At 38.4% G+C, this 144,179-nt stretch overlaps 1 protein-coding gene and 1 long non-coding RNA gene across 2 annotated transcripts; one reads left to right on the forward strand and one right to left on the reverse strand.

The window, feature by feature from the left end:
- Nucleotides 1–5,415: 5,415 nt before the first annotated feature.
- On the reverse strand, nucleotides 5,416–6,901 carry LOC138104642 (uncharacterized). The gene is made up of 2 exons (XR_011148186.1): nucleotides 6,812–6,901; nucleotides 5,416–6,538 (listed from the first exon to the last, which is right to left on the reverse strand). It is a non-coding gene; the product is annotated as an uncharacterized lncRNA (long non-coding RNA).
- PUDP (pseudouridine 5'-phosphatase) lies at nucleotides 6,600–76,642 on the forward strand. Its single transcript, XM_069003890.1, has 4 exons — nucleotides 6,600–6,842; nucleotides 32,988–33,206; nucleotides 46,702–46,931; nucleotides 76,239–76,642. The coding sequence occupies exons 1-4, from the start codon at nucleotides 6,758–6,760 to the stop codon at nucleotides 76,413–76,415; spliced, it is 711 nt and encodes a 236-aa protein (XP_068859991.1). The 5' UTR covers nucleotides 6,600–6,757; the 3' UTR covers nucleotides 76,416–76,642.
- The last annotated feature ends 67,537 nt before the right edge of the window (nucleotides 76,643–144,179 follow it).

Below are 144,179 nucleotides of genomic sequence, written 5' to 3' on the forward strand. Positions count from 1 at the left end.
CAAAGACACTTGCTCCTGCCACGTGCTCCGAGCTCCTTTGTTCGAAGCGCGGGCAAAACCAAATGTAACTCAAACTCTTTAGCGGTGTCTGACTGGCCGCTCACCCCGGGTCCGCCCCAGTCCTCCCTTCCCCCTTCTCCGAATAAAGGATAGTCGAGGGGAGGCTCCGCCCTCTCTCTCAGCTCAGCTTTTCCTGTGAACATCTGTAGTTGTCTCTCTCCTTTTTTAAGGCTTCTAACTGCAGGAAATTGAGCGGGCAGGGAGCTGTATTTCTCCCTCTGCTTCTGCTGATGGTGTTTGCTCTGCAGCTGATACAGGTACTGATTCAGAGCTACTAAAGTGCTAGATCGCCTGTGCTGCCTCTCTGGGCTGCTCGAGGCTTTCTAAGGCATTGAAATACAAGCGCTAGCCGGTATAAAGCTGAAAAGATACCATCCACAGAAAAACACAGGAGATTCTAGCAGAGCAAAAAATTCACTCAAAGATTCAGAAAAATTTAGGCATAATGTCTGGGCAGATATTTTAAGCATATACTATTCTATTGCAAAGAATTAATCTAGATCTTTAATACCTCTTGAGGTCTTACCTATATGTAAGTACATGAAATGGAAATCTAGGAATCTTTCAAACCTGCAGAGCCAGTGTAAGGAATCATTCACCTTACAGAACTCAAGGTGAAATGTTTGAGATTACCTGATTAAGTGAAGTGAGCTGTCTTAGGAAAAAAGGTCAGGGCCTGATTAGCTTGACAGCACTGGGACTTCATTGCTTTCTTCTAGGTATCCCTAATATCTAACTATCTAACTGTATCAGTATTTACAACTGATGTTCCTTGTTTTATAAATGTTTTATGAAAACAAGTGTGTGTTACCGGTCTTCTACTAAGAACATTTCAATTGAAAGTCTAAAATAAATAAACCTACATCATTTCCTCATCTGTTTTGTTACAATATGCTGAACCTAATTCCTTAAGGTAGGTAAACATAAGCTGAACTTAAAGTAAGTGGACAGCTTAGTGAAAGGATTATTTCCTCACTCAAAAATAAATCAGTGCCTTACATGGCAGTGGTCACAAAGCCTATTTGCCTTTGGCTGTGCACAGAGCATCTTCTGAGGTGTACTACCAGTACATTTGAGTGTCTGCACATGGGAGGAGGAGAACAGGGCAGTAGCTTCTGGGGCAACAGAATTCAAAAAATGGAATTATGACCTGGTTGGGAAGTACACTAACTCCGACAGCCAAGGAAAAATCCCAGCTTCCATAGTGAGGAACAGCCTGGATGTCTAATAAAACTGCTTGGCATTGCCCCGTCTCCTCTCTCCACCATTTCTGCTTCCTGATCAGAGTTGCTCCTTCATATGTACCAGCACAGTACTATTGCTTTTCTGCCTAGATAGATCTAGAAGCAGAGACCACCAGAAATATTGCAAAGAAAGAAAGGTCACAGTACTGTTTGATAGCTGGCCTCCAGCTGCCTCCCTGCACTCCCCAGGCTGTCAGCATGTTTTCCCTGATCACGCAGACATTCTGGGCTGAGGATCAGCCAGTTCATTTATTTCTACTCAGCTCTTCTGCCTAGATACAAACTTTTAAAAGCAAACAGCCACAGAGAAGACAGAATGTCTGAGGTCTGGAGATTCAACTCCCCAGCTTGTTGCATCCCAAGTAAGGGAGTATGCATATATAACCTGAACCTGGAACAGCATTACAGATCAGTGGCTTAGAGACCTTGTGACCCTAAGAATCACAATTCCATCTCTCTCTTCTCAATCTGAAGATCTAATTACCACAGCCTTTGAAAAGGTTGAGCTTAGGAACCCATGACTGAAAAGGCCCACTGGAAGGGTGACTGCATTCAGTTTCACCTTTACTGCCAGCAACCAAGTGATAGATGACTTGCTCAGAAAGGTTCACAGAATGTGCATTCCACATGACAGTACAAAGTTATTTCCTATAATCTGTAACAATCAAACTGTAGTCAAATGAAAAAAAAAAAAACTAAATTCACATGCAGACAAGAAAGAAAACCAAGTTCATAACATATTGTAAGTTCCTGCAACAATGGGAAGCTAGATAAATCAATGAAAGTTACATAGCAAGCCCATATCACAGGAAAAGTAAAAGAGGATACAACACTTCCTATCTTATCTGGGGATGCAGTCTTTTCTGTCCTAATCTTTCTGATAGTTTAAGGCTAAGCAGGACCCAGCCATTAAGCACTTCAGGATTTTCATTACAATGATGCTGCTAATCACCTGAACAGTTTGCCTGTGTGCAGCCAATATTTTATTAGAAGACCAAAAAGTATGTCAACAAGCTAAGTCACAACCCATAAAGGAGAGTAAATGGTTCTCACTGACTTTAACAGAAGCAAAAATGGCTCTAAAGCATGATATTAAGGCTTCCTTTCCCAGCTTAAGAAACTTTGTTCTGTTGTACAGTCCCATCAAAAAATACAGCAAATGACATCTAAAAGTATCGAAGCATTGCTCCCTTGTTCTCTCTTGTGTGCTTGGTTAGCTTTTCTAGAATTTCACTTCCCATTGCTGCTTAAGAACCTTTTTATAGTGCCTCATCTAAATTTATAGATAACAAACGTGTATCTTCACTTTATTCTGCTGAAGTGTAACACATTAACTTCCTTGCCTTTGTAACTAACACACTTGTAAGTGGTGGTCAATACCAAAATCTAGAAAACAGATGGCTCTCCTATGCCTGCTTGCTTGGCTGAGAGAAGACACATGTGATTGATTAAAAGAGCATATACTCCCTTTTAACTTATGTAATCAATAAAACATGACCTAGATCAGGAGTGTCATGGTACTATTTAATTGCTTTAAGATATATGGTCGTTTTCCATTTTGCACCTATTAAAACATGAACTGAAACAATACAATTTACCTAATTCACAATCTTAAGGTGAAAAGCTCATGTTTGGTGACATCCAGCACTGAGAGGGGTTTCATTTTCTGAAGGCTTATAGGCTTAATTCTAGCAACTGTTGTGGATCTCAGCTGATATCTGAATTTACATTTAATTCTAAGTCACTCCAAGTAATTCGTTACTAATAGTGAGTTTAACAGCTGTTCATGTAAATCATTATGAAAGCTTTTAAATTACTGGATTTATTCAAGTCTTTAGATTCTTTTTTAATATTCAAGCCAAAATGGATTATAATCTGTTTATCCTCTTTGTCAAGGTGCCTGCAGAAAAAGAAAAGTCAGTAATTTCTGTGTGAAATACATAGTGCATCATGCTCCTATCAATGGCATAAAAACGTAGGTAAGTGAATCCATGCTTCAAGCACAATATGAAATAGTGAAATAGGAAACTGCAATTATTGAATCAAATGTATTACCTATGAAAACACTTAAGCATATTCTGAAGCTTTTATTCTCCAGGAAAGAACTCAGTCACATAAATTTCAGATATGTACAAAACTTTCAGCCTCAAAGTAAAGGAAATTCAACCAAATATAGAAGATAAAAAAAGGTTAAGAGGACTAAGTATGTAAAACATTGTGTTGCATACTTAATAACCCCATGGCACCTGAGTATTTTCACTTTATCTAACATTCAAGAACAATAAAACCAATGTGATTTTAACACATTATTACGAAACTAGAGAAAATAGGTTTGTTTGGAGTAAGAAGGGCTACCTATAGGCAGCTAATTTACAGTTGTTTAAAAACCTGGACATCCAGATATATATGTACCATATAACACCATATATCTGCTTTGGCGTATGCCCAGATAGCAACTTTAATTAATTTTAAAAATGTACATGAAGTTAATCGTGTTCTTCAAACTTCCCAGGATTCAAGTCTAGTTAGAGAATTACATCTTAGTTACCCAAGTTCATTCTTCTCAATAAGTATACATCAGGTTTGTAGGAATATAATTAATTATTGGTGTTCATAGTTAGTGTACCTCAACTACAATATGCTTTCCACAACTCTATAGTTATTGAAATCTTCATAACTCAAAGCCAGCTTCAAATAAGTAACAAAAAATAGTAGCAAACAAAAAATCAATTGCACAATTCTCAATCTCAAATCCCTTTCACTCTTTTTCAAAAAACCCAACAGCAAAACCAAATACTACTGCTGAGTCATTCAATCCAAATATTTAAGACAGCTAAAACAAAACTTAGATCAGCATATTCTCTTACTTATGTATCTAGAAAACTATGCTCCACCATGAATTAAAAGTTGCTTGGACTTTTACTTCATTTCATTCTGTTAGTAAAAAACTTAGTCATGCAGAATAAACCTAAACAGTTCAAACCTAAACAGACAACTAAACAGTTGTCTATCTTGGGAAGATTTTCCTGTGTTTGAACACAGCTTTGAAGAATCAAGTAAGTTAACATCACACTGATTATCATTTATGAGCCAGAGTAAAGCAAAGAAAATTGAGGTCATCAGCCTGTCAGCAATGTGACAGTCTTGAAATGTGTACCACAGAATTTGTAACCCAGACCATTTACCCTAAAAATATTCAGCTCCTGTATTACACTTTAATTTTGTGGGCTACTTTCTTATGGATTGCCTATGACTTATTTCCACTTTAAATACTCAAAAGTTCTGCAAAACCCCTATGTTTTCTCTGATGAACTGGTAGTTTACATGCTAAAAATAGTGATTTTCTCCTCTTTTTATGATGCTAGAGGCAATGGAAGCCATGATCAAATACTTACACTTTTTTCTAATTAGAACAATAAATCAAGGTAACAAGAAAAAGCTACATCCATTGAGTCACAAACAAAAGTTTTACCATGTCACCATATACACAATTAAAAACCAGCTTTTTAGAATATTTGCTAATTAGAAAGTTGATGAATCCACCTCAGGTAGAACTGTCATACACCATCATTACCCATCCTCTTTAAATTTTTGTCACAACAGCATATACTCTTACAGCAGAAACACAGTCTTTCTTAGGACAGCACAATAGTACCACTTTAAGTATTGAAATTACTATTTTTTTTAATTTCCTGTAACAGGTTAACACTTTTTTGACATACTGTATTTAGGATTTTACCTTTCTATTGATTCTAGCTATACTCCCACCTAAGTGAGCTACAAAAGAAACTAGAAACATTTGCTGGAAACAAAACTGGAATATTGACTTGTTGCACAGTGTTCATTGCAGAAACAAAACAGCCATTGGCATTTTTAATACTCATATATTGCAAGGTTACAAAAAAAAATCTGAAAACTCAGGAGCCATTTTCTTAAATCTAGGCAGGAACTAACACATGCATGTTGTGACTACAAATGGCATTCTTAAAGTGTGTTCAAGGTATTGCGTACAATCTTTCTCCTAGCCTACACAGATAGGGCCTAAGCAGCATTATCATTACCAAATGAGACAAGGTGAAAAAAAGAGAAAACCAACCCAAAACTCAAAAAATTTTGTTTGAAAGTCAAATTTTATTATTCAAAATGTACAAGTAAAGGCCAAGAATGTTTTATTTTTTTTCTTATTTCCAGAATAGGAGAAGGTGTGAGGAGAATTCCGTGTCTACATTTCACACAAATGTAGGGTGAGTGTATTTTTAAGGGATAGGTTTTGGGGAGAGGTAAGACGCTTAAGGAGGTTAAGTTAAAATTCAAATATAGCTATGCAACACCTACAGTTAAGGCTGTAAAAACCCCCACTAACTTGTTAAAATAGTGAAGCGTTGCCAATTCAAATGAAGGCGCTGTCAGGAAAAAAGAATTGCTGCAAGGCCTACCTACAAATGAGACAGGACTCCCCTATGTGAAGCTGCACCTAAGCACTGCCCTCACTCAGAATGGCACAGCAGTACACATCTTCAATCCCGTATGTCACCTTGGGAGCCTCATACAGCTCTTTTCATGTCTGCCTCTGCAACTGGTGCTTCAACGATCTTGATGCCCAGGGGAGAGTTACCTGCATGAAAAAATACAAAAGAGAAAACTGATGAGGTAAGTTCCCTCTTTCCCTCCTAACTGCCCAATCAAAGTCAGATGATGTGTCCACGCAGGAAGATTTTGCTTCAACTCAATAACTGTCTTGTTTCTTGAACTTCAGAGCTTCTTGAATGTTTCAGAAAAAAAAACACAACACCCAAATCAGCCTTCAATTAACTATTCTTGCACTCAGCAACCCATAAGAGATGGATTTACTCTTTCCTCTCAGATTTTTTTTTCCCCCATTACTTTACTATTCCCTCACAGTTTTACACATATTTACACCTTTTTGTTTCTGGCTTCAACTACAGTCTGGTGGTAATATTACCCCTGTAAATCTCAACAGGCACGCAGAAGAGACACTGTCTAACGCATCAACTTGAGAGCAACTCTTCTGTCTTTCCCGCCAGCAGCACCAAATGGGATTTAAGAATCACAGAATAGGTCAGGTTGGAAGGGACCACCGTGGGTCGTCTGGTCCAACCTCCCTGCTCAAGCAGGGACATCCCAGAGCACATCGCACAGAATTGCATCCAGATGGTTCTTGAATATTTCCAGTGAGGCAGACTCCACAACCTCTCTGGGCAAGAAGCACTGTTCTGCAAGAGAAGAGGCCCCAAGAAGAGAAATAGACTTTGCTTTAAAAGCAGGACAACAAAGCAAACCGAAAGGTCCCGTTGGCCCGGCCCGGCCCGCCCCACGGTTGTGCCGCAACCGCCGCCCGTCCCCGACCGCCCCGTCCCGCGCGCGGCCCGGCTCGCCCCGCGGCGGCTCCATCCGCCTCGGCTCCCGCCGCGCTGCGGCTGCTCTGCCTCGCCATGGCCGCTTCCTCCTCCTCCTCCTCAGCGGCCGCGCTGCGCCCGGTCACTCACCTGATCTTTGACATGGACGGGCTGCTGCTGGGTGTGTAGCCTGCGCCCCTCTCCCCTCCACGGCAGGGCCTCCGCTCCGCCCCGCGCCGGCGGGTTCCCGCGCGCCGCCAGGTCCGGCCCGGCTGCCCGGACAGCGAGGGGCCGTAGCTGGCGGCGGGCAGCCTCTTTCCTTTCCCTTCCCTTCCCTTCCCTTCCCTTCCCTTCCCTTCCCTTCCCTTCCCTTCCCTTCCCTTCCCTTCCCTTCCCTTCCCTTCCCTTCCCTTCCCTTCCCTTCCCTTCCCTTCCCTTCCCTTCCCTTCCCTTCCCTTCCCTTCCCTTCCCTTCCCTTCCCCCTCCGCCTCCCGCGGCCTGAGCGGCCCCGGCTGCGGCCGCTCATTCACGGCCTCCTCGCTCTGGCGAGCAGCCACAACGCCCCGGGCGGCGCTGCTAAAACCAGAATGAAGGGATTAAAGCAACAGGAAACGAATTAATTCCTTCTCTTCCTTCCTCTACTCGCTGCCTTTCGGGGGCAGATTTCGCCTTAAAGACCCGGGGCTGAGCGTGAACGAGGCGCTTGCTCTGGCTGGCGGAGGACTGAGCGAGGTTGGGGTGTCTGTGGGGAGAGCAGTGAGGGACAGGCTGGGGCTGAAAGCCAGGGAAAGCGGGTGTGGAGGAGAACGGGCATCCAGTGTGGGGCTGAGGGAGCCCCGGGCCGCGCACTGCCCAAGGCCGGGAGTGGCGAGTCCCGGAGGGCGGGACAGCGCTTGGCAGCGTGTAGAGCTACGGTCTCCAACCGAAGAGCCTGGAAATCGCTCTGAGAGTCTCCTAGTTTTGCTGTCAGTAGACTTCCTGCTTTGCAGGGTTATTCTGTAACCTGACACCGCCCGTGCTACAGCTTGATTGTATCTTGGGGTTTGAATAGTCGCTAGAACTAGGACAGTTTTCAAGTCTGCTCTTAAGTGTTTGCTGAATCAGGGCCCTCTGCTAAGGAATAGTGGAATATTTTGGTATGTGGCTTAGTTTCTGAAATAGTCCATGTAAGTTATCACAAAGGAAGCAGTTTTGGATGTAGGTGAACTCTTAAAAGCTGTGAACCGGAGGTGTGTGCCTTCTTTCTGCAAAACCCAAATTGTTGCAGTTTCTGGGAAGACTGCTGTGAAGTCTGATTAATTACTCTGTGTTTCCAAGAAATGCGCACTTTTCCCTCCTTCAGGGCTGTAACAGATGAAGGTGATCCACACTTACCTTTTAAAACAAAAATGTCTATGCTATGCAAAACAGTGATTGAGTTATTTTAGTTTCATTTTCAGTTTCGTCACTGGAGTCTCAAATAGCCTGGGGATATACACACACACACACACATATATATATATATACGTGTGTGTGTGTGTAATCCTATAATCCAGAACCAGTTATTTTAATTTTTTTCTTAGAAATTTTAGGAAAGCTTTTTTTAGTTACTACTGCTCTTTGTCAGAAGCTGGGAATCTGCTTCACACAGACAATACTCAACAGGACAGTATTGGTAACGGTACATCTATGTGATTTCTTCTGTTTTAAAAAGTTGCATATCAAATGTGTATTGTATTTCAGAAATCTTTCAGCTGAATACTCTTCAAGTATCTTCCAGTACAGAGGAGTAAAAGTTACACTACCGTGGTGATTTTCATAATGTGCACTTCATTTCAGAGGACTTCAGTATGTTTCAGCCTCTGAATACTAGGACACCTTTAACGTTTTTGGTTAACCTATTTGTTTCATGATGAGCAGTGACCCTTGGGAGGTAAAAAGGCTACAGAAATATGCCCAAAATTACTTCCTTTCAAAGAGCACAAATAAAAGTTTGGTATTAAATATCTATTATTAGTAACTTTTTAAGTGCCCCCATAGTTGGTTTTATTTTTTAGAATCTGAAGCTTCAGGTTTTGCAAAATTCTTTCCCAACAAAGTAGTGTCTGCAAATATACATGACTATTTTCAGAAGTTTTCACCTAAACCCTACTGATTTTATAGAACACAAAGATATATAAATGAGGAGAAAAACTGAGCATTAAATTAATCTGATGTAATGTGCCATGAACTTGCTTTCTGTAATTGACATACTTGCTTCTGATGAAGGGAGGTAGGGTATCTTCTTACAGAAAGATTTCCAAAATCTTTGTGAGTGTAAAATCCTTAAATGAGGTTTGACTTGAACAAGGTTCTTGACTTTGGAAACAATCTAAGTGCTATCCTATAGAACTTGCATCCTATACTTTACTGACTAATGCTTGGCTGTGTGAAAGTGTTGCTAAGTCTGATCAACTGTTATTTTATCTCCCCCAACTCTGTAACATAATTGAGGCTGATTAAATTGTCCTTGAGTCCCACCTTGATATATCAGCTTACTTTCAATATGGAAGTTTTTGCCTCTGAACTGCCTGTGGAAGTACTTCAGCCCTTTCATTCAGAGTCCTTCTGTATCATTGTTTCAAATGTTACCTCACACCCTTTTTTCCAGCATGTATAATCAATGCAATCTACCCTTTCTTTTTTTTTTTTATTATTATCTTATCTTTCCCTGTGAGCTCTTGGATGAAATTTTAGGAGTTTTGCCTGTTGTTCCAGTTGTTGGGAAGTCAGCGCAAAGTAATGCATTCATTTAGTAAGTGAAGTATGTGACAGCACCTCTAGATATCTTATTATTTGATAGGTAAAATTAATTGAAGGACTTTTTTTTTTGTAGGAAACTCCCACTGTAACAGAAAAACAGCCTTTGTGCCAATGTACAGCAGGTGCATCCTGCTTTGTTATACATAGAATAGTAGAATATCTCAGGTTAAAGGGACACATAAGAGTCATTGAGTCCAGCTCCTCGCAGGACTTGGGAAACCTAAAACAGAGGACTAAGAGCCTTGTCCAAATGCTCCTTGAACTCTGACAGCCTTGGTGCCATGATGACTGCTTGGGGGAGCCTGTTCCAGTGACTGATCACCCTCTCATGCAGCTTCATTAATTAGCATAGTTGATTAGTGGTGCACTGTGCAGTAGAAACCAGAGGAAAAGGAATAACTAAATCTTAATTTTTGTTGTGCTGCTGTACTTTCTCAAAAAAACCCCAAAACAAACAACTACAAAAAAACCCCAACAAAACCCCCCAGCACTTCAATTAAAGAGTTACATTTCTTAAGTTAAATTTCTACTTGATTTTCTACAGGAAATAATAACATTAAATGCTCAGAACAGTTGATTGCTTTTTCTTTAAATGTGGTAGTCTGTTCCTATAGAAGAGTACTATTCTAACCACTTGTATGTAGTATAGTTAAAAATATTAAACCTACTTATGTGTTCACTTATCCAACACATAGTTAACACAGGGTTAACAGATAATAATAGCAATAATAATAACAACAACAGCAGAAACTAGAGATCTTTGATACCTAAATAAATCCTGTTGTTATAGTTGTACGGTTTGGTATCTGATCCTGGCATTTTAGCATATTCTAAAAACATACAAAACCAATGCTAAAGATAGAGAAGGAAAAATCTATTTAACTTGTACAAAATATACAACTAGAGTAATGCCCCCCAGGATCTATCTTATAAACTTACTGCATAGGTTGCTTTTTAAGCTATGACAAGTGGTTTTGTTATATAATTGTAGCCAATAGCTGCCCTACCACCAAAACACAAATAGGATTGAATGTTGCCTTTGTTGAACTGTGCCTAAACTTATAGGGGGCTGAAGACATCTAAAATTCTTTATAAGCTGCATGTATAATATTAACCTTTCCCAACTGACAAATGAAGTTAGGAAAATGGCTGCAAAGATAAGATGTTTCTTAGCATTGTGCTTAAAGCTGAACTAGAGCTAAACTAACATGCAAAGAACATGACACTTTAGTATAGGAAGTTTAGTCATGTATTTATTTTTGTTTAAAGTTTTGCTATGAGTAGGGATTGTTTTATGTAAATTATTATTCTTGCCAGTGCTCCTTAGTTTTGGAAAACCGTATCTTTACATGAGATAAATTAGTGTGCTCAAGTAGATCAAAATGAGAGACGGTTCCTAAAGCAGCTTAGTTTTGCAAGATACCTTCACCATAACTCAAAGTCATGTTGTACTGTACAGGCACAGGTATGCCAACTTGTGACCATTTCTAGAAGGATGAGAAGTAGTTTAGGCAACTGGGATCAGAAGTTTCTGCTTTTATACCCTCTGTCTCCTTTGTGTGAAGACCGCTGTGTTTTGTGCCTCTTCTAAGCCTCTCCTGCAAGGCTGGCCAGACAGGTCACCTCTTGTCTGTAATACAGAAGAAATTAGCTTGCAGTTAAATTTGTTGTAGTGTTGTGAGTTTTACAAGAATTTTGGCATGTTTTCTTTCTCCCCAGTGTTACCTACTCATTGTCACAAGATCAGAAGTCAAAAATGTGCTCTTTCATTTTAGTGCACTAGTTGCCTAGGAGATGGCTGTTAAAAGAAAAATGGTGAGAGTTCCATGCTGGAGTTTGCTTATGTGCATATGCTGTCTTTTATTTAAAACAGTTTCCTATTTCTTCTGCATCCAAGCAAATAACACCAATTCAACTAAATATCAGTCCTCTCTAGATTGTCCTATGTTATGGCTTAAGTGCAGGAATTAATCTTCTTAGGCTATAACCTGGCAATCTTGTAAGCCTGTTTTCTGCCCCTGAGTAGTGGAAGCTTACTTTCTTATCATTCTCACTTTCCATCTGATTTTGGGAACAAAGAAGGAAGGGAAAATACTCTCTTGTCCCTGTGTTCTGTACTTGTAATTTGTTGCAATACTGAAGAGATTAAAGATATTATTAGATTAAAATACCCTATAGATGCTTCATGGGAGAATCTTGGACATAAGTAAAACAGCTCTTCATTGAGAATTAACTAACCATAAATAGAGTAAATAAGATTTGTCATATGCTTGAAAGCTAACATTTTAATTTAACAGCAAGAAAAATTTTGGCAAGGACATAACAAACATACTAACCCAGAGTCTGACTTCTGTGATTCCCTCGATTGATGTGCAAATTGCCCATCCACATGGTTGCCTGTTGTTTGTGGTTAGAATAATCCAGAATCAGAATTTAGTTCATTAATTAGCATTGGTAGAACAGGGTTTTGTTTATCCGGGTTTATTTTTTGATTTCTGTAGTGGCTACCACATTTCAAAATGCCATGGGCAGCATTAACAATGATAATTTTTTCTCCTCAAGAAATTAACCAAGGAATGCTCCCAAGCTGAAAGATCTATGATTTGATTTTAATACTGCACAGAAATTACACACAAATGCAATGTATTTTTGGTGCTTATTTATTAGTAACCCCAGACCTAAGGCATTTGGTTATAAAAGAAGAAAAAAAAAAGATAAACCACATGCTGAACAAGTTAATCCCAAGAGTTTTCCAATTTCCCTTTTAATAATGTGGCTTTTGTTTTCTGACTGTTACATACTTGCAATTGTATAGAGAGACTGTAGCAAGTGGAGAGGTATGTTTTGAAGGTGCTGGGAGTGTAAAGGTTGTGTTTAGTGATTTTAGAAGCGCACACAGCAGTTTGACCATTTATAAAAATTAGTCTCTTTCTATGCCTAAATGCAGATTTTCAAATCTGTTTGTAGATGATAAGGATTTTATATTTGTTGGATATGTAAACTGTTTTGTGTGTAAAGTTCCAATTATTTTGCTTTGAATGTAAGTAATAAGGTGTCATAAATGGAACAGAACTTCACACAAAGAAAAGGTGCATAGAATTTTCCATTATAATAACACAACTTCCAGCTTCTGTATTCCAATTTTCTTTTTACTTAAGAAGAAAAAGAGCATTAACAACCCTGGATTTATTATTCTACATACTGTCAAGAGTTACACTGTGTACCATCTTGAACCCAGCTCTGCAGCTCTTGTTCTGAGTAGCTGTAAGTCATTCATGTAGCCTTGTTGTGAGTTGGCTAATTGAGCTCTTAAAAGTGGAATTTTTCAGAACATCTTAATTTGGGTAGGGCAGTTTCTGCTCTCTGAAGTCTGCTGGTATGTTTTCTCTGAGACACAATCCTGTTCTTGAATACTGAATTTATACTTCTAATGTTGGAGGAGGAGGGGTGATTGTGGTTGTTCTGATTTTTAACTTTTTTTCTTTTATATTTGCAACAGGCCTTAATGGAGATGATAATTTTCACATATGTTCACAGCCCTTTTTAAGACCAGGAACTATGTTAACTAAAAACACAAAAGCAATTAAGCCAAATATCTTTCTTTTCAAACTTTATTGCATTCATTATGGACATCTCTGTCATGAAGTAGATACTGCCAGTGATTGTTGGTGCTCCTGTTATGTGTTTATGTACCTCTTTGTATTGATACTAATTTCTTTCACAAGACTACTGAGAATTATATAACCAAGATCATGTTTGTGTCTTACAATGGTTCTCTCAGAGGTTCCTGACCTTGACTTACCCGTTTTTGCCTCCCTTTGATAATAATAACAAGAAAATTGTTGTTCTGACATAAGGTTTTTGAGGTAGTGTCAACCTTCATCAAGATTTTTTTGGTACTTAGGGGAAAACCAGCCTGTATTCTTTATCTCTGTTTTTTGCTTCCTTTCCTTCAATAACTGGTGAAGAATGCATCTCTTGTGGTTCTTTTTTTTGATGGCTGAAAACTTTTTTCTACTTTTTTTTTGGTAATATTTTGTTTCTTGAAGGGTTGCACACCTGTTGACAGCATCAATGTTTGCTGTCTCTATGTATGTTTTCTGTTCTTGTGCAGGTTTTAATAATTTTTTATTCCTCTTATAATGAATACCATATTCAGTAGTAATTTGGCAGTATATCTGATGCTGCATTTTGAAAAAAAATTCATCTAAGTGTACGCTGCTCTTTCTCAAGTATTTTTCGAAGCTATTGTTATATATAATAGCTGCTTTAAAAAATGTATTCTTACTTTTCTTCCTCCTTCCCTTTAGAGATGTATGACATATTTTTGTAAAAGTCATCAAATAAGTACTAATAGACCGTGTCTCATGAAACAAGTTTATTTCTAGTTCTTGAATGATTTCCTTAGGGCACCACTTAGGGGTTAGTACTCAACACATTGCTTTTTTTCACTGCTGTTAGTTTTTGCATTGGCTCTGCCTGTGTGTGGTTCTTTTGGATAAGTTTCACGTGCAGTTTGTCTCAGGGTAATGCAAGGCACTTGATAGGAAAGCCCACTTCATTATTTGTCAGTCCAGTCTTTCTGTCTAACATCCATGTGAATTTACTCATGACCTTTGTCATTATATAATACGGACAGAGTTACAGTGTCTCATTTCTCACAGCTCATTAATGCGTGCTCTCTGACCTGCTGTAATAGGTCCCCATGTCACCTTTGCTCTCCAAACGATGGGTTCGTGCTAGGCCTTTGCAGCAGCCTTGTGCTCGCGGGTGCTGCACTCACTGGGTTGGCTGCCAAGCAGCTCAGCCCTGGGCACTGATTGTCTGCTGTGCATAAATATGAGTTCACTCAGGTTCTCTTTCACAGTGTCACCATATACAGAAAATAGCCTGTTCGTGTCAGGACATCTTTTGGAACGTTGTGTCTTCAAAATAATGTTCTGCTTTAATCGCTCCATTTGTGTGTAATGTAAACTGACAGAGAGTACATCTTCAAACTAAGAGAACATACCTTTATTTGATTACTGACCAGTAATAAGTGGGATTATCTTTTTTGGACTGGGTTGTTTTATGAGTTTGACACTGGTACTGGTCATTTGGGAGCATTTCTAAGCAAGAGGAAAAAATTTGTACTAGTACTGGAAGAATGAAGTGAAAGATAATTTGTGTTTAATGAAAAAAATTGGTATCATAGTGTATCAGAAGGTTTGAAGTACAAGAAATTAATGGTTTAAGATGGAGCATGAATATACTGAGGCATATTTCATTTGAATAAATTGTTCTATGGTAAAGATATTTTTCTTTTTTTTTGTAATTTACATATAGAAACCTCCTTTAACCTGTCTCTTCAGGGCAGAAGAGTATACTCATGCATGTGTGCAAAGTGTCATAACCTTGGGTAAAGACAGCATTCTGCTACAAGACCATTACTGCAAAAAATTACACTATGTGAAATGGTGGATCTTTTCATGCTAGGGCTGAGTCTTCTCTATAGCATTATGTTGTTACTGGACTAACAAAATGTTCTTTGCTTTATGGCTCAGGGGAGATGGAGCCGTAAAGAGCTTATCACAGTGTAATAAATTCCTAGTCTTTAAAAATTAAAAACAGTGTTTCATGGGGAACATGTCTCAGGAAAATGAAAGTATTTGGGCCACTAAGGTATTGTAGTATATCTAATTGCTATTCTGCTGCCTAATAACTTGCACTGTTATTATTGTTGTAGATCATATTTTTATTATATTTATCCTTCTACCATTTTTAATTTGAATGTTCTCATTTTTCATTAATGAAGGCATCTAGGAATAAAGAGTAAGAAGTAGTGTTGCTGTTCTGGTTTTGTGTGTTCTAAAACTTCAAACTTCTTATGTGTCAGTTGATTGCAAATTGTACAGTATTGCATATTTTCATTTCTTGAAATGTTTGATTCAAAGTCAATTTTGCAGAGTTTACTGTTTATCATGGCTTTGCCTTTTTGAAAAAGGAAGTGAACTATTCCTCTTCATTCTTTTGCAACTTGTTACGGAGAGCAGGTAATTAGTCTGTGGATTTAACAGTAATAAGATAAAATTCTAGATTCTTAGGTTAAAAATAAGTTTTGCATCTTTATACCACTTTTCATGTAATGCCAGTTATACTATTTTTTTGTAATTAAAAAAAAGTGTTCTGTCTTACCGATAAAAAAAAAAAAGTTTTGGTTTTACTTGGTAATTGTACTCAAAGTTTTAAAGAGCTTTTGATATATGTTTTAGCTGCCTATTACATGAGTCTTCATACCTTTAGAAACATCTGGATCTTTCAATAACCTCACATTGTACCTGTTCCAGTTTGGCCAAATTTAGAAATATATCCTCTGAGAGAAGGCAGGTCACCACCATCCCTCCCCCACCAGGTTTGGGAAAAATAAATTTTCCTCAAGGAAAGTGAAGGAGATAAAAACTATTTATTTAACAAACACATGGGAAAAGGATAATAATACTAAACAATAAAATCTCTCGCTGTGGAGAAAAAACCTGGGAAAAGTGTTACAGTCCTCCCTTTGGTCTCCTCGGAGCTGGGACTTGGCCCAGGGCCAGGCCCTCTGCGCTCAATGGAAAGTCCTCCTGATGTGTTCTGATATTGAAGCAGTCCAGTAGAAAAGGGAGAAAATCTGAAATTCCAGGGAAGGAAAAATTCAACTCTGAGTCTCTCTCCAGAGAAAAAGAAGCTGAAAAACTGGCCAAAAAAGCTGACTGGAAAACAGCGAGCCAGGTGCTTCCTCGCTCCCCTGCTGCAGCTGAAAAAAAAGTCGCTATCTCTGTGTGACCTTGAACAAGCTGCAAACTGCTTTGAAAAAAATTTTGCTCAGTTTTTCCTTCCCCCTCTCAGGCTCAGTTTAAAGGCATAGAAAGGCACAAAAATTAATTTCTGGGCATAGGGCAGCGATATGGGATACAAATCACAAAGTCACCCCAAGACAGTACCACTGCAAAATTTCTAGGTAGCTGTGACCTGTCACACACAACCTCCCCTGCCCAGGCTAGTCCCTGACCTGCCATCAAAAGAAAGCTTTCTGCAGTCTGCTGTAGCACCACTACTGCTGTCCAGACCATTCCTCTCCTAGGGAAAGCAGGATGGTGGAGAAGGGCGACAGTCTGCATATATGTTGGGACAAGATTGAGATAACATATGACATTAATTTTTCTAGGTCGTAGGGTTCACAAGTAGCCTGTGCTTTCCAAAACCTAATACCTTGGACCCCCAGGGAGTAACTGCACTTTCTAATGGCAGTGTTAACTGTGTCTGATAGTTCCCACTTACATGTGTATGCAAAAATTTTCATGAAAATGAAAAAGCATCTTGGTCTCCCAGAGAATGTCTTAGCTTTGCTTGCTTCTTGGGAGGTGTCATAGCTTTAGAAACTTTTTTATTTTGTATTTGTTCTTCTTAAGTTTTTTCTAGGACTGCTCTAAATTCTGCAGTTATCAGATATGGATATGTGCATATCATTCCTTGGATATACTATGTTAGTGTTGCATTTTTCTTAAATACTTGTGATAAATAGAAGGTCTTTGAAATGTTCGTGATAGTGTTAGGTTTTCTGTATTGCTAACTCATTTTTTGTTCTAGGCATCCATTTATTTTACGCACTCTAGAACTTTTAAAATAATACTCCTTAGGTTTGGAAATTTTCCAGTGCTCATCCTACAATTCCTGTATAAAGCTTTGGAGATACAGGGGATGTCTTTTCATGTGTGTGCATGTGTTCAAAGGAAAGGGTTCTTTCAATTTAAATAACTTTTAAGATAATGAGCAGCTCTTTGGTAACCCTGAAGTCGTCAAAGAAAAATGCCTTAAAGATATGTCAACAATTTCTTGATGAAGTCTCTTAGCATAGTGCTAGCTAACAGCAAACCTGGATTATAAGGTTTATGTTTATTAAACTAGGCCTTGTTTTTCCCTAATCAAAACTCCTGGCCTTAAGAGTTGGCATTTCAGGATCTGTAGCTGGTACCTGTCTGCATTATACTGGTTAAAGTGCTCTTGACATAAATCCTCATGTTTCCCCGCCTCTCACATAGGCAATAATACAAGATGTTAAATTGTGTGTTAGCATGGTTTTTCTCTCCTCATTCCCCTGGTTAATTGAGAAGTGGCTATATGTTCTATCTTCGAAGTTTCTACTAAGAGAGGAAAAAGAAAAACAATATTCTAACATTTATCACAAAACTGTGAAAGTTATTCCTCTCTTAACCCATTCCCTTTTCTAATACTGTAGATCAACATGGAATAGATTCATGTTTTCTTTTTCTTCTTTCTGTTATAATTGCAGCTTTCAGGGGCTAAAATAAGTATTCCTGTTTGAACCAGGTGTTTCTGTATTTGTATGTAACAAAAAAGACATAGAACTTACTTTCCTCTGGGTACTTTTCAGTAGATATTTAATTTACCTTTCTCTTCATACTATCTTACACACTAAAATTGTGAGCTTCAGTTCTCTGCTTTACATTCTAATTGTATGTATGAGAAACTGCATTGTATGTATGAGAAACTACATTGATAGTGTAATATTCCTAAGTGTAGCTCAAGAGACTTACAATATGAAAAATACTTCCAGTACCCATTCATTCTTTCAGGGTTGGATCCTACATGTACCTTTCTTTCCTCCTATTTCTTTAAAGTGTTCTGGTGTTGTGAATTAAAAACAGGCTTCCTTTACGAAAACAAAACAACAAACCTCTGTAAATTTAGGTTCAATTGAGATTTGATCTGTTTTTCCTAGAAATTATTCTCCCTACCATCTTGAAATTCTCATTTTATCTGAGTCATCTTGACTTGGCAGGTATTTTGCTAGTGCCCATCAATAACTTTTCCCAAAACCCATGTTTTTTATGCCATTCTTTTTTTTTTAGAGGTGAGCATCACAGAAATACATAATTCAGAGAGATTGTATTTATGATTGGCTACAAGATGCCCAATACCTAGGCAGTGTAGGATATCAAAGGTGTAATATGGAGTACCTTAGAGATACTGCACTTTCCATGGGTAGAAGTAAAGGAGTTGGTTAAAATATCCTATACTTCTGTTTAAATAACAGTAGCTACTCCCTTCCTTCAAGCTATAAAAAAGTGGTATTGATAATGTAGGCCCAGAAGCATAAATCATATATTCAACAAAATAATTTACAATTATCAATGATTGCTGCAGGTATTGTATAACTGTACTTAATGGCAGTCTAATTTTGGAAAATGTATTACCCACTTTAATTGTTTACAGTGGAGCCTTGGAAACAATTGCAGACTACCAAGGAAATTATTTTTTCACAGAATGATGATGATGATGATGCAATTTAATGGCTTCAGTACTGACCGTGTAGCTGCTTCCTGTTTCCAGTTCAAGAGCTACTTATGCTCCTCTGTGAGTCTACTGTAGGGAGTTAAATTCTCAAGAGACACGCTAGATTTTTTATAATTAATAATTAGGGTAGAGAGTACTGTCAGAAGAAATCCCTGTCCTGAAGAAAACAGCTTTAATTTTTTGTGTAATTTCAATTTTATTCATCTGTTACTGGCAAAATTCTAAAGTTGTATATCACACAAGTTTGTAACAGAAATTATGAGAGGCCGACAATCCTGTAGCAATACCCCTGTGATCTGTGTCAACCTAGCAAAAGGAGAAAATCAGCAGTCTCTTTGCTTATGACAAGGTCAATGACTAAAGCTACTCTTTGTATTAGAGAGGGTGGACAATAGCCAATATTTAGAGAGGGCAGACATGGTCAATGGTGTTTAGTTCTATTTTCTTTGATTGCAATGTTCTATACAATTGGATTCTTTTATTAATAGTTAGATTTGCTCTTCAGAAAATAGAAGAAAAAAAGCTATTTCTGCATGTTGTTGAAATACTAGGTTTGCATTTTTGTGCAAAGTTTTTGATCTCTTTGAAAACTACTATCCAGTGGTTGTTAGAAAGATGTGGCCTACAGTGTGTGTGCCTATTTCAGAAAAGAAAGGCCTTTGGTTGACCAGCTGTTTTATTTTTATTGCAACTTGTACACCTCATAGTTACTTTTTCCTTACATTTAGGAAACATGTAAGTTACCGTGTTTAACTGGGTATATATACAGCTCTAACTATATGCCTAGGATGTGTTCTAACAGTTTAAAAATATAATGGATCAGAAAGTACAGGACTTTTTATCTAGAAGTCCTTTAAGTTCAGTGGCTCAGTTGAATGTATTCAGCAAATAATTCAGACACCTTTTGTTTTGCTGATTGTGGGAGGAAGGCTACTGGATTTTTTTTTTCCTTCTTTAGTTTTTAGATAGAGTGAAAGAAGTTTAGGCTATTTTTGTAAATAAAGTAAAAAATGTCTTCTATCTGCTTATTGAGCATATAATTTTCCCAGTCCGTCTTTTGCAAGCACTGTTGCAGTAAAACTAAGCAAACCCCAGTGCAGTAACTCCTGTGTCAGGCTTATTAAATTTCAGCCACAGGAGAGTGAAGCTGTTTGTGTCTCAAGATGTAAACTTTGACCTCAGCTTGCAGAACTGAGGCAGAAGGGAAGAAAGATTGAGGGAAAGTGGAATGATTTCTAGTTCAGTTCTCAGTATCTCTTATTTTTATCACATTACTCATAGGGAAGAATGAAATGATGGGCTGAAATTTCTTGCACTCTTGGAGTCTCTGAACACATTTTTTATTTCATTTAGTAGGACACACAGCAGTGTTTCTTGTAACTCTAGGCTGTCACATGCAAAACAGAGTCATAACATAATATTTCCATTATGCCCAGAACCACTCTTTAGCAAAAGAAGATTCAGCCTCTCCCCTTTGAGATACCTGAAAAATATAACCCAATAGCTACTGTCAGAGAGTCTCCTTCCAGCTTTCTATTTCTCCTGTAACCCTCATGTGAATTGGCTTCACTGACATGTTAGTGAGATTCTCTCTCTGAACCTTTTTGTAATTACAGTATTCTTTCAGGATTGTAGTGTGAATAAGTTTTAAGTCTTCTTATAAAATGTCTCTGATACTGTTTTATTCTTCTTTCTCTGTTTTAAACAAGAGATAGTAGTGTTTAGGTTGAAATGGATTTTTAAGTTTGAAGACCTTATGCTAGTTTAAAGTTGTCATAACTTGGTAAAATAATACAAGGTCAGTTTGACCCAAGCATGGGAGTTAAGATTTCTTGATCATCTCCCCTTTGCCAAGGAAATGACACTCTTAGAAAAGCTTTAAAAGCTAAAATATTTTACTTGAAAGTAGACACTGGATCCAGTACTTCAGCCTTTAGGTACCTGATCTGTGCCAAACTTTTAAGTGTTGTCTGTGTCTTTTCTACTACAGTAAAATAATTGTGTGCAGTTGTTAAGATCTGATTATTGAGAGATGAGTCTATCCAAACTAAGGTGCAAGCAAGATCATATGCCAAAGTCAATAGTACTAATTTTATTTAACAGTAAAATGTGAGATAGAGAGATAGAAATAGAAAAGAGAGGAGAGGGAGAGACAGACAGACAGATAAGGCAGAGTATAGTCACCACCCATGGATCCAGCAGCATCCCATTGGTCCTTCTTTACCTTGGGCTTCTTGGTAGTACGGGTCCCAAGGTTGTTGAAAACTTTTCACTATTTATACATTTTACCAAACAAAGGCATTAATGCTCAAGTCATAGTTCTCTTATTCTATTGGTTAAATGATTCCCTCACTTCTAATGCTAATTAATCCCATGCTCAGTCTTCCTGTGTTTTGAGTCAGTGGGTTCTGATCTCCCCCTGCCAGACTTAGTCTGAGCTGATTTTAGCAGTGTTGCTCAGTTGATTTTCCTTGTCCATTACCAGTGATATATTCTTCTCCCCCAACTTTGTTTACCTCCCTCTAGTCTGAGATAACACTCAGACAATAGTACCACCTTTATCTTTTCTCAAATTCCTGTCAGGTTGCTTAATTTACAGTCCCAAGTTCCAGGAACCAGTGCAGGTGTATTTGGGGGAGACACCTCCAGTGGTTGCAGATGGGCGATTGCTTCTTTACACAGTTTGCCACAATGGACAAAGTCCTTCGGTGGTAACAGTATTTGAGACAGGCAGCCATGATTTTTAAATCCTTACAGCAGCATAGAGGTTGATGAAGTTTTTTTCAGATGAATGTTCCTGGGGTGGTTTCAAACTGAGGTGATTTGAAATCCTTTCACAGGTATTTTGCATCAGATGTTTAATTTCGAAGTGTCTCTTCCATGTCTTACAGGAACTGTAGTTGATGCCTTATATTTGCATTTGTTTTTCAGGCTTTGTAATCAATCTGCATCTCCCATATTAAGTAGAGATTTTATATGATGGGAGGTAGAAATTAAGGACAATAATTTTCATGACAGAAGGCTAACTTAAAATATTCTTGTAAGATTTTTCAGTTAATGAAAGCTAACTTAATCTATTTTTAGTATGGTTTTCTATACTAGTATTACTAGGTAGACTAAATCATCTATGCAGAGAGGCTAAAGCTTTTCAGCAAAATTTCTGATACATACTGGGAGGAAAAATTATGCAGCTCTTCAGCAGCAGGACTGAGAATGTGTGTAAATACTCATGAAGAAAATGAGTGCTATTAAAAACACTGTAAGTGGCAGTTTATTGGGGAATATTGTTACAAAGACCTAGTACTGATACAGTGTGACTGCACTTGAGTATCCGACTGGCTTGATTTCCTGTGAATAGACGTTTCTTTTGCCATATGAGGTGTTCTCGGTGCACAGCATCTGTGGTTCAGGTTCTGGAGTATGAAGGGTATTTTAGCTCAGAAACACAAAAGCATTGTGTGCTGGATGGGGCTATGAGCAACCTGATCCAGTGAAAGGTGTCCCTGCACCATGAGGGGCTTTGGAATAGGTGGTACTTGAAAGGTCCCTTTCAACCCAAACCATTCTACGATTTACGTACCTATCTCTCAGTTTGATGGGGCTTAGTTAAAAGCTTCTCTGGCCAAGTGTAAGTTTTATTTCATCCTGCAAATTATAAGCAAGCTGATTATATTCTAAAGCAAATTGCAGTCTTCCAGTATTTCTGTGCTTTTACCAATGGTGTTGGGAAACAAAAAGACCATCATTTGTCATAAATTCTAACTTTGTGGGGTCCTTCTCTGGGCTGCAGGCTGTATCTGATCCAAGACTCATTTAGGACCTACCTCTGGCTTAGTGCTGAGTCTGGAGCCAGGACAACTTTTGCTGTCATGTGAGGTTTTTCAGCACTCTGTGAGAATAACCCTCTACTCTGATCCTCAGGCCCACATGGGAGGTGAGGGCTGTGGTCATGCATCTTCAGAGAAGCCTGTGGCTCACCTGTGTGGAAGTCCACTGTTACATCATGTTGGAAGTTCCTTTTATTGGTATTTATATAATGTGTTTGAAGTTTCTTCTACAGTTTTCAAACAGTCATTGCAGCTCATAAAACATAATTTTCCATATGCTGTATCACACTTGCCTTGTGAATCTCAAAGCACTGATTCTTTTTTGTAAGGAGTTCTTGCTATAAAACTATTAAAGAATTGTTGTGTTTAGATCTTCTGCAGTATTTCTGACACTTTGCTCTTGTATGTAGGTAGTCAGCCACGATGAAATGTCCTTGCTCTTGGAAAATCAAGCTATTTGTTGATGTTTGATTTTCTGTTCTTGGTGTTATCATAGCAGAGAAATTACTCCATCAACAACAGATTTACCTCAAGAATTTTATGCACTCTTGAGTGGACAGAAGAAATTATCTTTATTAATCTGTAGTTCTCTACACCTTCTCTGTGGTAGTATGTTTGACACATTGCCACCATTAAGTTTAGAACATTGTCTAAGGCCACAGTGGAAAAGTAATGGTTTTGTTTTCTATTGAAGTCACTCTGTCTTTTGAAATGTTTCCTCTGTTGAGGAAGCAGACATTTTGACAGTATTACAGAAAGTGATTTAGAGACATGTAACACTGAAAGTCAAACATCTTGAATTTGCAACTTGATCAAGTCTTTATATATATACGTATAATCTCTCTTTCTGAGAGAATATGTATATATTCCTAGAAAGATGAAAGCTTTCCGAGAATAAGGAAGTTGGTACTAGGAGAGACCTGTGGTGAGCAGAAGACAATTTTCTCTATGGACTCATTTTGTTATGTTGCTTTTTGAGGAAGGAATAAAGTTTCCTGACCCTTTTTTCCCTTTTCATAACTATTTTTTTCCATTGTTGCTCTTTTAGGTCGTGGGTTAAACAGAACAGCTATGGATATCTGTTCAAGGAAGGTTATGTTTCTTATGGATAGCTCTTCCCATAGAAAGTGTATATTTATATTGGCTTTGTGTGGCAAGGCTTTGGTAGCAGAGCAGTGGGGTGGAAGGGTGGGCAGTAGGGGTGGCTTCTGTGAGAGGATGCCAGAAGCTTCCCCGATGTCCATCTGAGCCTATGCCAGCCAGATCCAAGAGGGACCTGCTGCTGGCCAAGGCTGAGCTCATCAGTGACAGTGGAAGTACCTTTGGAATAACAGATATAGGAAGGTGAAGAAAACCTGCTGAGCAACAGCAGCCAGGACAGAGGAGCTAGAATATGTGAGAGAAACAGGTCTGCAGGCATCGAGGTTGTTGAAGAAGGAGGGGGAGGACACGCTCCAGGTGCTGGAGGAGTCCTACTCCTGCAGAGGAAGGAACAGCAGAGATATGTGATGAACTGCCCACAACCCTTCTTCCCTGTTCAGCTGTGCTGCTGCAGGATAGGAGGTAGAGAACTTGGGAATAAAGCTAAGCCCAGGAAGAAGGGATGGGTGTAGGGGAAGGTTTTTTTAAGATTTGGTGTTATTTCTTATTCCCCTACTCTGATATAATTTCCCCAAATTGTGTCTGTTTTGCCAGTGATGGTAACTAGTGGGTGATCTCTCCCTGCCCTTATCTTGACCCATGAATCTTTTATTATATTTTCTTTCCCTGTCCAGCTGAGGAGGGGAATGACAGAGCAGCTTGGGGCTTGGGAGGATACCTGGCTCAGCCAGGGTCAACCCACCAGACTCTTAATTAGGAAGATACAATTAGCTATTCTTCTGCTGACTTTGATAACACAGTGACCCTTGTGGTTTCGGCTACCTTGTGTGGTAGTGGTTTTATACAAGTGCCTTGGAACATCTCATTTCAAAACAACTTTTTAAACCCTGTTTGCATTCCTTGGGCCAGTGAACTGCTGCTCTGTGTTATCAGCAACATCTGAAGAAGAGGAGATACCCCCTTGGTGAAAGGCTAACTTCCTTATGAACATGTTGTAAGCTGATGGCATGTTCAGAGCTGGTAATTGCTCCTCTGGTTGAGAACATTGCTTGTATAAATTTCCATGGTATAATAGCTCATATACTCATGACAGTGTAACTGTTGCCTGACTTGAGTCTCCCCATACACATTTTAAGAAGCTGTCTGTTAACTGTAGATTTCCACCCAACAAGCAGGGTTTTGCATGCACCGTATCAGCTGCTGTTTTCATAGTTCTGTCTTTAATGGCTAAGGCCCTGTATGAGAGCCTAAGAAAGTATATCAGGCAGTTTCTATGAATCAATAGATTTTCTATTGTTAAACAAATTATATGCTGTCAAATAGATGATGCTTAATAAGTACAGTTTTAGAATATTTTGTATTGTTATGTATATTGCCTTTATATTTCAAAGTTGGATTCCCTTGTGGTCTGGAATTGAAATAGAAGATTTCTCTTTATGTTTTCATGTTCTATTTTGCATTGATACCAGATTATTTGTTTACAGCTCCACATTGGAAGAGTTTGCATGCTTTATTTGTGAACTGTTTCTTTCTCTTCCCTGTGGCATTAAAAAAGGATAAGGGGTATATGTGAATACAAGATAGCATTAAGATATGTCTGCTATATTAACATAAACTAAAAGCCTTTTGAATTTGTTCAGAAGCTTCTTCCTCTCCCCATAGACGTACCATGTTTCTCTGCGTATAAAATGAGAAATTGGCTTCCTCTGTAGCTGCCATTGAAGAATTCTCCAATAATGTAAGCCCAAACGGGCAAATACATGATTCTCATTTGGGAACAGTTTCATGCAGCTGCTATTGTTTGAGCATCAAACTTGCTTTATGTTTAAACCTGTTAGCAATAACTTGAATTCATGGTAGGATGTCTCACATCAGAGAAGGGCAAACAGACTGACAGCGCTGAGTTAGCCAGTGGCAGCATGTTTCTTTGGACTTAGTAAAGTAATCGCAATGTAACATGTTCATTTACCTTGGAGTGTACTTATATTAATATTCAAGTACAACAGAAAAAAAGAAGTAGGTTTGCAAAAATTAAAGCTCCAGAATAGACTTATACTTTCTCCTTACTAAAATGAATAATGGATCTTTTCAGTGAGTTTTTCTAAGTGCTAATCAAAAGTATAATTATTTACAAATCATTACTCAATTAACTTTGAAGCAGTAATTTTAATTTTCAGCAATTATAATAATTTTTTTCTTTGGAAGTTATGGTTTATCAATCATGTACAATGGTTTACTGAATAATTTGCTCTTTATAACTAGCATATGATTTTGAAGTAGCCATTATTTGGTGCTTGATGTTTATTTTAATAGATGCTTCAACTTTCTTTAACTTCCAGGGAACAATAAGATGAATTTAAGTGGTGCTGGTTATGATGAAGATCAGTGGAAAGGTACAAGAAGTGAATACAGCAGCAGCATTTCCCTTGGTGGTCCAGAGTGCCTTTAGGTTCAGTCTTCCTGGCTGGGTACAGCCTTGCTATTTAGGCATGGCTCAAATATTTCAGTTGGGCATGTGTGGAAACAGTGCTTATTTCCTCCTGTGGCAGTGAAGTGGGTGTGTCTAAGATGATAAATCTAGATTTCATTTTTCTTCCTAAACAAGTTCATGGAAGGAGTGGGGGAATACAACAGTAAAGAATAGCACGTTCCTTTTCCTTGTGTGTTTTCAGTGCTAAGCATTTTGAACCACATTCCTTTAATATGAGCTGTTAAGTCAAGAGGCTCCAGGTTGATTTGTATTCACTGGCTAGTACTCATCCTGAATTTTATTTTTGAAAAGACACTTTTGCCTGTAAAACACAGTTCTATACATACACTATATAGAAATAAATATATAAAAATATTTGCCTGTATGCCTTTTATATATATATGTACGAGCATATAAATGGTTTATCTGTACGAAAGTGTATATATGTATATAACATAATAGCATCACAAATGTCAGGGTATGTTAGAAAAACAGTCTCAGGCCCTTAGGATGGATTGAAAGACTGAGTTTCATTTTCTGGGCTAGAGCTGTAATAGTTAGGCTATTGTGCAAAAGGTAATTTCTGTTGCCTGCTGCCTTCATCCCTACTTTTACTGGGCTGCTGTAAGTAATTTTGAGGTCAGCTGTTAAACTGCTGTTTTTTTCTCCTATTAGCCATCATGGGTAACCATAGTCATGCATTTTTAAACTAGCTTTCATAGTAATGAAAGTGTGAATGGGAGGATGTTGAGGGGAAAGTGCAGGACTGACCTTTTGACACAAATTTCAAGATAGTTGTCTACTATAGATTGTTTATTAAACAAAAAGTAAATCTCCTTTATTTCTGTTTGCTTGGCTAAATCAGGAGGCTTCAGCTCTAATTCTTAATGGATTCTGTGTGGTTAAAGCTAGTTTTTGCAATTTCAGATCTGTTTCAGTGACAGTTGTATGCTTACTACTGTTTTGCATTGTTCATATTGGTTTTATCTGTCTTGTTTCACTGCTGATACTGTAAGAGGAAAGTCTCAGATTCTCTCTGAAAGAAATGAGGAAGTAAAAAGAATGGCGAATGAGTTATGCACAAACCTTCATTCAGTGACATAGACTATTGCTCCCTCAGCAACCATTTTTGGTTTTGTGTTTTGTGGGTTTTTTGAATCTTTTTTGAGATGGAGATGTAATTTCTAAATTGTGGATAATAATACCTTGGCTTCTTCTTTCTCTTGAGAGAATGTTCCTTGATCTATTCTAAGTTTGTTGTTCAGAGGCCGTTGGTTTCCCATTTTTTTCTTTTCCTGGTTTTTACCAGGAAAACCACCAGCAGAATCTTGCAACTTTGTGGATAGCCATGTGGCTTTCATTTTGCCAGTGGTACTTCCTAAAATCTCTGATAGTCCACACACCATTTGGAAATGTTTAAATGGCTCACTGTTTGATACACACATTCTCAGTTGTTGAAATCCACATATTTCAAGAGTTGGTTCATTTGTGTAACTGAATGAGCTAAGAGCATGTACTGCCTGTGGGGAGAGATGTTGTAGAATGGCAAGATTGATGAGAGATCTCTTTACATACAGAGATTTACTGAAAGACATCCATTCCCTGGCTTGCATGCAGTGCTGCAGCAATTACTTCACTCCTGAGTCTCACAGACTTGACACAACTGGTCAGTGAGCTGCTCAGCCGTATCTTTTGTGTGCTTGGAAGAGGGAGAGGAAGAAGAACCATGAGTACATGATTTTGCTGATGTTGAAATAGGTGGGTATGAGGATCAATGACTGAGTATGTGATACTCTGGACTAGACAAAGCTAGTGTTTCTGGTGGGAAATCTGTCAAAATTGGCTTTGCCATTGCTGTGTCCCATGTTCTTTAACACTGTTTAGTTGATACAGTGGGAGAATAAACACACAAAGGCCTGTGTTTTATCTAAACCCAGAAGAGAGAGAAAATGTGAATGTTATTACTCTACATGTAGAGGAAATATCTAATCTTGATTGATCTAGTCCCAACTGCCCCCATTTCAGCTCTTGCATAGATTTGTTTGCAAGTTAACAGTTTATACTATGCTAAATGCCACCAAATGAGTTGCAAAAAGCAGGGGAAATATTCACACTTCTATAATTATATTCTGGTTTATAATTATATTTATCTCTTGTACCCCAATTGAGTGTTGCAGTAATTTGTATGTTTTTTTACACTGTTGCATACTCGAAAGAGATTATGGGAATAATGTGGAAGACTGATAGGAAAGCAAAATCATAGGCACCTATGTGTTCATTCAGTATTGATGGGGACAAAATCTTAAGAGTTTTTCTCAGTCCCCAGCCAAAATGTTGGTAAAAATTACTGACTCTGTTTAAATTTGGCTAAATTGAATACTGAAAATTATTCTCTTCTACAATTGAGTAGAAATTTGCCTCACAGGTATGGACACAAGGAACCTGTTGCTTAACTTAAAACTGTGACTGCTTTTCTATCCCTTAAAAAAAAAAAAAATCAAATCCTGCAGAGTTTAGTTTGTTAGTTTTGAATTACTGAAATACATTGAATGGACACAATTAAAACTCTATTTAAGATGGTTTAGGGTCCTAGCAGAAGGATAAATCATAGCTGTATTTCATCTGGGAAGCGTAATGCAAAATTGAGATGGGTTATTCAAATAATGAACTCAAAACTAATGATTAAGATGAGCTATGGCTAAAAGGATGTTTGATGCCTACTAATCTCCTTGATAAACTAGAGATTATTTTAGAATAACAATAACATAATATTAAATTTGAAGGTGTATAATCTTCTAGAAAAATGAAATTCTGTATTCATGAAGTCATAATTTCCTGTCTTAAGTTTTCTTTATGTGTAAATAAGTGCTAGAGATGAGGCTTACATACTGTTTTGATGTTTGCTGTACCCCCAGCCTAGGCAGATCTGCACATCTAATTGTGACTCTGCACTGATTCGAGCAGATCATGCACTCCGGATATTCACTGTGATGGGTTGCCAAGTGACCTGTAGGTCTTTTTGGATACATGTCAGCATATTTTTGTGCCAGATCACAAATTGAGTAATCCAGTGCCTCTGTCATTCTTGACACTTTATTTGTATTTATTGTGACTGGCTTTTGCACGCTCTAAACAACACCAGTGGAGCTGACTATGCTTTTATATAGAAGAAGGGTCGCTATAAAAATGACTAGAAGATGATATGTGGCTAGGGAATGAATGTTACTCATTCCCAGTGAAATGTAGTGAGCAAATGGACTGTATGTTGTGCTGATAATGTCCATGTAAAAGATATTTCAAGAGATGAGAGCTAGAAATAAAAAGAGTATTTTGAAAGCGTATACATTTATTGGAAATTGCTGGAGCTAAGAATTCTTGCTTTTCCTTCCCATTATTAGAATAGGCCACTACCACATATGTCCTATTGTGTTCACAGCTTGTATTCCTGATGAAGGCTAGCAGCTGGGGCTGTATTCACTTGCTGAAATGTGTGTGTGAGTGTGAAACACTTGGAATGCTGTAGGGCATCTGCCTGCTCATGCCATGTGTGAGTCTTGCCCAAATTACCTTTTTAACATTAGATATGTGTGGATGTCTTGGACATACCAGAGTAAATAACAGTAGGTGCCTATAATTAGGCACTTGAGTTGAACTTTTAATTCCTCTTGCTTGTTTCATTTCATCAATGGGTTTTATTCATGTGTGGAAATAAGACATAATTTCTTTCATATAGTAGATTTATAGCAGTATGAAATTATGCTTCACTGATATATTTAAACTCAGATCAATCCTTTGAACTGTGTGTGGTTTCTTTCTTGTTACAATGGTGAAAAAGTTAGCCTGCCTTTTTTTTGAGATTGCTCCTTTCCGATAGGAATCTTGAAGTTGTATCATTATTTAGTATTTATTTACTGCTCTTTAATTATAAGGGGAACATACAGATCTTCCTTTGTCTTTGATTAAAAGAAAAATGTCCTTATCTGTTTTACATGTATGTAGGAAATGGAGATTTATCAGCAGTGACCTTCTCAGATTCCAGTGTATATATGCATAATTTTTTCCTCAGATTTCAGATTTTATTCATGTACTGTAGTGAAATATATCTGTTTGAGCAAGGGAAATGTCCACATCCATGCTTTTGTCATCTACTCATGAAAATTAAAATCATGTTGATTTTCAAGCAATACAAATATGGAGAATCCTACAAGAGGTCATGAATCTTGAAATTCTGTTAATTTTCATTGCAACTACATCAATGTTCAGAGTCCACATGCTATGACTTAAGGCAGAGTGAAAATGGTCTCTTTGAAAGAAAGGTTAAAGGTTTTGTAAGCCAAGTCTTTTAACTGTAATTAATCAGGGGAGGGAAGGAAAGAAGGCTCTCTGGCATCCTGCTTGTCCAAACATATACATTGCTTTGTAGGACTTAGGTATATTTAAATTAAATGTAGGATACAAATGTGTTGACTAATTTGGGAGTATTCTTGTTTGTTTGGTTTGTGTTTTGTTTTGTTTCTCAGCACGTAGAAAACTATGTTATAGCACAGTATGAATAAGTAAGCAATTGTTTTAATAGGTTTGACTCAAATTTGTTCATGAGTGCTCTTCTATTGACAGACTGGAACATTGCATAAAAGACTGTTTTTAGGTCTGCAATCTGGACATCATTAAGCTTCTTTTAAGGAAAATAAATAAAATTTCATTCACAAGTCAGCTATGTAATATTTAAAATGTGGGAGACTATTTAAAGTAGTATATTTAGCTATAAAGTTGAACCTTTCAAATAGATTAACATGTAATTATATTAGAGATCCATAGGAAAATTTTCACATTCTAGAATTTTTTGTTTTCTTGCTTTGTTTTAATTCTTCTTAGCTTGCTATGTACTATTTAATAGGATGAGGACTGATTTTCAGTTTCAAATTTAAACTTTGGGTAAGAATTTTATGTCCATCACCTGGTGAGTCTGAGATATAGAAGAAAAACTAGTTTATTTTAAAAAAAAGGAAAGTGAGAACTGTGAATTTTAAAAATCGTATTCTTAGGTTACCTTCCTAGCTTGCAGAGAGTACCACCTGGCATTTTCAAGCAAACTGGAGGAATTTTTGTTGTTGTTCTTTTTTCTTTTCTCCTTCCTCATGTTAGCCAGCTTAATACTTTTCAGAGTCCATTTGCCTGTGTTTCTGCTGTGACACTTTTCCTGTGTGTTTGAAGGGTCTCCACGATCACTTGTAACGTTTTTCCCTTAGGTGTAGTTGTTTAAGGAGCATTTACAAAGAGTAGTACAGGTGGGGGGTTTTTTTGCCTCTATTTTTAAGGTGAGAGGTTTTTGTGAAACCTTTGCTGCTCTGTTAAATACTCCAGACAAGTATGTTGAGTCTTTATCTGATCTTTTGGCTCAAGATCCCCTCTAGTTACTGAAGGGAGACATAGACTAAAGCACTCTGGCAGGTGGCAGAAAATGTATTCTGCACTGCAAGTTCATATGATGGTGAAATGGCCCCTGTGTTTCTCATTTGCTTTCAGATCAGAATTGTCTGCTGATCTCAGGACAACAGATTACTGTGGTGAAGCAGGGAGCATTTGTCTAACTGCGGGGAAGGTCTTGGCATGTGCTGTAGTCATGGGCTCTGTGCCTCTTTCTTCAGACTGTTTTCTTCACAGTATCTTTGTTAAAGCTTAAAGTTTAATCACTCCTGCATAATTCTGATGTATTCAGAAAGTGAGACAATATACACATGAATAATTTCACTACTTTATTATCTCCATTAAAAAAATTTTTACGTGGCATAGGACATGTTGATAAGTGAAGTCCCTAGTTTCTCTAAATAGTTTATTTCCTTGCTTTTGCCTTTCATTGCTAAAGTGATAATAATAAACATGTCTTTAGAGATACAGAAGGCAGAGACATGCATTAGAAGGAAATTAAAGCATGGTTAACAGCAGTAGCTGACTTTTCAGAGGAGACTGTTTAAAAAGATAAACAGACTGGTAGAAAAACCAGTGTTCGAGGTCTTTGCTGAAATGAGGACAAGAGCTGAAAGTACTTTTTGTCCCCATATTAGTGTTAAATTAAATGTTAATGACCTTCTTTTTCAAAAATTTGTTGGGGGAGGAGGGGAGGAAAGGTAGAATTGTTTGTTTGTATTAAAAAAAAAAAAGCTTTAAACCTAAAACCACCTTTGACATATAAGCTGATAGGATCACTGCCAAAATTCAATCTGAAGTTTACTCTTGTCTGAAATCTTCTGGAAATATAAGTGTGTTTTGCTTGAGTAATCCCTTGTAAATACAGTGGTGCCAGCAGCACTGTAATAATGACTGTAATGTCTTTGAAGGCACTCAGAAGCTTCCGCTCAAAGACACTCTTAAATAATTAAATCTTTTTTCTTTTTTCAATTTACATGGAATATGTAATGACATCCCCCCAAGTACCAGATTTCCTTCCTTCCTTTCTTTTCTTTCTCATGGAAAGCCTAAATAGGGTATTTTAATCACGACACTGCTTGCTAACTTGGATAGTAAAGAAAGGTGATGAAAGAGCAGGTCCAGATAGTTATTTGTTAAGACCCTAATTTACCTTTTCTTAATGCAGAAATGACAGCTTGAAAAACCTGGGTACCTCTGAGGTGATTGTAGAAGGATTAGTTCCCTCCTGCAAATAAAGGGAGTAATTTTATCCACTTTGCTACTGTGCCCTCTGGGTCCTGCCAGTTCATTCTCTGACCATTTATGTGGTCTATTTGCAAGACCAGCTGCCTACCTGTCTATACATAGGTTTATTTTTTTTTTTTTTTTTTTTTTTTTACAGATACTGAGCATCTCTATTCAGTAGTGTTTGAACAGATCTGTGGGCGTTTTGGAAAGACCTATAACTGGGATGTGAAATCCTTGGTTATGGGTAAACAAGCCCCCGAAGCAGCAGAGACTATTCGGGAAGTTCTAGGTCTTCCAATAACCACAGAAGAATTATTAAATGAAAGTAAAATGATGCAGGAGAAGATATTCCATACTGCTGAGTTGATGCCAGGTATGTTTCTTTGCAGCATTTAGAAACTCTTTATGGAATTATTTAAATGCTGATCAAGGTAGAAGTTTGTAGTCTGCCTTCCACAAAGCAGTTGACCTTACAGATTGTTTTGTTGCTCTTGTTTTAGAAAATTTACCTAAATCCACCTCTTTATTTACCTGTTTAAAAGGATATTTTACATATTAAAGTTGACAGATTTTTTTTCACTATTTACTTGGAGAAAAGCTTTTTTTCATGTTTAAAAAAAAAAAAAAGGACTAGATACATGTGTGTTAATTCTGTTTAGTAAACTAAACATTCTTTATAATTGTTGTTGGCAGCTGTGTTTTACGTGACCATAAGCATAGTCTGACTTTGTGAAGCATAGATGCCTTTGCCTGCACCTTTAGAAGTATGTGGGCCCATGGGTTCTTTCTGTTGGGATTGATCTCGCCTAACCTGAAAATTGTAATTCAAGTACAGTGTCTGAGTGTGTCAGTGGAGAAGGAGGATTTTTCAGGTTATCCTAAGACAGGTGAGTTTCCTTACCTTCTGAAGATATGTGTCTTTTAACAGTGATTGTGCAGGATGCCCAAGTGAGTAGCTTCAATGAAGTAACTCAAGATAAGCAAGAGGATGAATCTTACCTGTAGCGGGAATGCATAATTTTGTATTCAATTACATTTAGATTTGAAATGCTTAGGGAGAAATCCTCAGCCATGCAACACTATCGGTACCTAAAGCTAGGATTGCTGCTTACTTTATGTACAATGTTAAACTTTCTGGAGCAAATATCAATAATTTATGAAGGGAAAAAAAATAGGAGGAAAGGACTATAAAAAAGTATTAGAAGTGAAATAACTGCATGTCAAAGTACGTTTAACAGTTATTTTTTCTCTTTGAATGTGTGCTCATGTGTTCTGACAATTTCTACAGTGCACTAATGTTTTAATTTTTAGAAGCTTTTTTATATCTAGTTTCATAATGCATTAAGAAGATAAAGGTTAAAAATATGTGATATGTTACGAATAAATAACAAGCAGCAAAAATAATAGCTGTGATTTTTTCAGCAGCTTAAAAACTTTAGTATATTGTGTGTCCATCTTAGTTGTCTCTCTAACTTAGTTATCTCTCTAACGTCTTTTATGTACAAGATTTTTCAAATTGCATCTCTCTCACTTATAAATCCACTTGAAACTGTAAGCCTAGTTAAACTTCCCAGAAAAATAAGAAAGTTGGATGGATGTGTTTTTTGTTTTTCATCTCCAGCTTCTGGGACTGGCTTTTCAAATATATCTTTTGCAAGCCAAATAAAAAGTCCTTGTCTGGGTTTAGAAAATGCCAGATGAACAGACCAGATAAAGTGTTAGGTGACGCAGAGAAGAGTTGCTGTACAGAAACAACATGCGTAATTGATGCTATTAAGTGGATACTCCATGCCTGCTGAAGATTGTGATAATGTGACTGAGCTGGCTTGAACAGAGTTACAAAGGTGATGAAACAGATTAGCCAAAGGAAACATGAAGTTTTGTACTGTTCCTGCCTTCAAAAAGTGAATTTTAGGCTCACTGAAGCTGGACTATTATGGATGAAACAAGCAAAATTAGTGCTAGGAAAAACAAGTAAACATTTTTGTCATCACCAAAATTGTTCAACTGATTGTCTTTTCAGTTCAACTAAATACATGTGATAACTTTTTTCAGTCTATATTCTAAAGCAGAATTGATGTGAACTAGAATACTTTATGCTCAGTGGCCATTGTAGAGAGCAAAGGCATCCTTGGTCACTAAAGTGATGTGATCTGTACTTACTTGGTCACAGGATACGAGATACAAGCTGAATTGCCATGAATTTTGGGAAACCAAGTTGATGACAGCTAATAAGCTAGAGGAAAATGGCTCCAGTTACTTACTATTTAGTTTCTTTAGAAACTGTTCTCCAGTGAACCAGATTTTTAAATCTCATTCTGTCTTTCTGTATCTTCTGAGGATGTTTATTAATGGATTATGGATTTATTTTACAGTCACTTAATGTTCTTTAATTAAAAATGGGTTCCTTGCATGTCTTGTGCAAGATGTAAGATTGTGGTAACATTTTGAGTTTACATTGTTCTCTGACTAAACTGATCTTTCAGATGGTTACAGGTAAATACAGGAAAGTGAAAGTTAATTGTCATATTAATGGTGTAAGATGACTCCAAAGTGCCGTGTCTCTGGTCATCTTTTGACATTTAGTAAATGGGTGAGGTTCTGTTTTTCAATCAATTTCTAAAGCTTGTCCAAAAAATTGGATTGAAATTTGATTTGGTGGAGAGCAATGCTAAACAGTGACCAATGATGTTTGAAAAAGTGACTCAAAAAAAGTGGCATTTGTTTCTGGATGAGCTATGCATGTGGTCTTGCCAAAGATGATAGCTCTGTAAATTCCTAAATCAAGTAAATGACAGGTATATCAGTGAAGATTAAGGATAGTGTGGAATTTAAATGACTATTTAATTTGTAAAGCAGTTCTTTGTCTGACAGGTGAGAAACCTGTCCTGGTTCTGGCTGAGATAGAATTTATTTTCTACTTAGTAGCAGGTGCAGTGATGTGTTTTGCATTTAGTACAAGAATAAAGTTGATAACACACTGATGTTTAAGTAATGCTTGCCCCAAATTAAAGATTTTTCATTTTCTCGTGCTCTGCCAGTGTATAAGTACACAATAAGCAAGGAGGGAGCATGGCCAGGACAGCTTATCTGAACTGGCCAAAGGGATATTCCATGCCATAGCACATCATGTCCAGTATATAAACGGGAGTTGTCACCCAGGAGAGGGACCAACTGTGGCTTGAGGATGGGCTGGGCATCAGTCAACAGGTGGTGAGCAATTCTATTGTGCATCATTCTTCTTAGGTTTTATCTGTCCCTCCCACTCTCCCTTTCATTTTACAACTGGTATTATTATTATTATCATTATTACTTTGTTTTGATTATTAATCTGTTCTTATCTCAACCCACAAGTTGCTTTTTTTCGTGATTCTTCTTCCCATCCCACCAGGGAGCACACACACACACAAAGTGAGAAGCTGTGTGGTACTTAGTGTCCAGCTGGGGTTAAACTATGGCACAGGCTTATATGATAGGCATAACACTTAGTGTACAACACCTCTGAGATATTAGTGGCTGAAGACAGAATTTTGGCTATTTGAGTATGCCAGACTGACAGACGAGCTTCAATACATCAGGCTGTGGTCAAAATACAAATGTCATCTAAGAAGAGGCTACATCCATTTCCAATATGGAATTTTCTGGTAACTATTTGAGAGTTTTTCACAGTTAGATTTATTTTTAGTTCTGAAAGAATCTTAAGGAATGGTAATTTTGATTCAGTGGAGAAAAATTAATCCAAGATGACACTTACAAAATGACAGGCCTGTCACTGTGCTGCTTTTCTAAATATTTCTGTCAGAGTACAGACATTGTTATCTACAAGAGTAATGTAGTAGGCTTTCTGTTTCTGCAAATGCATTTTGAACATTTCTAAGTTGCAGGGAAGTGCATAGTCAGAAGATGAGGGAATGACAAGCAGAACAGAAGAAAACCATGCATATGTATATTTACCTAGACATATATAGGTGTGCTTTTGCATAAACCTAGAATATATACAGGGTGAGAAAACTGAACTCCAAATTATACAACAGTTGCTATAATTATGTCAGGATTATGAAACTACTGTTACTCTTTCTCTGTAGTCTCTGAGTTTTGCCTCATCATCATTATCACAAAGCACAGATCTTTAAGGATTGTGTGGCTGTGTATACCTTTTGGACATTTCCCATTCCTGGGTTGTTTTCACGATAACTGGGATTTAGTTGTTGCATCTTCTGTTCAGCCAGTGCAAAATGTGATGTGCAAGCTATTTTCCAGTTGAAGAAAGTTGACTGTCTCTTGCAGCCATGAGGAGATAATTTCATACCTCAATTTTAGTACCAAATGAAGCCAGTCAGAAAGCACAAAAAGAGAAGAAAGGAAAACAGTTCAAATTTCAATGGCAACTCACTCCAAATGTTTCTTTTTTTTCCTGAACAGTTCCATTCAACCAGCAGTCTAGTTTGCTTAACTGTTGCTTCCTTGATTCATGTTGTGCCCTTGACAGTTAAACAGACTTCCTACCATGTTATCTTTTCTTTTCCTTGCTGTTTTTGTTTTAATGGTAGGAAACTCTAGTGAGTCCATGCTGGGCTCAGTGAGCCTGTAACCCCTAGAGATCAGCCAATTAGCTGCAAACTCAGAATGGTGCTTCCTGTTTGGCTGATATCAAACATTTGGCCTTTACATCAAGTTCTAAAGGACTGTAACCCAAACATGCTTTCATCAGGAAATCAGCAACACGGTTGATGCAGTTTTTGAATTATGTAAAATTTAGAACTTACATTCTTTCTATGGTCGTGCATGTGTCAGTATATCCAGACTAAAATGAGAGTAATGATTTGAGGAAGAGGAAGTCTCTCTAACCAGAAGGATCTCTGATACTTTTTAGGGAGCAATAAGATGAGAAGATAAAATTCTTTATTTATAGACATTGCCTTCTAAAGTGGGGGTAGGCCGGAGTTTCCACCTCTACTTTTGTAGCTTGGAGAAAGAATAGCATATCATTGCAGATAGCATTTTTAAACAGTTATGTCATAACAAATAAAGAAGGAGGTTTATCTGAGAGCTGTGTTTCCATAGTTTCATGAGATTCAGAAATGGAATAGAATAGAAATAGAATAGAACAGAATAGAAAGAATAGAACAAAACTATTTCAGTTGGAAGGGATGTACAAATGTTCTCTAGTCCAACTGCCTGTTCAGGGCTATCCAAGTTAAAGCATTCATGGCAATTAAACCAAGCAGTGCATGACCTCACCTCTGTCACACTGTCACCTTCACAGCAGCAATCCTGACTTCATCTGAGGATTGAGAGAAAGCGTATATAATTAATAGCACCAGTGATGGGCTTTCAGTTGTTGTAGCAAACTAGATTACATAAAAAATATTTTTAGATAATTTTGTTACTTAAGTCAACAAACAGCAGCTTCTTTTTCTAAGTGAGATTGTTTTGTTTTGTTGAGTGCTTTTAGTGTTCAGAGGCTGCTAAGGTTTCTTAGATTTGTTTTTGTGAACTTAGTGGATTATCTTGGACTTGGTTAGAAATCTAATCAACCTGACAAAGCTCTGAGTGGTAATCTTAACTTTTCTTTGATTAAAAAAAGTGATGAAATCTTGAAAAGTTCTACCACATTTGATGTGGTGTCATATCACATTCAGTGTGGGAACTGTAAATGATTTTGGAAAAAAGGAGTAGTCTTTTTAATACAGAAGCTATATTTATCCTTAATACTTTCTTTTGTGTACAATTGAACATAAATCATCAAGACATGCATAATGTATGCAGACTTAATTTAAACACTGTATGGACCTTTTAGTTTCCTTTAGTCTTTTTCTCAGCAGTAAGTCTTTTCTTCCAGATATACACCAAACACTCTTGGACAGCTTGTCTTGTGTCATGTAAATTTACAGCAAAATGAAGTGGACTTGAATATGGGTGTCTAAAGAGCCTTGATTTTGCCTCCCCAGAGGTCAAGTGTCCTCTGTGCTCAGGCTGCTTAGTGTGAATAGAAAAGTAACTGTATCTATAGTGATGAATGAACAGATGTATGTGAGGGAGTACTGAACATCTGTGAGAAAAGTTCGAAGTTGTATTTGACCACTGCTGTTTAACATTCTTGTTGGCAACATGGACAGTGGGATTCAGTGCACCCTTAGCAAATTTGCTGAGGATACTGGGCTGTGTGGCCAGTCAGTGTGCTGAAGGGAAGGCGTGCCATCCAGAGGGACTTGGACAGGCTTGAGAGGTGTGTCAGTGAAAACCTCATGAAGGTCAACAAGGCCAAGTGCAAGGTTCTGCACCTGAGTTGGGGTCATCCGAAGCACCAATACAGGCTGGGCAGAGAATGGACTAAGAGCAGCCCTGATACAAGAGACTTGGGGGTGTTGATTGACAAGAAGCTCAACACAACCTGGCAATGTGTGCTCACATCCCAGAAGGCTAACTGTGACCTGGACTGTATCCAAAGAAGCATGTCCAGCAGGTCAAGGGAGGTTTTTCTGCCCTTCTACTCTGTTCTTTTTGAGACCCCACCTGGAGTGCTTCACCCAGCTGTGGGGCACCTAGCATAAGAAGGATTTGCACCTGTTGGAACGAGTTCAGAGGAGGATCACGAAGATGATCAGAGGGATGAAGCCTCTCTCCTTGAAGACTGACTGAGGGAATAGGGGTTGTTCAGCCTGGAGAAGACTCAAGGGAGACTTAATAACACCTTCCAGTAGCACACGAGAAAGCAGGAGAAGGGCTTTTTACAAGGGCATGAAGTGAAAGGACAAGGAGGAATGGCTTCAAACTGAAAGGGAGGAGGTTTAAGTTTGGTATTAGGAAGAAATTCTTTTCTGTGAGGATGGTGAGACACTGGGAAAGGTTGCCCAGAGAAGCTATGAATGTCCCATCCTTGGAAATGTTCAAGGCCAGGCTGGATGGGTCTTTGAGCAACCTGACCTAGAAAAAGTAGGCCCTGCCCATGGCAGGGGTGTTGGAACTAGATGATCTCTAAGATCCTTTCCAACACAAAACATTGTATGAATTTGTGCAGAAACTGTGTAAAGAAAAAGTATGGTGACTGGTATAGTTCTTCCAACAAATATTTCAGTGCACAGGTCTGAAAATCTGTTGATTAATACACTGTTCTTTTAAAAAGTCTGTATCCATGTTGTTTTTTCTTCAGAATATGCTGCATCTGGGCTACAAGACTTAGCAAGTGTAGTCGTATTAGCATGGGCTACATGGTGTTGACAAGCTCCAAAAGTATAGCAGGGAAAGAGAAACAAACCATACATGTGCATCAGCAAAGGAAAAGAGAAACAGGATAAAAGAAGTAGTAGATTAAAAGACTAGTCAAACATGATATGAAAATAAAAATAAAAACAAAAACGATTGTGTTTCTGAATGAGGGTAAGTAGTTCAGGTTAAATAAATAAATAAGCTACACCACCCCCAACTACCCCTCCCAAGAAAGCATAAGCATATATAGATACAATAAAATATACATAGGGAAAGATCTGGTTGCCCATATGGTTACAGTTTTTGTTCTCTGTTAAAAAAACCTTTTTAACATATTTCCATACCCCACCCTATTTTTTTTTTTCAAACCACCACATTTCTTATCAAAAAGTTTGGGAAGAAAATCTTTCCTTTGGCTTATAAAAGGACAGTTGACAATAAAATAAATGTCATTGATAGTACTCATTATTACATAGTACAAAGGAAAGTGGTCTGTATATCTTATTGGAATAAGGAGAATGAGTATCTTTTCAACAATTAAAATTAACTGGCAAACAAATTGCATATTGCGATTATGAAATACAGACAAACACAGCACAGGAATGTAATTGGATCAATCACCAAATAACCAGTAACTACCTGGAGAGAGGGATAAGACAATCTGTGAAATGTCCTAAATACCTCACTTTTTCTAAAATATTTTTGTAGTCCCCAAAACTATGTCAAAGGATACACAGCAGCAGTAGGTAGCACTAAAGTTGTTACTTTAATCATAATGATTTGAGGCTTATGTGAGTGAAGGTTGTTGAACTAGATGGTCCTTGTGGAACCCTTCCAACTCAGCCAGTTCTGTGATTCTGTGAAATGAGAAGTAATATTTTTTATTTAACTAATTAGTGTGCAGAAGCTTTGGAACGCAGTAAGTCATTTTCATATCAATTTTAAAATACCCATTTTCTATTTTGAGTTGGTTTAAGAGTTCACGTGTTTACTTTCTAAAAAAAACAACTATGAAGAGAAAGGCACAGAATAATCACTCTTAAGTCTAGCCAAAGTTTTTCATCATTTTCATAGATGTAGCCTTCAGCATTCTGTAATAATTTAACTTGAATTTCCACTTGAATGTGAAGAAGAATACACAGAATCTATGGAAACTTCACAATGTAACCTGATTTCATTGACTTCTTAATGCTTGCATTTAATTAGTTTAAGAAATAAACTGTATTTATGGTATTTTGTTTGTATGAGGGTATTGTTGTTATTGTTATTATTATTATTATTATTATTATTTACTATCTTGAACTAAAGTAATCCTACATTATACTGTTTCTTAGATTATTAGACATCTGACACTGTAATTGCTTTAATAAGGACAATAATCATTTGGAAGAATATGAGGTATTACTGTATATGATGGTTCTCTCTTTCAGCCTGCTCAAAATGTTTTACAGTTGGTTAACACTTTAACTAAATTAGTTGTAAGCTATAAAGGCTTATGTACGATGGTTGGGGCAGATCTGAAAGCCCTGTGAGCTGTTTGAATTTTGTTTAAGGGTGCTAAAATGTGGATACGTCTGCTATATGTCCTTCCTAGCAGAACATGTTAGCTTTTGGATAAATTAAGGGCAACAATACACACACACATTTTCTATTTCTCTATTGCCTATTGATTTCTTGGGGTTTTTTCTGGGATTGTGTAGTGGATAAAATACTATTAAGCAGAAATAAGATGTAATTGGTACCTAGGTGCCACTCAGGGGAGAACTAAACAGTGGCAAGAGGGGTATAGTACACTGTGGTGTTTGTGAAAGGATATGCCACTAAAAATGCCACTCTTTGTTTATTTGAGGCCTTCTCAGCCAGGTAGGTCTTGTAATGTAATTTTGAAGCTTAATTTTCATAGAATCTACCTTATAAATTCTAGGAGTTTAACTTACTATGGTCCTATTTGCAATGTATACTTTATCTTGAGAGAAGGTCATGTGAAGTTAATATTTAAGGGCTTTTTCTTACACAGCTTATGTTCATCTTTTTAGGATTGAAACATTAAAGAAGGCAGGGGGGCTGTCTGTGTAGGTCTGAGCATTTATGTGACCTTGCTCCTGCAGTCTGTGCTGACAGTACACAAACCAGCTGTTTTCCTGAAGCTGGAAGACTGTAGGACTTTGGCTGTGTTTATAAGACCATCAAAAAGTGGATTTTCAGGCTAAGGTACTGTCAGATCTTGCTTTGTGATTGTCTGTATTATGGTGTTATGCCTTCAAATGAATCAACTGCAAGCAGAAATATGAACACCGGACATCATTCAACTGGAGAACAGAGGAAACTGAAATTAAGGTTCAGTCCTGAAGTGGCATGAATAATTATCTTCCTTATCTCATGTGTTTGCCCAGTTCTTCATGGAGATCCCTTTCTTGTTTATCTTGAAAAACATTCTTATACACTACTGTAACATGTTCATAGACAAAAGTTTTGTTGGAGACTAGTATTTGAAAAAAATAGAAGAGCTTTATAGTATTTCGTTCTTTGTCTGAAAGCATTTCAGAAGAAATAGATCTGAATCTGGACATGCAGAAGTGATTCAAGTTAAGAACAGTGTTTTGCTTGGGGATAGATAAATACAAGAAAAGGGATGGTACAAAAATTTGAAATTATATCAAATAAAATGTAGCAAACCCATATGTTCTGTTCACTCTTTTGAAGTATTGTGCATGACACAGATCATGTTTGTATAAAGCTAAAAGGAAAATAAAAATTCCCTTTGCTTTCCATCAATTTGAGTTTAGGAGCTTTCAGGAGTTTCACCTTGTTAATTTTCACCTCATGATCAATAATGTCATTTGATTATAAAATGTGATGGCTTAAAAGGAATAATGTAGAAAACAGTGTTGTAATAGCATGTAAATAATTAGATAGGGATACTCATTAGATCATTTTAGTGTAACATTATTTGATTTCCTGAACTCTTGCTGTACATGTTTGTATTAGTCAATGAGAAGGAGAATGTGACAGTTAGCCCAAGGGTTTTGTTGTTCGGTATAAGTCTTATTTTTAGTTTGTCAGTTGATCCAATGTATTAGTCACCATGCTATCAGCTGAATCTAAAGAGAACAACACCACATTTGGAGTCTGATGGAGGAATAAAAGTTCCGTTTTCAAAAAAATAAAATCATATATATGCTTTTCTGCAATTTTCAGAACAAAAGAGCCAATCTCTTTCTTTTAAATGTGTCTGTGGTCTCAGAAGAAATAGGTCCTTTCTGTTGGTTTGTTTTCTTTTTCTTTTCTCAAAGTTGATAACTTCATCAACATTTGTGATTAATTGAGTTTTAAAGATGCTGACATTTAAAGTTGATCCTTCTCCTTTGCAGCTTCTGTAACAAAACTCATCTTACAATTCTTTTCATCTATTGTTCTGTGCAATAGTCACCAGTGTTTAACTATTGTAGTTAGTATATATTAAGCTTCTGTGTCTGATTTAAAACTTCTTATTTAAAGAGATAGCATAAAGATGCAGTACTTACCTCTTTGACTATCTGAAAACAAGAGTACATTTGTGGGATATTTATTCGTAGTTTTTTTTTAATTACTTGAAGAATTTATGTTGTTCTGCATAAGATATTTATTGCATGTGTGTGACATTTGGACTGTATTCTTATGCTGGAAAAACAGAGATCTTTATTTCTTTTGATCTTTCTTTAATTTTTATTCTTGCTGTATATGATTAAGCTTTCAGTAGGAGAGGTGGAGGGTAGTCCCAAGAAGTCTAGCAGAGGGATCCCACTGGGATGGATGGGTCTTGATCCCTTACATGGTAGCTACAAGTAACTTAGAAGTTAGGCAGGCCATGGGAATTTTCAGTATACTTCTTCATAGCCATTGAGTTTTGAATTGGTTGGTTTTGATTGTCATTTGATTGAAAAACCTTTGTAGCTGTAGAAGATATAATGGCAGTATTTGCCAGGGGAAGTTTCTTACAGATCTTTAAAGCAGTTCCTCAATTCCCCTTCTGTTGATGTTTTCTTTAAAAAAAAAAAAATTAGAAGGATACTAAGAAAGATATTATCTTCTTAATGAAGAATTATATGCTGAATTATTACAATAATTGTGTCGGTAATTTGATATGGTGGCAAAGTGTCTAGAGCTAAACTGGTGGTAATGGATGCAAACAAAAATGCATTATCCTGATTTATAGCTTTTACAAATAGGAAAGCAAACCTGGAATGAAAATATTTTTCAGCTACTACTGTTTTGAGCTTGTCAAGTTATGCTACCTATTCTTCCAAATGCAGTTTAATTTTTTTTCTGGGCTGCTGATTTGCCCTCTGCTTTTTTTTTTTTTTTCCTATCTTGCTGTATTTACATGTATGTAAATAATAATTTTTTAAGTTGCATATTCTTATTAAAGTGCATTTTCTGAATAATGTAGATATTTTCTCTCTGGAGACATTAGGGACAACTACATTTTAGCTCCCTTGTTGTGAGGGAAGCTAAAAAGAGAAATCAAACACGCATGCATACACATTTACACACTGAAATCATTATGTGCTCGGGGAACACAAGAGAGAACCCTGAAGAAATAAACTTTTTGCAACAGTGCTTTTCTGTGGCTGGCTACCTTCAGTAGAAACATAGAATAAACAGTCAGAGATTAATTGAAGCTGTGATGCAGTGGGACTGAAGAAAATTAGCTATTAGGAAAGAACACAACTTTAGAGAAAACTAACCATATCATAGCAAGGGTGTAGGAGATAGGAAGAGTCTTCTGCTTATATAATCTTTGGACTGCTTTATATTGCTACATTTATGTATGGTAGCCTTGATAAACATTGCAATTTATTAAGTTCCTTAGAATGAATGCATTTTGTTTTAGGGAAGAGATGCTTATCCTACTGCTTTACATTAAGGAATGTTAATGCTTCCATTAATTTAATATAGACTTACTTCACATGATTCAGAATGAAGATATAAAGTATCTGGAAAAAAAAGTTGGCTTGTATTTAACATCATATTTCAGTGAGAGAACGTAGTATCGTTTGGGGAAAAATGCACTTGCTTAGTATGACCACTTAAGGGAGCATAGGAAGGCTTTTAAAAGGCTGAGGTATTGACCGTAGATGAGCAGTATTGCTTGCTATGTCTGTCCAACTCAAAATCTAACATTAGAGAAGTGCATGTATTTAAAGTTTAAAGGCCATCTTCAAATACAAGCATGGAGCTGGAAATGTCAGTTATTAAATTGTTTGATTAGATTCTGGAGAATAAATGAGAAATCTGTAGAGAGTCATAGCTACAAGTTGTATTTCCAGATAGGTAGATTAGTTACTGCACCTATTCACTAATCTACACACTTTACTATCAGTAGTACTTAAAACTTCTCAAAGTTGGACATATGACTAAAGAAAAATGTATGGCAGATAATATGGTTATTTATAGAATTGAATGGCTGGGTCACAAGGGAAACAAATCAAGAGATGCTGAGGTGGCAAAGGAGGAGTAGGAATGGCTTAAGGGAGCAGACACCAGACATAACTATGACAGTGAATCAGGAGGAACAGAATAAGATTATTTTTGTATAACTAGGCATGAAAAATCAGATAAGAATTCATGTAGTTGGAACATGAAAACAGAATTGTGCTCAAGTGTTTCAAAGAGCCAAAAGTCAACTGGAGTCTGCTTGAACCAAAACTACCTGAAACTAATATCCTGTGTCCAGTACAGTTGGGATTAATGCCAAGAAGCACAGCTGAAATGATTTTACAGCTATGGAGGATTTTCTCTTGTGAATTGATAAAGACCAGACACCCATGCTTGTTCTTCATTAGGTAATGATAATTGTTTGTCTGGGAGGGGTAGCTAGCATTTAGAATGCTTCAGCACAGGAGCATTAAAACCCCTTCATAGAAAACTCAAAACTTGCACTGAATAGCAAAGTATGCTTCCCTCTTACACAGACTATTGTGTTTTCACTGTTCACTGCATTAACCTTCCCTAGAAGACTGGATCAGATTGAAGTTTCTACTCATAAGATTTGAGGTGTTCATTACTCTGGGTTCACAGCATCAATAGATAAATCTCTGGTATTAACAACTGTGACTGACAGCTGCTCTCCTCTGCTCAGTGTTACTTGCTTTAGGAATTGCAAAAAGAGAAACTGCGCTATCTGAGGGGCTGGTTTGAGCCAGCTGGATACCTGCTTCAGAAATTAAAACTCTGCAATCCAGTGAGAAGAGTGTATTTCTTTGATTTTTTTTTTCCCAGAAGCATAACTGTACGTGAAAGAAAATGTTCTCCCAAACTCTCAGAGTTTCAACCAATAAACTTACATAATGTTGGGACCTTGCTTAATGAGTTTCAGTGGGTCTCATTATGTAGTGATGTTAATCACATTTTTGACATATTGTGAAAAGCCTTGTTTGATAACAGAAAAAGTAGCTATGTAACTTACAGAATGTTCCATGATTTTTGAGTTTAGAAGGAACATTTCAGATATAGCAAGAATTTTCTTTTACACTGACTGTTTGGAATAGGTTTATTACATTCAGTAAGACAACATTGTTGAAGTATTGCTAAAAGCTTTGTAATTGGGTATATGTTAATACATATACCAACTTACATGCATATATATAAAAACTAAAATGCATATATTTGTCTTGCAGGGGTCAATAAGCTGATCCATCATTTGCACAAACACAACATACCCATAGCTGTTGCCAGCAGCTCAAGTGAAGTGTCATTTCAGAGGAAAACAACCAGACACAAAGACTTATTTGGACTTTTTCATCATATTGTATTGGGAGATGACCCTGAGTTGAAGCGTGGCAAGCCACATCCTGATCCATTTTTACTTTGTGCAAAGAGATTTCACCCTCCTGCACCACCAGAGAAGGTAAGAGGGGGAGGGCACAAGTTAAATTTAGAAATTTTCTGTTTGGGCTATATTTTGATTTTTTTTTTTAATGTGATAAATACTTAGATTAATATAAATATTCTAAAAGTCAGCAAACCCTGTTTTCAAAGATGTTTGTGCTGTTGAAGAGAGAGATTTTCCCCCACTACATCTAGAATTTGTTATGCAGATTGCTCTGACTTGCTACATGGTGGCATGCAGTAAAAGGAAAATATAATGATTTTCTGAGGTATACATAAATCTGCAAGCTTTACTTCACTATTCAGAGTTTGGAAACAGTTATTTAAACATAGGTCAGTTTATTTTTCATACATTCATGGCTGATTTACCTCTTAAGCGTTGAAACATTAAATATAGTTCTTTGTGAAGAGGACATATATTTTTCCTAAGCTACATCTTTCTACTAGCAGTCTAAATCTCTGAGATCATAGTTCATGTTTCCGATTTAAAACTTTCAGTTTGAGCAATCTTTCTAAAATAGTAGATGTGTTTAGTTTTCCCGTCTTATATATAACTTTCCAAACTTTATTCTGAAATAGAAATCTGTAGGGAGAATATTTCACGTAAGCTGAGAGTTACTTAAAATAATGTCTTCATTTTTATTTTAAATTAAATTGCCTTTATCCTTAGAATATTTTTCTCACTTCTTCTCTGTCCCAAGTGGAACGTAAGTTCTGAAGTTCTGGAGTTTTGTTACTGTGGAAAAATACATTACATGCTAATTTGAAGGAAAAAATTTAGGTAAATTAGACTGTGATTACTGTTCTCTCAGTAGAATTATTGGGAAAAAAAGGCTAGACAAATACATATGGAATGATTAGCTAAGATTCCTCAGCCTTTCATACTTCAAGTTCTCACCCAGAGTCTAAGTGGTATTTTCATTTCCTGGGAATACAAAGCGAATTAAGTTTGATGCAGTGTGGTTTACTGTCAAACAGTTAACCAAACTGGGTTTGGGTTTTGGTTTGGTTTGATTATTTTCTGTTGCAATTTCTCTTGATGTTTTGTATATGTGAATCTACTTCATTTGTAAACTTGCATATTCAGAAATGATACACCAAATATACATATACAGGGAAACAATGTCATCTGTGCTAATGGCAAATTAAATATAATTTCATGTGAGGAGCAGAAGGGCAGCTTTCCCAAAACTCTTAGTATGTGGTTCTATTTCAGAAAACCCACAAGGTGGTAATACTTAAAAAGAACAAAACATTAAAAAACAACACAAAACCAAGCAAAAAACCAGTGGACCAGTGACTTGTGTAGATACTTGTATTTGATCCTTTAGTTGTGTTAGCATTGAAAAAAATATATGAAGAAATAGTAGCATCTGTATTACACTTAATATTTTTAAAATTTAAAGGTATGTTAGACAAAGTCACAGATTGCTTATAGTAGTTCTGTTTTTAATTTTGTTAACTCTTCTGTGAAGAAGACATAAATGTTTGAATCCATATTTTTCCGTTATAAGAAATTTACAGCGTCAAATTCCCTTAGTGCAGATAATTCAGCTGAACTTTTTTTTGTTGCATCTACAAAAGTCACAAATGTTAAAGTGTGAGAAATTTGCACATGCACAGAATTCCCAAGAGGAAGGAAATGAAACCAGTACATGCGAAACTATCCAAAACATTTGTGACCAGTTGCAGTGTCATCTTCAGAGTTTTGTCCCAAGTGGTGAACTAATAGAGCTACAGACCTGGATTTCATGCCAGGAATCAGTAACATCCAAGGCTGCGGCCAACTATCAGGAGGTAATGTCTACATAACCAAGTAACTGGACTCAAGCAAAACAGGTTGTTAGAGCATCATAGCTAGTGCTTAGGCCCATACACCTATGCTATATATTATTTGAATATTTTCTACTGGATTAGATTTATTGTGATCCTAGGCCGAGATAAGGTTGTTTGGAGCTTTATGTATTCTTAAGCATTGGAGGTTTCTTGATGAGCGCCTGGAAAGAGCTTTCACTGGAGCTTCCTGCTAGAGTAACCTAGTACATACCAAAACTACACAGTGAAACAAACTACCAGGGAGCAAGTGAGAGCTTTCAGGTTTGCTTTAAAACTTCACTGCTGCTCTAAGCAAAAAATACAATGTAGACAGAAAAAAACAAATGCAGAATTTAGCTGTAGTGGTGTATCAGCCAGTGGCTGCTGCTATACAGGCATACTTCTGCAAGTAGACCAGTATTTAAAGTGATTTATAAATGGATATTATATCTGCTTTACCGTCATTGAATGATGTCATAAATATCATCTTGGAATTTCTTAAATGTTGACCTTTTGATTTGCAGTCTTTGGTTAACTAGGAACTTAATAAGCATAATGATAAAATGATAGCACAGGAATTTCAAAAAAGATACATCCTGCAAATTCAGCCTAGGTCTTCTATCTTGTGCTGCACGAAGCATCATATGAACTTCCAACACTAGTAACAATGCACAGTCATGTAAGTAATCAAGTAAATCAGTCAGGTAATCAAAATATGATCTAGAAATTAAATACTAGAAATTTTGTATTTTACTAATTTTTTTTAATATATTCCAAATTCTGCTCTTAAATGCACAGGTGTAACTTGTATGACAACCATCTGGAGCTGTACATATGTAGAAACAATGTGTTCTCGAATTTTATAGAAATTTCAGGCCACAATATTCAAAACACTGTGTTCTTTTTCATACATTTTATTTAGACGATTGAAAGACACTTTTCAGTGTTATTCTGTTTGGATTCTGGTCAGGGAATACTTAAACAAACTGGACATTGATAAATCCAGGACCCTAATGGGATGTACTGTCAAGTGCTGAGGGATCTGGCAGATGTCTTTGAAAGACCACTTTCCATAATCTTTGATCTATCATGGCCATTGGCAGAAGTGCTCAAAGGCTGGACACAGCAAATGTCACTCCTGTCTTGAAGCTGGGCAAGAAGGATGACCCAGGGAACTACAGGCTTCTCAGCCTCATCTCAATCCCTGGAAAAAGATGATGGAACAACTAATCCTGAAAACCATGTCCAGACACAGTAAGGGCAAGCAAACCATCAGGAGTAGTCAGTATGGCTGCACCAAGGGAAAGTCATGCTTGACAACTTGATTAACTTCTTTGATTAAGTGACTGGCCTGGTTGACGGGGTGAGAGCAGTGGCTGTTGTCTACCTGAACTGCAGCAGTGCCTATGCCACTCTCACCTGTATGATGTGGATGAGCAGACAGTGAGGTGGTTTGAAAACTGGCTGAGTGGCCAGGCCCAGAGGGTTGTGATCAGTGGCGCAAGTCTAGGTGAGTGCTAGTGATTAGTGGTGTGCCCCGGGAGTGAGCACTGGGTACTGTTTAACATCTTCTTCAGTGGTCTGGATGTAGTTAAGAGAGTGCTCAAGAGGATCTTATTAATGTGTATGAATACCTGAAGAGAGACTGCAGTGAAGAAGGAGACAGACCTTTTTTCAGTGGTGCCCAGTGGCAGAACCGGAGGCAATGGACACAGACATACACAGGAGACTGTCTGAGCACAAGGAAACACTTTTTTTTTACTGTGAGGAAGGCCAAGCACTTGCAAAGGTTGCCCAGAGAGGTTGTAGAGATCCTCAAAATTTGTCTGGACACAGCCCTGTGCAATGGAGGAGGTTGGACCAGATGAGCTCTGGAGGTCCTTTCCAATCTCACTTATCCTGTGATTCAGTGATTAATTTCACAGACTGGATCTGGGAAAAAAAAATAAGGAAACAAAAATACTTGTGCTATACAATAGTTTTCTGTGGGGTATGCCCAGCCCCTGCCCTGGAGGGATGTCTGCTGAGATAAAGCGATTGCTCAATCTCCCAGCAGGACTCCCTGGGAAGGCAGCTAACTTTTCACTTAGGGCGAGAAAAGACAGACCCAGAATCCTCTGGGAGACCCTATGCAGATCCTTTGTAACCCATTGGCCTTTACCCTCTGGCACCCATCCCCTGTATCCCTATAAAAGCTAGCCCTCTGCCCCTGCAAGGGAGAGAGCTCTCGTCCCTGGCTTTCCCCTTTGCTGGAGTATGGACCAACAATTAAGCTACCTTCCGTGCAGAACCAGCCACACGAGCCTCTCCTCTCTCTCTGGTCTGGCCTGGAGGCTGCTCTGCAGAGCTGAGCTGAAATCACGAGCTGACAATCACTAAAGAGCTGACAGTTTCTGCACGGGAGCCTCGGGAAGGCGATTCCTTTTGGGACCATCTCTCCTGACCGGTCACAGCTTCCTCGGTCAGAGCTACTGACCCCTCACCAGCTGTAATAGTTTTCTGTTCCACTTTAACTTATAGGGCTTACATTCTTTAAAATCATGCTTTTGGAATTTGAAATACTAGAATATTAATTTTTTATATAAAAAAGTTTATAATAACCAGGCCATTTGTGTGTACTTGTATAATTTATACATATATATATTTATATATTGACTATAACTTTTCAATACTATATTGAAGAAGTTTTGTTTCATAATAACAAAAATGGTATGCAAATTTATTTTAAATATGACTCTGAATCAGAGAGTTTCTGACATCCTCATGCCAAGATTTATACATATTTCTAAGATATTTCTGTCATCAAAGCCACACAAATAATTAACTTCCTGCTTAAGGATATTGAAGGCTAAGGCATTTCTTTCCAGTATTTTGGTTGATTTGCCTGTAGCTTTTCTGTAAAATAATGGACCTTAGTATTAGTTTAAAAGCACAAAAATCCATTATTATTCACTTTTTAAACACAGGGATAGATTGTAGTAATACAAATGGTCATAACTCTCTTATGAAGAATCAATCTGTTCTATTTAAAAAGTTCCAAGTGATGTAAATCATTACCTTAATTTAAAACACTATTTCTTTGCAGTTTCTTCCATTTCTAATTAATTAATTGATCCCATAGTTACAAATAATCTCTGTACCAAATCTAGAGAGAGCTCATTAAAATTTTTTCAGACTGATTAAATAGCATTAGGATTTATGAGTCTCAGTGGACATTTTGTCATAGAATTGAGAAGTTCAAAGAGAAATTTTCTGTGACTTTTTTGCTATAGAAGATGTAGTGAAAGAACAGTAGATTCAGAACACTATGACATTCACATATTTTGTAATTTTATTCTATATTGTACAACTAAAACAGGATAAAGAAGGCTGATTTAGTACTTAACATGACCATCATATAAAAGGATGCTAAAACCTTTTTTTTTGTGTTATCCCCTTTATTTTTTAACTTTTTCCACTTTTTTTTTTTTTGCCATTCAATTCCACCATTTTTAGTGTATGCATGTAGTGTATATATTTTACTTACTATGGTTTTCAAGCATGTATTTAATTAGTGATGTTTCTCTTATTCCTTGTGTATACCTGGAGGTTGAATGTATTGGGAGTACTTTATTTAAAATACAGAAATTACAGACATGAACAGCCGTTCTAGGTGGTGCACTGAGCTGTAAATTGGAATCCCTGCTGTTGAAATCACGTATTTTAGTCACCATAAATCTTCTCCTTTTCCATTTTATGAATTTATTGGTTTATACTCTTTCCTGAATGTTTGCAATTCACAAGTTTTTATTTTAGAAATAAAAAAAGGCATTAAATGTAAAAACACTGACATTTTTCAGCTTAGTTCAAATTTACGTTAATGGCTGTTTCTTCAAGCTTGGCTCTAGTCTTTCTTTGAATAGGCATACATTACCAATTTTTTCTCATCTGAAACAACCTTCTAAATAGCTGCTCATGGTATAAACCATTCTGATTTACCCAAGCCTTGCTGTCTTATCTCTTTGGACTCACAGTTCTTACCAGCTGTTTTAGCATATTGTTAGATATTTGTTTTTTCCAGTGGATATAACCTGTGATCATAATGGTCAGAGTATACCCGACTTTTAAAGTGTTAGGCTGCATTCAGGAGGACAGATGACAAAGAGTTTGTAAATGATAACTGTTGTTCTCAGACAGTGTGGTCTGACAGAGACATACAGCACATGCCAGTGGCTGCTTACTATGAAGAGGGATCAAGGTTGCTCCACAGCTCTTTCTGGCTGAACATGCATTTTGAGGTAGAAAGCAGAATTTGGTCTTTCTTTTCAGAAGCCACTGTCTTGTCCATACTGATGTTTTACAGTTCATGAATTAATTAGGCATTTAATAGGTTAAAGTCAATAAAGAACTTCTTGTCTGGTTTGTTGATGCCAACTCCAGTGTAGCCATGTCGTTAGTAGACTGAATGAAGGTCTGGGATGTTTGAGTGTTTCTGGGGTGTGTGTTTTCTTCTTGTCCCTCATCTTCAAGGTTGTACTCTATCAATGTTCCTGTTAGCCTTGCATCCTGTGCTACACAGTGACCGGCTTCCAAACACAGCAGAGAAGATTCTCCCATGGCAGAAGTGTGTCGTGGTGGGGATGGTCCACTCTGGGAGGTGGTGGGACAGCTGAGCAACTGATTCAGTGCCATGAGAGATTGAAAACACTGCTCCTGAGTACACACACCTTGCTTAAGTGTTTTGCAACAAAAGCAGAGTTCACTCCCTTAAACAAATTTAGATTACATAGATTTAGATAACATGGGTTTCACTGTTATTGTACATGGAGTGATTGAGAGGCAAATGAAGTATGTCCCATCATTTGTGTATACCCAGATTAGTTTAGTTCTATCATGTAGAACCTGCCCTGAAGTTTTGAAAATGGATAGCAAGTGAAATCTGAAAGGGTGTATCTATGAACTTGGAACGGAACATTTCCACTTGTCTGCCTTCTAACCAAGATGAGGTGCCAAGTCCAAGGAACATCCCCTTTTCTGATTTTATAGCTTTTTGGGATTTTTTTGCTTTTATGTATACATCCAAAATTGCCCAGTCTCAACAGCTTGAGTCTTTTCATCAGGAGCTAAAAATACCTTGTAGTTAGTCTTTTGTAAAGCGTAACTGGAAAACTAGTTCCAGCACATTTCTAAACTGCCAAGAAAAATTCTCCATAGAGAACATAACAGCAATCTGGGACTTCTGTTTTCTTTTTAAAGCAGATCAGAAGAGAGTTTTATCCTTGTCTTGTCCACTCTATGGGCTACTTTCTGAAAAAATGTAGGAAAACATCCTTTTGTGCATTTTTGACCCTGAGAAATTCAATCTTCCAACCTTTGGGCTTCCTTGGGAATTGTCCTAGTTACCACATGATACATTAGCTCTTTGCTCAGAAAGGTTCTTGTCTAGAACTTCTTCCTGGATTCCTGAAGCCTTTACTTTACCTTGTTCTGCAAGGTGACTGAAGACTTATTTCTAGATGGCAAGTTGTTTTTTGTCTATTTAGTATATTTTGCTGGACTAGTTCTTGAATTCCTGCTACTATGGGGCACTGCAAAATAATTAACAGCATAACTTTTTGTATGGGTTGCTCTCCCTTCTAGAGAAGCTATTGATTTCAGACAAACACTGAAGAAATTTAAAGGAATAAATTATTAATAAATCATCATTTTAAATTGTGTATTAAGCAATTTAAAGTAAATAGGTATTGAACAATATAGTTTTATGTTTAAAGACCTCCATCTTGAAATATTTCTAGAAGCTTTAAAGTTGGGATGCAAAGATGCAGGACTCTGGTGGAATGTACTGTTGGCTGAATCCTTCACCTTCCTAGCTGCTACACAATCTAAGCATGTAGCCCTTACTTGTGTCTCCCAGGCTGGATGATGAAGTCTGTTGTTAGGAAGCTTGCCTTCCAGCTGTAGAGAAAAGAATGTGAGGTATTTCACCATGTCTCACAACCTAGGACTTCTGAAGATCTACTTGTCACCCACTGGTAGAGGGTGTGATGTTGGTTATAGGTTCTTGTCAGGTGGAGAAAAGGCACTGGACCACGTGTCGGGGAACTCTTATGTTTTATTATACAGTCTTCTTAACTGTGGCAACCAGCCCAATGTTTACACTCAAAAGGTTTTGGCGAACACACCCTTAAATTCTTACAATACATGTCCACAAAAAGTATCAGCTAACAAGCCCTTAGTTTTGTACAATACACTTCACAATTCCCACAAAAACTCTTCAGAAGGTGCTGGCTCACGAACAAGCCACCACACCACTATGCAAAAGTAATGAGTTGGGGTGGGGGAACTGAGCAGAAGTCTCAAAGTGGAGCAGGAAGTTGCCTCAGGACAGCACTTCCCCACCTCCATGGGACCCTCTCCTCTGATCACCTTTCCTGTAGCAATACTCTGAATATTTGAGACAAAACATGCTTAGGTCCTCTACACTGACTATACACAGGCATCTTTTCCCTAAATTCATAATAGGCCACCATTTTATACTTACAAGATAATTAAAGGAAGGAGACTGTTTGTTTGTTTGTTTGTTTGTTTTCAGGTTTTTTTTCAATTATCATGCTCTCTGTTCCTGTGGTTGATTTACTTCCTCCCTTTTCTTCTGAAGCATGTGTACTTCTGTGTTCACACATGTACACATCCACTCTGCCAACCTACCCATCCCCATGCTGGCAGTCTTTATTATATATTTGTGGAAGAAAAATGAGATATTGCATGGCTTGCAAGTAATTTAACTTTTAAGTGTTCCAGACATTGCCCTTGTTACTGCAGTGCATGTTTATTTATGGATGTATTTGTCTTACAGAGATGAAAAAAGTCATTGAAATTCCATGCAAAAAGTAATCTGGTCAAGGTTTGCTTTCACTTAAGGTATCTTTAATGATTGAAAGAGGAAAGAAGGATTATAATTAGTTCTTAGTCTTTGGGGTACCCTACTTGGGGGGTGGAGAGGTAGGAACACATTTTTTTTCCTTGCATTTGTCTTGATAATGTATCAAGTAGCTGCTAAGGAACTTGATGAAATGTGATGCAGAATAATAAATTATGCTCTGCAGCCTTCTTTGCTTCTACGTGAGGTGAGTGTGTAAGCACAAAGAGACTGGTACACCTCCAAATTCAAAAAGCATTATATTCAGATTAGCAGGTCACTGGAGATGCGTTGCTAATTGTTTTAGGGAACTCATTATGGGTATTATCACATATTAATTATGCATGGTAAGTAGTAAAAAAGAGAGGGAAAATCCTTGTTTTATGATAACTTGCTCACTGAGTTATCTTTTCTTTCTTTCAAGACCTTGAGCGTTTTCTTAGAGATGCCAAACAGCAGTCATTGAATAATTAGATTTTAATTAACAAGAATTTTCACGAAAAATGTTTTTAATGTCTTTTGAGTTATAGCAAGCATGAATAAATCCTCTTTCAATAAGATCTAGTGCACTGATCCTCTCTGTATCTGGAGTTACCTTTGTAATCACCCAGAGCTTGTTGTAACAATGGTTTTCAACAGTTTCAGGACAAAGAAGGAAGACTGAAAGAAGGAATTGCATTGTTGGCAATATTTTTGGTTGCTTCTTTGTAAATTATTGTCATATTGTCAGCTATGTGTTGTTTTAATGCACTAAGGGTAGGGAATGGTGAGTTTATTTTTTTGCTGTTTGTTTAAATTACTTGTTCTTTGTGGAGATGTGATTGTAGGCAATATTCAGAGAGCTGCTATTACATGATAGGTTCTTACTCTGTTGTGTGATAAAGAATTTGTAAGAGTCTGTCTTTTTGGCATGGTTGCAGAAAACCTACATATAAAACCATCAATTAACACTGCTAAATTATTTATAGTCTAAACAGGGCAAAGCTTTTTGCTCAGACTGATTGCTGCATCACAAAATAAGTGCACTTAGAAGGTGATTACAAAGTGTACTCCATAAAGCAATATTGGAGATTTTTTCTAAATTATTGTTGTGATAGGTGTTATAAAGATAAAAGACCTTGTAGTATAAAAAGAACTGAAGACATGAAGACATGTCTGCTAAAAAAGGGTGCCTAACATTTCCATTTCAGCATCTTTTAATCTTAGAATAATAGCATCATTCAAAGCCAAGAAGGAAATGGTTCAAGTTAAACTTGAGTAAGACTGAAGTGATTCTGATTTAAAGTAGAATACAATTCCAAGCAGTAGCAGAAATGCTACCCTCCTATTCCATTAAAGAAAAGCTATTCATTTTTGTCTAATTGCTACTGAATATAGGAATTGCTGTTCATGCTCAAATTCAGTGTCCAGCTTATTTGGCACCATCTCTGATGATAGCTAATAATCACAGTTTAATAATCACCTTTTAGCTAGAGGGGGTTAATTTATCAACTTAAATTCTGTTGCCCCCATATCAAGTTGTTTTTTAACAAAAACAGATGTAAAAACAGGCTGTAGTAACCCTTTCACAGGATCTGTGTTTTTTCTTGACACTGATGTGTGCCTGGGACAATGAATTCTGTATATGTTGCATATGTTCCAATGTCAGCTTTTTATATGTTATGAGTGAGAAAGATAAGAAGTAATTGATCTGCCACTCAGTATTGTAAATGCTGCTTGTCACATCCCTTTTTATTTTTTGCTCCCTAAATAAAGCCCTTTAGAGTCTGTTCAAAACCTCACCATCTGAAAGGGTTGTGTTGGGGTTTTTTTGTGGGGGTGAGGGCAGTGATATGGTTGTTTGTTTGGTTTTTTTCTCTTCATAATCATCCTGATTGCATTTCTTCAAACCCTTCCTATCAAAAACATTTTAACATAGAATAATGTCTGTGAAATCTAGTACATGGAGCATTCCAGATGAGACTATTTTATATATGTCTCTGAATATAAATAATATCACCCAAGATCCAAATTTTCACTGAGCTGATCACCCAAGTTCTGAGTTTTCACTGAGCTGTTTACAGTGATGTCCAGTACATAAAGCAAATGTTAGAAAATGTGTCCTGCCACATTTCTTGACCATTTTATTTCATTTGACACTTGACTGCCCAATAGACTACTCTATCACTCCAAAGTTCTTACAGATGTTATCCCAGATGACCTACAAAACTTTGTGTTATCAGCAGGTTTTACCAAGTATAGAGATAAGGATTACTAGTCAATACTTCCCTGAATAGCAACAGAATTATTTTAAAATGCAACTGCAACTGTTTTCTAAGATAGTGGTGTGGTAATGGAAATGGCTTTTGGTGTTAGTAACTCCTTCACTTCATAGGTTAGTTGCTTCAAAGCCTCAAGGTTTTGCTGACTAGCAAAGACTAGTTGATGCGATTTCATCCATTGCTGAAAATATCTTCTGTTACAGAACATGTTTTCCTCCATAAGAAAATTGTCCTCTTTCTCCTGAACAGACACCTGGTCACAGTGATGTATTCAGTTTGTCTCCAGACCATATTATTGCATCTTGTAGCTCAGACTGGAGACATTAGAGGTTGCCTGTTGTCCTCAACTTCAAAACTGTTACAGACTCAAAATATTACGGATTCAAAAAAGTGCCATGGGTGCAAAAAGTATAATAGCATGTAACTTATCTTACTGCTTTTCACTTTCAATAATGCAGTTACCCAAGCAAATTAAAACAAAACCTTTCATTTTTTCAAAGAATGATCATGTATCTAAAGTAGAATGCATTTGCAGTCTTTAGATTAGCTATGATATATCATTTGAAGACTGATATCTGTTGTGAGTTTTTAAATTTCCAGGCCACCAAAAATTTTCATTGAGAAGATTTTTTTTCCTTAAATTTCAGCAAATAATTTTGCAGGTTTTTTTAAGATGTTCCTCTGAAGATAATATTTTTGCAATTATAGTAATAACTAGTAAAATGGTCATATGATAATTCCATTAAGGGTTATATTGTGTAGAGTAGGTGTTTGAAGTTTAGGAAGGTGGAATTCCTGTAGTCATGTGTTCTAGAAGTCAGGAATAATGCTAAGACTCTACCGTATGTGACCATTACTGCATCTGGGAATGTTTCCCTGGTTTCCTGATGTTTGTGTGCTGCTCAGTGTGGTCATCATATTTATATTTAAGTACACATTAAACCATGAGTGGATAAAAAGCATCATATTCATGTGTGCTGGATCACAGGCATGGAGCCCACTCTGGACAACTATTGGAGCACTCTGAAATATATGTAAACATTTAAGAAGTACAGATGTAGCTTGTAGAAACTAACCACTATACACATACACTGATTGGCATTTGTTTAATGAACATTGTGGCTTTTTTAGTGATCACGATTCCAATTCCTTATTTTAGATGGTAAGCAAGTATTGTCCCTCAGTTCTCCTCAGAGTTAAAAAGTTAACAGAGGTCATTCCTGATAGAAATAAGAAGTAAATCAGACTCTCTGATTTCAGCTGTGTTCTCTGCTGCCCTGATCCAATAAGGATCAAAAGTGATTTAAGCAAGACAAATTTTAGTTATTAGTCCAGCAATAAGAAAGAGAGGAAGAAGAGCATGTACCAATGATTCCTGAAAGAGTGTATTTTTAAATATACTGCTGGAGAAGGATGAAGAATGTAGGCATGAAGATTGTACAAGGCACAGAGGTCAGCGTGATATAAGACATACAGCTGAAAGTGGGAGAAAGAGATAAAGAATGCAATTAAGTGAAAGGATAGAAGATGCCTAGGGAGTAGAAGGAAATAAAAGCAAGACATAAGTAATTGTGGGTAAGATAATATAGGGCCTTGAAGGTGAAAATGAAAACTTGAATTTGTAACTGCACTAAGTAATCTATATACCTTCACTATAAATTATAAAGAGTTAATAGTGTGCAGTAGCCCATTTGTCCTTATGGCTTTCTCAAGCATTTTTTAGTGTAGTGTAGATGAGTGTAGATGAAGAGTGAGGAAATAGTCTATATGTTAATGATGTATATACTGAAATAGTAAAAGCATTTACTTTTTTGAGGCTAAGCATTCTGTCTCAAGAGGATTGGTAGATGATGTGACAGGGCTAACATTACAGCAAAAACTCTTCAAACATTTAGGATGCTACATGTCTAAATATAAAATCTCACAAAGATAGTGGAAAGAGGAGTCAGCTGCAAATGTGCACTTTGGCATGTCTCTCAAAGTAAAGAAGTTTTCTTTAGAAACACTGATGTCAGTTGCATCTTCTAGTATTGCATTAGGTAGTAATTCTAAAATGTTTGGACAATTTATTACTGTCCCTTCTCCTGTAATTTGATTTTTTTTTTTCTTATCATCTTAGCGATCACTTGAAGAGCAAGTATGCTTGAAAGATGATTGTTGACTGGTGTAGGCTGGTGGAAGACTGTTTTAGTGATATCTTCATATTTACAGCTCCTCTTTACACCTGATATTAGTAAATGACAGCCTTAATTTTCTTTAAGATGATTTATATTTAGTTGAGTAACTTTCTTGTTTCTCTGATTTTGTTTAAATAATACAGTGCTAATGAATGGTGAATAAAATGTTCCATAAGTCGAATACTTAGGAAAGGTGTTCAGTGTAGTTTTTCTCAGAAATTTTGAAATATGTCTATTCCTTGCTAGAACAATTCAGTCTCACCAGCTTTCACACCATTTTAAAAAATCTGTGAATTGAGTCCTTAGCTTCTCTGTCTGAGTATGTGATCTGGCTTTCTGTAAAGTGATCACTAGTAAGAGCTTCAGGCTCAATGTCAGTCCAAGGATGAAGAAATCCATCACAGAATGCTGTATTTTAATAAAAGGATTTCAGTTACTCAGCAGTATAAAGACATAATAATGCTTGTGACATGCTGTGGTGTATTGCTTTAGGATCAAACTGAACATTGGAATAATAGCAGCATTGAGAAGAAAGGAAAAATAGGATGTCTGATTTGAGCATCACTTTTTCTTCTATTGATTTCTATATTTAGCGTAGTGTATGGCATGTCAGGCCCTGGTTATAAAGGCCTGTAAAAGAAACTACTTGGATTCCTGATCTTGCATGTTAGCAATCAAGCAGCATGTGATGCATGAACTTGCATAGAATTGGAAAGATCCTAAGGAAGATCTGCTATCAGATGTAGATGTTGGGGTTTGTGTTAAAAGCTTGTTTCAGACCCACAAAAGAGCTGAGAGAGGTGACGGCAGGTGGGGGATCCCAAATCACACCTTCCCAACAGTTCCCACACCTGTCACTGAAATCATCATCCTATCAGGTGACCATCTCCACATAGCCAGGGCAGCACAGAGTTCCAAAGGTAGACAGGAGCCCAGATTAAGGACTCCCCCAGAGAGCCTGTTTGGGCCCTCCCACTGCTGTCCCAGAAGTGCTATCAAGGTGAATCAATGCTGGATCAATCCTTTTAGACTGAGGGGAGATGCTGCCTAGGGTGTGGCACTCAGTATGGGATGCAGAGGAAGAAAATTTGGGGTGTGATCAGGATTTATTACAGGAAAATAGAGGGATAAGGGGATAAAAAACATTGGATGTGTAAATAGGTGACACATTTGTCTGGCTATGCACAACTCCTTACCAGTGTGGTGTATCCTGCGTTAGCAAATTCCACTTCTAAATCTTCCTGGCTGAAGGGTGTCTGGTCTGTGGTCTGTATGTGTGTGGCCAGCAACTGAAACCAGACCCGGGCAGAGGCCCACGTGTCCAAGGTGCCAGTGGCTGGAGCAAACACAGATCTGGGTGCTGACAACTGGGCAGAATGAGGTACTAGCCCCCAGCCTGGGACTGCAGGTGACAGGGGCCCAGCCCAGGCATCTGCAGGGCCAGTGGCCAGGCTGAGTGCAAGCGTGTGAACACTAGAGAAGAGGCAGCTGAATGACCCTGTGGGTGCTTGGGAGTGCTGAGTATAACTGCATTGATCTGTGTGTCTAGAGTTGTGTATATTTATTTATTTATTTATTTATTTACGTGTGTGCTTGTGTGCTAGTGCCTGCTGGGAGATACATGCTCAGCCTTGCTACTGTTTGTACTGGGGGGCACGGAGCTGTGGCTGCCTCCCCTTTGTCAGGCTGTCAGACGAGGCTCTATCCCCAAGAAGCAGTAACCCATTCCCTAGCATCACATGTTTCTCTCTGTAAAGGGAGACTGGATGACTTGGTCGTGTTCCAGGTAGGTATCATGCTCCTTCTGTTTCAGTCTCCTAATAAACCCCCTCCTTTCTAAACCTCTCAGAGGCATTGAGCTGAGCTGCATAGCAGAAAATATGCAAAGTAAGCATGGAGCTGTGCCCCTACTCTGTTTCCCCTTCTCCTCTTATCCATATTGCCCAATGGTGGTAGTCGCCGTAAAAGTCTGTTTTAATTTCTAACTTTATGCTTTCTATGTGTTTGTGCAAATAAGTTTATAAATCCTTCTTTATTTTTTACTTAGAATTTCTCTTACTACCATGCCTTCCTTCTTGCTTCAAGAGGAAGAAAAGAAATAGATTCTTTAAGGAGAATCTGGATTTTCTGTTTGCAGAGCAATAAATGTTCTGAAATGAACTGCAGTTGGATATGTTGTAAAATTGCTTTTGTTTGACAGGTTAATAAATCTTAGTCGAAGGTCTGAATGACTAGAGATATTAAAAGCTTGTGTTGCCTGACAAAACCAAACAACCCAACCATCTTTTTGCATTTCTTTATAAACACAGCAAAGGGCTCAGTATTATTTCAGTTGACCATGGCTCTCATTTTATTTGCAAAGCCTTTGTCTATGAGTGTTCCACACAGTTTGTTCTTTTGGCTTTTTTGTGTGGGTTTTGTTTGTTCGTTTTTTTGGAGTGGAAAACATAAAACAAAATCACCTTAATTGGCAAATGTTTAAAATGCTGTAATTTTTCAACAAGTACACATGTGCATGGTGCAGACACCTTCCATTAACTTTTGCAGCTATGAATAAGCCTAGGAATTTTAGAGAATTTAAATATGTCTTTCCAAACCTGTACCTATGATCTTGAAGTGGTCATCTGTTATGTCATTTTCATGCATAAACATATGAGACAAATGTACCCTATATTCACCCTGTGTTATGAATCCTTGCAGCAGCTGTATTTAGGTACTCTGTTGTCCCTGGATCCCAGTCTTGTACTTCTGTCATTCCACAGAGTCTCTCCTGTGTACACACAGACAGATCTCTTGGACAGCCCAAGATGCCACAGTCTTTACAGCAGCTGGCCAAAGCTGCCCTGTGCCTACCCTGTCCCTCTAAGAGCCAGGACTGACTGTGCTCTTGCCTATAGGGTCATGCCGGACTTCCAGGACACTTCACCTACTTGCCAGCTACTCCAGCATTCCCTTTGCTAGCCCTCACACCCTCACTTGCACACCCATCCTCACTGCAGGTGCTGCACTGTGGGCACATGGAACTCCTGGTCGCATGGCAGGACTGACACTGAGACCTCCATGCACATGTGTGCGCACAATAGTAAGCCCTTGCCCAGGAAAACCATCATAAATGGTGTTTAATTAGAGGAGACAAGACAGACTACACAGACTGATGCAGGAATGGCCAAGAACAGATGGCCCCTACTCACACCCCATCAGCCTCTTCTGTCTCACATTACCACAGAGTGCCCTGACCCATGGAGCCTCTCCTGTTGGCATGTCTGTGTGGGTCTGGCCTTGTGGCACCAGCAGTGGCTGGGCCAGAGCCTCAGAGGGCTGCTGGGCTCGTCCTGCCCCATCATGCAGCACAGGAATGAGCTTTTGGTAGGCTGATGACTGCTGTGATGTGTCTGGGAGCAGCTGGCCAGGGTGTTTCAGGGTCCCCCACCTGCCCTTGCTGTTCCTGCCGTTCTTCTTCCTCTGTACAGTTCTGTCACATAAACTAATGTGTGTGCATATATGTTTGTATTTCTGCATATGAAAATGTACAGATCCCTCTCCGTAGAAACTTGGCAATTTTAAATGCTTATGTTCCATACGTGCTCTTTGGACTTTGTAGTAATATGATGTTTCATAACCACAGAATATTTGGAAGGAAAGATTCTTGTTAATTAACATCAGCCTACCTGAACCGTGTTCCTTTTCTTCAAGGAAGGTTGTAGTGGTTTGGGCTAAAATACTCATTACTGTTTATCTTCTGTGAGATAAGAATTAGGAGAAACGCAAAGCAGGCACCAAACTTGAAAGAATATAAAGAAGTTTATTAATAGACCTAAAAGAAGAAAAGGGAAAAAAAAAAAAATCATACCACCTTCAGAACTCTCCTCCTCCCCCCACCTTCCTCCCTTCTCCCACTGACAATGTAAAAAGACAACCCTTAAAATGTTCAGTCTGTTTACCACTTCTATAATAACCTTGTTTAGTCCATTTAGAAAGAGAAGTCTCTTCTTGCTCGTGCTATGAAAACAGTATCACAACGAGACAGCCACCCACTTCCAAATATTGTTCAGTCCATTTAGGAAGAGGTCTCTCTGCTTGCAATGTGAGTCCCTTCCCCCGACTTGCAGCTTTTCCCGCAACTGCTTTCGGGGGTTCACTCTTGAAGTTTTTTGGGGTACAATTTTAAGGTTGAGCTGTTCAGAAACACAAAAAAAGCAGAGGCCCTTCTCCTTCCCTGGGAGCAAAAGGTCTTCCTCATCTTCATCGTTAGGACTATCTCTGGGAGCATCTCTAGGAATTGAGGTTTTTCTCCTTTCCCATTTGGAGCAACAGTCCTCATTTGGTTCATCTCTCCCTGTCCAGACTTCTCATGAAATTACAGCTGCGGCAGCATCTGCCTATTGCTTACGAGTTGAACACTCCACCCCCCAGATCTTCATGAAATTACAACGGGATACTCTGATATATCATAGCTTCACAACAGACTTTCAGCTTTAAGCCTCTCCTCTCTCTCTTCCCTCAGGTTTTCAGCTCTTCACAGCAATAAAAGGGTTAATCTCACCTCGGCCTTGCAGCTGGAATGTGGCTTATCGCTGTTGGTCACCTGGCCTCTGCCGGACAGAGGTGCCGCTTTGCTGAATCTCGGCCGCAGTGGAGGGGGGGGGTTCCGAGCCGCTCCGGCTGCCCACAGCAAGGCAGTGGGGGGGGTTCCATGGCTGGAACAGGCCCATGGCTCCAGGCTGGCCGTGGCCCGGCCTGGCCTGGCCCAAGCAGGGCCTGGCCGGGCCCACTGGCCCCTGCACGGGGCCTGCAGCCACCTGTGCCAGCGCCGGAAACGAGAGAGAGCTTGGGGGGGGAGTTTGTCTATTCTTAAGTGTGGATCACAGAGGCGGTCACAACTTTAAGTGGCTTAAAGAATTGTCCATATTCAAACTGGCCAGCTGATAGGTTCTATCAGGTCCCAGAGGAAGCTGTAAGCACCCCTTAGCAAGGACATCCCTTCCGGGACTATGCTTGCTAACCTATGACAAAGGTATTTCGGAAGGCAACTAAAGTAGGGAGTTTAGTTTGTAAGGGAAGTAGGAAAATATGAAGAGAACCTTTGCTGGAAGCCTGCAGCACTACCACTGCTAAGCACAAGAACATCTGATTGAGAAAAGCATTTTGAGTGTCATGAGCAGCATCTTTGCTTTTCATCAAGGTGCAAGATACTGGGTATCTATGTGAACTAGCTCAAAAGGACAATTGTCACTTGATTTTGTAAGATTTTCTTCTTTTTGGTTCTTTTGGTAACAAAACGTGACCTAGTTGAGCATATAGTAACAGTATTTCTAGACAGGATAATTGTTTCTTTCCAGTTTTAATCCATCATCTTGATATCCAGTAGAACTATCTGTTAAATTCCTACTTTTCTTGTCAATGAGGAGACTGTTCTTTATGGCTTTAAAAGTATTGAAGTGTTTTTTTCTGCAGATGCGGGCTCAATGGAAAAAATAAATGTTTAGCATCTTTTCTCACACTTTTCTGCTTGCTAAGACTAGAACATACAAGCCTTTGAAGACTATGAAACAGGTGCTTTTAGCCACACCTTAAAGATCTTCAGATACAGAACATAAATCCTGGAGTCGGTCTTTATGTGTAGATGAGATTTTGAGTCCTCAGTCTTTAGACATATTTGCTATTTGATTTATCAATTTTCTCTATTCAGTAATGAATCTTATCTGTAACTCACTAGAAGCAGCTGGAATCAATTAGTAAAGACTTGAAATATAATAGAAAACACTACAACTTCTAAAAAAACAAAAACAAGAAGAGAAAAAAAATCACCTGAGCCATTTCCTGTGTGTTGAATCACAAAGTTTGAGATTTTCTTTTGCTTGTTCATCCAACAGGCAGCCTGTCCTCTTTTATTTTTGTAGTCACAGAATATTTTACCTGGTAGCCAGAATATATAATTCAATGAGTGGACTGTGTGGCAGTGATACTTTGTCACCTTGACACACCTGCTGCAGTCTGGTTTCCCTGGGGAATATTTATATAATGTCTGGGTGCTGAAGCTTCCAAGTTATCAGTAAAATGCTGCTTGTAGCACTCAGCTGCTTGTCAATTTATCCAGATTCCTGGCAATATCTTGGCATCTATTTCTGAACTGATTGTATTTCAGTATTAGAAGTGCTTTCTTTCAGGTCATGTGTTGTGATGGTTAGAGCAATGTAAAATCACTCTTTTTCAGTATGCCATGGTAGTCTAACTAATATATAAATACACATAATTTGTTTTAAATAGAAGAAAAGAAGGGTGGACTGTGCTTAGGCAGAGACGACTTGGATGTTTTTCCCAAACAAATGTGTGTTATAAGCACATTAACTCTCATTCAGGTGCTTCTCTGTAATTTGACTGCAGGCATTTGTAGAGAGGGCAATTTGTCTTTGACTTAACTGTGAACAAATGTGTTTATATCAGTATTGGGGTGACTGAGACACCTCCTAATGGAGTGCTTTATATTCTCATCATAGGTTTCATAATGGTCACTTAGCAATAAGTTTTGTCTATATTTTTTGCACATTTGTCATTCAGACCTTTAAATTTAGGAGTTCCATTACAATGCCATCTGTCTCTGCACCAGTGAGTCTAGCTGCACACTTCCGAACAGGAAAGAAAACCCAATTGATTTCCTATGGTCAGAAGAAAAGGTAATTACAATGGCTGGTGGACACTGAGTTGACCATGAGCCAGCAGTGTGCCGTTGCAAGCTAAGGTGGCTGATGAGGAGGACTGTTGCCAGCAGACTGAGGGAATTGATCCTGCCCCTCTACTCAGCACTGGGGAGGCCATACCTGCAAAATACTGGGTGTAGTTCTGCACTTCCCAGTACAAGAGACATATTGAACTACTGGAGGGAGTCCAGCAAAGGGACACTGAGATAATTAAGGGACTTCAGCATATTGCATTTGAGGAAAGGCAAAGTGGGCTGGGACTGTTTAGCTTGGAGAAGGCTCAGGGAAACATTAATGTATGTAAATACCTGAAGGGAGAATGCAAAGAGCCAGGCACTTTTTAGTGGTGCCCAATGACAGAACCAGAGGCAATGGACACAAACTGAAAGACAGGAGGTTCCCTCTGAGCATCAGGAAACACTTTTTCACCATTAGGGTGACCGAGCACTGTTGCAGGTTACCGAGAGAGGTAGTGGAGTCTCGCTCTTTGGAGATACTCAAACACTGTCTGGATCTTGTCCTGGGCTGTAGGTGTCCCTGCTTGAGCAGGGAGTTGGGCCAGGTGACCTTCAGAGGTTGCTTCCAGTCTCAGTCATGGAATCACAGACTCACAGAATATTCTGAGTTGGAAGGGACACACAAGGAGCATGAGTCCAGCTCTTAAATGAATGGCCCATACAGGGATCAAACCCACAACCTTGGCATTATTAACACCATGCTCTAACCAGCCATCCTGGAATCATGTGATTCTGAGTCCATACAATACTTATATATCATTTGCATATTTTCTGTGTATATATGTATATTGTGTGCCATTACATAGCAATAAGTAATTAATAATTACCTAGCAAAATAATGTGGCAGCAAGCTTTAGAGTAGCAATTCCAATAGTCTCACAGAAGTGGGCACAGTTTAAATGGGAAGTCAGCCCGCATGCCTTTTCTAAAGACTCACTCAAAGTGTTGAAGGTCAGCAAATGCATGATGCTTCAGATCAGCAGATTCACTAAGTGGTGATTCTTAGTTTTAATATAAAATCATTATTGTGCTGGATGAACAAGTAGTTTTCACTTAAGCATATGGCCTGATAAAGTGTTTTGAGGACTTTGCCCATGAGAGGTTGTTTTACAGGCAAATACATGGTAGTTTTCCTTTTGAATTAGTCTGCCATCTGTCAGCTTTATACCCTGTTGAATCTGAACATTATTTGTGATTGAAATATACAGAATGGGAGGAGGTTTTAAATAAAAATGATATTAAGAAAAGCTGATGAGAACCCAGATACTGATAAACTTGCTTCTTTGAAGAACTGAGTATCCAAAAGAAGTTACTAATGGCAGAAGTTGTGTGACAAGCATAGTAACTGGTTGCTAATACCATGGCTGGTATTCCCAAACTAATGTTCATGTTAAGTGAGTATCATGGCTGTGTTAGTTACTGATCTAATATATATCTTAAATTGAATAAGGCTTAAGGCACAGAGAGAGAAACTATCTGTGTATTGATCCACATGCATACATACACAGAGTTAAATAAGCATGTTTTTCTAATTTTGTTCATTGTTCGCTCTGATGCATTCATCTACATTTTGTGTCCCTTATTCCTTCCATGGAAAATGACTTGTTACTCTTCCTGTAACCATGCCTGAGTCAAAATAAGAACTGAAAACACTTGGTTGAAGTGACTGTTAGCATTCTCTTATCTGGTAGAGTTGGTCTAATAGAAAAATAGGCACAGCTTGATAACTGTGTGTCATCAATGCATTTTAAAAAGTGCTTCTATGCAGTATTTAAAATAGCTAGATCATATTAGGGGAATTTTGACAAAAGCATGTTGAAATGTATTGAGATTAAAACTTAAATAACTTTCTACATGGGAATTCATTTTAAGTGTATATTAATTAATATTAATATTAATTTTCTTATTTACAGAAATATTTGGGCTTGGAGTTTACAGTGGAAAGAAATTTTCTTGAGTCTGTTTTAATGATTGATTCACATAAAACTGTTTGATAGTAACTGGCTTTCCTTCTCTGCATTTTTCATAGCTTGAAGTACCTAGGTAACTATTGCTTCCCCAAAATAAACAAAGGAAGCTGATAAAAACAATCTAGAGATTAATATGAAAAACATGACTTCTCTACTGAAATCTTAAAAAAATAATTATGACTTTTTTTTAAAACTTTCCTCTTAATACGTCATACATTCTTATTAAAAAATGTGCTTTTACCAATAATAATTGTATTGATTTAGTAGAACTTGCCATGCACTTAGTTAATCCTTCTTTCAGGGTTAGGAGAGTGGTTCCATTGAATTAATTATTTCTCATGATAAATAGTTCAAAAAGGTTATATCATACATAGTATGTAGAACTATGGGTTTTATTATTAATTCTTTTACTTTTGGTGGTAGATTTCACATTCTTTAGAAATAGTGTATTTAGCACGCAGAAATAATTTCTCAGGTAAAGAAAATTATGTAAGAAATTTTGAGTTCTGAGCTCCATTTGCTTGCACAGTCAAAGCAGCTTTGCAAACTAAAAGGCTGAGAAATCATCTTTTGAAATCACGAGGACAGTTACTTAAATAGATCTCATTATTGATGTAATGAGGCGTTTCATTTCAGATGTGGTATTTTTAGATTGCTGTTGCAAAAATAAATTATGGAATTATGACATTCCTAACCACAACCCAATGCCCACAGGTGGGCTACTGTTGAAAGAGCACGTTCATAAACCCTTGCACAGCCATTTCGTGGTTTTACACATACAATCAGCTTTAGGTATGCCAGGTATAAGATGGTAGGTTGAAGGGATGAACCCATATGATTCAAATACTGTCCAACAGGAACATTTATATTCCTCTTAACTTTAGGAGTTAATATTTTTTCCAACTTAGTTTTGTACATTCTTCTCCACTTTCCTCTGAAATCTATGTTGAGAAGAGCAATTTGCCATTTTTAATGTATTTTTTTTCTGTAGTTGAAATATAAAGAAAATAATTATTACAATGATGTTAGTGTTTTGGTTTTTTTATTTAAAGGTGGTATTTTCTGGCTTTGTGCTTGGAGTTTTATGCTAATAATCTTAAATATTCTCTATAATAACTTTCAGCTTTGAATTTTGAATGAAAGGCTCTTTTCTTCCTGATCAGGAAGAGTTAAAATGTAACACAACTATATCTCACCAAGTCACTCCAGACTGGTGACACTCTTGTGTACAGTTCAATGAGAAGCTTGTCCTGAACAGAAAAAAATGACCTTTTCCATAATGCTTTTGCACTCCCAATGAAAACCTGTTTAAAGGTTAATGCCTCTTCTCACCCTTTCTCTCTTTATTGAAGAAATTAGGAAATGACTGTATGTCTGAAGCAATATGTGGGCTGTTATTGACACTTCTGTCAAAGATTATACAATAATTAAATAATGTTTAGATCAATTTCATGTAAATTTCACCATGCAGGCTGATCTTTCTGTGTGGGAAAATAACACTGGTCAAGAAGACATAGAACAAAAGTAAACTATTGCCAAAACAAATTTTTAAAAAATTAGCTTGCTCCATGAGAATCAAGTGCCTTCTGCAGCACCTGCTGAGGCAGTTGTAGGCAAGTGATGGTGTCCAGTTACACAAAACAAACAGGAAGGTCCACATTCCCTGTGGCATAAAGTTCATTCCTTTTATTTAGGAAATACTGTTGGTGCCTACTTCCAGTTTCAGTATGAGACTTAGAATATGGATGCATCAAAACAGTTCCTCCTTTGGGTGTACCTGGTTTGTATCTCTGATATGTTTGCTCATGAGATGGGCCCAGCCTCTTCTCCAAGGTGCAAAGTGATCGTGCAGTAGGCAACAGGGACGAGCTGGAACACAAGAAACTCCTAGATTCTTGGAAAACCATTTTCACCCCAGGTATGGCTTCGCCATATGGGAACAGGTGTCCAGGAGGTATGTGGAATCTTCATACTTGAAAATGCTCAAAGCTCACCTGGCCAAGGACCTGAGCAGCCTGCTTAGGCTGGACATGTTTTGGATAGGGTGTTTCCAAATGGGCTCCAGGGACCCCTCTTAGTGTATTTTGTCCTAGAGTTCTGAGCTCTGTGTGCAAGGTGCTTAGTTTGAATGTGCTGAGCATTACATGTCAAGGAAGTCAGTAGGTTTGGTAAAGACAGTTCTCTGTGGAAAGGAAGGCAGCACAAATTAACTATTTCATTGTACAGAATTACTTTTTTGGCCACTTTTAGAGATAAGTGACATAAAACTCCAGCATGTTATGCAATATGAGTAGCCTCAGCAGAGAACATCTTGAGTATTTGCCTTGTGTTCTCCATAAAAGAACAATACCCTTCTAATAGCTAATCCAAGCTGCAGTTGATTGAGTTAGATTTCTGCTGCTGAGATAATCAGACACTGTTTCAGAAATGCCTGGGAATTTCTTGAGGCCTGTAATACAAGTTACCGTACAGAGTTTCCAGTGTGCTGTCCTCTAAACACACAGAGCTCTGTGAAAAGAGTGCTCCAGCCATCCGGAATGATCAGAGTAACCCCGCATGTAAATGTGACCTTCTCCCTGCCTCACAGAGCCGCTGTGTCTGGGACTGACTGTCACTCACAGAAACACTTTCTTTCATTTGATCAAGTCTTGAAAACAAGCAAGAAATATGAAAATTCTCCTCCTTCTTCCCCATCCAAACCATTTTATTCCTTCTGGCCTTCCTTGAGATGACATTCTGTGAACTGGTTTGTGAGAGAGGAACTGCTGGTGTGGGCTGAAATGTAAAGCGGCATTTATGCAAGAGCTAGAAACAGAGTGATCTAATTATGTGCAGATGTAACACACTTCCTTATTTTTTTTCTTTTTTATTTTTTGAAATTATGCTAATGATTTTTTTGTTTTATGGTAAATAATTTGATTCTTATATTGGTCTGCAGCATACTAGTAGTGAGTTAGTAAAAATCTGAATTAAAAAGCATATGTGCATGTAATTTCCAAATAGTTCTTAATATGAATCATTGACTCATAAAGAATGGTGGCTGTAGTTAGTATTCTGAATACTCTGGTGCTTAATTAGTTTGATTTTAAGTTTCCGCTTGTTTATTCATTTTTTATAGCATTTAAAAACATCTTGGTTTACTCCTCATTTTCCTTAATGGAACTAAGTTGTAGGGCTGTAAGCTGCATTACTTTCTTAACAGCATATTTAATATGATTCTGTTATCCCTGGCTGGTCAAACTGGCACATGTCCTTAAAATAAAATGAAATGTAATTCATTATTGTATTCACTATTGGGATTTTTCCCAACTATTTCTGGAAGGAGTGTAAGTCCAAAGATTAGGAGAGAAACATTAATCACGTTATTTCATTATTGTTTTTCGTTAATTCATCAGAGAATTAACACAGTAGAAGACCAAAACTGCAAATATTGCAGCTGCTTAAAATGGATTTATTCAATAATGTTTAAGTAATTCTGATGGTAAATAGGTCACCCAGAAATACATTTTCCCCTTGTTCCCAGGTACTTGGAATATAAAAACATAGGAAAAAAGAAAACATAAGTTGAGCTATAAAGTAGTCCAGCACCTGTGTTATGACATGTTAAAATTGTTGTTTCCTCTCTCTTTTTGTGAATTTCCACCACATCCCATAAATAACAAACAGCACCTTTTCAGCATCTCAGTATTTTGTGTGGGATATGGATAGCTCTGTGTTGTATTCTGAATTGTATTATGGTTCTTGAAAATTTCTGGGTCACTCACATGACTAACAGAGTTGGTTAGTACTGGAACTATTTTGAAAATCTAAAGAAAATTGAGCAAGGAAAAATTATAAAAGTTGAACAAAACACAAACCATGATTTCAGTAGTAATACCTTTCAGACTGATAATTTATTTCTTAGATACTACTTAGTTTTGAATTTTAACCATATAGTATGGGCTAATTTTTCACAAAGAAAAAAGTAAAAATACTTCTGACAATGAACAGTCAGCAAGTTATATGTAGAAATGAAAGGCCTGAGCACCTTCTGGTTTACAGAAATCAACAGTGTCATTTTGATATCCATATGACCTGGCTGTACTTGGTGAATTTTTTCCTGCAACCTGTTTTGGGGCTATTTTAGAGATATGATGAAATTTGAATTAGTCCTTAAACACTTACAGAAAACTGTGTTGGGCATATATATATAAATTAATGTGTAAGGGTACCAAATATTTCTACAGTGCAAATTTTACAAATAACCCATCATGCTTTTGACCAGTTGATTTGATTATGAAGGGGCAAAACATCAATTAAAAATAAAGAAGTTACAGAGTATAAGATGCTATCCATAAGAAGTCCAAAACATAATGTGTCACATTCTGATACCAAATGTTTCTGTGTCATTTGAGGACAGATGATGAAAACTTTCTTTTCATTCTTTCTTTACAGAACAATAGATGGTAGTGTTTAATTTGCAGATGAATTCTGTGTGTATAAATCATGGCATCTTTAGTCTTATCCTTCAGTCTTTTTAGAGCCAATATAGTAATGTCATATGTGGTCAAGGATGCTTGTTTGATAAGCACTCCCTATGCATATATATTACCTTCACAGCTTTTCCAAAATCTTAATTTCAAAACTGATTTTAATCTTTTATCCTTCCAGGCTTCTTAGTTATCACTAATAGCAATAACATTTATGGATATCCCTGTTAGTCACATAATTATTCCATCCAGACTTTTGCAGTATGTAGGTTATAGAGGGCTTGCTGTACATACCAAGAGCCTAACTAACACTCTTTTCTTATATTCTTACATTTCATGTAGGAAGATAAGGTAATAAGGTGCTGCAGTGGTATTATTTCTTCCTCTGGTTAAGTGATTCATTTTTCTTTTTCTAGATTCATAGAGTGAAATATAAGTTAATATACTTTCCTACTTTACTTTTTTAAGCATTTAGTTCATTCCAAAGTGAGAACTGTCCTATATTAGCATGACCTTTTGAGAGATCTCATAGCAGTAGTATTGATCAGTGACACAAGTTTTAGAAATAGTGCAGAGAAGCAGCCAGAATCTCAGCTGAAGTCTGTATAAATCTCATCTGTCTCTCAGTTGGAGTGATGTTGATGTTGCAATACTTGCACAAAATGGGAAAGAACTTGGCTGCTTTTATATCTCTAAATTTAGTGTGTGGGTGGTCCAGGACAGTGAAGAGTTTATAACATTTTTATTTATTAATAAATCCATTTTGTGTGTGAACCTCTGTAAACCTGTTGTCATCCATTAAAAATGTGATTGTGCTGTTGACAATAAGTTTCAGTAGAAAGGAAGACTTAAGGAAGACCTAGTACACTTATTTCCTGTAACATGCAAGACACTGTAATTATGGGTCATTTGCCTGGCTTCTTTGATAATTAAGAGTTTTAATTGTGTCTAGTTCCGGGGAATTAGTTAAGCTTCTCATTATGCATATTGCCTTCCATAATCATCAGCTCTTCTCATACAGTAAGATTAGTGACATCATGGAAGTCAATTAGGTCTTTCAAGGCAGAGCAATGAAGTACATTCTTTTGTATGAGCTGGATCAGAAAAGGTTTCTGAAAGGCCTTGACAATGCTCTTCTCTGCAACATTTAAGCTTATTCTTCAAGAAGCAAAGCCTGTCAGAGTTTCATTTATTGTCCTCAGAGTGCTTAAGGTCATGAACTAAGCTATTGTTAAGAACAAAACCTATAGGCAGAGTCATGCTTCCATTCTAACAGCAATCATACCAAGCTTTCCAGGATCAGCTGGTTACATATTTGTAGATAGTATCAACATTTGAAAGTATCACATTGTTCAAAATGGAATGCAGTAACTGTATGAAGGAAATGAGCACAAAAGACATTGATGTGATTCCTTTGGCTCACTAAAAATCATTAATTAAATTTTACTTTAATACATGCAAGGTAGAAAGCACCTTTTACTTTTCACTTGACAGACTCCAGGTTGTTGCTGACATGTTGAAAGGCAAGAATCGATATTTTAAAAAGAAAGGAAATCAGGAGAGGGTTCTTTTATTTTTCCCCTTCCACAGTCTCTGATAGATGGATATATAGAGGGCAGAAATTTAATAAATCTTGCAAAAATGTTTTCTTTGAATGTAATAGAGTTTTTACAAGTCGCATCTGGGTTCCCTTAGACCACAGCCAGAACAAATACTGTGCATCCTTTATGTTCTGCAGTGAAATAATTGTGTGTTTGAGAACCTAAAAGGTGCAGTATGCTGTTTTATGTTGATAGAATCATAGAATATTCTGAGTTGGAAAGGACTCACAAGGATAATCAAAGTTCGACTCCTTGCCCTGCACAGGACAGCCTCAGGAATCACACCATGTGCCTGAGAGAACATGATTAGTAGATGTGAGGAAAATTGCCCTAACCATCCCAGCATCTGTTTTCAATTACTAAAATTACTTGTGGCAGTGATTTTGGCATTAGTAGTAGTAGCAGTGCTAATAATATTGATAATAAATGCAGTATGAATTGCAGAAGTGTTGGAAACCATGTGTCCATATAGGTCAGAATTTTTCAGATCATTGGATGCCAAAAAATGCTTTGGCTTGTCCATGACCAAAAATTCAAAGTGAATTTGCAGGTCAGAGATAGGAAGAGGCAGGAAGAGATGCTTCATTATATAAATTCTGGAATGGGAATGAGCTCCAGAAACATTATCGTTTAATATATAAAATTTCAGACAATATGATTTTTATATATTTATCTTATATGTTTATTATTCAATATTCTGATGTTAAATTTCAAAATCCACATAAATAATGTATGATTATTTTTAACAGCTTTGCTTTCAAACTGCAATCTTTTGATTGTGACTATTGTAAGGCATGGAACTTCTGCCTGACTAAACTGTCTCTTCTCTAAATGTAACCTTCCAATTGCTTATTTTCTTTCTCATCATTGATTTGGAAGAATTAAGCAAATAGAGCATGACTTTGACAGCACTCTTCTGATGAGTGGTGTCTGTCTCCACTCATCCAAAGTCCTACTGTTGACCTAGGTAGTTTAGTGTTCCCCACCTTGTGCATTGAGGAAATGCCACACCTGTAAGTGAAAGCACTGCTTTTGCCATTTTGCAGGTTGTAAGTTGGTTTGGAAAAGTTAAATTGCCTGCTTATAAAGGTATTTAGGCACTTGCTTAATTTTACTTTAAGCTTGTGATTAAACCCATCCCTATAAAACAAAGCACTTAGGAACATCTGGATAACCCATTTCTGGGATTTAAGTAAGTGTATTGATGTTTTTTGAATTGAAATTAATTAAAGGTTAAATACCATGCAGATGTTCAAACTGAGAGGTTTGCTCTTGTTCTAATTAGAGGTGTCTAAGCCAAGAATGAAATTTAGTTTTCCTACTAAGTTTCATTCAGGATCATTCTCTCTTTTAAAACAATCTATTAGAAGTTCATAGTAACATTATTATTTTTTTTTCCCCTCATCTCCTTGTTTCTCAGTGTCTTGTGTTTGAAGATTCACCACATGGAGTCACAGGAGCCCTGGCAGCAGGAATGCAAGTGGTTATGATTCCAGATGAAAAATTAAATCCAGATCTTAAAAAGGAGGGAACACTGGTGCTGAAGTCCATGGAAGATTTCCAACCAGAACTGTTTGGTTTACCAGCATATGATTAACGCCTAATGCCTGTGAACATGTACTTGACTGGAGATAAATTAAAAGTGAAATGCAATTTTATTTTGGTTCTATGATATTTTTTCATCTTTTACTCTCTTCCTCAAAACTAGAGCACAAAAATTCTGTTACCACCCAGACTTTCACACTTTGATAAATTGTCTGGAATATTTATGATTTGTCCTTTTGATAAATGCAAAATTAAAACAGCATCTTTCTGTTAAGTGAATCCAACCTTGTTCTATTCACATGATAATGTTTTCTGGGAATATTATGAAACTATTTAGACAATTTATTGCAACTGCATTGAAAACATCTTGTTCTGTTTCCACTTGAATTACTTACTGTTTAGATCTTAACCAGAAATCTGTTCTGGATTGGCTTTTATCCCATTATAATCTTTTTGACACCGTTATTGCTATCAATATGTTTATCCTTTCCCTCATCCCATACTTGTCCATCTATTCCACTTGTATTGTGTTGTCTTTTTTTTCTTTTTTCCCCCATTTCTTTGCAACAGGGATTCTGCTATACTTTCTGTGGTTTTTTTGTTTTCCTCTTAGTGATTGAATGAGATGACTCCCAGACATCCCTTAAAACCTCCATTATTCTGTAATTCTTTCGTTATCTTTTCTGATATTTTGGTCACCTGCTAGCAGCTATACAAGGTTATATGATCTTAGAATTTAGCCAAGATTCTTTGCATAATGTTTCTTTCATTTCCTTATATCCTTATTTTCCATGTACCATGTAGCCTTCCCTTTCAATCTTGTGAAATTAATGTTTCCTGTGTCTGTGTTTCAATTCTGATAAAGTTACGGCCCTAACTCCTTTATCCAAATAACTTTCTGTAGGCTGTCCTTAATTTCCATTCTTACCTTGTCCTTGAGCCCTTATTTTTCACCAATTTCCCTACAGAGAGTTTTGCTATGTATTTTTAAAGTGCAGAAATTGCAGATTTGGTTTAGGTAAATACTTAAAATTTATTTTCCTGGTTACCATAATTTCCATTAAATATTTATGTTGTCATCTGTCCCTCTTACTTCTGTCTCTTTCTGGCATCTTGTCAGTACAAGGGTAGGGGCCTCTTTATAAAATGCTAAATACATAGACAGGTTTTGGTTGAGTCCACAATTACATGTATGACATGATGGAAGCAATGTATTTTACCTTGTCTAAAGAAAGCTATAGTATGTATGTAGCTTTATGACAGTTTTATAAAATTAATTATTGTATTCAGGACTTAAATCCCTACATTTCTAATGAGTATCCATGAGGTACTTCACAGTCTTGGTAAAATATCAAACTCCATAAAGACGAGAGACATGAAATATGTCAAATCAGATAATTTCCATGTATTATGAGAAGCCTTATCTGACCTTAGGGGTTTTTAATACTATATGTTTCTATATAATCTTCCTCACAAAAATATTTTCTAGGCATTCCTGATGTTTAACTGTGTTAGATTTAATGGTGTTTTTTCAGGAATAGAAATTAATGAATTATAGACTCTTGAGTATTCATGGTGAGTTTCCTTAGATTTTCTTCCTTCTGTATTTATAAAAACCTCAAAGTTTTACATATTTTATTTAGACTGTTAATTATTTTCTTTTACAGTGGTCTGTTTATACCTTAAAAAAATAAGGACATTTTATTCCATATGGTCAGTTGTTGGGGCCCTCCCCCTGCCATGTAGCCCTGGGAGAGGGACCCTGAGGGGAGACACTGAGGCTGCCCCTGCTCAGCCTCATTCCCCATGGGTTGTTTTGTGTTCCCCTGCGCGGGCAAGGACCCTCGGGTCCCGGGATTGCCTCAGTTCCTCGGCAGAGCCCCGGCCATGCGGCTGGAGAAATAAACATCTCTGAAACATCTAGCAAGAATCGGTCCATAGATATTTCTTTTCCACGGGCCTTGTTGTTTGATACATCATGATGCAGTATCCGCACTGTAACAGTCAGTCAGATATGACCTAAACTGTGCCATAATCTTTTTATACATATAGTATAATGCTTTTCAGTTAAATGCTTTCCATTCTAAGGACATGGAGGCATTTTTGGAAAAAAGAGTAAATATCGATTCAGTGTAAGTATTCTCCATATTATGTTGTTTCCTTTGGCTGTGGATATTGCAGTCGTAACTGTTTGTATAGTGACAACAACCTGTCCCATCCAACCTGAACTCCATTTCTAGTCTTCGCAGACAAGATAACAGAGATATTGCTGTATAATTCCTCTTTTGACTTATGTTACATAGCACAAAGTTTTACTTTAGAGCAATAATTCTGAGCTTTCAAGTGTAAAACAGGTGCCTATTGGGATCCCCTTCGTTCATAATTCCTGAATTTCAACAAGGAAGTTACTAGGTAGAAGAAGCTTTAATAAGCTGTAATTAGTAACTTTTTCTAAGTTTTGCATATTTTTAATTTAACTGGTGAGTTTTGCCAAAAAGTAAAAGTGAGACACACCTCATTTATACTTTGCTTTGAAGGAATTGCCATCAAAGTCATGAGTTTTGTTTTCAAAGATGTAGAGACATTAATTGTTGCAGTGGGGATACTGCAACACGCCTATATCAAACCAGGAGTCCCGTGGAAAAGAAATATATACGGACGGATTCTTGCTAGATGTTTCAGAGATGTTTATTTCCCCAGCCGCATGGCCGGGCTCTGCCGAGAGACTCTGCTCCAGTCACAGGACCCGAGCTGCTTTGCCCGTGCAGGGGAACACAAACCAACCAATGGGGAACGAGGCTGACCAGGGGCAGGGAAACCCCGTGCCTCCCTCAGGGCTACATGGCGGGGGAGGGACCCCAACATCTCACCCGTTTTATTTTAATAAAAGGAGAATGAAGACAACTGGATAACCATAACAAGAACTGCTTCAAAACAAAACAAGCCACCCTCCTGAGTCTTTAAATGTCCAAACAGATTCTGTGGAACATCTTAGGGCTGACAGAAGGGAGACAGAACTCTCTGGACATGCCTGTGGGGAAACTGAGGCAGGAGAGGGTTCCTTCCCTCCCCCTTTTCATCCCCCCATCGGCATCGGAGAGGAATTGTAGGGAAATGGAACTGTATAAGGAAGCCATGGAGTGAAAAACGGATTAGGAATAAACTGGGGATAATAGGACATAGGGTAAAAGGGAAAGGTGGGATTAGGAAAGGGAGACTGTAGGGGGGGTTTACAATGGAGATATTGTCTAACATGACTACGATTTTTTGCATATATACTGCCTTTTACAGGAACACCATCAGGCCCAGTGACCTGCGATGCTTGTAACCCTTTTCTACCTTGTATGATTTTGAATTCCACCACCTCTCCATCTCCCAAGCTTGGGATGCATTTTTCAGGGTTATTCTTTTTAATAGCAGTTCTATGCACGAATATGTCTTGCTGGTTATCACATCTTGTTATAAAACCATAGTTTTGTTTAACATTATACCATTTCACTGTCCCTAAGATCTTAGCTACTATGGTCTTTTCCTTTTTCCGAGTGGCTGCTGTTTTCTGTCTCGCTGTGTCTTTGCTCTCTCTTTCGGTCGCTCCCGTGTTGGAATTATCGGCGCTGCTGGTTCCGGCGCCCTTTTCCCGGGGTCGCGTTTGGGGCCGCGCGGGCCGGGCCGGGCCGGGCTGCGCCGCTCTGTTCTCCGTGCGTCGCCTCCTCTGCTCTCAGCTGCGTTGCCACTGCCAGGGGCTGCATCTCGGCCAGGCCCCCAAGCGATGGCCCCCCCGTGCCCTGCTCCAGCGCGCGTTCCGGCTGGGCACGGCTCCGCTCCGCCGCCGCCAGCCGCCGCCCGCGCGCCGCCCCTCTCGTTCGGGCGCTCACGGGGCTCGCTCCACCACGCGCTGCGCGGGGCCGGGCGGGCACTGCCGGGCCGCGCCGCTCCTGCCGCGCCTCGCTCCGCCACCGACACTGCGGCCCGCGTGGCTCCGCCCGCGCACGGGAACCGTCTCGCTGCGGCTCGCAGAGGGCTCGGTGCACGTGGCCTGGGTTGCACGGTCCCTGAGCCAGGCTTCCCTTCACCAGGACACAGCTGACATTGCTCAACAGTCTCGGTTATTAAATAATATTCACGAAAATATTCTTCCATCGGCATATATTTTGACTCAAATATTAGCTGGGTCCAAACGGTCTTCCAAAAGCTCTTGGTAAGAATTAGATCCCAAGAAACATAGAAAAAGTCCTTAAACAACCATGCCAGGAAGTGTTTCAGTTCTTTCTGAGCTTGAATCAAGCTAAAATTTACAAACCGTTGTTCAGGAATCATTTTAAGATAAATGTCCATATGCGGCTCTGAAAGCCAAGAGTCTTCCCACGGTTCCTCCATTGTTTAGATATGGAATAGCAAAACAAAACCAAGAAGAAGAATCCAAAGTTTCCAGGGTTTACTCACACAAAATCGCTTAGGGATCGGGGATCGTTCTGCCCTCAAATCTCCACCATTATGTTGCAGTGGGGATACTGCAACACGCCTATATCAAACCAGGAGTCCCGTGGAAAAGAAATATATACGGACGGATTCTTGCTAGATGTTTCAGAGATGTTTATTTCCCCAGCCGCATGGCCGGGCTCTGCCGAGAGACTCTGCCACAGTCACAGGACCCGAGCTGCTTTGCCCGCGCAGGGGAACACAAACCAACCAATGGGGAACGAGGCTGAGCAGGGGCAGGGAAACCCCGTGCCTCCCCCCCAGGGCCCCAGGGCGCGGGGGAGGGACCCCAACAATTAATAAATATATCACTGACAAAATCAGAATTACTTCATCATGACCACCATGGTAAGATCAGCATATCCTGTAGGTCTAATTTAATAGCCTTATTTTTTGATGAAAATTAATAATCAGAAAAATACTGCTCCCTAACCCATCAGCAAATCCTATTGCATACAATTATTTTTTCCATTTATTTAGTATCACACCTGACAGTTGTCAGTGAGATTATGGTCCTAAACTGAAGTCTGTGAACCTGAGCCAGTATGCCATAAGCTTCTACCATTCTGGTAAAATTCTCTCCTGTGTACTGTTCAGCTTGTTGTTCACCAACTTCCTGGTCCTGTGCTGAACCATTTAAATGTTACTAAAGTACTTTTCATTATTGTTGTTAGCTTTTCTCTTGACTGAATGAGAAATTCAAACAGCACACAAAAATAAATCCTTCTTCTACAGTAGCCCTAAAAATCCTGTCATATCCATTATATGTGAGGGAGATACTCATGTCAGCAGTAGATGACTGTAGCCTGCCTGATTAACCATGTACCAAGTATCAACATATGTTTGTATATATTTCTTTACCCAGTTTTTGGTTGGATTTGTGGCTCTGTAGCTCAATCATCTCAACAACATCTGTTCAGAAAAGAAAAAAAGGATTAAAAACTTGGATCCCCTCCCTTCCTTCCATCTGCTGCTTTCCAGATGAAGTCCTGTTCTGTCTGAACTGAAAAAAATCCATACCAGATCCTGGCTACAGATCATGAGAACATGTGAGCAATCAGGACATTTGAATGCTCCATCTGTGTTTTTATGAAGAGGACTGTTAAAAACTAATCAAAAAAGTCTATCCTCTAACTCAGCAAGCAGACTTCAATCCCAGTAAATAGTTAACACATGCTTAATTCATTTTTGTTAAGCAAAGAATAAGCACCAGCTTAATTTTAAGGATACATTTAATTTTATTTGGCTTAATATAGAACATGTGCTTCAGGCATATCCTGAGAATGATTCCAGCCTCCAGAAAATAAAGGCAAAAATTCATGACCAACTTTTTATCCTTGGAAAATAGGATCAGTGCAGCAAGATGGAGCTAAATTCAGTCATGAAAATAAATTAAAAAGAAAGAAAGACAAGTTGGTGATGTACAAACTCTTGTATTGGAACTTAAACTCCTTTCTACCTCACAAGTGAATTAGGATTTACATTTTACTGGAACTTCAAGGGATTAATTTTGGTAGAATTTCCAGGTTGCAAAGATCTACATAAACGGGGGTTTCACTGGATATATTAAAATAAAAATTCATTGCCTTGGAACAGGATTAATTTTAAAATGCAGTCTGACTTCTATGAAGCTTGGCATTTGCCTTTTACAAATAAAGATCAGAAAAAGCTGAGATATTCATTCCTCATTTGGATTAGATGTCTTTCTAAAGAATGCTATACTTAAACCAAAGAAACCTCTGCCCAGATCGCGCATGTTCCATGTATTCCAAAAAATGTCTTCAGTAGAATCCAAATTAGAAAAAAAAAATTGCAAGAAAATTCATATTAAAAAAAAATCTGATTATTTTCTACTACATTAAAATTCATATGTATCTTTAACAAGTAGAGAATGAAGCTTGAAATTTGCTGCTTTCTTGCTAGCTCTAGGTACTAGTTATCCATACAGAAATCCGCCTTTTTTTTAATCTATATAAATTTAGACACCAAAAACACTAGCTAGGCAGTAAATTCTGCAATTCCACAGGCCATATGAAAAATTTGTTTCTAATTTTTTTAATATTAGAATAATGTTAGACAATAAAAATATAGCAACCCTTTATTTTTTTTTTCCAATTAATTTGTTTCCATGCATTTGTTTCTAATTTAACCAGTTTGTATCTTCACTGAATTTACTGTGTTTTGGCATTGACAAGGTAGGACTGCTTTTTTTGTCAAACTAATGGAAATAAATGGAAATAGTGGACTGGAGGAAAAGGAGTTCTCTCAGAACACTTCTCTGTCCCAAGGGAAACATGACTCTCATCAACACTTTATATTAAGCTTCGCTTTGGCCAACAAGTGTCAGTTGTGGGTCTAATTACCCTATTATGATGAAGGAGAGAAGAAGGGCAAGAACTCAAACTAAAGCCCTTTCCAGAACTTCCAAGGAAACCACCCCTGGCAGGAGGGCTCACTGAATGTGCCAGTGTCTGTGTCCACACCAGGTAACTCAGTGTCAAAAAAAAAAAAAAAAAAGGTATATACTGGAGGGCAGGGGGCAGCATAAGAAAGGCTGTTGGTCTCTTCTGCTCTTCAGCCCTTTGATTTATGGGCTCTAAGCCATCATATTCAAAATGTTAGGTGCTGGCTCACTCTTGTGATTAAAACAAGCTTCAGCAGAGAGAGAGAGCATTCCAGCTCTCGCTTCTCTGTGGCTCTTTCCCCAGAATATCTCCAATATGAAACTGGAACATGAAATAAAACATTAACAGGATCATTGTTAATATCCAAGGTTCCTTGGATTCAAAGGGAGCAGAGAGGGCATTATTTAGTGGAGAAGAACAGAATGGTAGAAAAGAGAGCTGGAAACAAGGATGTGACCCATGATATAAACCATCAAGGACCTCGCACTCGAAATGAAAGAGAAACATGTTTTGCTAAGTTCCACTTGTCCTTAGCAAAACTGTAAAAGCAGTAATTATGATGGGAAAATGGTTTGCATTAACAGAAGCAAGACTTATCTCAAAAACATATGAAAAGACATTCTGATATGAAACACAGGTTTCAACAGATAAGTCAACCCCTATGGCAAATAGAGCAATTTGCCCATAGAAGGGGATGTTGATTTTGACTGTTATTTCATCCATGATGTCATGGTTACTTAAGTAAAGTGTATTATGGTGGTGTTACTGATTATTCCTTTCACAAAGAGCTATATAGACAACAACTTTTCGTCATTTAGAGAACTTTGGAAGTTGGAGTACTGAAGTTAATTAAATTTCCTGTAAATTTGACAAAGCAGATTCCACAGTATCATCTGGCTGGATGTCTTGCTAGTAATTTAATTGATTACTTCTACCTACATACCTAGAATGTAGGCAATGTGTCTAATAGTAACAGTATCCAATACAAATCACTGTATGGGTGCAGGTAAAACTGCTATCTTACACTCAAATGTGATAAAATGAAAAGCATTAGGAATTTCAAACTAGAGGTTTTTTGTCCAGATAACCTTCTACTTTTTGTGAAAAGGAAGTGTTTAGTAAGAGATCACACAGATCCACAACTGATAGAAAAATACACTTGCCACCAGCTCCTCATAAAATGATGCAGTTTGTTTGGGGAAGAATGTAAATATGGTATTTCTACAAAATAGTGTTATTCCCAATTACTTTTTCCAAAGGCAGGGTACGCAGAAACAAGTAGGGGCAAGAGGAAGACACACATAGATCAATCATTCTGAGCCTCCTCTGATTCTCTGCCTCAGATCATGAACAGGAGAGGAGTCGTTCTAGCTGTTAACCAAGCAAATTCAGAAATGCACAAGTTTTATCTCTGTTCTCAGTTTTTTTCTATTGCACATGAACTTTAGAGATAAACAAAAATATGTGAAATGCAGTTAGACTTAAATTGCAGAAAAATCTCTGTACACTTTGCCAGGAATGCAGAGAAGTGACTTTGTGACATACAAGAACAGCTGCTGTTCTCAGAGGTTATCTCTCTGCAGCTTCTCATGCTCCTGAGTCAATCAGCAGAGCTATGGTCAAGCACAGGACCATGATAGTTGTGCTGAAGATAGAGAAGGTAAGTGCTACACTACGGAATGTTTTTCCGTTTTAGAAAATGCTGAAAGACGTTCAATAGTGTTGTACCTTGTGAAGTGTCTTTTTGCTGTAGCAGAATGTAATTTCAGCAAACTGTAGTTTCATCACATAGTAATACTTCATCTATTTGACCTGCTTCAGAATATCTGCAGAGATATGGATATCATAAGCTGCTTTTAAGTACAGTAGAGAAGAGCTGCTTTTAAGGGAGAGAAGAGTTTTCATTACAGCACCAAAAAACAGGGAGGAACAGGGAACATGAGGAAAAACAAGTGTTAATGTTTGCTAAGATAGCATCTTGATTTAAAAATTGTGAAGACTATGCAAAATGTACTGAATCGTTTTATTACTGTGTCCTCATTCTTGGATATCATCCAGAACTGCTACATTTTACCTGAAAAATTGGAAAGCTGATTAAGTCAAAATGGATTTCCTGGAGGCCTATGACTGCAGCCTTGTAAACTGATCCATTATAGCCCTCAACATTGTTCTTATTGATGGCTGCATCTGAAACGTTGCAAAAGGCACGGCATTCATTTTTTTCAGACCAAACATATTAGGTAACTGATTTTGTGTTTTTCAGTGCAATATGAGACAGAAAAACATGGTGGATTTTTCCCCTCTCTAAAGCAAATCTTACTGTAAGGAGATTTATTAATTATGTAATTTCACCCTGTCAGATTTCCTTAGCCTATGTTATGTAACTCTTAGTAACCATTTTATAAATGTTACAGAGCACATAGGTAACTGAAGTCAGTGTCTGGAAATTGTTTTTTTCTCTGAAGTGTCCTAAACACTTTCCATGTGTCCTAAACACATTCCTTTAATCAAATACTTGTTATTTTTGTCAGTTGAAGGAACTTGGTTTGTGAAATTGTCTACAGGTCCTTTCAGTTCTGATTTTCTAGTGAAGACTCAACTGTATCAGAAACAGCTTGAAAACCCCTTCTGGTATGAAGAACATTTTGACATCTACATGAAAGGAGCTGGTGCATAGCTGTCATCTGTGCTCCTCTTAAAGCCAGTTGTGTATCTGATACAAAATTGATACTCCTTATAACCTCAGCAGAGAGTTCTGTATCCTTAGTGAAGTTCACACCTGTGTGAAAGTTTGCTGAAGGGAAAAGAGAGGAGAGAAGAGAAGAGTAAGGGGAGGGGAGGGGAGGGGAGGGGAGGGGAGGGGAGGGGAGGGGAGGGGAGGGGAGGGGAGGGGAGGGGAGGGGAGGGGAGGGGAGGGGAGGGGAGGGGAGGGGAGGGAGGGGAACACTTCTAGGTATAGACTACCTAGAATGATGCTCAGCAAATAACAGCACACAACATGAAGCATCCTTTGCAGAGCAAGCTAACTGCATTAACATTTACCTCAGTCATGGACTAAGATTTACAGCTACCTCTAATCTTCTGTGGTAGTATTAGTACCCAATATAACTAATCTGTAAATAATCTGTACTTCTATTATATCTACTTCTAATTGACATATTGAGCATACTAAAACTTGCACACTTAGGACAGCCTATCTGGGAGGGATTGCATACTGAGTATTTGAGATGTGTTCTTACAAAGGTGACTGAGACCATCCTTTGTGAGCTCTTGTACTTATTTGTTCTCATCTGCCTGTTATTTTTACACAACATCCTACATTCTTAATTAATTAATTTACAAACCTTTCTTCTTACACTTTTCCTTCCCTTAAACCATCTGAAGGTACTACCACAGTATTGGCCTTGTTGGTTGTTATTAAAATGTCTTTTTCATAGAAGTATTAGTTGTTTTGTTTCATTTTGTGGTTTTGTGGGGGGTTTGGTTTTGTTTGGGGTTTTTTTTGTTGCTGTTGTTTGGTTCATTTTTGGTGTGTGTTTGGTTATAAGAGTTAAGTAACTGCCAAACAAAATAGTCATTTCAGAGACATGCCAGTGGTCATGGTTTAGGAATGGTATTCTCCAATTTAGTGCTCCCACTAAAACCACGCTGCCACTTGCTCCCCCCACTTTTCCCCTGCCCTTCTCCTGCAGAGGGTGGGAGAGGAGAATTAGAGGCACAAAAAGTAAAGACCATGTTTTGACATAAGAACAATTTACTGGCAACAGCAATAAGACAAGAAAACAAACAGTAACAGCAACAATATTAATAAAAAATGGTATAAAAAAAAGAATTACACAGAAAACTCCCTGATAACAGACAATATCGAATGTCTCCCTCTGCTGCATTTTCTCGACCAGAAGAAACATTTCTTCCTGGAAGAGAAAATCCCTTCCTCCTGCTCCCAGCAATGACATGAGGTGGATCTCAGCCGTGCCCCCTCCTGGCTACGGCAAAAATTACCCCGTCTTGTTTGGAACCAGGACAGAATAAAATTATTTTCTCAGATGTGCTGTTTCTATGACCTTGATACAGACAAATTACCATTAGAGACTAGAAAAACATCTGGCTTTAGGAGGGTTGTGTTTTGCTGGAAAACTTCTAATAGTTCTGTGAACTGAATTTGTTCTATAGCTAAATATCCAGTCTGCTTTGTGGGGTGAGGCTAGGCAAATTTCATCCGCAATTAATTGATGTAAACAATTCTATAGAAAATTTTTAAAAATACTGCAGACTAGAATGATTTATAACAAATTATGATAGCATCTTCCTACCTGTTTTGGTGGCAGTGATAAGACTAAAAGTGTGCCACACATTTTTTGTTTGAGTAGGATGGCTAAAATGAAGGAAAAATATCTCTCATGAGAGGCACAGGTAATTGCAGCTCATAAAATCCTCTGTTAAATGGGCTATACATCACACAAGTATAGGCAGGCAATCTCCTTTTAGCTCATCTCTCTCTCTCCCCTGTTACCTTCCTGTTCCCCTCCCCCTGCCAGGTATAAACATTTAGGTTTAGCATGTGCTTCAAGTTAAATGCAAGGATATTTAAATTCCTAACAATGGATCAATATGTTTGACAAGATTGAACACTATGGTTCATATGAATTCATCTTTGCAGATAAGAAGCCATCAACACATATGTGACTCTAATACTAGTGATTAAATACCATCTTCCCTGCTGGGTTTCATAGTTGAGATGTCATTCTTGGTATGGTTTTTTTAAGTTCTGTTAGGTTTACATAAAAAGAAATAAGATAAATGCTCTCTTCAAATGTATGGCTATACATCTGAATTAATGTGGCTTGCCTTGATAATCAAAAACACTTCAACTGTTCTTGCCAAATTGATATGATTTTAATAACTGAGGTTTGTACCCATAGAAAAAGCAAAAATTTGTTGTTCTTATCTGTTTTTCTCAGTAACTTTTGTCTTTAAAAATATCTAAAGAAATGTCTGAAAAAATTTTAGATAATCTATTCAAAACCAAAAAGTCCAAGAATTCTGAGTACCCATTTTGTTGTTTTCAATTATGAATTAGACAGAGTCCTTGTCTTTGATAATGGACTCTGACCTAAAAGATTCCCAGGGAATGCACAGGCTACTTCAAATGGGAAGAGGGAAAATGTGCATTCTACTAATTAAATTAAAAACTACCTGAGATTTATTTGTCAAAAGGTAACACTTATCACCTTATCAAGGATTTTTATGGAGGAGCACAACCTAGATCTTTATTTTACAGTGAATCTTATCCTCAGATTTTTCAGTTTACAGCTAAGCATGCTGGACAGTTACGGCTAGTGATTTGAACAAAAATCACTTTTGATGTTGAAGAGTAAGGCTAATTCACTGGGACTCCTGAAATGCAAAGCCAACCCATTGCATGGACTGACATTAATCATGCTATCCCAAGGGAAAGATAGGAAAAAGGTATCAATGACTATGAGCAAAATGTGCTGGTAGTGATGGTGTGATTGCTGCAGAGTGGCCTGATGGCAATTCAGACGTCACTGGATCCCCTTTGGTGTCAGGAGCCACCTTCAGTGCCCAGAGCACCTTGCACCAGGAATGCAGAACTGTCTGTGTATTCAAAATTCTTGGAGTAAGAATCATCACCATTGCAAAGTCTCACCCCTTTCTAAAGTCCAAAACAGAGCTGAGAAGTCTTCAATTGTTGTTCACTAATGATAGGATGATATTTCCCCACCCCGCCCCCCCATATTTGCAGGGTTTATTTTGGGAATGCATGTAAACTAGCTGAGTTATTCAACACCTTTAGTTGTCTGATTGCACAGCTGATTACAGACATAAACAACCAGCAGACGTGAGCTTTGCAGATGGAATTATCACAAAACACAAACAAGAAAGTATAATTCTGTGAGATAAGTTAAAAACTTACAAGCCAGAGTGCAAACAGCATTTGAAATATTGGAAAATTATCAGTGATGCATTTCAGCTTTTTAAAGGAAATTTGCTCTAATATTATTATATTATAAGTAAAAGGTTTGTAATTATTTTTTATAAGACCAGTGGTGTCAGGAATATTACAGCTTAATGACCATTGAAAAGAAGACCTAAGGTTTAGGAAAATGTAGTATTTTGCCTATTTAATTTTACAATTTTGGCTGTACATTTTACAAAGAAAAAATTCTGTTTAAGATTTAAAATTAAGAGAAAAGAAATTAAAACTGTAATAGCAAACAAAGAAATGGATTTTAAATAGAATGCACATAAAGCCCTAGCTGTCCATTCTCTCTCCAAAGAGAAGAGACCGCTCTTTTATCCATTTTTCTCTTTATCCCTCTTTCTCTTTTATCCCTTCAAATATGGATCTTAATAACTCAGGATTACTAAGTGTACTCCCTCTGGTCAGCACAGTAAGACGTTAGCATCTCAGAATTACAAACAAGTATTACAGACTGAGAAAAAAAAAACACTTTTCCTACATAAAGCCAGGGTAAGCAATGTTTTTGGGCTGTCTTTCTGCACTGTGAATGGGAGTAATGGCTACATCAGGTCTAGGGTGTATGGAGAAGGTTTAAGATACTCATCAAGTAGATTTTGTTTGGATTGTTGATTCCTCTTCTTTTTCACTTTTATTCCAGTGTAAATATGACCAATCACCATGTAAAAGTAAAGACATAGTAAAATGTACTCGCAACTGACATGGGTTAGCAAGCATAGTCCCGGAAGTGATGTTCTTGCCAAGGGGTGCTTACAGCTCCTCTGTGACTTGACAGAACCTATCAGCTGGCCAGTTTGAATATGGACAATTCTTTAAGCCACTTAAAGCTGTGACCGCCTCTGTGATCCACACTTAAGAATAGACAAACCTCCCCACAGCTCTGTCTCGTTTCTGGCTCTGGGACAGGTGGCTGCAGGCCCGTGTGGGGCCGGGCCACAGCCATGCTGGCACCAATAGGCCCAGTTTCACTCGCAGAACCCCGCCCCCCCCGCCAAGACCTGCTGTGGGCAGCCGGAGCAGCCCTCTCCAGTGCGGCCAAAAAGCACCTGCGCTGAGATAGGCAGATGCTGAAGCAGCTGTAATTTCATGAGAAGTTTGAACAGGGAGAGATGGAAGCGATGAGGACTTTTGCTCCAAATGGGAAAGGAGAAAACCTCAGTTCCTAGAGATGCTCCCAGAGATAGTCCTAAAGATGAAGATGAGGAAGACCCTTTGCTCCCAGAGAAGGAGAAGGGCCTCTGTTCTTAGAGATGAAATGCTCCCAGAGATGGGTGAAGAGAACTTTTGTTTCTGAATGGCTCAACCTTAAAATTGTACCCCAGTAATTCAAGCGTGGACCCTCGAAAGCAGTTGTGGGAAAAGCTGCAAGTCGAGGGAAGAGACTCGCATGCGAGTAGAGAACCAAACCCGGGTGGCTGTCTCGGTGTGATACTGTTTTCATAGCATGGACAAGAGAGACTCCTCTTCCTAAATGGACTGAACAAGGTTATTATGGGAGTGGTAAACAGACTGAACATCTCAAGGGTTGTCTTTTTACATTGTCAGTGGGAGGAGGGAGAAAGGTAGGGGGAGGAGAAGTGTTCTGAAGGTGTGGTATGATTTTTTTTTCTTCTTTTAGGTCTGTTAATAAACTTCTTTATATTCTTTCAAGTTTGGTGCCTGCTTTGCTTTTCTCCTAATTTTTATCTCACAGAAGATAAACAGTAATAAGTATTTTGGACCATACCACTACACTAAATTGGTGTTTCTGCCTGGTTACAAACCGAACCCGCTACAGCAACCCTTCAGCTGCTTAGTGAAATTAATATCTCTGTGCCTTTTCCTGCTATGTGTTGTCTGTGAGTTAATGTGACTGTAGAGCATCAGGAGGCCTCCTGAGAATTCTCTCATCCATGCCCATCATGGCAAAGCTGTTTCAACAAACTGTTCTAAGTCACAGACCCAAAGCTTCCAGGGTAGCAAATAGGCAAGGAAAATATGTGGTTAGTTTTCTGTTTGGGGCATGGCTTCTTTGTGTTTGAATGTGGAATAAAATAAAATATAATGAATCCACAATGATTATCACTGGGCAAAGTAAAAGGTTTCCTTCAGTAGCTCTGTTCTCTTTTGGGAAACATCCAGACAATATAGTCCCTTCATAGCTCATGATGAAAAATTTCCATTACAAAAATTACTCTGAAGGATTTTAAACTCTCCCTCTTCCTCTCACTTGGATGTGCCATCAGCATGTCTATGTAATTTGAATCAAATAATTATAACAGAAGTGTCAGAGGAGTTCTCTACACTGTCCAGGTTGATTTTCAAAAGATTTTTTTTTTTAAACATGGAGGACGTTCAGGAAACATCTGGAGCAAAAATTAATGTTGTGCCAACATATAAAAAAGACTAAATAGAATAACCTGTTTAGTTATAAGCTTGTCATAATAAAATCAGACTTAGAAATAAAGTTAAATTCCTAGTATGGGACTGGGGATAAAATTAGAGGAAACTGAGAAGTTTTATTTGCATCTTAACAGAAGTTATAATGGTACAGGAATTACAGGGTAAAATACTAATCCCTGGATGGAATATGGTTGGCATGCTCAAAATCTGTTCCACGATGATCCCTCACACCTGCAATCTGCGTCCATAGCACCTGCTAAGGGGGATGGAACAGAGAGAGGAGCAGAGTGGAGACACCATGGCCAGGCTCTGTTGAAATCCTTGCAGGGAGGGAATTTGATGGTACTTTGCAGCTGAGAAGCAGCCCAGCATCTGTCAGCCAGGGCAGAGAGGGGGAGATGTCCTGCTGGTGAGCTGCAGCTGTGGTGGAATCGCTCTCCTCTGATGAGCTTGGTTCATTATAACTTAATTATATTATCAAGGCACACCTCCATCCCAAAGTTACCCACCTCCAGGGTATGACCACCCCTCACTGGGCAGGTGCTCTATATTTTATTGACTGTATCTTTAAGAGAAAAGTGAGAGAATTTTGCACCAATCAGTAACAAAAGTGACTTGAGTCACTTAAGCTCCACCTATACATAAGAGTCCTTTCACACAGAATGAACTGTCCTGGTAAGCCACAGCTCTGAAAACACTTGGGATCATATGAGACGGGTTCACAGGATATGAGTTTCTGGTGCAGAAGCAAACATATTGGATTGGAGATGGCAAATATTGCAGGCAGGAGGCAGCTGAATCTCCATGCCTCCTATTCCAACCAGTAGTGAGTGTGCCCACAGAGTTCACATACATAGCACATACATTGTTCAGTACATTATTGTTCAGTAAACTGCCAGCTTCACAGGTAACACAGACAGACACACAGAGCCCTCACGCAAACGCAGGCAGTGCCAAGGGACTCATCCTGCCTGTCCCACTCTTCCTGAGCAGGGTGAAGGTTGGCTACAAAGAATATATAAATACATGTCAGCACTGAGGACCTTTCTCACAGCTGTGCTTAGCCAGGATGCCCACAAGAGTTTTTATCACACCCCCAGACAATATCCTCAGTCTGGACATGTTAATTTTTGCCACGTTAATTTTTGAGCCAGAACTAGGAACACACCATTGTAGCAGTCTACAACTTCCTCATGAGGGGAAGCAGAGGAGCAGCATTGATCTCTTCTCTCTGATGACCAGTGACAGGACAAAAGGGAATGGCCTATGTCCCCATTTCCAGCAGATGTATCCTTGGTCCCCAGGCTGGAAAGCACTTGCCATGTTAGCTCTCCTAGTGTACAGAAAGGGACGTGTTCTTGAGGGTCTCCCTTGTGCGCCTTCTTGTATGAGAACCAGTCTTGTGCACCTGTTTAGACGGATGCCAAGTAGAAGCAGAGAGTAGCCTCTAGGTTTGGTTCTGGTGCCATCTCTGTGAGAAAGGAAATCTTCAGAAGCTCTTCAGTTTAGCAGGGTTTTTGTAACTGAGAAGTCTTAAATTTCAAGCTAAATAAATTCAAATGAGAAAGTGTGCATGTTTGGAATGAAATGTTGTTGCTAGGACAACTTGCCAATTGATGTAGTGAATTCAGTATTGTTCAAAATGTTGAAATCAAAACTAGAAGGTTTTTTGGGTTGGTTTTGGGTTGGGTTTTTTTGCATGGTTGTTGTTGTTGTTTTCAATTAATACTTCATTCATGTAAGACTTAATTCAGGGAAGTATTTAATTGTCTGCCAAAAAGTAGTTTGGATGTGAAAACCGTAGTAATTTTACATTGCCTTATACTTTGTGAAAACAAGCTTTAGGAACTGTTAGGTCCTAGCTGAAAAATGCTTCCATCTTTCATGCCATTAAAACATTGAGTTGTAACATCATTTTACATTGTGTCCAGGTCTGCTAAGTAAAGGGGTCTTTTCTAACAAAAACCAGCCAGACATAATATTTCATGCATTTTTAGTACCACATGTATAAATCTCAAAAGCAATTCATCATTTTTTAGAAACTATAAGATAGCTATCAGGACAGCCATCATTCTTTAAGGACTACAGGGACACATGGCTGTATTGTGAAATTTTCACTATAAACTACAACCTCAGTTTTCCAAATGTGACCCAGCTTTAAATCTCCTACGGCAGAAAGGTATAATATGTCAAACATACTCTCTCGGGAAATGCCTTGACAATGAATTTTTATAGTTTTGGGTTTTGTGGGGTTTCTTTCTCTAAACAGGATTTTCAGAAACACCTTTTTCACATGAATGCTGAGAAGACAGGTGGTAATGTAACCATCAGCTTTGACTTCCAAACAAACCATTATTTTTTCAGTTCAGAGAAAGAAATAAAAAGGTAAATGAAAGGGTCACCCCTGGTCATGGGTTAGCAAGCATAGTCCTGGAAGTGATGTGCTTGCAAAGGTGTGCTTACAGCTTCCTCTGTGACCTAAAAGAACCTATCAGCTGGCCAGTTTGAATATGGACAATTCTTTGAGCCACTTAAAATTTTGACCGCCTCTGTGATCCACACTTAAGAATAGACAAAGGCCGGGCAGAGCTCTGTCTCATTTCTGGCTCTGGGACAGGTGGCTGCAGGGCCCTGTGTGGGGCCCGGCCCAGGCTCTGCTCAGGCCAGGCCACGGCCATCCTGGAGCCGATGGGCCCTGTTCCACCCGCGGAACCCCCCCACAGCCCTGCTGTGGGCAGATGGGGCGGCTCCTCCCCCCCTCCAGTGCGGCCAAGATTCAGCTGAAGCTGCCCTGCTGTCCAGCACAGATAATGTGACCAACAGCGATAAGTGACATTCCAGCTGCAAGGCCTGGGTGAGATTAATCCTTTTAGTGCTGTGAAGAGCTGAAAACCTGAGGGAGAAGAAAGAGGAGATGCTTAAAGCTGAAATTCTATTGTAAAGTTATGATGTATCAGAGTACCCGTTGTAATTTCATGAAGGCATGGGGGGTGGAGCATTCAACTTGTACTTGTGAGCAAAAGCACCTGCGCTGAGATAGGCAGATGCTGACGCAGCTGTAATTTCATGAGAAGTTTGATCAGGGAGAGATGGAAGCGATGAGGACTTTTGCTCCAAATGGGAAAGGAGAAAACCTCAGTTCCTAGAGATGCTCCCAGAGATAGTCCTAGAGATGAAGATGAGGAAGACCCTTTGCTCTTAGGGAAGGAGAAAGACCTCTGTTCTTAGAGATGAAATGCTCCCAGAGATGGGTGAAGAGAACTTTTGTTTCTGAATGGCTCAACCTTAAAATTGTACCCCAGTAATTCAAGCGTGGACCCTCGAAAGCAGTTGTGGGAAAAGCTGCAAGTTGGGGGAAGGGACTGACATGCAAGCAGAGAACCAAACCCGGGTGGCTGTCTCATTGTGATAATGCATGGACAAGAGAGACTCCTCTTCCTAAATGGACTGAACAAGGTTATTATGGAAGTAGTAAACAGACTGAACATCTCAAGGGTTGTCTTTTTACATTGTCAGTGGGAGGAGGGAGAAAGGTAGGGGGAGGAGAAGTGTTCTGAAGGTGTGTTATGATTTTATTTATTGTTTTTTTCTTTTCTTTTTCCGTATTTTAGATCTGTTAATAAACTTCTTTATATTCTTTCAGCTTTGGTGCCTGCTTTGCTTTTCTCCTAATTCTTATCTCACAGAAGGTAAACAGTAATGAGTATTTTGGACCAAACCACTACACCCCCATAGTGATCTCATGCAAGCACTAACATAAAAGCACTATGAAAATATTAATCCTTTTGCTGTTGCTTTTAATAGGATACTAACAAAAACTGAAAAGTGTTACCAGAGGGAGGGAAAGCAAGGACCCCAGGGATAATTTTCTTATTTTGCTTAAAAGCAAAAACCTCCCAAACCTGTTTTTTATTTCTATTGCAGTAGATATAATTTTTAAATGCATTAGAACATCATACCACAGTTTTTGAGAAAAGGAAAATATTTTTTCTAGCTCATCCATAATGATATATAAAATCTTGATGAATGTAGACTCCTGTTTCTCAACATTTTCAAATTCGCAGTATTGTATTCAAATTAGTCAGGTTAATATAACATTAATTAATAATTCATAAATTAAATAAATAATTCATTATTCAACATAAGAAATACTATGTATGTACTCAGGGAAAGAAAGGGGAGTTTATGACCTTTAGAAGAAGAGGCAGCCAACTTGGAAGGACTACAAGGATATTGAGAGGTTAGGCAGGGAGAAAATTAAAATGGCCCAAGCTGAACTAGAACTTAATATCACTTTTGGCATAAAAGGCAATAAAAAACATTTCTATAAATGCATCAGAAAAAAAAAAAAAAAGGAGGGCTAAAGAAAATCTCCCTCTTTTATTGGATGTGGGGGAAAACATAGTAACAAAGGATGAGGAAAAGGCTTAATTAATGACTTCTTTGCCTCCATCTTTAATGGTAAGACCAATTATTCTTCGGTTACCCTGCCCCTGAGCTGGAAGACATGGATGGGGACCAGCAGGAAACCCCCATAACCCAAGAAGTCTACGGGACTGGATGGGACCCATCCATCCTGAGGTACTGAGGAAGCTGGATGAAGTGGCACTGAGCCACTTTCAATTATTTACCAGGAGCCCTGCTTGACTGGCGAGATCTCAGTTTGTGGTAGCCTGTTAACCCGCTGCTTTTGTGATGCCATGCTCCCCCTCCTGCTCTCCCCTGCCCTTAGCCTTGGCCACTCCCTTGGGCTCTCCCCATTGGTTCCTGTACCCCAACCTCACCCAGGGACTGCCCCTGAGCCCCTGACAAAACCCCCCGATGCTCAGACCACAGGGTCTTTCTGCCTCTGGGGATCCCGGGTGAAAAAAGTTCTCTCAAGCCCTCATAGGAGACCCTTCTCACTTCCTTCACCATCACTGGTTGTAACACTGATAGCTGGCTGGAGCAAGATCGTGGGATTGTCTGAAATGGACTACTGGATGCCACTGGGTTGCATTGCCCTAAGCAATCTCACTGAGCTCTTAGGAAGCTACAGACTGCTAAACAAAATCTAGCAGTTACAACATCAGTTGACTGGAGGTTAAAAAATGTGACACCAACCTCCAATAAGGGTTGAAAGGAGGATCCTGAGAAGAAAAGGCCTAACCTTGGTGCCAGTGAAGGTCATGGAGGAGATCATCTTGAGTGTCATCACATGGCATGTACAAAACAACCAGGGAATCAGGCCCAGTAAATATGGGTTTAAGACAGGCAGGTCCTGCTTGACCAACCTGATCTTCTTCTTCAACAGGGTGACCTGCTTAATAGGTGAGGGGAAGGCTGTGGATGTTGTCTACATAGACTTTAAAGCATTTGTTTCCCAGAGCATTCTGCTGGAGAAGCTGGCAGCCCGTGGCTTAGGCAGGCATACTTTTTGCTGAGTAAAAAACTGGCTGGATGGTTAGGCTCAGAGAACAATAGGGAATGCTCTCCAGGACTCAGTGCTGGGGCCAGTCCTGTCTAACATCTTCACCAATGATCTGGAGAAGACACCAAGATGACACCAAGTTGGGCAGGATGTATGTTGATCTTCTGGAGGGCAGGAAAGCAGTATAGAGGGATCTGGACAGGATGAGTCAATGGGCTGAGGCCAACTGCGTGAGGTTCAACAAGGCCAGGTTCAAGCCAGGTCCTGCCACTGAATTACAATAACCCTATGCAGCTCTATAGGCCGGGGGAAGAGTGGCTGGAAAGATGCTCAGTGGAAAAGGACCTGGGGGTGCTGTTTGGCAGTGGCTGAACATGACCCAGCATGTGCCCAGGTGGACAAGAACACCAATGGCATCCTGGCCTGCATCAAATTAGGGTGGCCAGCAAGACCAAGGCAGTCATCATCCCCTTGTACTTGGCACTGCTGAGGCCACACCTTGAGTACTGTGTTCAGTTTTGGGCCCCTCACTACAAGAAAGACGTTGAGGCTCAGGACCATGTCCAGTAAAGTTCATTGGAGGTGGGGAAGGGTCTGGAGTACAAATCTTATAGGGAGCAGCTGAGGAAGCTGGGGTTCTTTTTAGCCTGGAGAAAAGAAAGGTCAGGGGAGACCTTATTGCTCCCTGCAACTACCTGAAAGGAGGTCATGTTGAAGTGGGAGTCAGTCTCTTGTCCCACATAATAAGTGATAACACAAGAGGAAACAACCTTGATTTGAGCCAGGGGAGATCTAGATTGTATATTGGAACAAATTTCTTCACCGAAAGGGCTGTCCAGCCCTGCAACAGGCTGACCAGGGCAGTAGTGGAATCACCATCCCTGGAGGTATTTCAAAGACATGTGGCACTTAGGGACATGACTTAGTGGTGGACTTGGCATTTCTGGGTTTGCTCAATGATCTTAAGGGTCTTTTCCAACCTAAGTGATTCTGTGTATACATGCACAAATTATACACATGAATGTTTTCATAATAGACCTATTTTTGCAATTTTTTTTAATTAAAGAGGGGAAAGCAATTATTTGACATTCAAAAGTAAACATTTCATTCCATATGGTTTTGAGTGCTAAAGACATTGACTTCAAAGAATGGAACAAACCCAGAGAGAAAAACAGACTGTCTAGCTGAATAGCTCTAGACTGCTAGACCAAAATGACCTTTTGATATAAAAGTTGCCTCCCTCTCCACCTCCCCCAGATTGAAAGATTTTAAGAGAATAACCTCTAGTAACCTCTTTGTGCTACAGTGACATTTCTCTTTTATTCCATCATGCATATATTATGTCCTTCAGTATGTACCTGCCTCATGTATTTTAATCTAATAGTGTAGCACAGATTTCCATAGAAAATGTCATCTTCTTCCAAAGGGTTATGGACTCAAAAACATTCAGCTGAGGGATCTTTCTCCTCTTATTGATGAAATAGAAAGTATTGGTTTTACTCTCACCAGCAGAAACATAAAATATAACCTTCTCTAGTGGATCTTCTAAGATCTACAGTTTTTCAGGTGCTTGAATTTGCAGCTTTAGTATTCACGGGTCCAAACCAGTTACAGGATCCTCATTGCTGGCAGCTCCCTAAGCTGAGACAGCTGAGGTCTGAATCTGTGCGTTGGGAATCATATGACTTAGTTTGCACAGGTGTGAGGACCCAGGCTGTACCTTTGCTCTGTAGGAGTTTTATCCCCTCACTGCTCTGTGCTTATTTTATTTTCTGTGTTATATGAAACATGGCCACAGACTACTGTGAAATATCTCTATTTAGAGGCTTTTAGTACTCATAATCACAGTGTTTACTTGACATCAAATCTCTGTTACATTTGCCTCGTTTGTTATTCCCTTTACCTACAGACATTACTTTGCTTATTCTTTTAGGGGCACCATCACTAGATTCACCCTTCCTGCTGATGGATAACCCAGATTTGCCTAAATCTTCAGTTAAATTTCTACTACCAGCCAGTGCTTCAGTGATTAAAATAATTATATCAGCTTCTGATATCACATTTCCTAAGTAAACAGACCCTCATGTATTGCAATACTCTTTATTTTTTAAAAGTGAAGAAAGAGAAAAAAAGGTCAGTGTTATTGCTGATTTATATCACTGAAATATTACAGATTCACAATCAAATATACTTTATTTTAATTATATGAGCTTGCATTTGTAGTATCATGCCTACATGCAGTATCATACTACATGTAGTATCATGAAGCATTTAATTCTTCAGTGTTTCCTTGGAAAAGAGGCTATACTGCCAAATTTGGATGAAGATGTAGACACTGGAATACAGGGTAAAACAACCCTCTATGAAACTGTTTTAATAACGTAAAAAAGACAACCAAGGTTTGAAATTTTCTTAGGATAAAAATTTACTTTTAAAATTTATAGCAAAAAAGGGCATGAAAACTTTAAAAAGTAGTTTGACTGGAAAGCTAAAGTAAGTTAGTTTCTGGTATGCCCAAGTTTAGAGAAATGAAATCTAAAAGTAATTATAATAGTATGCTGCAGTTGGAAAAGATCTGGGAAAATATGTTCTTCAATGAATACAAGGGATAACTTCTGTTGGTAGTTCTTGCTGACAGAATGTCTTCTTAGTAAGAGAGATGGGGTTCTTGCTTTTGTAAACACACTGGTTACCTTCACTGATAGTCCGTAGTTTTCATGGTCCTTTTTTCCTTCATCACGTGTCTGGACCTAAAGTCAGGCATTTGATAAACGTGCAGATTTATAGACTTGCGCATAATACTGTGTACACTTACCTTGGTACATTTTATGCATTTGGGAAGACAGTAGTTAATGATTCAGCTTGAGAAGACAAGAATCCTTCTCAATACATAGTTAATTCTTTTTGACCTGAAAATTAATGTAACTGATTAATTTAATCTCATGCCTGCTAAAGGCTTTGTACCTGTAAGTTTCCAGGCACTACTTAAGCTTTTTTTGTTGGATGAGGAGTTTAGAATTCACTTGCTCTGAGTTTAGAACAAGCCATTCCGAGTGGAGGTGTTCTAAAGCTAAGCTTTTGGAAGTATCACTCTTCTATGACGACAGATGTCCATCCTGTCACTTCTTAGAGAAAGCAAATCATCTCTATCCTTCCCCTTACTTTGCAGGAACAAGTATTTGAGAAGGCAGTGGATGTCTAAATTATCATACATCCACTGATGTAGTCCTTTTAACTCAACTGCTCTGTCTTGGCCTACATGAGCTGTGTGTGAGATCTGCAACTTATTCATCAAGTGTTTAGCAGTAGTGTTATAAATCAGCTGACAAAAATTCCCATCTATATTAGATTCTTAAGCAATTAGAAGAATTGAAAGAAATGAGCCAACACACTTTGGAAGTTCACAGCCATATCCTCTTTGTGTGTCTTAGTATTTGGGCTCATTTTACTCTGCTAAATGTGCAACAAACCCACATTCCATTGCCAGGAATGACACAAAGCACTCTGAGGTGTTGATACAATCTGAGAATGCCATACAGGATGTACAAACTTTTAATTTAAACAGTGCACACTGAGGGAGTCAGGGTGCACTTATAAATTAGGCTTATAAAGTATTCATCAGATTCCTTTTGTGCATTGAACTGCTGCATATGCATTATATATTTGTTTTCCCTTCCACATCTCTCTCTCTTGATCTTTCTGTATGCAAGTCATGCAAACTTAGTCTCAAGTTCAGTTAGAATCACTGGAAAAATCTGTATATTATAAGAAATCTACAAACTATATTTCCCTACATGACTGTTATTTCAGTGTACACCTATGACTCTAAGGTCCAAAAATATAATTGTTTACAAACTTCATACATTCACTATGGCACTGTTTTAATTTACACAGGCTGAGCGTAATGTTCTCCTGAGTCTACCTCATGAAGATCCATGCAGAAAAAGTAAAAGGATTAAAAGGTTACAAAATACTCAAATTTAAAATAATCATAGTTTTTGACCTATGACCATAAAGTTAAAAATGTAAAATACAAATAGAAGTGCATATACTGTTCTGGCCTTTTTTTGTTGTTTCCCTCCTCATCTCCTCCTCTTCTTTTCAGTTCCTCTCTGGAAGGTGATTAGCAGATTTTACAACAAAGGACAAACAATCCTGAAGATTGTTCCTTCCTTGTGTTTTGGACACCTTCTTTCTTTGACAGAGAATTTAAGGAATCAAGGTAATTGCTGCTACTCAAGAGATTCTAATCCAATTTAAGAAGAAAAACTGAGTGAAGTGTGGGAGTTGAAAGTGGAACAAAAAAGGTTATCTTACAAATTGTGGCCATGACTGAAATTTTAAAAAAGACTAAGTTATGCTTACAGTAGTTATGCTGATGTAATTATCCCAAGAAACCTACCTTCTAATTCTTCTCAATAGCTCCAGTTTTAATGTGAGGTTTTATCCATAAATATATCTTTAAAAAAAGGAAAAATTTCTGATTAAGGTAGCAACACTTACTTATAAAATGTATACAATATATTCCAATAAATTGTCTTTTGGAATTGCCACTTCCCTGTATATATGACACACGTATGCATCATGAGTGTGTGCATGTGTCAAGGAAGCAGAAGGATCACTATCTTAAGTGCAAGAGGTAATACAATTACCATAACTGATGGCCGTCATGAACATAGCTCAAATGGAAATACAGAGATGTAACTGAATGAAATATTACTTGCCTACAAAGGAAATGCACAATAGTACCAAAAACTTCACTGTTATAACAGAAATCATGAAACATGAGTTCTCAGTGGAAACATAAAACACACTGTCTATAAAATAATGGATGGCCATGCACTGAATGTTGACATCACAATATGAGAAACAGGGAAAAATGATATAAGAATAAATAAGTATGTATTTTACTAAACAGTAAGAAACCCAACAATTTTGCATTAATCTGCAGGTCATAAAAGAAGTGTGAATCTAGTGGAGATTATCTCCATTGGAATTTCAAAGAAAAAAACCAAAAGCAAACTCATCTGTAAACAAGTCAAAAAGTAGCTGTTGTTCACTGCACACCTGTGATGAGAGCTCTATTATATGAAATAAATTATATGCTACCAAGAGACTCTCTTCCTGCTCTGAAGACATAGGGGACATTTCAGTTCCACCTGTGTGCTCGCATGGATGAAAGAAGGAGGTGGTATGGCATGACTCATTCTAACAGACAAAACCTATTCCCAGAAAAAATGTGCATACCCTAAAAATAACAAGACAAACAACATGTGCAAAAGAGAAAAAGGAGAAAACATCATATATAAATAAAGGAGGTGGAAGAAGAGATAACCATCTGAGATATCAGTTAAATATAAAATAGTGCATTGGTATGCAAGCAAGGAAAAGCAATCATTCAGAGCTTAATGTCTTATGCCATTAATATCATGCATGCATAAGTTGTCTCTTACAATATTGCTTCTAAAAATATCACATTTTTGTCTTCCACAATTTGCAAAAAGAAGTGCACTTCACAACCATTAGCCACATCTCATTTCTGTGATAGATTCTCAGTTGATGTCAACCACTGTGACTTCATCCGTGGCAGTGCAGCTTTTTAATATTAATTTAAGATTTTAATATTTTCCTTAAATATTCTATGGAACATAGGATTCTGTGCAAGTAAGAAAGTTACGGAAGAAAAAATGTCCTTAGTATTCGTTCAAATCCAAATAACATTCAAAACCAAATAAGCTCCCACAATAAGAATATGCAAAAAAGAATTTTACAGTTGTATGACTACCCATGGAAAGGTCCTCCCTCATTTCATTCTCCGTTGTAATCCCCTTCAGGCAATGTATTGCAATATCTATTTTTTATCCAACAGCAGTACTCAGTTCCTAGACTGGCCAGAGGACCATTAGTGGGGAGAAAAATTCTTCTACCACAGACATAATGCACTATTTATTTATCATAAATACTTGGTTAGTTCAGACGACCCCAAATCCTCTCGGGACTGTAGCAAATCCAAAAGCTGTTCCTAAATGATAAAGTAAATGGTTGAGTTTCTGGTTGGGTTTTGAGTTTGGTTGTGTTTGCGCTGCCTAGCTACTAGGTAGTAAAATAATCCCACAAAACCAACAAAAATGCAGTCAGACAACAATTTGTCATATGGGACATATACTTGCCTACTCAACATCAGGGCCAGCACTCACCCCAAATTTTGCCAAGTGTAATGCATTAGAATTCAGTGCAGATTGACACAATGCTGCCAAATCAGCACAAACAGAGTCTGGTTGATTACAGTTAGAGGGTTTTGTGTGAGGACTAAAGTCTTGGAATCACTGAAAAATAGTGATTTTTTTTTTTTTTTTAGATTAAGATTACTAGGCATCTTTATCTGTTCCTTGTTCTTCAGCAGTGCTTCAAGACATTTGAAAATGGCTATGACAGTAAGAAAGAATTGAAAATGCAGATAGGTAGAGACAATATACTCATAGATCAAGGCTAATACTTTTTTTTCCCTACATTGATAGCAATTCTTATTTCTAATTTTTGAAGGAACTAGCATTTAGTGGCCCACTGAAGATGGCCAAGCAATATTTCAGTTTGATTTATTGTTTTAGAAGCAATGCCTTGGAATACAAATCTGATTTGGCTCTCAGATTAAGAAAGCAGTACTGAGTGAAAATATTAATTAGGCTCCTAGTGGCCACTCCACACAGCAGTCTTCTGTTTCAAAGAGCAGTCCTTGCTGTGCCACAAGGAGCCACACCATCTCACAGTGGTACCTTACATACACCATCTCACAGTGGTACCTTTCCTCTGAGATTTCTAGCAGCAAATTTGTATTAGAAGATGGCAAAAAATGTGTTACTCTCCTAATATTAATTTTCCATGCAAGCAGTTGTTTTATTTGCCATAGGAATGTTATATAACTGAGTTTTGATGGTGGTGTGTCTTATGTCATTATTGAGTAGAAGGAAGTCAACAAGAATTCAGAGGGCCTATGGCAGACTTAAAGGACTTGATTTCAAGTGTAAAATAGAACTCCTTGGAACAGACTTAAATGGTTACATAATTATTGCACATAATATACATAATGCACGATTTCCATCCCCTGATACATTTTTTTTTTTCTCCTGAAAAACAACTAAGTGCCTCCCTATGCTTGCATCTAGTTTACAGTCAATTTTGGGATGGATGTTATGTTCATATTATGGTGTCTATACTGTGCCTTTTTGGCATGTAATTAATGCATTGAGCTGCCCTGGGTTGTTTGTAGCATGCTATGAATGTGGAAACATGACTCATTTGACAGATTGAAGAATGCACTAAGGGATTTGGGATACAAATACAACATCACCTTTGTAACAAAGTGCCATGAAGACAGAGTCAAACAGTAAACACCTGTTAGGTAACATAAAGGACAGTCCTGAGATTCAGTTACTGGGACATAATTCCAAAAATATGGATCCAGCTTCTGATGTGTTCTGATGTGAACCTCCTGTTCATCTGGTCTAAGTACTGAAAATTTGTGACTGCTGAATTCTGTGATGCCAGAAATATGTGTTGGTAGAGGGACAAGGATGTATCCCTGTTTCTTCAACAGTAAACACAGGAATCTGATCCAAAAGTAAAAAGGGATCAATCCCAGACCACCAAAGATAAGAAAAAGTGAAGGAAAATTAGATTTTTGGCTCATCTCCTTAGTGACTATAGCTGTACTAATATAAGAAAACCTGACCTGGCACAGCAGAGTTTGTCTGTGTGGCTAAACCCTCCTGTTTCCTCAGGCTTTGCTGTTGGCATACTGGGAAGCATCTCTGGCTTGTGCTATCTTTTGAACTGGAGCCAGGCAGAGGTTATTTAGCACAGGTTGCAGCCATGCCTGAAAGCAAGCTGACCTCTGCATGAGATGCTCTCATGCCTGTACTTCAGACCGTGCTTCTGCCAGATTTAATTTCCTAGGATAGATATAACTAACAATGAACTACAGTGACACTCAGATGTACCAATATGATGAGGGACTGCACTTCTCAAGAAAGAACAAAATGTAGGAACAGCAGGAAGGTTTTATTTTTTATTATTATTTTTAATTAGACCTTTATGTCTCAGCTCTTTCTGTCAGAGCAGATGTTGACATGCTGGGCAGACTGCAGCTCCGTACTGCCTACACCAGCTGCACCTGTTGCATCCTCTCAGTGGACCCTGCTTTTGGGCTTGGGAATGGGCTAGTTGACATCCAGATATCTTTATTAACATGCTTTCTATAAATCTAAATAAACTACTGCTCCTGCCTGGAACAGCTTGATTGGATCTTGAGCAATGTCTTAGTTCTCTGCATAGTTGCATATGGTGTAACAGGACATAGAAACCCAATTGCAACAAGGATCTTGGTCTTGTTCTTTTGAGCATCCTCACCACCACATGCAGTTTTCCACCGCCACTGTTTCTTAGTCCAACACACTGGACCAACCAGATGTCCAGATGCTTTAATCTAAAAGGAGATGACATGACTGAGCTGAGTGAAAACTTGCTTTTCAGGTTCAGCTGTTCAGGCACTGGCTTTCTGATCAAATTCCCCTTCCTCTCACATTCCCTGAGGAAGTTTGGATGAAAGTTATTGAGAGATGATCAGTATGCTGCCACTTTCCCAGCTTGGCTTTTCTGACTGAAACAACCAATTTTGATTGCAAACGGAATTGCAATGCCAGAGTTAGCGCTGCCTGTGTCTCCAGCTTAATAAACAGAGCAAAGAAACCCTGGCACAATGCACAGCACAGAACTGGAGCAAAGTCACTGCTAGCTACTGTCTCCAGAAAGGGAAAATACTTTGAAGATTTCCAGGTCTTTACCAAGGATGATGCACGCAAAATCTCAAGGGCTTTGTGATAAAAATGTTATGGATTTTTATGATATTACTTTCCAATGGAGCAATGACAGCTTGTTATGGGGTGATGCTATTTCAGATGGTATCAGTTATTATCTGTTTATTAATGCCTTGTATGTATTTTAAGCTGGTATTTCTCAAAATTTTCCATATAGAATATGTGCTGTAGGCCAAGAAAGTCAATGTGGAAACAATGAAAGTAAAATCAAGTTCAAAATATAAAAGTGTCCATTTTTAATACTCCAGACATGTCTCTTGAGTTTTCTTAAAATTGTGTCCATATCCACATAGCATGATATATACACATATACTTTTAAATAAATAATTTTGAAGATCCCAGAGGAAAAGATGTATCTATCTTATTATTTCATTGCTTTGAAATAATGTCTTAAAGTACCAAAAAAGAAACCCCAAACCAACGAACAACAAACAAACAACACCTCTACAAGGGAATTAAATTGTACAGTTGTCTGAATATATAAACAATGAAAAATTCTTCAGTGTTTCACCTGATTTATGACTGACATATTTTAATGTCCACTTTCAGGTAAGAAAATGATTTGGAGCTTTGCCATACCACTAGAATCTAGAAGATACAAGTGAGACTGCCATATATGGTCTAAACAAAGAAGATTATGTCCTCTAAATGTACCCATTTACTTGTTTCTTTTGCTGCCTTCCAGGCTCTAAATTTCACCGTTGGCAAAGTTACCGAAATACTGAAGATAAGTAATTTCACTTGCATGCAAAATAGAACTTAGCTAAAGTAGTAGGAGGACTCAGAGAACTATAGCAGTATATTTTACAGGGAGAAAACTGAAACTTACAAACTTAAGATTTTAGAAATTCATAATTAGCTTTTGAATATGTCAGAATAAGGTATATTCACAAATTATTCACAATTTCAATTACTTAGATGGAAAAAAAATACTTGCAAATTGACTTTTTTGTTGCTGTTTTTATTGAGATTTTACTTCTGCATTCAAATATGATTTAATATTTGCTACCTGAAATAAGTATCCATACGGGAACTTCTTTTTTGTTTTCTTTAATTAGTGAAGTCAAAATGTGTAAGGTTTTCAATAAAGTAAATTTAAAAGCTGAATATTGAATTCTAAATTCATTGTAATTTTCTTCCATGTAGTATCCTATTTTTTCTACAGTGGAGGTGATTTTTTGATTCTCCTGGGAAAACCAGATAATTAATACTGGGAAAAACAGATAATTAACAGTGAAAAAAAAAATTACCACAGCTATTTCCACACCCTGTAGACTTATGGTAAAGCACAGAGACCTTCATCCAAAATTCAGTTATTTGAAATGCACAGAAATATTGATCAACACCATTTATTAATGATATCTGCTTTTCATCATTTGTTTGTGTAATATCACAGATATGTATTGTGGCCTCACAGAGAACTGTCTATGCTTGCTTTTGCTTTGGTTTTCAAAATATTTGTGTTAGGGAGCCCTTAAATGACAAATTAAGAAGTACTTGTGAAAAAATATATATCAGAGCAATTAGCATCAACTTAACCCTTTTGCTAACAACGATATGAAGGAGGCTATAATGGACTCTTGAAAAAAAAGAAAAAAAAGTTCCTTTGTCAGGGAAGAAGCTTTGTGACAAGTCGGTTAAGAAGGAATATGCGTAACTAATACATACAGTATTAGTTCCTTGAATTAGTTTGCAGTGTTCAAGCATACCCTTGAATCTGCAGGTAAATCAACATCAAATTATTACTCTATTTATTTTAGTCCTCATCTATGTTTTTAAATCACATGTGGTAATATGATTTTCCACATGGCTGAAGTCTTCTCTTAATCAACTCTGAATTTTGCTAGGATATTCTGTCTTTCCTCATGTGCCTAAAAACTTCAGAAACCAGATGTGAATTACATTTTTAAGCAGTATCCCATACCATAAAGATTTCAAAACTCAAAGAGGTGATGAGAGAAGAAGCCACTTCCTGCTGGACTAAAGCTTTCATGTTATTGAAAAATTTAACAGCACTTTCCACATGTGGCTTTGAGGGACGTAAGCCTGACATAAAAATGGCTATTTTTATTTAATGAAAGTGCCTGTTCTGGAGAAAATTATCTTTGAACAGTCATAATATCTTGGCTTTGGTTGTTTGTTTCAAAGTTTTTTAATACAACATCTTTGGTATAATTTTAACAACTGTATGGCTTTATATACGTGTGAGAAAAAATAATTATTTCTCTTCCTTCTGCCAGAAGACACTTCAATTTTCCTCGCTTGTCAATTACTAGTGGAATGAAAAATAACAGACAAAATAAAATTTTCTCCATGCAAATGAGCAGATGTTGTTCTTCAAAGTATTACGAAGTTTTGCATTACTCATTGAAAAAGAAAATCATTGGGAAAATTGATTAAAACAAAAAGGAAATGTTGCCACAGACTTCTAAACCAGAACAAACCAGTGGAAAATCACATTAAAATTCCAGTAAGAGAATGCCTAGGGGAAGAGAGAGATTCCAAGAAATGTTTGAGAAATCAGTCTTCACCCTGCAGGGTATCTGAGGAAGGCACAGTGCTCAACTTGTGTGATTTACAAGCTCACTATGGGGAACAAACAGGGTTATAATCAAAGATGACTCAGTAATAATACTTAATTGAGGTGCAGACAGTTACTCTTTTATCTGAATACAGGCAACAAGTGAAATGAGAATGAATGAAGATTCATCATTAAAAAGATACTTCCCCTTTCACTATGACAATTTGAAAAAGAAAAAACCAACAAAACATTGCAGTCAGCTCCTTTTTTTCAGATTTCCTTATTTTGTTTGGCTTTTTTTCTTGTTACCTTCAAGTACTTTGAAACAGGATTTTCCCTTCCTGCACCTTTTGCATTTCTGGGATACTTCCTAAAGACAGTTTTCTTTCCTACTCTCATGCTAATTAATACATGGCAGGGTACTATCTTGTGCAGTGTACATTAGTGCTACTAACATTTTGCTTCTTTTCTCAGTAATTAGCATGAGATGATGAAAGGAGACATTTTTCACTAATGAATGCTCATACTGCAGTTTGAACATGTAAGGCTCTATAGAAGTATGCAGTTCAAAATTTCCAGTTCTTTCCCTCAAGGTCTAAGTCCACGTTTGGTTGGTTTCATCTTTTCTCCTGTGGCTAAAACCTTTCATTTGCATATTGAATTTCAGTGACATTAAATGATAAACTTAAAAGATTGAGGATTACAGTTGGTATTAATAGGAAAAACTTGTATGAAAAAGCAACACTGGGACCGATTTGTATGTAATTATTGTAATTATTGTAATGCTAACTTCCATAAGCTTCATATTTAGCAATATTATCTGACTATTGTTTCTTTCTTTCATTACATTGACTAGACTTCTGAACAGTCAGTCCTGAAGGAACTTGGCTAGAAATATGAGATGAGTCTAACATTGTCACTATGGCATTCTCCTGAAACCTATTTCCTACTTAGATTTTGCAATTTTTAAATTGTTTTCCCTGAATTTATGGTTATTTCCTTTAGCTTTTGCCTTCTCACAGTCATTCCAACTATCTTCTCATTCATCAGCCTAGTTTTATTCAATTAGTATTACCAATATGAGTTGTAGTATAGGTCCTCTGGAATGTTAGCCTTACATATATCAGAAGAGCAGGCTGCAAACTTTTTCATTACCCTCATATTATAAATGTATTGGAATCTGGCTAAAATAACATTGTGATCTCAATAGGAATTATAAGTATTAGTAAAGTATCTAATCTTTCTTTTTCCTTTGATTCATAGAAACTTAAAAAAAAACAGCACCAGTATTTTCTTGGACAAAACAGTAGTAGCTCTTCTTAGCTAGTAAGATCAGCTGAGTTATTATATGACAAAGCTGATATAGGCAGTTTTATTACTCAACTCATATTCAACTAAATATTTACAGGTGGATATGACATGCTCTTTTCCCATAATCACAGTGATCTGCTCTAATGCTTTAGCTCAGGGTGTCTTTCTAAGTCATTGTCTCTGGCTCAACCCCTTCACTTGTGTGAAACTTTTTTTCAGAAGCTGGATCACTTTTCTCCTTTCATGATGGAAGACTCATAGTTTCTTCATCTGCATTTTCTTCCTGTGTTTCCAAGAGCTTTACCATGGCCCATGGTTTAAGTAAGAGTTGCATGTAGTTCTAAAGTTTACTTATTTCCTTCTTGAATATGTCCTTTGGATTTTGTTGATAACCATCTGGCAACATGATGTTCTGTCTATATAATTCCTTCTCAGGTATTGTTTCAAAGGCTGACATCTTTTGTTCTGTAGTTTTTATGGGGTTTCAAAATATTTTTCTAAAGCTTTTTCGAATAGTCCTACATCATCTTTTCTCTAAGATTCTCATTAATGAGTTTAACATACTAGTAAATGTAATTTTTATCCCATTTCTACAATTTATCATCTAATATGATTTATTTTAATAATTTATTTAGAATCTTTCTATGCATTAGTGATTGCATGTAGCTGATCTAGCAGAAACCTGGTTTAGAATATTGGCTTAATTATTACTGCTGTGTCAAGAACAGCTAAGCAAGATAGTGGGAATTTTCTATGAGCCTAATAGTTCCCAGATTGTTTGATAATCTGGATGTGATGTTTTGTACATGAAAAATTATCATGGGCTTGTGGAATACACAATGTTAAGCAAAAAAGTAAATTTTATCTTTTAAGTACAAAATTTCTTAAACAGAAAAATCATATCAAAGGGGGGGGGGGGGAAGCCAAAACAAAAGCAAACAGCCCTCACCTTGAAAGATGATTTATCTCCTTGTTTTGAAACAATTCAAGTATAGCCAGGCTGTCCATATCAGAAATTTGTTTGACTTAAGTCTTGAAATTATACTGTTTCTGTAGCCTATTGAACAGCCTGTTCTGGCTAGGCTTATGTTAAGAAGCACGTTTTCCTGTTCTATCAAAAAATTTGTAACTGTAAATTAAGCTGAATACTTAATGTACTGCACTGATGGGACATGGCAGATAATTGATCATGCTCATTAGTAGCAACTTTTTATACTGGAAAATTCAGTCACAGTCTTTTCTAGCAGAGGCAAATTCCTTTAAAACCTGTCTTGACATTCAAATTTTCAAAGTGGTTTTGGTGTCATTTTGGTGATGTCATTTTCATTCTAAAATTTTTGTAAGTGCCTTGTAAAATTAATGTATTATACTGAGCAAAGGCTTTTCTGTTGCTACTAGTGCTTATTATCTACCTCTTAGTGCAATCCTGCTCCCCTTTTCTTACCTACCTAGCAAGCACTGTCGGTTTAGTGGTATCATTAGTATCGAGACAACTGGTGATCATGGTGAGTTGCAAAGGACTATTTTGAACTCCGAGGCTATCTTCCAAAGGGCCTGAGTTCCCTTTCTGACCAACGTATTTTTTAACATTTTCTCATAATTTCATTCCATTATCCTGGTTTTTAATGAAAATGCTGATCACTACCAGACTTACAAAAAGGAGTATATCCACAGTCCTGCAATAGCTAGATCCTGCTCTGCCACTTGCCTACCAATATTTATCACTTTTAGTAGATGCTGTACATGGTCTTAGCTAATTTAATCTAATTTCCCCCTTGCTGCTGTTGCTAATAATAATAATAATAATAATAATAATAATAATAGTAATAATAGCAATAATAGCAATAATAATTGTATCTTGAAGCTTTGCTGCTTCTTTCCTTCCCCTTATCATAGAAGTGCATTGAGTTGCTACACATCTCTTAGAAAATGACCCTTTAACAGGAAATCAATGGGGATCATGCTCAAGGCATCTTCTGCAGGAATCTGAGGTGTCACCAGGTTGGCAGAAGTTCTCAAAGACAAGCTGTAACATTCAGTGCTTGCTTTAATTTTTTTTTTTAGGCCACATTCCATCACACAATATTCTCACTGCTATGTTAGACAAAAGCCAGTTGTCCTGGTCTTGGCTGAGATAGAGTTAATTTCTTCCCAGTAGCTGGTACAGTGCTGTGTTTTGGATTCAGAATGAGAATAATGTTGATAACACACTGATCTTTTGGATTTTGCTAAGTTGTGTTTATCCTAAGTCAAGGATGTTTTTATGTGTGTGTCTCATGCTCTTCCAGTGAGAAGATACACAAAAGAAACTGAGAGGAAGCATAGTTGGGACAGGTGATCTGAACTGGCCAAAGAGATATTCCACATCATAGAATGTCATACCCATTAGATAAACTGGGGGAGTTACCCAGAAGGGGTGACTGATCCGAGTTTGGGAAGAGGGGCCTGGCACTGGTCAGTGGGTGGTGAGCGATTGTATGGTCCATCACTTGTTTGGGGATTTTATCCATTATTATTATTTATTATTATTATTATTATTTACCATTATTATTGCATTTTACTTTGTTTTTAATTATTAAGCTGTTCTTATCTCAGCCTATAAGTTTTACTTTTGATTCTCCTCCCCATTCCACTGGGGTGGGGGGAAGAGAGGAGGATTGAATGAGCAGCCATGCTAAATTTCCAGCTGGGCTTAAACCACACCAGTAAAAACCACCAGTAAAAAAGTTCAGTCTTTATTGCTTCCAGGGAGACCAGGGGTGGACAACCTGGTGTGCCACGACCTTCCTAGAGAGAGCGTCCTGCAAGGAACAGCTCTTCCAGGGGTGGTGGCCGGCCTCCCTGGGCAGCAGGTGATTCCAGCAAGTGTAGCAACTTCTCAGCTACAAGTGATAGCAGCTCTTGTGATTCAGCCCTTTGTGAAATCACCCAAGGCAAACTCAGGGACAGAGAGACAGGAGCCTCATTTGGCAGTTCCACAGAGATGGCTTTTATTGTCCAGCAGCTCCTGTGAAGGGAAGGCCAGGGACAAAGGCTCCCTACATCAGGGCTAAGGGACAGAGGTTATGTTGGGAAGGCAGGGGGTGGGATAGAAACCAATTAGCCGACTGGGTACAGGCTATTACCATATAGAAACAAGGCATGCTGGGGGTGGTTCACTTTGTCACCATAACCCAGAGGAAGGTTGCTTATCTGTGGGGAAAGTCTTTTTGGCCTCAGGCCTCTCTCCTCCGAGAGAGTGCAGATGGCTCTTATGCCAAGGGCTCACAGCCCTCCACAAGTCTTTATTTGTTTGTGTTCTTCTGTAATACTTAAAATGCAGGAAAACCTTCAACCTTTTCAGCAGTAACAAGAACACATAGTAACAAACATGCTTGAAAATTATTAATCTTATTACAATACTTTGTTTTTAATAACTTTTACAGTGAATATAATGAAAGGAACTTAATGTTTGGAGAAAAGTGGTATTTTAAACTACTTGCTAAAATGTTGTTGAATGGAGAGATGTCATTCCCATGTTCCATTTTGGTCTTTTTTAAAATGACTATCTATATAATATACCTCTGCATCTAGCTCAATAACTTCCCTGTATCCTGCTGGTATGTAAGCAGAAGCTGAACACCACTTAGGCTCCTTAGGACCTTCCCAGGTGTTAACCAGTGAAAGAAAACCAAACCTACACATACTGAGGAATTCCTTAATGATTTTTGACAGACTTCTGGAAGATTCATGAGTGGACATTGCCTGCAGGAACATGACAGGTCCATAAAAGGACTTCTGAAGTGATTTCTCAGGTAGATATCTTTCCTATACTATAAGTACTTATCAAAGTCTCCATTAAGCAGCTAGGATAAGTTCAGATCACCAGGCACCCCGACACCCTTCTGATTAGTTTTGGTCTTGTTTAGAAAAAGTTTGTCTCATCATCATGTTCTTGGATGAGATGATGATTTTTTTTGGTAGAAATCTTCAGCCTAGACAGTGTCATTTATCACAGTTTCTGACATACCAAACAACCCTATGAAAGCAGAACAGAAGCTAGCTTTCAATGTATAGTACATAAAATGTGGTAACATTTAAAGATGTCCCTTTTGTCAGTCAGCTCCAGACAGCTTTCAAATGCATTCTAAAATGTATCTTGTTCTGGATAAACATTTTTTAATGTCTGCATTTAAATTAGTCATCTGGGTCAAACCCTTTTATAACAATAAATATAGATATAGTTGCTGACTCTACCTGTAATAAGTGATTTACTTGTCTTGGGGTACACTGATTTAGATGTTACTTAGAAAACCTAAAGAAAGGTAGAAAATAAAACAATGTAGACCATAAAAACATATAAACCAAATTTCTAGAGATCCACTCACTGTGACTGAAAAAAGGGATGCAAAATATGGTCGCATTAGAGAAAGTATCTTTTTGCAGACACTGTGTGGGACCATAAACAACCACACAAAAATGCAAACTAAAACTGAATCATCATACCCATGGTTAACAAACCAACATGGAAGAAAAGCTAGGATACAATGGACTCTGATAAATTATTCAGATTATATTCAAATATATTTATTTGTCACAATTTATGAAGACTGCTGACTGGTCTGGTGCCTTGCTGAGCTCAGCACATAGCTGACGAGGAGTTAATTGAAACTAAATCCAAGGAAAAAAGCGGTTATGCCTGCAGGCAGAAGAAACCCCCTAGGGAGCTTTCCATCATATTTGCTTCTTCATTTGAAGACATGTCGCACAAATCATCAAAGCAGCCTTTGGTTTCTAGACTCCCCTCTGAACTTGGACTTATAAATAGCACAAACACCAGGGCTAAGAGACAACTTCTCCCTTTTTGTTTGGTGATGAAATGACCTTAATCATGTATACCTTCCTTATCTCATGAATTAATTATCATGACGAAGCTTTCTGAAGCCTGAACACACTAAATACCTACACCCATGGTTGTGCTCTTGGCAACAGCACCTTGTAAGAAGAACACTGAGTCACATTTAATGTTTCATCTACTGGTTTTCAGTAGTTGACTGAGCAGGGTCATAGTCAACAACTCTGACCTTCACAATTTAACTACCTAAGTTCATGAGAAAGCTGGCAAATCATAACATGTTTGGAGATTAAAATAAAATAATGGAATTCGTTGATTTGAGACACAGAAAAAGACCATAATATTCACCACTTTCTAGTCCAAATGTGAAGCACAGTAGTTTGAGGTTTCCGATGAAAAAAAGTTGAAACTATATAAATATTTAAGTAAAAATGACCTAAAAATACCAGATTTTATGAATGTTAATGTAATACAGGAAAATAATAAATTTTTTCTCCCTCTGGAAAGTGAGAATGATGACTACTGGCAATATAAGTTAGGTTCATGTAAAAAATTTTCAGGAAGACCTAAAAAGAATGAAAGAAAAAAAAATCTTCAGGTTCACTCCAAACTTTGTTTCTTGATCATTAACTCATTCAAATTCTAATGGTCTATGACACTTTTTTTTTCCTCTCCCGTGACATTTCTAGTAAAAGCAAAAGTTTAGGTCTACAACATTAAGTTTTAATGTTATAGACCTCCATGCCACACCAGAAATATGGAGCTGATCTCCCCTTCCTCTTCCAACTTAGTTGTTATTCGACTAGAAGGGGATGTTGGAGACCCAGTACAAAGATTACCTTTCTCATCTCTGAAGCTTTTTTCTTTCTTACAGCAGCTACCAATTCCTTCCTTACAGCATCTACCAACTGGGCTGTAAGAGATACTGAGTTGTTGGGATAACTTATGCTGAAACTGATTTACTCCATATAAAATTATTTATAGACTAATATTAAAAGAAATTATTGAGACAGTGAGAAAAATTGGTCAAAGGACCTATTTTGAATTAGGTAAGTGGAGAAGATGAGACTAGATTGCTTAATTAGGTTTTCTAGGGATACTTCTGTTCATCAAAGTAATTCCAATTCTACATGAATAAAAAAACGATGTTTTCCAGCTACAACGATTAACTACTTCAATATTTCAATTTTTATTCTTTTATCCTTTAGTACCCAAAAACTATTGCTTTAATTCCTTATAACCAGCAAGGTGGTGTGGTTTGATCTGAGTCTTTCTAACCAGTGTTCCAGTGTAAGCTCTGTCAACCACTAATTTGCTGATGACTGTACTCAAGGGGTTTCAGAATCTCAGTTGCAGTGGTTCTGGAGAGAGATCTCCAGTATTGCTGAGGTGATGACTTCCAAAATGCTACATGAACCACTGTTTCTACTGTAGAAGAGGTAAGTTAGCATCTCTAGTATTATGTTGTCAAGATCAGGAAAAGACAGCAAGATTCATAAATGACTTGGATGCAGGACTTGAAGGGATACTAAGTTTGCTGGTGATAGTAAATTGGGAGGAGCTGTTGACTACCTTGAAGGCATAGAAGCCCTGCAGAGAGCCCTCAACAAATAAGAGAGATGGGCCATCATCAACTGTATGAAGTTTAACAAAGACTAATGTTTCATTCTGCACCTGGGGTGGGGCAACCCCAGATGTAGAGACTGGGCAATGAGAGGCTGGAGAGCGGCGCTGCAGAAAGGGGCCTGAGGGTCCTGCTCAACAGAAAGTTGAATGTGAGACAGCAGTGCCCGGGCAGCCAGGAGGGCTAACCCTGTCCTGGGGTTCATCAGGCACAGCATCACCAACAGGGCGAGGGAGGGGATTGTCCTGCTCTGCTCTGCACTGGGGCAGCCTCACCTCGAGTGCTGGGGGCAGTTTTGGATGCCACAATGTAAGGAAGATATAAAGTTGGTAGAGAGTGTCCAAAGGAGGACAACAAAGATGGTGAAGGGCCTTGAGGGGAAGCCTTATGAGGAGTGACTGAGGGCACTTGGTCTGTTCAGCCTGGAGAAGAGGAGATTGAGGGGAGACCTCATTGCAGTTACAACTTCCTCATGAGGGGAAGAGGAGGGGCAGGCACTGATCTCTTCTCTCTGGTGATCAGGCAATGGCATGAGGTTGTGTCAGGGGAGGTTTAGGTTGGATATTATAAAAAGGTTCTTCACAAAGAAGGTGGTTGAGCACTGCAATAGTGTTGCAGCAGGGATTACTGCAACATGCATAACAGCCAGGCCCGTGGAAAAATATGAGGACCAATTCTTGGTAGATGTTTTTCAGAGATGTTTATTTTCCAGCCGCATGGCCGGGGCTCTGCCAAGGAACTGCAGCAATCATGTGACCAGCAAGGTCCTTCCCAGGCAGGGGAACACAAACCAACCAATGGGGAACGAGGCTGACCAGGGAGCAGGAAAACCCTGTGCCTCCACCCCAGGGCCCCTCTCCCAGGACCCCATGGCAGGAGGGAGGAACCCCAACACTTCACCCTTTTGTTTTAACTAAAAGAAATTTAAAACTTAACATTGAAAACAACTGGATAAACATAAGATAACAAGAACAATTTCAAAAGAAAACAAGCCACCCTCCTGAGTCTCTAAATGTCCAGATTTTTTTTTTCTGGAACAGCTTAGACAGGACTCTGAACATACTTTGTGGGGAAACTGAGGCAGGAGAGGGTTTCTTCTATTTGTACCTGTTGGAACTCTGAACAACAATAGTTAATTCTTTCTCCCCCGTTGTCATCCCCCACTTGGCATTGGAGAGGGATTTTTGCGGAAACAATTGATAAAGGTATGGTTTTGTGAGGGAAACCATGGGTGAAAAAATGGATTGGAAATACACTGGGGGTAATGGGATATAGGATAAAAGGGAAAGGTAGGATTGGGAAAGGGAGATTGTACAGGTTGCTTATAATGGGGGTATTGTCTAACATAACTACGATTTGCAGCATATATACTGCCTTTCACAGAAACACCACTAGGCCCAGTAACATTTGCTGCTTGCAAGCCTTTCCTTCCTTGAATAATCTTAAACTCTACCACTTCTCCATCTCCTAAGCTTGGGAGGTATTTTTCTGGGTTATTCTTCGTAATGGCAGTACGATGAATGAATATGTCTTCCTAGTTGTCATATCTCATTATAAAACCACAATTTTGTTTAACATTATACCATTTTACTATTCCTAAAACCTTAGCTACGATGATTTTTTCCTTTCTCCGAGTGGCTGCTGTTTTCTGTCACGCTGTGTTTTCGCTTTCACTTTTGTTTTTACTCGCTCCTACGTTGGAACTGTGGGTGCTGCCAGTGCTGCCAGGGCCGTTGGGGCTGCTCATGCCTGTGTGTTCTCGCCGCAGAGTCTCGACTTCTCGGGGTCACATTCGGGGCTGGGCAGGCCAGGCTGGGCCGCGCTGCTCAGCTCCCTGCGCGCCACCGCCACTGCTGCCTGCAGTTCTGGTCACAGCTGCGCTGCTGCTGCCTGGCACCACGCCCACGTCTCAGCCGGGCCCCTGAGCAGTGGCCCCCCCACACCTTGCAAACGACTCCATCCCAGCACATGCCTGGGATTCACGCGGCTCCGCTCCGCTGCCATCACTGCTGGCCGCCGCCCACATGCCGCCCCTCTCGGCCGGGCGTTCACGGGGCTCGCCCCACCACGCACTGCGCAGGGCCAGACGGGCACCACCGGGTCGCGCTGCTCCCGCCGCGCCTGCTTCCACTGCTGACACCACAGGTCGCGCTGCTCCGCCCACGTATGGGAACTGCCTCGCTGCTGCTCGCAGAGCACTCGGCCCACATGGCTGGGGTCGCATGGTCCCTGAGGCACATTTCCCTTCACAAGGACATAGCTGATATTGTTCAACAGTCTCCGTAATTAGATCATATTCACGGAAATATTCTTCCATCAGTATATATTTTGACTCAGAAATTAACTGTATCTAAACATTCTTCCAAAAGTCTTTGGTAAGAATCAAGTCCCAAGAAACATAGGAAAAGTTTTTAAACTACCATACGGAAGTTTTTCAGTTCCTTTTGAGCTTGAATTAAACTAAAATTTACATATCGTTGTTCAAGAATCTTTTCAAGTTTAAGATAAATGTCCTTTTGCGGCTCTGAAATCCAAAAGTCTTTCCATGGTTCCTCCATAATTTATGGAACAGTGAAACAAAAGTAAGAAGAGAAATCCAGAGAGTTTACTCACAAATCACAGTCGCTGTCCCCAGGGATCGATGTCCTTCCCCGGCATCTCCACCATTGTTGCAGCAGGGATTGCTGCAACATGCTTAAGACAGCGAGGCCCGTGGAAAAATATAAGGACTGATTCTTGGTAGATGCTTTTCAGAGATGTTTATTTTCCAGCCACATGGCTGAGGACTGCTGAAGAACTGTAGCAATCATGGGACCAGCAGGGTCCTTCCTGGGCGGGGAAACACAAACCAACCAATGGGGAATGAGGTTGACCAGGGAGTAGGGAAACCCCATGCCTCCACCGCAGGGTCCTCCTCCCCCAGACCCTACGCCAGTGGGGAGGAACCCCAACAGAACAGGGTCTCCAGGGAAGTGGTCACAGCACCTGACACAGTTCTGGAAGCTTTTGGACAATACTCTTGGGCATATGCTGTGATTCTTGGGGTTGTCCTGTGCAGGGCCAGGAGTTGGACTTTGATGATCTTTCTGGGTCCTTTCTAAATCAGAATATTCTGTGGTTCTGTGATTCTGTGATTTGGCTTCCCTTGTCTTCCAGCCATTTTTCTCTTCTGAAAAAAATGAAGATCATAATGAATAGATAATCACTTTTTCTTAAAAATATGGTTATGTGTCTTGATTTAGAGGCTCCGGAAATCTAAAATGGCTGTAGGTAAATTTCAATTTTATTTATTGCCTGTCTGCTCCCAAAGCAGACATATTATTCCTTGTTAGGGAAGGAATATCTCACAAGACCATTCACAGACTTTCTCTTGTATCACATGAGGCCATAAGGGAGCAAGAGGAGAGTTTATGCTCATATTTTCACAAGCAGCTTTTCAGAAACCTGAGGAAGTTAATGGACAAGGGAAGAAATGCCAATTTCCCAAGCTGGAAAAAAGCTTAATTTAAAAGGTGGTGAAAAGAAAATCTTTTAACTTTATCCTCACTGATAGAAGTCTTTAAGAAACTTGTGAGTAAAATGCTACTCTTGCTCCTAGAAAAGAGTGGGAAGCATGCCCAGGACATGAAGGCCCCAGTGCTCACTTCAGCCATAGTAAATTAATATTCTTGGCAGCAATGTGGCAGTGGTTCCCTCTTGTTAGCCTTTTAAACCATCCTTTGGGCAGAAAAAAAACAAACAAAAAGTCTGGTTCATTGCTAGAGACCAAAATTCCAGCTATTTTGGAAGGAGAATGTGCTGATATGGCAAAGACGCTGAATGCCCTCAGCTTCAGGAAGCAGTTTTGTCAACGCAATTTGTATATAGGAGCTAGTATTGTAAAGGTTACAGCTCTTCTTCAGCCTCTCTCTATACCTATTGAAAGACATGGTGTTCAGGTCACCTCTTTCTATCTCAGTCTTCCTGAATCAGTGACCCACAAACGGAACACCTCCTCCAGGGTAAAAAATGCATGAGCTTGTTCTTTAATCCATGTCCTGAGGGTACATGCTTATTTTAAGTCTCTCCACTGCCTATTAATATTAGCAGAAACTGCTATAGCTTCCCTGTAAAAATAAAAAAAGAAAAAAAGAAAAATTGGGCTAGAATGTAATGAAGACTTTATTATCCTGACACGGCAAAGTGTCCTTTTTGCTATTTTGCTTTAAAGAGTATAATCTCTTGATATGCAATGGAAAGCACACAGATAATTAGCGTGGCTTTAATGATGCTTTAATTTACTGAGAAGGTAAAGTCTCAGTGGATGCTCTGGGAACACCCATGAAACACTGATTTTGAAAGGTTTGGGGCAGGTTTCTGTTGGAATACTTCACATTGATTTCATAATGTCTAGAATAATGACCATTCTGTGGGTTTATTTTTTTTAAATTCGCAATCTATTTTGTGACTTAGTTTTAATTTCTTTAGTATCCTACAGGAGTGCATGGTACTAGGAAGCATGCCAAAAAAATTTCAAGTCAAATTCTACATTCTGCCTAAGAACTTACAATTTTCTGACATTACCATCCATAAGAACTTAAATTTTCTGGTGTTACCAGTCTATTTAGTGAGTTGACTAAATTCACCAAATCATTCTTTTCAGTCATCCTATGAAGTGTATAACTGCAGTGAACAAGCATTAAAGAATTCTGTGCAGTACTTGAAGATGATTGTGTGTCTTTAGACACTTATATGTCCCCAGGTCCTGTTGTTTTCAGGAGAGACTACTGCTGTTTTAAAGTCATTGATTTGTACTTTCTGCCTGACTTCGTTCATATGGAGACACTCACACACACAAACTTTTTCTGAGGACAAAGTAAAAACAGGGAAACAAAGCCTATGTGCAAATACTTTAAAATCCAAGTAGCTCACAAAACTCGTTACATTTCAACACAAAGAAAGTCATCATGCTAAGTCAACTAAAGTAAAAGATTTATGATACCATTTTCTGCCACCTACAGGTAAATAACACTGACCTACTTTTGAACTTAGACTTTGTCTTGTTTATTTTTGTTCATGTTAAAAGTCATGAGTGACTTACAGGCAGAATCTTTGGTTGTCAGAATTTAATAGCTGAGAGTGCTATTAAACACAACATCAACAACCACACTGTGCCTGGTCAACTTTCCCACTCCTCCACCCTCTCTTCTGATATTCTCTGTCTGTTTCAACTTATATATTATCATCCAGTTTTAAAGCAAAGTATTTTTCAATTTTTTGTCACTGTATCAAATTATTTTAAAAGAGGAATTCATTGATCATATTATACATTGAAAATGGGACTCAAAACAATGAAACAATGGTGCTTAATCAGATGCGATACAATTATCAGATATTTAGTAAATTGAGAGTATTCTACTCTGTAATCTACCCAGTCCCTAGATGAAAAAATCCCTAGATTTCTAAAGGAATTTTAAATATTCACAATTCATGGAGGACATCTGGTAAGTTAAGACTATTTTAAGACTTGCTTGCAGAACAGCATTTTCTTCTGATTCAAATCTTTTCGGGAAACTTATGCAACCCATGACTTTAGTAGTGTACAGCATTCCTTAAAATGTTTCCTTCTTGATATGATGCATCTATTGATCGACAAGCAGTTCCTGAGTTTCATTAAGGACTGATATATAAAAATGCAAGCTTTAAATGAAAAATTTTAGTAAGTTGCTGCCACATCTGTATTCTTCATTGTCTATGTTGAAACCAATAGTCAAAGCAGAGTGAAAAGATGTACAATTATATCTTTTACAAAGGAAAAACATATCTTTTAAGCAAAAAATCCCCTAAAACTGCAGATCTGTCAGAAAATAAGTTTCATTACTTTCTCTATTGCCTGTAAGATGCCAGGAGAGTTTCAAATAAACAGCAGTAAATGATAATAAGGGCCACTGTGTTCTCTTCACCTAACTGGAGTGCCACAACAGACTGCAGTATATTTTTAGCATCAGAATGTACACATTTTGTATTTGAGTAGAGGAGAACCAAGAGATCTGTAGACCTATGTTCACTGCAAAAACTAAGTGGAATGACAGAGACTTTTAAAATATTTAACATAAGTAACTGTGCTAGTTTTGGTTGGAAGAAAGTTAATTTTATTCATAGTAGCTAGTGTGGGGCTCTGTTTTTGATTTATGATGGAAACAGTGTTGATAACACAAGGATGTTTTTGTAATTGCTAAGCAGCACTTACAAAGCATCAAAACCTTTTCTACCTCTCACCTCACCCCACCACTGAGGGCTGGGGGTGCAGAAGGAGCTTGGAGGGGACACAGCCAGGACAGCCTGCCCCAAATGACCAAAGGGATATTCCATACCATATGGCATCATGCTCAGCATATAAAGCTGTGTGAAGAAAACTTAAGTGGGAGGGAACATGCTTGGAGTGATGGCATTTGTCTTCCCAATTCACCATTATGTGTGACAGAGACTGACTTTCCTGGAGGTGGCTGAATACTTCTCTGCCAATGGGAAGTGGTGGATTAACTCCTTGCTTTCATATGCTAGCTTGTGTGGCTTTTTCTTGCCCTATTAAATTGTCTTTATCTCAACCCACGATTTTTCTCACTTTTTTGATTCTCTCCCCCATCCCACTGGTGTTGGAGGGAATGAGTGCTACATGAGGATTACTTGCTGGCTGGCTTTAAACCATAATAGTAGCTGCTCCATTTGTCAGTCAGGATGCAATTTGTGGTCAATGGAGGTCACAAAACATAATTCTGAACCAAATTTTGGAGTATATTGTAACAAAGGTCTCAAGCTTCAGAAATTCAGTGGACATGATAATTTCCTGTGCTCCCAAGTGAAGCTCAGAAATTGAGTGACACATGTACCTGAAAAAAAAAATCTAGGGGAAATAATGTTGTAGGTCCTGGTCTTTGAAGGCATTTTGGCTTTGCAATGACTTAGATGTCTTGTTGCCACAAGGTACAAACATTAGCCAAGATTTTTCAGAAGGCAATATCTGTACACAAGCCAGTGTTGAACTGAAGGGAAAGAACAGTTCCATCATTTGACTAGCTCTGGTTAGGCAGGAATCTTCCCTTGTTTTCACAATTGCAGTGGAAAATTTTTATGTTTTAGATATATAACTTTTCTGGGGTAACACAGATACCTGACAGTGCTTTAGGAAGATTCTGTCTTTAGCAGGTATTCAATACCTGCTATTGATTCAGGCTGCTGGCAAAAATGGTTTGGAGGATTGTGTAAGCTTCAGGTTGAGCTCAACTCTGAGCTGCTTACTGACTCAAAACAGCACTGGCTTTGCATATGTCTAGCAGGAGAAACGTGATTTCAAGCAGAAATAGGTGGCACTGATTACAGGAATTGTAGTAAAACTTGACCTTTAGGTAGGTGTATGCCTGAATATGTCTGAGATTTTAGCCCACAGGGAATTTTTTTCTAATTGGTACTTTTTGACACTTCTAGTGGCTTGAGTGAGGCTACTGCAGAGTTTGTGAGATTGTTGTCTTAGTTACTAAGGGGACAACCAAACATTCTAGAGGAACAGGCTGTATGTGTAACTGCCAGTTCTACTGTTTTATTGTAAAGGATGCACCTCTCATGAAATATTAACAGACCAAAATGGTCAAACCAATTTAACATGCCAAAAAAATCCTGCTAGTGCCACACATAAAAGTGGAAAAAGAGAGAGGGAAGGGAAGGGAAGGGAAGGGAAGGGAAGGGAAGGGAAGGGAAGGGAAGGGAAGGGAAGGGAAGGGAAGGGAAGGGAAGGGAAGGGAAGGGAAGGGAAGGGAAGGGAAGGGAAGGGAAGGGAAGGGAAGGGAAGGGAAGGGAAGGGAAGGGAAGGGAAGGGAAGGGAAGGGAAGGGAAGGGAAGGGAAGGGAAGGGAAGGGAAGGGAAGGGAAGGGAAGGGAAGGGAAGGGAAGGGAAGGGAAGGGAAGGGAAGGGAAGGGAAGGGAAGGGAAGGGAAGGGAGGTGTTACAGTGCAGATACTGCATCATGCATATCAATCAATGAGGCCTGTGGAAAGAAATATCTATGGACAGATTCTTGCTAGATGTTTCAGAGATGTTTATTTCTCCAGCCGCATGGCTGGGATCTGCCCAGGAACTGCTCAGTCACGGGACCCGAGGGTCCTTGCCCGTGCAGGGGAACACAAAACAACCCATGGGGAACGAGGCTGACCAGGGGCAGGGAAACCCCGTGCCTCCCCCCAGGGCCCCTCTCCCAGGGGTACATGGCAGGGGGAGGGCGCCAACAGGGAAGGGGGAAGAGATAAATGTTTTGTGGAGTAACTATCATTGACTACCAATATCGGAGAGAAAAACAAGATGTTTTCAGAGCTGACTGCAAAGCTCCAGGGATAGCTATCCAAAGACATGGAACTTCACTGTTGTTCTTGATGTTAGCACAGTGTTCATAAGTCCGGAAGCCCAGGGCATGGTTAGCTGCCCACACATCCCAAATGCAGCTAAAGACAAATATTTGCACAGGTTTTGAGTCTAAGTGCTCTTTTCAGCAAAAAACAGGAGAAAGAAAAAGTTGTGGGTTGTCAGTTAACCTTTAAAACACATGGTTTCACACCTAGGTAAATAAGAAGTGAGGGAATATAACAGACATTGCTATACAGCCTGGAAAGAAGCCTACGACCTTCTGCCTTTTAGAAATGTGTCACAAATACGCAAACAATTTTCCCGGAATTCTAAGCCTGGATGCTGTCAGTTCAAGGTTAAGGAGTTTTCTGTTTCATTTTTCCTCCAAACAACGATTCCCTGACGTACAGGTGAATTGTTTCCCTAATGAATCTTATTCCAGTCTGCTTCCAGCTATTGTCTTTGACCAGACCTGAGTTTGGTTGGGTTTCTTTTGCACTTCCTGAAGAACTTTGGTGGACTTTTAGTTCAGTAAGCGGCTGGATCTATAATTCTGACAGGAATTTAGTCCAACATTACTAAGTGTCACAATACAATGTTAATGGGCCTAGTGAATTACACAACTCTCAATTTAGCTCATAGTATACATATGTAAGAGTGCAGCAAGGAACAGCTGGTCCCTGAAGGGACAGGGGCCAAGGGTGACCATATCACAGGCTGTGCCCTCTCCAAGGGGGGAGGCCCGTAGGGTGGGCAACAGCAGGTACCAGTAACAGCATCATCGACAACCTCAGGCATGGCAAATGAAGAGCCAGAGTAAGAGGCCAGCCAGGGGCACCAGAAAGGGGTGAAAGGAGGTGGGGTCCTGAGGGTCCACCCAGGACACGAATTATGTGCAGAGAAAACTCAAGGTTCTTCTGAGTGGCAGGGCCAGAGAGAGGACTGCAGAATAACACCCTAGCTGGGGCAGGGAATGATGACCCCCTGTGGGCTGAAAGGGGGGTCCTGGACCCATGGATGGGGTGGGGAGCAGGTGGAGCTGGGCAAGGACAATAAGGCTTGGTAGTGCCCTCAGGGACCTGGTGATATATCTTTATGGATGTGTACAAGGTCCATCAATGCATGGGGGTACATGCTTTACAAACAGAAGGAGACAGACACCTAGGTATAAGGCTAGGTAAGTCCATGTGCTCACTAGGGAGTCACCTGTCTGAGGCCAGCTACTAGGAAATGTCATGGACCACTTCAACCACAGCTGAACTGAATAATCTAACAATTTGACATCTAACTCTTAGAGAAAGGTCTTTCTGGCTGCACAGCAGTATTCCCACTTCAGACACTGGATAGTCTTGACAGATATTTCTCCTAATTAAAAATATTTTTTCTATATTCTATTAATTTTAATCTTTCTTTCAGCTGTATGAAACATGCTTTTATGCATGAGTTGACTTGTGTGTCTCTTTGAGGTGTATTATTGTGTGGCAAACTCTCTCTTGTTAAACTTCTCTGCAGCAAGAAGGATGTTAATGAGGATTTGGAGCCCTGACGATTGTGCTAATCATCTGTCCACAGAGTCATTGTTACTTTCTGTCAAACCCATTGTTTTAGCATGCATAAAGCAGACCAGAGAAAGAATAAATAAGTTGCTGCATTTGCTGCCTACAAGGAAAGGGAATGTGAGAAACTAAAGTACAAATTCATACTCCAGATCAAAGAATGGAATTTCATCTGATCTCCCATATTTCTTATACAAACCCTAATTGTTTATTGAGAAGTAGTTTGTTAGCATTATTTATGCAGAATCAGAAGCTCTGAGCATGCCTACTGAATCAGAGCATGTGGGTAAATGAAATAATTTTGCAAATAAGTCAAAAACTTAGCTGTAAACTAAGCAAAAATCTGTTCAATTGTTCCCTGCACAAAGAGAAATTTGGGACTGTTGGGGTAAATAAGTTAGATTTATTAATTGCTAATGGCACCTAACAAGACAAATACACATCCAAGTCCACTTTGCAAATGTTGCCCTTTGTGCTGTTTTAGTCCTTCAGCATTGCCAGTGAAACAGTAGCTGCTGTCACCAATCCAATTTATAATCAATCCAGCGGTGTAGATTTGCTTGAATGAATAAGAAGGTTAGTTTTAATCTAAAGTGAGACTAAAAATAGCAGTGTAAGGTGGCTGCTAAACTGCCTCTACCACTCCAATTAAATAAATGCAGTTTAAAAGACCGCAACTTTTAAAAAATGGCATTTGGAACCAGTTGGAGTGTGCAGATGTTGAAGTCATACAATGCTGATCAGCTAGAACTTAGGCACTGAGGTTTAAAACTGTAAAACTCTTTGGCTCTGAGTGATTATTGAACAGTGCATCTGGCTCCTGAAAGAAAAGTTAAGTTTTATATAGTATAAATGACATAATGGATTGCTGTTAATTAGCTGCATTATTACAGCAGAGGCTATAGTTATAGACTACAGTTCCTCTGTGCAATCTTCCAGACACACTAAAAGTACAGAAAAAATGCTACCATCTCTTCCCAAATTAATGACTCTGCATATACTGTTGCCACAGCAACTTCCTTACCTGGTCTGTAATTAGGAACTGATTCTATTTGACAAATGATTAAAAGAAAAACACATACGACTTTTCTTTAGATTTTCAAGGTCAATTACTGCAGCTCTTCACCTCTAAAATCAGTTTGTAATGTACCATCAGGCACAGGAGGAGACAGAAAGGTGAATTCTTTTTTATTCATAATTTTTAAACTTCCTCCATTAGTCTCTGTCTTTCTTTTCCTTATGTATATATTTTTTTTCTTTTTTATTCCTGATAACAGTTATTTTGTGGGTCATTTTCTACTGAAATTAATTTTCTTAATTGCATAAATGGTAAAACAGTGTGTATGTGAATCAAGTCCTACAAAATCAGGCACTTTTAGAGTTATTAGTGTCACAAAAATAAACAGAAGAGCAGGTACTCTTTATTTTCTGTTCAGTCCTAGACTATTAATTATTCTTGTACTTAGAAAAATTCACTTATGTGCTATTAGAATTATGTTATCTGCTGATTAAGCCAGAGTGAAATCCGTGTTTCTAACAGCTTCTAATGGCGCTTTCTTCTAAAAATGCATTTTTTTCCCCATCCACATATTCCAAAGGCTATGAGCTGTGTACCTCTTGTGCCTTATAGGTATGTTATACATCTATTTCTGTTTGTTACAGTTCCAAGGATTTTTGACCTCAAATTAAGAAAACAAAACACCAAAAATCCCAGTCTTTTAATGAATTTTGCCACTTCAGCCAGTGAGCTAATTAGAAATATTTGCAGAATACAAAATAGAATGCATAGGGGGATTTAAGCCACAACTTTATGATTCTTTTAATCACGGAGAGGAAAAATCTGTTTTTTCATTTGGCAAATGGAAAAAGAAAGAAACAATCTTTTGAACATTAAGATACAAGGAAGGAAGTTATAACATGACATAAAAGCAGCTCACTTCTTTCTGGGAAGTTTTAACTGAAAAAGTGAAAATGCTAATTGAAAACACTAATTGAAAACTATTTTCCATTTTTCAGGAAGGAGGTGTCAGATTTTGTATTGAGCATAGGTGTCCAGGAGTTGGTAGTAGAGGGGGGAACTGCAGCGTTGGTCTCTGTGAAGAAAGGCCAGGGGCTGCCCCATGCTGGACACTCCAGGGAGTTCCAACAATGGTGCTGGTGATGCCTTCAGGAAACATATTTAAGAAAGGGCAAAATGTTTCATGGCAGAATCTGTGAGAGAAAAGAGTGAGAAAAAAATAAAAGGGTGACAAACCAACCCACAGACACCAAGATGAGTAAAGAAGGAGGGAAGGAAGTGTTTCAGGTGCCAGAGCCGAGATACTCCTGCAGTCCATGGAGTGGCTGAAGAGAAGCAGGCTGTCCCCCTGCAGCCCATGGAGGATGACAGTGAAGCAGATATCCCCACTGCAGCCTGTGGAGGACCCCATGCTGTGGGAGATGGATATTCCCTGAAGGAAGGTGCAGCTCAGTGGAGAGACCTCACCAGAGCAGACCCCTGGATAGAGCTACAGCTGTTGGAAAGGAGCTCGTGCAGGAGCAGAGAGTGTCAAGAAGGAGTGACAGAGAGAAACCATTATGAACTGATCATAACTCCCATTCCCCATCCGCCTTGTGCTGCTCAGGATGGGGCAAGGTCAGAGAGTTATGGAGGAAGAAGTGAAGTAAAGCATGACAATAAAGGGCGGAGGGAATTTTTCTTTGTATCTCACCATCCATATCTACTTTACTTTTAAAGAATTTAAATGAATTTTCTCAAGTCAAGTCTGTTTTATCTGTGACACTAATTGGTATAGTATCTCTTTGTCTTTGCCTCAGACCATGAGATTTTTCATCCTCTTTTCTCCCCTTGTCCTGTTGAAGAGGAGGAATGACAGAGTGGCTGCGCGGGTGTGTGGCCATTGGCCAAGGTTAACCCAACACAGTAACAAAACAGCTTTTCAAAACTATGTTATGAAATTTTTGAAACAAAAATACCTTTTTTACTTGAAAGCATAACTTTATTCAAAAAGATTATTATTATTATTATTATTATTATTATTATTATTATTATTATTACTATTATTATTGTTATCGGACACAATATTTTATATGAATTTTTATACCTAAAATCTCAACATGTTCAAATTTTTAAGTGCTTTTTCTACCACAGTGATCCCTACGGCATCTCTCACAGTTTTCAGCAAAACTGACTTATCTGTGCACAGCAATATGAGGGTAAATGTTTTTCATTGTAGGACAGGAGCACTTCCCTAAGTCTCTCTGCATCACTGGTCCATAGAAATGCAGGTTAATTTGTGGGGCCTAAAAAAATTAAGATCCAAAAGATGTAAACACTCCTGGAAAAGGAAATAAATGGGGCCCGAGCACTCATACAGCATAAGCACACACTAATTTTGGAGGTGCTGCATCACAATTCAGATACTTACCTGCATCACATGGAATCCAAGGGAAAATTTCCAGTGTTCTCAGAAAGTTCCCCTACAATTTCATTAGTGCATTGTTGGGGTTTTAGGAGTTCTCCTTCTGTTTTCTTTTTCTCTTAAAGAATTTTCCCCGTACATGTTGCCAGGGGGACAAATTACTGGGTGATTAAGAAAAACAAAAGATCTGGCCACTAGAGGAGGGGTCCAACGAGTTATTCTTTGTAACTTGTGGGCTGTTAGTTCCCCAGCGTTTGGATGGAGAGATAGGCTGGAAGGAATTTGTCAACACTGCAGTTTCTGGTTTTTTTTGGCTGCCTTCCTTCTACTGGAGAAAACCCCAGTATTCCAAAGCCCGCCTTTCCCTACCCCGCTGGGAGCTGGGCTCTGGCCGCCCTGCCCTGCCGTTGCTTCGAGCCTTCGCTACTCTGTAGCCCGGCTCGCCCCGCCTGCTGAGACCTCCGGGGGTTCTGCTGCAGCTGTGGATTCATCTGCCACCCAGGATTTGTGCTCGTCCCTGCCGTTCCAGCCTGCTGTTCCCGAGGGTCCAGCCGGACACCGGGATCGGCTGCCCAGGGGTTTGTGAAGCCTTTGTCCCATCCCTTCCCGGGATCCCAGGCCACCATTGCCGCGTGCTCCCCGAGCTCGCTCGGGAGCGCCCCCTGCAGCCGCGGGGGAACCATCGCACCTGCCCTGCTCACCGGGAGCCGCCAGCGCCCCTGCCGGCTGCGAGGGGAACTGCACCCGAGGGGAAAGGGCCCGGCAGCCGAGAAGGCTGGGACTGGGTTTGTGATTTTTTGCTGTTACTGTCATAGCTATTGTTGTTTGTTTGCCTTGTTATACACACACACATATATATATATAGCAGTAAAGATCTGTTATTCCTGTTCCTCATATCTTTGCCTGAAAGCCCATTAATTTCAAAATGATAATAATTTGGAGGGAAGGGTGTTGCATTTTCTTTTTTCATTTCAAGGGAGACTCCTGCCTTCCTTGGCAGACACCTGTTCTTTCAAACCAAGACATGCATTTTTTTTTTCTCAAATATTTTCTACTTTAAGTGCTTTCAGAGATGTCTTCCAATAATATTAGATATTCACCTTTGTCAATATAGCCTCTCTTCTTTTACAAGAAAATCTATACAAAAGATTTTTATCCCAAACATGAAACATAAGCAAAATTGTATTAATCAATGTTTCCACCAGTATAGAGTGGAAGCTGTTTATCATTATAATTCATGAGGGGGCATGTTTCCCACTATTGAATGTCTGTCAATGGTTTCCATGAGAGGTCAGTGAATTTTTAACACTGCAAAACCAGTGACAGCGGTAGCTAGAACTTAAGAACTGCACAGAATGAAGGACAGAATTAATTTCATGCAGTTCAGTTTGATTTGGTTTTCACTTCCCTATGTAAAACAAAAAAAAAAGAGAACATTTTATTAGCTGGTCAAAGGTGAATTGTATAACATCCCATGTAGGTGTCAGATGCTGTGTGTAAAAATACAGGTTTGGCCATCTGGAATCTATTTGTTAAATTGTGTTGTTAAGATTGGGACAAGGCTGTAATTCCCTTGTCAGACCTGTGCAGCAAAAAGGCTGAACTCGGTCTCTCCCTGCCAGACTAGCCCTAATGCAGGAGCAGCACAAGCTGTGCAAAAAGCTGCTCCCTGGGCTGCTGCTCAAGGCAGTGAGACCGTTGTTCCCTGCAGTTGCTCTGGGAAGTAGGCAATATCAGATTTACCTCTGCTGAAGCAGGAATAACTGGAAACTAAACTGTGATTTGGGTTACAGAATCTCTGCACTGGTTTACAAACTGAAAATTGGGCCCTAACCATGTCACAAACTGAAAATTGGGCCCTAACCATTTAAAGAGTCAAATAGTGACCTTGAAGTTAAAATCCTATCCTGATGAAAGACATCTACACTTCTGCAGGTGTTACATTGTTCAGTCTGTCTTGACTGCAGAGTGAACAAGACAGAAATCTATTGATTTAGGGAATGAAAACTATTTTCACAGAAAAAGGGTGTGAGAATTTATCTTTACATGAAAGCTCCCATTCTGAAAAAAACAGCAAAATCTGTAGAAGTTTATGGAGTATATCACGGTTGCCCTCAGTGAATATTGACTCAGTATTCAATACTTTAAAATACAGGGGTTTTATAGGCTGATTCAAAGGGTTCTGTGAATGACAATTGAGAAAAATAAATTTATAAATGTGATGTAATTTATGGACAGAACTTGTGAAACTGTCTCCAAATCCACTGAAGGAGAAAGAAAACGGAAGGTGAACCAGTAATCACCTTTTTCACCAGGGTTGAAAAACAGTTAATGGGTCTTAAAACCCTGTTTAATTACCAGAAGGAACAGCAATACAGAAGTTCTCTGTACTGCATTTATTTGTGCTTTTTATTCATAATCTAAGAGGTAGAAGATTTTACTTAACTAACAAATAGACTTAACTTTACTGCTTTGTTTAACATTATCTCTTAACTAAGATAACATATTTTGGTCCTCTCAGTTGTAGAAGTCCTGAAGAAGTTTACAAGTCACATGTTAAACAGAAAGTCTGGTGTATATGGCCTATCACTTTTTAAGAAACTAATTTTCAAAGCAAATCAAACAGTCAGAAGCATAAGTCATTTATAAATACCTATAAATGGTTTTGATCCTATTACTGGTCTCTTGCAGTCTTAATTTTTTCTCCTCTAGACACAGTTCATCAGAGTAATATTTTCTTGAAGTGCAACACTTCTAATATTTGACAGTTGCATTTGCTGAACCAGAAGGCATTAAAAATATGGAATTCAAAAGTAGCAATCTGGAAAATTGAAAACATTTCATTTGACTTTATAAAAAACATTCTGCTTCGGTATATTTAAAATAAGTTTGCTTTGGTAAGGCTGAAATATTTTGTTTTGATTTTATTGACAAAATTATTGCATACATTAATATAGAAGTCAAAATTATCTATTTCTTTGACCTTATTGAAATTGATTATTTATACAGTTCTTTGATAGAAGTGTAAACGAAATAGCTATTATTGTAGAATGAATTGGTTTTGCTGAAATGGCATTTTCTGATGGAAAATATTACAACAGAAAAAAGTCATCTCTTTCTTTCTTCTGACACGTGCCATTTGTAAAATTGTGTCCTGTGAATTCAGTGCACTGGTATCTCAGTAACAGTTCTGTGCATTCTTAGTGACTGTCTGTACATCCGAACTGACTAAACTCTACAATGCAATATAGATGTAATAAAAGCTCTGTCTGCACAAAACCCCCACATTTTCCCTATTACATCATGGTTTTTTTCAAAATCTTGCACTGGCTGCTGTACTAAACATCTTAATTTCATAGGCTATGATTAGTATGTTACGACTCTTAGTCGTAATATTAGTGAAGCCTTAGTTTAGTCAAGTGTAAAAGTGTACGCCAGTACTCTTCAGATAATGACCACAAAGGCTTTTTACTTTAGATATTATTAGGCTTTAGACTGTTTTTTCTTCAGTTTAACTAAAATTAGGTAATTGTGGCTTTTATATTGTTACTTTGAATAATGGTGTGCCTTTTGTTAACTGTTTAAAAATGAAATTTTAAATTAGATTACTACTATTAAAGTGTTATTTACAGACTAATTAAGAAAGGTTTTGTTAAGACAACTAGTGATTTTTGTACTACAAAGTCAATGACATTTAATAATAGCAGTAAAATGTAATTTCTACACAATATTTAGACTAAATACTAAACAACGTAAATGCTCTCAAAGTTGTGGTGTGAAACCATAGAACCATAGAATATCATGAGTTGGAAGGGACCCACAAGTCTCACTGAGTCTAACATCCAATGTTTTCTCTCTGCCATGCTTTTTATGAAATAAAACCAGATTTTGGACTTCAGCTTTAATTTGTATTTTGATTTGCGATCCAGTAGCTGTTAAACTCTCTGTATCCCATTTAATATTTTCAGTGTATATATAAAACTGACGGAGATCTGCGTGCTAGCTAAAAAGGGGCCCGGAGGTCTAGCCACGGTCCCGTCCATGCTACGGCAGTCACACACCCACAAGTAAAGCAGGCTGACGGAGCTGAGCTCCTCACCCGAGGGAGCTTCCCTCTAAGCTGGTCGAGTAAGCGCGCAGTAGCAGAGGCAAAGAAGTAAAGAGAGGGGACGCTCTGTATGTGTTCCACGCAGGTTTACTCCTGTGAAATGACAGGGACTAAGAGCCAAATTGGTAGGAGGGTCCAGGGATCTTATACTGGGTACAGAATAGGAGGGGAAAGGGATCTCAGCCAATGGGATAGGGGCAAGTAGATGGGATTGACAGCAAGGGAACCAATGGGAACAACACATAGGAGGGACTTAGGGAAGGATCAAATGGGGCATCGAGGAACAAAGAACTTTCTAGAACTGATCCATATTAAAGAAGGGAAATGAATATACATAACTTCATACATAAAACAGGGACGGAAAAACATTAACCAATTGGGACAAAACATGCAAAAGGTAGAACAAGGGAATCATGGGTTCTCACCGTGAAAGTTACATGCTAAACTTGGGTTGCTGACCACCACAGCTGGTTGTCTCAGTTCTCCTCAGGAGACAGAGTGGCTGGAGCCACCTGCATCACCATATAAAATGAATATTATATTTACATATAATAACATATTGGTATACATGTAAATGAAAATTATTATTTGCTGACTAAATAATGCTTATTAGCCGAAGAGAAAGAATTACTGTGTTGAAAAATCTCTATCCTTAGTTAGAAATGTGGTTATAATGTTTTCCAAATAATTTATTCAAACAATTAATTAATTCTTACTTAAGAAAGAAATTATCATGTTATATTATGTATTTATTCCAAGTTCATCTACAGCGCTGTAGGTAGTCAAACCCAATTTCACCTATCTAATAATCAGCTATGATGATAGGATTGACTGATCAGTGGCACTCATCCAGCATTTTGCTCTGCACAATCTTCTGTACGAGGAATCACTCAGCAGGAAGATCTCAGTGTGTTTTCAATCCATTCCCAGCCTTCCAGACTCTTAGCTCAATGTCAGCACCAGCAAAGCAGAGAACTGGAAGATGAACACTTTTGGACCCTCAGCTCATTCAAAAAAAACTAAAACCTTTTGAATCCTGGTGATGAGATTCACTGTGGTAAATTATCACGTTAGAATATCACCTTAGTGATAAAAGTGTGTATCCCTAATTCAGATCTGTGCTCTAACAGCTTGCTGTATATCCAGGAACTGATACCTTGAAAATGCCAGAAATAGCCAGGACTGGCTTCATCCTACCCTTGCATTGTCATGTATCAGGTTTGCATGGCAAGGTTCTGGCAGTAGTGGAGGGGCTACAGGGGACCTTCTGTCAAATAGCAGCAGGAGTCAACTGCTCTGCAAGGGAAAGGGAATGGGAAGCCAAGGGTGAGAGCAAGGCAAATGGCACAGTGGCAACCAGAGTCTGCTCCCACAGTACTCATGCAGGAAAATTAGAGCAGTGTTAATGACGGCCAGCCACCCTAGATTGCTAATGTATTGGTTTGTGTGACCAGGTTTTGATAGTGGCTTCTGTGAGAAGCTGCCAGAAGCTTCCTCCATGTCTGACAGAACCAACCCCTGCAAACTCCAAGATTATGTGCCTCTGGTCTAGACTGGACCAATCAGAAATGGTGGTAATGCATCTGTGCTAACATATTTAAAAAGAAGAAAAAAAAGGTATTGTGCAGATGTAATTGCAGCCAGAGGAGAGGGGAGTGAGAACATGTGAGAGGAACAACTCTGCAGAAACCAAGGTCAGTGGAGAAGGATAAAGAGGAGGTGCTCCAGGCACTGGAGCTGAGATTTCTCTGCAGCCTGATATGAAGCCCATGGTGAGGCAGCTGTGCCCCTGCAGCCGATGGATGTCAACAGGGATGCAGAGATCCACCTACAGCACATGGAGGAGACTCATGCCTGAGCACATGGATGCCTCAGAGCAGACTGTGAACCTGTGAGAGGTTTATGCTGGAGCAGGGTCCTGGCAGGGACCCACAGACCCGTGGGGAGAGGAGCCCACAGTGGAGAAGGTTTCTTGGTAGAACTTTTGATGCCATGGGGACCCACTTTGGAGCAGGCTGTGTCTGAAGAACTCCACCTCATGGAAGAGTGACCCACGCTGCAGCATTTTGCAGAGGACTGTTGCCCATGGGATGGACTCATGTTGGGGATGTTCAACTGTCTCCCATGGGAGAGACCCCATGTTGGAGCAGGGGAAGGACTCCTCCCCCTGAGCACCAGCAGAAACAACTTGAGATGAACTGACTGCGACTTCCATTCCTTGTATCCCTGCACTGCTGGAGAGAGGAGGTAGACCTGAGAAAGAGGGAGGGGTGGGGGGAAGGTGTTTTTAAGGCTTTATTTTACTTCTCATTATCCAGGTCTGATTTTGTTGGTAATAGCTTCAATATCTCTAATTCAAGTCTGATTTGCCTGTGATGGTATTTGGTGAGTGATCTCTCCCTGCCCTTGTCTCAACTCATGAACTCCTCACTATATTTTCTCTCCCCTGCCCATCTGAGGAGGGCAGTGATAGAGAAGCTTTGGTGGGTGTCTGGCATCCAGCCAGGGTCAGCCCACTACAGCTGAACAAATCTGTAGTGACATGACGGGTCCAAGGCTAAAGTATATCAAGTTGGTAAGTCAGAGCAGGTTTGTCAAGGTCTCCATCCCAGCAGTTTGATCCCAGGTTACCCAGATGGGTACTGAAAAAATGCCACCAGTCTTGGCTTTTTCTCCCTTAGGCAGCCCTCCAGCTCACTCTCAACAGCACTGTATACTCTAGTAACCCATAAAACCTCATGTCCCACATTTCCAGAAAAAAATACTAATTTCGTCAAATAGAGCACAAAGGACCCAGGGGACATTCAAGACAGAGTACTTCTCAGGACATACATGGGCAATTTGCCTTACACAAGACCAGCTTTAACAAGCATGGATGGGAATCAGTTCTTGCCACTTGATTTCAGGGTCATGGATTGGTCATCTTCTATTTAGCAGAATTGACTAGGTTTAGTTCTTTGGTGGCGTGGCACTTGTCATGAAACAAGGAGAAGCTTGGATATATTCTGCCTGTGCTTCTTCAGAAGGTTTTTATAACTGATACTGTTTTGCTGAAATGTTTTAAATTAAAAAAATCTAAATAATCTGAAAATTCAGACCAGTCAAAATTTTTATGCAGTCATTAAAATCTGAAATTAGTCATTCCTCTATCATTACATCAGCACAGTATCACTTCTCAAAGCATTCATTTCTAAAATTGATCAGCTTCTGTGAATTCACCAGGCTGCTTTTGCTTCCATCTCCTGACAAGAGCACAACTAAGCTATTCTCCATGTTGTAAGTCCAAATACTTTATTGATAATGGTTTGACAGGGTAATTCTATTCTTTTTGACACCTTACATAAGACAAAACTGTGGATCATAAAGTAAAAATAAGTGAGTTATTTGATATGTATTACAAGGGCACTAATCATTTCAATTACATTATTTCTACATGTCTGGAATGGAACATTTTTTTGGTGATATATACCCTTAAAACACAAAGGGAAAATTTAGTTCTCCAGGCCAGAGAAATCTATTGTATTCCAGAATAGATTATCCTGAAGTTGATGGAATAAGGTGCTCCTTTTTGTTTTTTCTTAATTCTTCAAGCAGCTGGTGACATTATGGGCATGTAAAATTGCAGTTCTGACTGCAGGAGCACAAAGTGTCTTTGATTCTCAGTTTGTAGTCTGTTAGAATATGATTGAAAGTAATTTGAGTTGCAATCATTAAGTATTTTGTGTTGCCCAAACACACTAAAAAAATAATGAAACTTGAAGATATATTCTTTTCTAAATGTCTGATAACTTTTAATTAAAAAATTGTCATCTGAGAAAGGCATTGTCTTCAAGTACACATATTTATTTATTTTCAGAAGCATATGACATTTACATAAATCAGGCTGAAATTCCTTTCTTAGGCTTCTGTCTCTAGCACTGGCAAACACTAAATGCTGGAAGAATAGTGGGTGATAGTAGTGAGTGATAAAGATACAGGCAATCAGATGATAATATTTTTCTGAAATAATTTCCCAGACTTCCGCAATTTGTGACAGGGGTGAGAATGAATGCTTGAAGTGAGAGGTGTTTTTATGCTTAATAGTCCTGATATACTTTCTGCTGTGATGTTGTCCAGTCATAAAGACTTTACTTCTTCCACATCCTGTAATAAAAATATAACTTAACTATTAATTGTATGAAGAAATAATAGCTTTTTAGGTTTTTTTGGTTTTATTTTTAAACCTGAAATAAAATGGCTTAATTTGATATTTATGGATTTTTTATTAGAAAAGACCAGAGAACAATTGATCCCTGTTGATCCATGTTTTCTCCATGCCAATCACCCTGTTATACTCTAAGTGCTTATTGTTTGTTTACTTCTATTGCCATTGAGACTTCCAGCAAAGGATTTGAGGGAAATAGAGCTAGGTCAAAATCAGGAATTGCTGGAATCTCAGTTTTATTGCTTGTTCTTTTATTGTCCTACTTTTAAAGGATGTATAGCTTCCAACTTCCTTTTCATTCTGTCGTCTTGCACAATATCTTCACCTCTATTTTTTCTTCTTTAATGTTGCAAATTATGTTATGCTGCATGCTATAAACATATATTGAAGTTTGGCAGATACAGCCAGGGACCTCTTCCATTTCTTGGGAGAAGGTTGTACTGAAAACATAACAACCATGATAGTAAAAGCTCTGCAGTCACTCCTTCTTGTAAAGAACTCCATATGTTTCTTAGGTAACTTGTGAGATACATAAGAGAAACACAAAGTTTATTTTTGTATCTGCAGTGGCCAATGATATTCAAGATGAAAGACGTTCCTTTCTGTTTAGTAGCAAGCAAAGACAATGGTGGAATAAACTTTAAATTCTTGCTTCTTTTTCACAATATTTATTTTACAGATGGCAGGATGGTCTCTTATTCACTATATCAGACTTTGTCAGGAAAATAAGGTATGTATTAAAAACAAAAGCAAGAACAAAAAGATTAATGAAATCCCTTATATAATGACCATTAAAGCAATTAATTTTCCACTGAGATCATTCAATTTACTGTATAGTGAACTGGTTTGCCTCCAGTTAAAAGAAAATTCAATCCAACATTTCATTGTTTGTTTAATCATTTATCAGTTAAATATTATGAGCTACCTTCCTCTTTAATGAATATGAAATACCACTTAGTCATTGACTGATACTGCTTAAGATTAGCATGTTTTTTTTCTTTTGAAATTCCTCTAGAATGACACTTTTCATGTTATCACTATTAACTGTAAAGTCTTCAGTAATTAGTTGTCTTTTTAACTAAGCTTGATTCAGCTGTGACTCTGCCACTGATTTTCTAATCTATCTAAAAAATATAAAAAGGAGTTTTCCTTCCTGAGAGTAAATAATAAATAAAGAATTTTAATTTTTCTTTTAACATGTATCAACAATGTATGTGAGAGACATAAAAATCACAGCATAGAAAGAAAGGAAATAGCAATATGAAGTGGTCCAACAGTATGGTTAAGGATGCTGTAGGGATGGACTATTCCTAGGTGTCTATTGTAGCATTTGGTTCTGTATTTCCCTTGCTTGTTGATGAATGAGTTAAGCATACATGCAGCTCCGGTAAGCATATGTACCACCATATTAACTAGCTGTGCGGGCAGAGCAGAAGACTAGTGCATTTAACTGTTAAGGTGGGAAAAGGGAAAAAGGTTTCCTGTTGGATAGGTTTTAGTACATTTAAAGGGACTCTTTGGAGTGCAGATAGCAGACAGCTGTCAGGGTGAACCATTTACAAATGCTGACTTGTGCTTCAGCACTGATGAGCAGCGCTTACTCTCACTATTGCATCGTAATTAGCACTCCCTGAAATAGTTCACCAGAGATTTGAAGACTGCCAACCTCTATATGTCTTGCCCTGGCCTAGTTTAGTTTAGATTTTTGAGCCAATGATGGGGAAAGGTTAATGCAGAAAATTCTGCTCATTAGAAATGTTAGAAATATTAAGGGACTTTTCAAGTACCCCTGTGTCTATGAAGTAATTCATTCAGGAGACAGTTTTAAAGAATGAACAATTAATTATGTTAAAAGCAAAAGAAGACTGAAGTGAAAAAATTGTTCTCCTATAAATCATTTCATTGGCTCTTGATTTTTTGGTTGTTTTAGGGTGGGAGGCTTGGTTTATATGTAAGGTCATGGTCTTTCAAAGTGATGAATTTGATGAATATGGTATATCTTTTCTCAAATAGGGAGTTTTATTGGATTATGTAAAAAATTTGCATTATCCAAGTGATCTGTATACTTACATTAAAATAAAAGTGTGCAGCAAAAAATGTCAACTAAAATAAAACAATAAGCTTATGGGATCTGCTAAGAACAGAATTAAAAACTAAGGAAGCCTACACTCGTTCTTTTCTTGGGCATGTGGTTCTTCAGAGGGATGGAAGTTTTTCTGGAGGTCACAGTATTCTTTAAAAAATACTGAAAAAAAGTCTTCATCTATTCAGTTGGGAAGGTTGCCAGCAAATGTAAGAAAATTATCTCTTCTCTTCTTTGGATCATACATAAAGTAGCCCTGAAATGCTCTGCTTATTGCAGTTGATTCATCCTGCATACTGGACATATCCAAAATAGCCACACCTCACTGCCAGCATGCTCCAGGGGCTGGTGGCTCCGTGGGGTACACACAGTGGGTCAGGGTAGAGCATGGGGCCACCAGGACAGCCCCAGGCATCAGGTATCTCCTTGGGAAAGGGTCAGGCTGAGGCTGGGCTGGGATGTGTCCTCTGAGTGTGCCTGGCTCAGCAGGGCCATGTCTGGGCAGGGCAGGGCAGGGCTGTGGGGTCCTGTCCCCAGGTAGTCAGGGACAGTTGGGGCTGGTGCTGCCCTTGGGAAAGCAACGTGAACCTTGCAACATAAGTACAGGTTGACCCTTATTGAAAGAAGCAAAAGTTTAGCACCATAATTCAGAATCTGTTACAGAGTGAAGCTGAGGTTTGACAGGAGTCCATTTAGTGTCAGGGCTATGGGCCATGGCAGTACACAAGAACCCTGAAGTCCAACTCTTTGCAGTGACAGCTTCTATTTGCTATAATGAGTGTTTTAGGTCTGTTTACAATTACTAATAAGTACTCAGAATTTTATATGAGAGCTAATATGATTATGCATTTTTGCTGAGGAAAAACTTGTCGCTAACTTTTGGTTAGGTGCTTACCACTGTTAACCTCAAAATGATGAGTTGTGGACAACAAGATGTATAATCTTTCCCTCCCCCTGCACTGCCATTTGAAGTACTGATAAGTGTTAATTGTTAATTGCAAAGACTTTCTTATCAGTTCTCAGGAAAGCATATTTATATTTGTCCTCCTTAGGAAGCAGATTGAAGCTGTAAAAAGGGAAGGTGGGTGGGAGATTTCCCCATCAGTCCTGAAGGGCAAACAGCCCTTGCTCAGGCATTGCCCTGGGGTGAGGCTGGTGTTTGGCTGGAATGGTCCAGACGATCAGTCTCTGCGTAGTCTGGGTGGATGAACCAAGTTGGTTGGCATTTTGCATGAGGAGCTCTGTATGACACTCTTTTGCTTGAGGCATATTTTTCACAGTGTAAAAGCAAGGTACTGTGTGGTTTTATATTATATTGAAAGTTATTTTGTATAAATGTTTGTAGCTGTTTGTAGCTATTTGTAGAAAAAGGCATTGGGGTTTTGATTCCCACCATTTGATTGGAAAGAGGGTTCAGACTACTTAAGACCCAATAAACCTCTGTCTTCAGACTCACGTCGCAAATTGGTATTAGTCTAGACTTGCACAACTTACAAAGATGGAAGAAAACCCAAAACTATTTACGTATAAATAATTTGAAAAAAACTCTTCATAGATCCCAGTGCTATAAATATAACTTTAGGAGGGAGGGACCAAGTGAAAGGATGTAGGGGCATTTCATAATATTAAATAGGGGCAACTCTATGACTCCCTGGTAGTGTCCAAGCATAATCTATGTTGCAAAGAGGATGATAGTTTAACATACAGCAAAAACACATGTGCAGAATAACGCCAGCCTTTGCCAATCAGTGCTTAAACAATGGTCCAACAAACACAATTTGAGAATGGCAGATCCCTTTGTTTAGATTTTTGCATGTTTCCTCTCTCCTCCTCCTTTTGTACTGTATCCAACAGGAGAACAAAGAAGCAAATCTTCAAAGTTTAAGTTGTCTTTAAAACTCAGCCTTCTCTTCATGAGCTTAGATAAAAAGGGTGGGGTCAGAAGTGATATATCTGTTTTCTATTTGTCTTTTGCAAGTTTCATGGAATTGACTTATCAACCATTATCAACCAAGATAACAGGTTTACTCAATGGCTGCTATTCAGACAGTGATTGACAAAAGTGATCCATCTCCACACTGCACCTCTTTACTAGAGGGCTTTTGATACTTATCTGAGAAAAAGAATACTTTCAGTTCAATTCCCAGTTGATTCTTTAAAAAAAAATAAATAATGCTTTAGTATAAGAGAACGGTAGGAAGCATTTCTCCTCTCTTTTGACCTTTTTATTTGCAGCAGCACTAAATGATGGGAAGAGATCAGAATCTACTTCTTTGAAGCTTTTTTTCTCCCTTTCTTTTATTCTGCTTGAATATCGTATATGCAAGATGGTATTACCTGAAAAAACTTCTGAAACAAAGACGTTGAGGGCTAAAAAATAAAACTAAAAAAAAAGAGGGAAAAATTAATTCATTTACATTTTCATCACACATCCTTCTGGGTTAGTTTGTGGTTTAATAGAGCTCTAATGGCTCTTCCAGGGAGTCCTGACTTAGCCAAGACCCCACAGCTTCACAGAGCCACTCTTCGTGCACGTCCATATTGACCCAGGTATAGGTAAGTGTGATTCCCAGCGGGAGAATTTTAATGGAGTCTCTAACCAAATCAGATGGCAGTGATTATTTTTGTCTTCTCCCAACATAATTTCAGCCTTATGTTTTCATAGTTAGTGGAATCTTGTGCAGGGGAAACAGCTCCTGTACATTCAATATCTGCCGGAATTTGAGCTTTTTGACCAAAGGACCTGTCCTATTTATATTTCTGGAAAGTAGGATACAGTGCTATTCAAGTGACAGAGCTGTAGAAGACATTTAATGAAACAATTAAATGATATAAGTGTTCTTAATTCTGAAATCTTACCTCACTAAGAAACAGAAGAGTGAAAGAGTCATGTATTAATATTGGCTTTATTGATTTTAATTTTTCCTTTCTTGCCCTTTCTCACTACTTGCAATTTCAGTAATAAAATTGAGAAAAAGCAAGAATAGGGACTGAGTATCTGTATTGAAAATCAAATTTTTAGATGACATGATATAGACTTCTGCACAGTGTTAAAAAATAGTTGGATAATTTTGTTGCTGTTGGCTTCCCTAAGTTATTTAAATATGAAAGAACTGATCAAAGTAATACCTAAGAAGATAAAAGGTAGTTAGAATATAATTACTGATATCCCTGTTCTCATAGTACTGTTGTACAGCACTCAAAACATTTTAGCCATAAAGCAAATGGGTTTCTTTACACCAAGTTTTCTCAGTATATACTGACCTCCTATATTATGCAAAGGAGAAACTTCAGCATCCAGAATAACACTTTTCAACACTGAAAACATGAATAAATATTGCACTACATAAGCACAATATTGCAGCAAATGAGTATATTGTATGTTTTCAGTCTAGCTACAACTTTCCTGTTCTAGGCTTCCTTTATACTTTTCTCTGGATTGCAAATTGTCCATTTAAAATCACTACTACAGCTGAAACAACACTGACTTATTTATTTGTTTATTTATTTATCCAGGTGCTGTCTGCATCTGCATGATATTTCATGAGAAATAGTAGAGAGACAGGAGATAATAATTTCAAGAAATGGAGAGCTGGTACTATGATGGAAAGGTTGACTGCTATAGTGATATCATGCAAATTGTGTGATTTGGACTTGACCTAGATAATATCCTGTGTTCTGGATAATTAGAAAATTCCCACTAGAATGTTAATGAGCCAGCATTCTTCATCACTTAGTCACAAAATAATTCTGCTTTGTCAAGATATTATTGGAGGACTGTTTTAGTGTTTTTTAAGACTTCTGAGTTGCTACCAAATATTTATCTTAAATTTTGACTGGTGAAAACTGCAGTTTTTCAAGTCTCACCAAAACTATAATCACTGAAATGTACTGGTTTTACTTTTCTTGATGAAAATGTTTTGATATTTGTGGTTATAACTCCATTCATAAATGGAAAGGCCATTACAAAATCAATAAAATTCTTGGTCTTTTGGTTTTTTTTCATATGGCAGCCTTTGCTGGTGATCACAATGAAAACAGATATTGTTACAGGAAACAGTTACAGTTTTTCAATTTTTTTTTCATCTGAAATATCTCTGCTCATGGTGAATCCTCACATAATAGACCTGGTAGCTTCATGAATACATTAAGCAAGTTGTAAGGACTGCTTCAGTAATAAGTGCTGTTGAAGCAGGCAGAATATGTCACAGGAATGAGATCCTGAGAA

The sequence above is a fragment of the Aphelocoma coerulescens genome, chromosome 1 (assembly GCF_041296385.1).
Source record: "Aphelocoma coerulescens isolate FSJ_1873_10779 chromosome 1, UR_Acoe_1.0, whole genome shotgun sequence".
Lineage (NCBI taxonomy): Eukaryota > Metazoa > Chordata > Aves > Passeriformes > Corvidae > Aphelocoma > Aphelocoma coerulescens.

Excerpts from the sequence above, each read along its gene's own strand:
- PUDP (XM_069003890.1), top strand. The coding sequence starts at position 6,758 with ATGGCCGCTTCCTCCTCCTCCTCCTCAGCGGCCGCGCTGCGCCCGGTC. Across the intron at positions 33,207-46,701 it reads TACTGCTGAGTTGATGCCAG|GGGTCAATAAGCTGATCCAT; the intron begins GTATGTTTCTTT and ends TTTGTCTTGCAG. Across the intron at positions 46,932-76,238 it reads CTCCTGCACCACCAGAGAAG|TGTCTTGTGTTTGAAGATTC; the intron begins GTAAGAGGGGGA and ends CTTGTTTCTCAG.